This window comes from Neoarius graeffei, chromosome 7 (genome assembly GCF_027579695.1).
Source record: "Neoarius graeffei isolate fNeoGra1 chromosome 7, fNeoGra1.pri, whole genome shotgun sequence".
In the NCBI taxonomy this organism is placed as follows: domain Eukaryota; kingdom Metazoa; phylum Chordata; class Actinopteri; order Siluriformes; family Ariidae; genus Neoarius; species Neoarius graeffei.
In genome coordinates, this window is record NC_083575.1 from 446,282 (window position 1) to 573,050 (window position 126,769).

Genomic DNA, 126,769 nt, shown 5'->3' on the forward strand with positions numbered 1-126,769 from the left:
TTTATACACTTAGGTACATTTTGGACCTGGGTAGGCAAACCTCATAAGTGATATGAGAAAACAAGCTCAGTCAACCCATATTGTGATGAGTGTAATTTATTTACAGGTGTAAAAAATGGAGTTCAGGAGTATTCAAAAACAATAAAAAATAAAATGTTTACAACATATGGGTGGAGAGATTGCAGCAGTATGGTGGAAAAAACCCTCACCCCAACTGATACTGGAATAATAAGAGGAGCGACCAATTACTGTATACCCCATGTCAGTTTTGCAGCAGACATTCTGAAAACGCTGAGAGAAAACCAAGTGCAGAGAAGAGGAGAAAACACACAGGCACACACACACACAAAACAAAACAGCAAGTCAGTTACAGATGTCTTTCAGTAATGTTTGTTGGCAGCTAAAACCCAGTTAGTCCTTCTTTGATGGGCCTTGGAATCTTGAGGTGTGTGATTTCTTGGCCTCCTCTTTGCTGAGCTTTAGTACTGGAGCAATGTTGGCAGGCAGTTGAGGTATTTGCATATGAAATGACTTGTCCTTGGGTCGGACTGAGGGGTCAAGTCTTCTTTGAAGCACTCGTTCCATGAGATCATCTCTGAATGTCTGCGTTGTCTCCGCATATATTGGTCTTGAAATCCAACGACCCGTTTGCTTTTTGTGGACAACATTGGTTCTTGGGAGGCCTGAAATAAAAAACAATATGAACATAGGTGGTCAAAATACAGAAGGTTGTCACTTCTAAATGTATCCCATCACACATTTGTTGGGACTATGGTCTTGAGAGGCCTGCAATTAAAAAAATATATATATATATAAGGTCAAAATATAGTACGTTATTGTTTCTAAAATTATGATGTCACCCATTTTTGGGGACTATTTCCCAGGCATGTTTTCCTGAAAAGGTTGAAATAACACCGATCAGTCATATCTGTAACATATGTGATGGTCATGATCCTGAAGGCAGATATGTGTTATTGCAGTTATTACACTATTTTAGTAGTGTAGTACTTGTGGTACCAGTGTACCCACCTCCTGCAGTTCTTGCTTGTTCCCGTTCTCTTGAGTGATTCTCATTGTGGTCCATGATTGCAAGCATAGTGTGTGCCTTCATTGCAGGGTATTCAAAATGAAGTCGCTTTGGGCAGTACTTCAAGAGTGCATTGTGAAACACCTCAAGTTGTCCTGAAACATAAAAAACAAAACAGAAGAAAGGCTCTAATGAGTTTGGGTAATACGTTTCAGGTTTACTTTCAATATGTTGAAGTAATATCAATATGTTGAAGGAATATCAGTAATGTCTCCTATTTGCACTTTTAGGTTTTGCTTTACTTCGGCATTTCAGTTGTTGGCCCCAAGCGTCAGCCCCCCCAGGAGACTACCTTTGCACCTATTGTTGCTATAGGTGTGACCTCCTGTCAATAGGGGGTAAACTGCCCATCTCTTAATCCCCCCCCTGCCGTTAACGGCCGTTCTCCTGCGCACAATAGATAGCCCTCACCCTGTGTCTATGTTCTCGTTAGTAGGTAGAACTGGAATTTTTCAAACCTGGTAAAATTTGTAAATTTGGGGCTACACCCCCCTGGTCTCATGATGTGGACATTTTCTGTGTTTCTCAGAAGTCTTTGTCTTTCCTTTGATGAATCATCCAAAGAATAACACCTGAATCAAGTTTGTCTATCAGAAACTAAGTCTGCAGAGTTTTATCAGTGGCACAAACTTACCACCAGGATTTACAGTGGAAAAAAGATAATGCATGGTTGTGGGTGATTTACAATGACTGTGCCATGACTATTATACTGTACATTAGTACTGGTCTATAATATACATGATACATACAGTACTGTTATTGTGTGGTGGAGAACTCAAGATCCTAATCACAGTCATACCCATAACTTTCGCCATGTCACTATTTTGCCTTATTAAAATCTTAGATACACATACCTGTATGTTTGAACAGTGTCATCTGTTGAAGGTCTTTGAGGAAACGAGTGTCCATCATCATCGACTTCAGGACTTTGTAGGAAGGGGAATTCACTTTTAGCCACCTCTTGCTGCTTTGTTGCTGTGCAGACAACTCTTTGTGGAAACATCTGCATTCCATGCCATTGTCTTCCCAGTGGTGGACCCCAGTGATGTGGTGTAGGAGAGAAATCCATTGCCAGAGCAGCTCCTGACAACATAAGAGCAGAGGCAATTTTTGAACCATCTGAAGTACAACACAGTAGCCTTCCATGTGCAACAGCAAAGGGTTGCCGTGCATTACATCCTCGTCTAACTGGAATGTCAATACAGGTGTGTCTGTATGCTTGTTACCTTTGGATTTCCTTTGCAGGTGCAACAGCTCCACCACATGTGGTTGGCGACACTCCGGACCCAAGGAGCAAGATCTTTGTACTCCCTCCTGTTGGATGTCGCTACCATTTTCTTTTTAAATCCTGGACAATTACATAAAATCAATTGATAGAAATATGGATGTGCAACGATTTCTTTCAGTGTTTCCCTTTTCATTACATTGACTGGAGTGCCCCCCCTTTTCGACCACATGTGATGCATACTGATGTTTCAGCATCATTTCAGTCTGTCTGACATTTGTCATTTGTGTAATCTTTTGCTAAAAAAGACATCTCAATGAAATTGAAAAAAAAAATCATTGAGAGTGCACCACACACATTCTGCAGCCTACTACATTCTTCAAGGAAACACTGTTAAAACATAATTACAAGACAATAATAGATAGTAGATATAGACTAACAGAAAACTAACCTTTTGCTACATGCCATGGGTCAAATTGATGAATGATGCTAGGATACTCCTCTCTCATAATTTTTCGGATGGAGGGATGCCGGTCAGTGGTGACCACTGTTACATCGATGCCCTCATTCAGGATGTTGTCCAGTCCTTTCCTGAAACCCAATGGTTCCATCGCAGCAGAACTTGAGGCCTGGGACACCTGTGGAGCACAAATGTATGGATGAGGGAATCTGAAATGTAATTTATCCGTTGGTTACAGAGTTGTATGACAGGTGTTGCAGAACTGACCATGTTTTTGTGATAATTCACAGTCTTACCTGCATCAGCTCAAACACCACAATCTGCTTCACTGAGTCATCCATGAAAGAGTATGTGTTGTATTTGCTGGAATGCCCGGGGCTGTCACTTCTGCCATCACCACATAGCTGCACTCCCTCACCATCCTCTAATTGGCAGATAAGTCTTGCTTTGATGATGTCCTCCTGTGTTATGTATGCTTGTTCAATTGCTGGGAGCAGGTAAGTGTTCTGGATCACATTGTACCATGATTTGTGGGGCAACTGCAGGTTGAGAAGTCCTGCCCAGTCAGCAATATTGGTGTATGTTGCACCAGTGAAGAGAATTGCAGCTTGTGTCAATAAGTTATTTTCTGGCATCCCACATACTTCAGGACATGACTCCCATTTTCCCACATGGCCACTGTCGCATTGCCATTTTATTTTTATTCTGCTGCCACAGCGCGATACAGTTTGATGGAGGTCACACATCGCAGAATGGCATTCTGGGCATCTTTGGAACAGCTCCATGAGCTTGGACTCGTTCACGATCCACTTCCTTTCCCTCCATCCTCTGGGTTGTCCAGGGAGGCTTGAGGAACTTCCTGTGGTGGAGGTTGAGGGGCTGCTATCTGGCACATAGCTGCTGTCTGCAGGATCAAGGGCAGTCTCAGAGGTCATGCTGACATCAAAGTCCGATGTTGCACTCATGTCCATCGCTGTTGCTCCAATGTAGACCCCGAAGCCGTTTGTTTTCAGGATAATGGCTGGCTGATGAAATTATTGGCTGGCTAGCTGACTCAGCCAAAACCTTAATGGCTGCTGCAGCCACCAAAATGTTTATGGCTACAAATGGCTGATACTGGACGTCACTGTGTGGCATATATCCGGGCGAACGGATCAAACAAATGGGGGGAATAAATAGCAAATTACCACAGGTCCCCTGGTCTCTTATTTCATTGTAAATATAAATCTAGCAAGATTGTAGTTCAATGCTAATAATAAGCTAATCTGGATTGTTCGAGGAAGGCATCTAGCTATCTACTCTCACTAGCAATGACCAGTGAAGGACTGGCAGCTATCTTACTATGAGGAAAGTAGAGTGGTGGAGTACTTTTTTTTTATCAATCTCGAAGTATGTGAAACAAACAAACAAACAAACAAACAAACAAAAAATACCTTTACACTTTCCCTCAGCAGCGGCAAAGAATGCAGCCATCTCGTCGATATCGGAGTCGATTGATGCTCTGGGTGGGTTCCCGGGTTCCCCAGTGTATCGTGGTAACGGTGTGAGGGGCGGGAAGCCAGACAGGTAGTCACAACGGCAAGCTTGTGGTGGCTCTCTGTGCTGTGATATCAGTTCTAAATCTCTACAGTGTATGCCTATACGTCTCTATTGTGTTACTACTAGTGTGTACAGTTGATCATGTTTGTGTCACTTTTCTTGTAGCTCATGATGTGGATAAACCCATTATTTGATGTACACAATTCTTAGTGGCTCAGCCAAATTTTATTAGATAGCGGCTCAAATTGGCTTACAAAATTATTGGCTGGCGGCGGCTCAAATTCTAAATGGCGGTTTTAGCGGCACCTGGCGGCGGCTTCGGGGTCTACTCCAATGAGGTGTAGTTCCTGATGAAGACAAATAAAAATATGCCTCATTACTGTTACAAAGAGTAATATTTCAGTAGTAGAATTTCAGTTACATGTCACAACATTCATAGGCAAATACATAAAGTTCCATTGACAAGACAACAAGCAAAGATTGTAAAGCAGTGAAGGCATAGCCTACTATACCAACCATCGCTTACCTTTCCAACATTAATTTCAAACAAAGCAACTTCAAATATTACTGTAACTTCAGGCACATCAAGGCATTTACATGCATCCACACTTCTATTCATCCCAACACAAGCTTTTCCCCATACTTATCAGTGTATTCCACAGTCACTCACTCACTCACACCCACAACTAATTCCACTTACATATCTACATACATACATTCTTACATACATACATACATACATACATACATACATACATACATGCAGTGCATATTGTAACTTTGCAGGAAAAAAAGTTGAATATTTTCCTTGTATTTTATGATGCTCATCTATAGCAGAACTTATAGGTCACTCACCTCATATATAAGGCTTTTTCGTGGACTACGGGTGGTGGCCATCGTTTTCGATGAAGATGCAGTGTCCTAGTAAGGAAACACATCAAAATATAAATATAGGTTGCAAGTCAATTATACCGCCATATAAAACATGAAGATTTATTAGCTTACTGATTGCTTTGTCCACATGGGAACCAGGACAGCTCTTTTGGGAGGACGTGCATGTGAAGGACTGGCTAGCTGGACAGGCAAGGGTGCTCGGAATGTAGATGTTGTCTCCTCAGCTTTTTGCTTCTGGGGGGTTGAATGAGGAACACCCTCAAAAAAGGTTTCCTCTGGTTCAGGCAGATCATGCTGTGCATCACTTGACTCTTCCTGTATAACATTGACAACACAGACAGATTACAAGTTTACTCTTTTCCAATACAACATAAAGCACTACAACGCTTGTCAGTTTTTACATTTATCAAAGTCAGTAAGTTTTGTCACAGGGCATTATATAGACAGACAGTATCTACATTTTATGCCTCACCAGTGATAAGCCTCCCCCTCCCCCCTACACCATCAGTCACTGATCACCCACCTACTGTATACGACAAGAAGTAGGCTACCCTACCAGTACATTGCCATGAACTACACACACACACACACACACTAGTTGCCTGAGACTAAAGTTTGCTCAATATTCAGGCTCTGCAGTATGGTGCTGTAGATACACAGCATTTATGGTCAATTGAGGGAAAACTTTTTTCAATATCATAACGGATCGAAACAGCAAAAACACAAACCTCCCCCTCTCCCTTGCACCGTCGGTCACTGATAGCCCATCTACTGTTTACGACAATAGACGTAGGCTACCTCAGTACATTGCCATGAACTACACATAGGGCCTATAGTTGCCTGAGACTAAAGTTTGCTCAATATTCAGGTTTTGCAGTATGATGCTGTAGATACACAGCATTTATGGTCAATTGAGGGAAAACTTTTTTCAATATCATAACGGATTGAAACGTCAAAAACACAAACCTATCATATGAATGCAACATACGGTACATCATCAGATAACACCGTCAGACAATACAAAAGTACATCGTTAGACAAGCACAAAAACATCACACAAAGTGGCACTGTGAAGTTAGGCTACTTCTTTGTTATACCTTAGCTAAGTTACAGTATGTACCTCAATCAGTAAATTCTTATAGCAAGTCTCAGAGGTGTAATGATTTTGTAGTGAAGTTATCTGTGCTAACCGGACTCACCTACAGTAGGATAGGCTAGCTAGTGTGAATGCCACTTCCAAAAACAATAAGGTGCAAAAAAGACACTTACAATGTTGAGCGATGAGTCACTGCATTGGATGCGTAATTTCTGAATTGACGGTGTTGCCGTGTCATTCAGTCGTTTTCCAGTTGCTGTGTAGTCCTCATCTGTGAAATGTTCGGAGCAAATTCTCCAGGTCTTCACAACGTCCAGCAGTGTTGAGGGATCCAACTGTAAAGCAGCTAGCCAAACTTTCCGCCGTTTGTAATAAGTTAGAATGTTGTGAAACATCACGGGACTGTAAACCTTCGGCTTGTTGCCACAACCCGGCACGATGCATGTAATAACCATTGTTTTTTAGCCGCTCAGTTTGGCCTCCAAACAGATGATTCCTCGACTAACCTCTGACTATTACTGACCACAGCACTGATGTTTCCAGTCACGTTGGCTGTGTATTGATGGAAGTCAGGGGGGCGGGGGAGAGGGGGAAAACAGGAGTGAAGGTATCAATGCACTGTCGAAGCGCGCAGAAGGTGTTAGTACACCTGTCATTATACTGCGGACTTTCCATAGCATAGAAAATCGCCACGTTTCAATTTGTGTAACTGAACTTTGTTTCATGTCACTGGTCATATAAACCTATGTAAACAGGAAAAACGTGGAAGAGTTTGGTCGCATCTAACTACAGCCCCAAAAAATACCATTGGCCATGCTGAGCTTAGCTACATTGCTAACAGGAGTAACAGCGCATCTGACTGACTGGGAGGTCGCACAAAGCTCGGAGAGGTACGGATCAGCTTGTCTAAATTCAGAGAAGAACATATTTCATTATGGAAGTATGGTGGACTGTTCCTTTAAAGAGGTGGCAATGAGGAAGACTTTATATTACTCGCTGGTAAGATGGCAGCTTGAGTACGCCTCCAGTATATGGTCACCATACACTGTGAAACATATCAAGCTAATTGAAGATATTCAACGCAGGGCAACAAAGTTTATTCTGAACTATCCAGAAGACATGTGCTACACTGAAAGACTCTGTGTACTTGAGCTTCCACCACTGGAGCATAGAAGAAACATCACTGACCTTATTCTCCTATACAAGATAAGAAACAACTTAATTGACACTGACCTCAAACAGCACCTCCTACCTTCTGCATCCTCCTACAACACAAGGAACTTTGACAGAAATAACTATATTCAGCTCAACACCACAAGCAAACCTACTACAGAGCCACCTTCCTCCCAAGAACAGTTGGTCTCTGGAATAAGCTTCCAACTGAAGCTAAGTCAACGAAATTGAGACTATCGCAATTTAAGAAACATGCAATTAGCTACTATCATAATCAACTGTCACAGTACAAACCTCATTAACTCTTTACTTGACTATTGAACCCTATTTTATAGCCCATAAACTTTGATAATTTTGAAGAATAAGATCAAATTATATAAAGACTTGTGTATATATATATATATATATATAAATAAAATTTATAGCAGAAAAGTTTATCAATTGGGACAAAAGTCCTGTAGCTTCCACCTGTCACAAGATTTAGTTTTAGAAGTTTTATCATTTCCTGCTTCTCGTTTCATTTTATTGTAACTGTATTTATATATTGTGACAAATAAATAATAATAAAAAAAAGATGCTGGCTTTATGTGCCTCAGAGGAGTCTTTATTATTCCAGCCCCATAGAATTTTAGCTTCTGGCAGAAAACAAACAAACAAAAAAACCCAATCCAGACATGTTCAGAACAACCAAATGGGTCCAGGCATGCAACATTACACTTTTTAAAATTACATTATAATTGTTATTAGTAGAAGTGTGTGAGGGTTAAGTCAGTATCTCACTGGGCTGCGACACACTGCGACTAGTTGGAGACACAACAATTGTGATAAAATATAGGAATTAGCGACAATTGTCACTTGGAATCACACTGAATTGATATTCACATATTTTATCGCAATTGCTGTGTCTCCAACTAGCCGCAGGCTGTCGCAGCCCAGTGAGATACTGGCTGAAGAACTCGCACTTCCTGTCTCACGGAAACTGACTTGAGAAGGGTTCGTGACAGCTTTGCGACACCAGCAATGCATTTGCGGCTATTTTGAGAGAAATTTTGTCGCACTAATTTTTTGGAACATGTTCAAAATATCAGCGATGAAGGAGCGACACTTTGCGACTCATGCGAGGAAATTGAGAAGCCCCGCGAATGTTTCAAGACACTTTTGAAACTCTCTCGCGCATGACGTTCACAATTTGTCGCAGCCCAGTGAGATACTGGCTTTTGGGTTCGGCTGGGATAGGCGTCCTCCACCCTGAAACTCGGCTCCAGTCCAGGTGGTGGCGGTAACGCGTCCAGTAGCTGCTTCTCCAACCGCCAGAAAACACTGGAGAAGAAAAAACCGCTGCTCGCCTGAACCGCTTTAGCCCCTCGAGTTATAAAAATAAAAACACGTTACTGTGTCTGGCTCTGAGGATTTAAAACCCTGAGGTAAGTTAAACTGAAGGTGTGTGGTCGAATCCCAAATATATCTCCACTTTACTGTTTTAGGAACTCCGTTCAGTATGAAATAATGCCGTGTGCACCCTAGATAGTGCACTATTTATCCACTCAGGAGAGAGTTGTAGTTTGGCTAACCTGTTTAGTTGTATATTGAAAGTATTTAAATCTTCACTTCAAGTTTATTTCCATCACGGGTTGTTTTTTCCTCTTTCTCTAAATTGCGACTTCCTCTCAATTCCAACTTTATATTTCTCAAAATTTCAACTTGATTTCTCACAGACTTTTTTTCCTCGTTTTTTTTTTCAAAATTATTATTATTATTATTATTATTATTATTATTATTATTATTAAGCTAATCGGGCAGAATCACCCCCTCTGCAGTGTGTTGAGCAGAAAGCTTTACACACTGAAAATGAAAATGGATGAAATCATAGGGGACTGTTTTAGGCATGGTTTCCTGAACCGGGAGGTCTTGCTGTTGGAAGAATCGTATGGTGTTGAGCTCGAAGCCTCTGATCCCTGGAGAGAGAGAACTGTGTCTAACAATTAGCTCTGGCAGCAATGAAACCTCTTACTTTAACTCAGGGCTGGTTTTATACGCAGGGCTTTATTAGGCACTGCAAACTCTTCTTCTTCTGCGTGTTTCTTCTTCTTAAACTTATTCATCTTCCGTACAAATTTCGATTTCGAATAACCGTATATCGCACACAAACAATACAGGGTCATTCCATGTCAATTCACACACCCTCCCCAGTGACACCTCTTGAATTTGCCTGATATTTATTTTATTAGTGCCTTATGATGTCAAAAGAAAGAATCCAAAATTTTAGCTTCCTAGCTCGAACGGTTTTTGAATTTTGGCCCTTCAAAGTTTGGGTGCCACGCCCACTTTTGGGGTCCGGGAATTCATCTCATCTCATTATCTCTAGCCGCTTTATCCTTCTACAGGGTCGCAGGCAAGCTGGAGCCTATCCCAGCTGACTACGGGCGAAAGGCAGGGTACACCCTGGACAAGTCGCCAGGTCATCACAGGGCTGACACATAGACACAGACAACCATTCACACTCACATTCACACCTACGCTCAATTTAGAGTCACCAGTTAACCTAACCTGCATGTCTTTGGACTGTGGGGGAAACCGGAGCACCCGGAGGAAACCCACGCGGACACGGGGAGAACATGCAAACTCCACACAGAAAGGCCCTCGCCGGCCCCGGGGCTCGAACCCAGGACCTTCTTGCTGTGAGGCGACAGCGCTAACCACTACACCACCGTGCCGCCCGGGTCCGGGAATTGTACACTTAATTTGCAAGCATTTTTGGAGGCCCATATCTTTTGTTCTAAGGGGAATATAGACCTGTAAATTGCTATATCTATGTATTCTGGCCCTGTCTATCAGATTCTGCACCTAAAAATAGCACAAGTTTACTAACTTTAGAGATATTAACCCCTTAAAAATGGATTTTTTTAATGACAAATTTTATTTTGACATTTCAGAGGTCCATATCTTGGAAAGTTTTTGTGTTGATAGGGTTTCAACTGATTTATCATCATATTTGGGAACTCTACTGTGTACCTAGAGAGTTTCAGGGCACTCAGAGCTTTGGTGGTGGTACAGGAGGGCCCCAAATATGGCTTCAGGACAAAATTACCATTTGGTACGCCCTACTTCAGGCCATTAGTTGGCCATGTGGGCACATGATGACTGGAATGAACCTTTAACCCTATCAACAGACACCTTTTATCAAACGTTTAAGCCAATAAAAACTCTGATTATCCAACTCCTTCAATATAAACTAAGCATTTGTATATGGTACTATTTTTGCATATTTTCTGAAAAATCCTAAGTCCGGAAAGTAGGTCAACTGTTGTTTTGACTGCCTATTCATGTTTAAGGTAGTAAAAGCACACCCATATAGTGATTTTAATCTATGGGAAGATTATTTATACCCAATACCCCATTAGTTATATTGACAATTACAAGGGATAAACCCTTTCCCGGCTGTTTCACGATGCTGTTTTTTTTTTTTTTTTTTTTTTTTTTTTTACGTTTGACACCGGGGCGGCACGGTGGTGTAGTGGTTAGCGCTGTCGCCTCACAGCAAGAAGGTCCTGGGTTCGAGCCCCAGGGCCGGCGAGGGCCTTTCTGTGTGGAGTTTGCATGTTCTCCCCGTGTCCGCGTGGGTTTCCTCCGGGTGCTCCGGTTTCCCCCACAGTCCAAAGACATGCAGGTTAGGTTAACTGGTGACTCTAAATTGACCGTGAGTGTGAATGGTTGTCTGTGTCTATGTGTCAGCCCTGTGATGACCTGGCGACTTGTCTAGGGTGAACCCCGCCTTTCGCCCGTAGTCAGCTGGGATAGGCTCCAGCTTGCCTGCGACCCTGTAGAACAGGATAAAGCGGCTACAGATAATGAGATGAGATGTTTGACACCTTTTCCTGTATCCAACCAAACTCTGACCACTACACACTTTCCACTTTTTACTAATTGATATGCTAATTTCCCCCGCATGAGTGGCTAGGGGCCCCTTCCCCTTTTCTTGAAAAAAAAAACAAAAACTGATGGGTCTCGGTTTAACTTCCAGATCGGATGTCAGAACAAATGTAGTAAAGCAACCAGGATGTTTTTCTTGGGATCATCCCCTTGTTTGCATCTTTCCCTTTCCTGTCTGAAAGATGCATTGAACTATTAAGTGTATAGTGGTCAGAGATTGGTTGGATACAGGGAAAGGTGTCAAATGTAAAACACAGCATCGTGAAACAGCCGGGAAAGGGTTTATCCCTTGTAATTGTCAATATAACTAATGGGGTATTGGGTATAAATAATCTTCCCATAGATTAAAATCACTATATGGGTGTGCTTTTACTACCTTAAACATGAATAGGCAGTCAAAACAACAGTTGACCTACTTTCCGGACTTAGGATTTTTCAGAAAATATGCAAAAATAGTACCATATACTTTTAGTTTATATTGAAGGAGTTGGATAATCAAAGTTTTTATTGGCTTAAAAGTTCGATAAAAGGTGTCTGTTGATAGGGTTAAAGGTTCATTCCAGTCATCATGTGCCCACATGGCCAACTAATGGCCTGAAGTAGGGCGTACCAAATGGTAATTTTGTCCCGAAGCCATCTTTGGGGCCCTCCTGTACCCCCACCAAACCTCTGAGTGCCCTGAAACTCTCCAAATACACAATAGAGTTCCCAAATATGATGATAAATTAGTTGAAACCCTATCAACTCAAAAACTTTCCAAGATATGGACCCCCAAAATGTCAAAAAAATTGTCATTAAAAATCCACTTTTAAGGGGTTAATATCTATAAAGTTAGTAAACCTGTGCTATTTATAGGTGCATAATCTGATAGACAGGGCCAGAATACATAGATATAGCAATTTACAGGTCTATATCCCCCTTAGAACAAAAGATATGGGCCTCCAAAAATGCTTGCAAATTAAGTGCGCAATTCCCGGACCCCAAAAGTGGGCGTGGCACCCAAACTTTGAAGGGCCATAACTCAAAAAACCGTTCGAGCTAGGAAGCTAAAATTTTGGATTCTTTCATTTGACATCATAAGGCACTAAGAAAATTAAAATAAGGCAAATTGAAGAGGTGTCACTGGGGAGGTTTTGGGCATTTGTGTGAATTGACATGGAATGACCCTACATCAAAATGTGCGGCTCGATCGGACACGCTGTGCTATTACTTTGTTCAGCATTCTACGATTTTTTTGCGACGTAGTCGCGAAAAAATCACGCAAAATTTCCCATTCATTTCTATGGGAATAAATTAAAAAAAAAATCTCACATTTTCAATGTTTTTCAAACATCCGCTGCTCTGGCATGCTTTCACCTAGAGAAATGATTCAAACTTTAAAATGGAGACAAACTTCTCCTGTGTGGATCTGGCATTCAACTTTTTTGCTAGGTTCTATACTTTTTGATCAGTCACAGATCAATCACCATGATCGAATCTGGTGAAATTCAGACTTTATAATGGGTGTCTATGCAGTTGAGCTAGAGTGTACACAGCTTTTAAAAAATGCTCTACATTTCTCATTAAAACTGTGTTTTCAGCCACAAATTTCACTCTACCAGAGCATTTTTTAACATTCTCCCAGTGGCCAGATTTGGTCTCCTAGTCAATGCCAAACCAGCTTCACTGGGAGACCAAATTTTAAACCAAGTTATGTCTTATCATTTGGTTAAATCAGTTGCAATTCATTAACCAAGTACCATGTAAGTATACATTTAACAAGGAAAACGAGGATCTATGTTATAAGATATACACACAAGATCATGTTGGTTAAGAAAAAAAACTAAAATTTGGTTACTGAGATGGCTGATGTCAGAATCCGATGTCATTACTGTGTAACTTTGAGTGTCTTTGACATAACACAAGGGCAAATACAGCCCCAATTACATACCGTATAACGGCGCCCAAATTACGGGCTTGTCAAAAGGCCCAAAATAGAACATACGAAAATCGCCCAAATTAGAAGAAAATATCCTGTTTCATAAGGGTGGAGAACCCAAAATATTTTTAAATTATTGTTAAATGTCTTTTTTTGGCATATATATTTCAATTTGTTGTTCAGTCGCTTCATAACATGAAGTGAACATGAAATGTGTCTAGCGATTACCATAAACCGTGTCTGAGTCTCTGACGTCTGAATGTCGTAAAATATACTTCCTTTGTTTATGTTGTGAAATTCTAAACGATTCATGATAACACGTGGCTGTTGGTTTGTGATACTGTTGATAGTATAGATTGACAAGTGGTCGTCATGCCGGGTCATGGTAGACCTAAGACAACTGGTAAATCACATAAGAACAGCAGTTCATATATTCATGGAAAACGCACAATCGATGGCATTATTAAGTCTACAGGTGGGGGAATGGGGAGGTTTATCACACGACAGAACAGTCAGAAGACATCAGACGATATTGTTGACAAGGTCGAGGTCATTGACTTGTCTGCAACAGCTGCTTTACAGTTGCCAGGTACGCTATGGATTTTTATTACATATTTTATGTGAGACTTTTATGTAATCTGCTTTGTACCAGCTTATTTTTAAACTTGAGTGAAAATTATTTTTATCCCATTTATGCCCAAATTAATTTATACCAAATTATATTGGAAGTTGAATTGAAATAGATGTGTGCCCAAATAGATGCTGTGATCATAATTAGGCTTACAAAATATAGCATAAACTATTATATCTAGTACTTGATTTTTTTTACTTTTCATGTTTAAAAACATGGCTTAACTCATACATTTAATTGTAATAATAATTATTCTTTATTATTCTTTAAGGGCTGCACACAATTAAAAATCCAGTTATTAGTTTATTTATTTTTGATATTTTGATTGTTCTAGATCATTATTGTTTCACTGTTTGAGATTTTAAAGTTCTCTGCTGCCCATACTCTTGTGCAAATAGATTGATATTACATATTGTTTCCCATTTTTCATGCATATAAAAAATTCATGAACTATTTTTATCTTTTTTATTTATTCAGAATGTTGGAGAAAACTTGACTTTTTAGATGCAGCACTACTTTATACTTGCACATGATTATGTAATTTCTATTATTTTTATTGCTCGATATATTTATAATTGGTTAAAAAAATTACTAAAAATGTGTAATGGAAATTTCTAATAAACACTTCAGAACGCTTAACAGTTGTCTTTTCAGTCATTTATTATAGTAGATCATATAAAAGATATATAAAAAAGGAAAGAATAGAAGAAGACGACGACATCACTTCTGATGATGTCGAGAGTACGCGCACTCTGAGTTGTGTTTTAGGAATGTTATCTATTGTACTCTGAAAGCATTCGCTCACTGCTTGTGTCTTCACGTGATTGGCTCAAGATTTTCTATGAAGCTTTGTTAAAGCGTGCACCTGGCGTGCTCTGGTATGTGCAGGCGGATGCGAGTTAGGGAGAGCTCAAGCTCCCTGCTTATCACCACCGAGGTCAGGAAAGGTGGTTACATCATGAGAAGATGCGTAGTTAGGACAAACTCAAGCACCCTGCTCATTACCACCAAGGCCACAGAAAAGCGATTACAGCATGTGGAAAAACATCTCTTCTCAGTAACTAAGCCACTTTAGTTCAACATACAGAAACACAGAAAATAGGAATGTTCATCCATTAAAATTCCCTCACATTGCCCCCTTTTTTATCCTATAGGATAAAAATTGCTAAAAGGAAAGAAAAGAACTGTACACAGTTTCAGTGATAAGAGTTCTCAGAGAGATTTGACTTAACACGTCATTGAGTGTACAGGGATAATGCTAAGGCTGTTTTTATAAGACATAGACATCTTAAATGAATGCTAGCAAGCCATATACATAGATCAGGAATAATAGAACAGGAAACAATCATAATGAAAGTGTTTTAAGTTAGGACTAGTTTCATGTCAACTGTGCTGATGTCATCGAACGGTGGGTTATAGTCTTCATGTGAGTTTGGAGGCCAGTCAGGCAAGTCATCGGAGTCTATTTTCACCATCTGGTAACCGGTATTTGTCAGCTGCCTCTGAAACACAGACATACAACATTGACAGAGAACAGGGAGCAAACATAACATCACAATCACTAAGCCCAGGACCAGTATGGTGGATAGAAAAATGCTACGTTCACACTGCAAGGCTTAATGCTCAATTCCGATTTTTTTGTGAAATCCGATTTTTTTGTGAGGTCGGTCACATTAACAAATATATGCGACTTGTATGTGATCCTCAGTATGAACGAAAAGCGACCTAAAAGTGTTCCGCATGCGCATTGCAGGATACGACGACGTCACACGCAGTGAGCATGGCCAGTGTTTACGGAAGTAAAACCGCCCGGTTGCGGTATGACCCATCCAATCTAGCTTGAATAACTGTATCTCCCTAACCTCTGCGTCCTTCCATTGAGAAGATTCAGAACCTTCACAGCCCGAAGCGTCCCTCGCATTGATGTCATGCGCAGGGGCGCAGATACGTTTTTTGAACTGGGGGGGACAAAGCTGCCGGCAAACCAACCCCAACCCCGATATGCCTGTCAAACTTCTTGTGGGTTACCATAGCAACCAAGCTCGAGCTCGCAACCTGTGCAGTCTGCGCAGCTCAACCAACCGAATATCAGTCTTTGTTTTGTTTTATGTGAGTTGTTGCAACTATGTATACACTGCTGTGCACCTCAATAAACCGAATGGTAATTAGTCTTTTGATTTTTCCGTGAGGTTTGCCTTATGCAAAGAAAGACAGCATAGACGTTTTTTCCTCCCTATAAGTGGGGGGGACAGAGCGAGGTGAATTTAAATCTGGGTGGGATGAGTCCCACCCTCTATCTGTGCCCTTGATTATGCGCCATGTTGTTGTAACTTTTTTTGAGAGACCCGCCGCCTACTTCAGCGCAGAATAGTGACGTTTGTGGCTTGTTGATGACGTGTAAGGCTACGTTTACATTAGACCGTATCTGTCTCGTTTTCTTCGCGGATGCACTGTCCGTTTACATTAAACCACCTGGAAAAGCCGGGAAACGGGAATCCGCCAGCGTCCATGTATTCAATCTAGATCGTATCTGGTCCGGTGCTGTGTAAACACTGAGATACGCGAATACGCTGTGCTGAGCTCTAGCTGGCGTCCTCATTGGACAACGTCACTGTGACATCCACCTTCCTGATTCGCTGCCGTTGGTCATGTGACGCGACTGCTGAAAAACGGCGCGGACTTCCGCCTTGTATCACCTTTCATTAAAGAGTATAAAAGTATGAAAATACTGCAAATACTGATGCAAATACTGCCCATTGTGTAGTTATGATTGTCTTTAGGCTTGCCATCCTTCCACTTGCAAGTAGTAAGTGATATGCGCTGGGATCACATACACAGCGGCTCAGTCCCGAATCACGGCTTGTGCACTTCACTCGCGCGCTGTGTGAGCTGCGCAGGGCCGGAGTGCGCACCCTCCAGAGGGCACTCGCTGTTCAGGGTGGAGTGATTTGGAGCGCAGGATGCCTGCGGAGCCGAGCGTATCCGTGTATTGGTGTTGCTGTGTGCACGGCTAACGGTTTTAGTGTAAACGCGAATCGTTTTAAGAACGTTAATCTGATGATCCGCTGATTCGACGTAATGTAAACGTAGCCTAAGTCGGATGAATGCGACCTGGCGGTTCAGACTGAAGTCGCATATGAAAAGAGCGGATAGGAATCGGAATTAGGACCACATATCCAAACGGCCTGGGTCGGATTTGAAAAAATCGGATCTGTGTCGTTCATATTGTCAATAAAAGATCGGATACAGGTCACATATGGGCGAAAAGATCGGATTTGAGTCACTTCAGCCTGCAGTGTGAACGTAGCCTTAGAGTCTTCCATCCACTGAACTAACACCATCAGCTGTCTTCAACTCCTCCATGTTCATCTGCTCATAATTGTTCAGCAACCTTGCGCATCTTGTTCAGTGCCTTAGTGATGTTACCGAGTTAACCCTTGCCCTTCTTGACGTGTATTGGTGCTCAGAGGGCGGGCACGCCCTATCAGCCCTCGTCCCACCTCACCGGGACTTGGAGGAAACTCGAAACCCAAGACTTGTCTGTCGGCTAGACACTGAAATACTCTTCCCTATTGAGGGTGTGTGCGTGATTGATGTGATACTCGCACTGTTCCATGTAGTGATGCCTTTCTTCCTCATGAGCTTTAGTCAGCGTCTGGGTCACTTAGGCCTTCTTTTCCTCCTGGTCAGCCGGTTCAGGAACCCTCCTGCAGTGGCTAGCATGGATCCACATCACTCTGCCTGTGACCTTCACTGCCGTTGGGGTCGTGAGCAGGACCTGGAATGGGCCATTCCACCGTGGCTTGTTTCACTTGGTTCGTCGGAAGTCCTTCACCACGATCCAATCCCCTGGTTGTAGATCCCTCAGCAGGTTTGGGAAGTGCTTCTTTTACCTGTTTGTGGATAGATTTCAAAGCGGAGGACAACGTTGCACAGTAATTCAACATTGCATCAACCTTTGTCCATCCTAGCCCTGTTCCTGCACAAGCTTTGCTTAGTTTATTTTTAAGGGACCCATTTTTCCTCTCTACTGCTCCCGCAATGGCAGGATGGTAGGCACAATGTTGTTTCAGGTCTATCCCTAGGAATGCTCCTATTTTCTTTAGGGCTGCATTAACAAAGGGTGTTCCATTTGTTATGTCCCCAGTTCAATCTAGGGGTACCAAAATGAGGACACAACAAAGAGAGGAACAAATAGTCGACAGACTTCGGCAAAAACATTTACTGGGAAATTTATTTACAAATAAGGATACATAAAAAGTAAGAAAAGAAATAAAGAAATAACAAAAACACAGGACGCGAATGCAAACAAAGTGAGTAGCTCTCTCCCCCCGTGGGTGACGTCACAGAGTTGGCTTTTTAAAAGGACAGGACACCAAATACCAACCAATCCTGCGCTGCTCTCACCAGACTCCAATTGGTGGTAATTTGGGCCCATCCGCCACCCACGGGATCTGCAAGAGGAGGGAACACAAAACAAAAGCAAAATCAGTAACAAGAAAACTATGGGGTCGTAACACCCCCACCACCAAAAATCAACATCTATGTTGATAACAGGGGTAGACGTAGACCTTATTCTGAATATACTCGTGAAAGAGTATCGGCCAAAATGTTGTCACTACCCCTCTTGTACTTAATCTCCAGGTTGAATCCTTGCAAATACAATGACCAGCGCATAATGCGCTGGTTGGCGTTCTTCATCCTGGAGAGAAAGACAAGAGGGTTGTGGTCAGTAAATACAACCACCGGTGCTACAGTAGAACCTATATACACCTCGAAGTGCTGCAGAGCCAGCAACAGGGCGAGGGCCTCCTTCTCAATGGTACTGTAGTTCAGCTGATGTTTTAAGAACTTTTTAGAGAAATAGCAGATGGGGTGATCAAGTCCATCCGCCCCCTTCTGAAGGAGCACCGCACCAGCACCTGTTGCGCTCGCATCCACTTCGAGCTTAAAAGGTAGATCGAAATTAGGAGCACTGAGCACCGGTGAGCTGCACAACAAAGCCTTAGCATTCTGGAAGGCAAATATACATTCATCTGACCACACAAAATCAACCCACTGGTGAGCATGTGGTCAGGTCCAGGAGGGTGTCTCTTCCATCGCCATATGCAAGACCGGATCTCGTGTGTGATGGAGAGGCGCTGATGCTGGAGGCAGCTGGTAGGCTGGGAGAGATTCCAGAGGCTCAGTTTTTTTTCTTCGTCTCAACTTCTCCCCTTCTCTGTGGGTGAGGCGCTTGTGGGAATGATGCTCCGCCTTGCTGAGGAGGCAGTGTGTGTCGGGGTGGTGGGGCAGACTCCAGGTCAGGGTCCATCTGAAATTTCAAACACTGAGAAGAGGGTGAGAGCCCTGCCTGTCGTTTCTCTCTTTTGTACTCTCTCTCAAGTGTTTCTTCTTTCCATGCAGAAAACGCCCTCAGGTCCCCTAAGAACTTAACATTATCTGCAGACTCTTCTTTTTCCTTCTGTTTCAACTTTTCTTCTAACTGTCCTATCTGCCTGGGACTAAAACTGCCATTCTCAGGGAATTCTAAGTCCTTTACCCATATATCAAACTGTGCCAAATAATCCTCGCCATACGAGGTTTTCATAAACTGGATGTTTAGGTTGTCATAGAAACATCCAATTCTTATTATAGCACATGTAGCTTCACACTTTTGGCCCTTTTCCACTACCCTTTTTCAGCTCACTTCAGCCCGACACGGCTCACGTTTCGATTACCTCAGAGCAGCACGACTCAGCACCCAAAACTCGCACGGTTTTGGAGTAGGGCTGAAGCGAGCCAAACCGAGCCGAGTGGGGCTAGGGGCGTGAGGAGACACTCCCCTGTGCACTGATTGGTGAGGAGGAGTGTCCTCACATGCCCACACACGCCCCGCGAGCACGCTGGGATCTGTAAACACCGTAAACCCGGAAGAATAATAATTACGAATTACGAGAATTTCTGAAGCCTTATGCGCCTCGCCTCATCTATACGCTCTTGCCAGTATCTGTTGGCGTTGTCGGTGACAACAAGCCACAGCACCAAGACCAGCAACACTAACAACTCCATGTCCTCCATGTTTATTGTTTACTATCCGGGTCGTGAGACTACCGCTTAAAAGGTCACTGATGTCACTGTTTGCGCCGCCTAAAGACATCACGTGATGTCCACCCACTTTTGCTAACTCCACCCAATCTGTCCACCCACTTCCAGCCAGCACGGTTCAGCGCGGTTGTAGTCGAAATGCAACTCCAACAGCCCCACTCAGCTCGACTCAGCCCAACTCAGCACGGCTCAGCCCAACTCAGCCGCGTTGGTAGTGGAAAAGTGGCATTACTTGCTTTTTCTTTTCTTTCCCTAACTTACTGTTTCTGTTCCTCATTGTACACTGTTACTGTACTTCTGTATATCAATAGATTGACAACAATGGCTGAGTTTTTATTAGGATCACAAGAAGAGCAGGTTGGACTATGTCCAAAAATGCGACAGTAATCCTTTAGGTGTGTTCTTATTTGTAAACAATTTATCTGACATTCGCCTTAAATTAAAGCAGGTATCATTTAGCACAACAACCTCAAAGACAACTCGCGCATATGTACAAAATCTATTTCTCTGTTTCAGAATTTGGAGGAGGACAGTACTCTGTTAATTCATCAATATTTTGCGTGCACACCGGTGTGTCTTTGCGACTTCGTGATCGAACCTCCTCTATCCCGTTCCTCCGACAGGCCAGTTGTTCACACAGAACAAAGGGAGCAAAATTCAATTCTTTCCCAGTTACGAATCGCTGAACGTGAGTCTGTCGAGACACGCACCCGTACTTCCTTCGCTCAAGTAGGTGAGCCGTTACCCAGTCGTCACTTCGGCGGATAATTCTCTTGCACAACCCAATAAACTACTCATGGTTTATTGTCTCAAAATTGTGTTTATCCGTTTCGGCAAACATATTGATGGTACCACAGCTTAGCAGTCCTCCTGGGCTCGGACAAACTTCTGTCCGTTTCTTATATCAGTCTTCATTGACTAGGACAATCTCTGTCCATTTCTTGTATCATTCTTTAAATACTGTCTCTACTAATTTCTATACACAAGAATGCAAAGTTATCACTTACTGGTTTGGTGAGCTCTGATGGCCTGGTCTCTCGTCCGAGTTTTCAGCTCCGCACCGTAGCCTTGGGAGTGTTCCGTCGTCCGAGGATCAGACGCATAGGGCCCACCCAGGGATGCCAAATTGTAATGGAAATTTCTAATAAACACTTCAGAATGCTTAACAGTTGTCTCTTCAGTCATTTATTATAGTAGATCATATAAAAGATATATAAAATAGGAAAGAAAAAAATAGAAGAAGACATCACTTCTGATGATGCTGAGAGTACGCGCACTCGTTGTGTTTTAGGAATGTTTTCTATTATACTCTGAAAGTATTCGCTCACTGCTTGTGTCTTTACGTGATTGGCTCAAGATTTTCTATGAAGCTTTGTTAAAGCGTGCACCTGGCGTGCTCTGGTATGTGCAGGCGGATGCGAGTTAGGGAGAGCTCAAGCTCTCTGCTTATCACCACCGAGGTCAGAAAAGGTGGTTACATCATGAGAAGATGCGTAGTTGGGACGAACTCAAGCACCCTGCTCATTACCACCAAGGCCACAGAAAAGCGATTACAGCATGTGGAAAAACATCTCTTCTCAGTAATTAAGCCACTTTATTTCAACATACAGAAACACAGAAAATAGGAATGTTCATCCATTAAAATTCCCTCACAAATGATACGTCAAAAATTTTCAGCACGCTACGCACAAAAATAGTAAAAAAAAAAAAATTCTACGCTCGCCATGGTGCCCAAATTAAAAACCTGTCTTTGCCCCTGCACCTCTTCCCTGTAGACTCTCTCATCTCCGCCGGTGATCAGCCCAATGACAGTGGTGTCGTCAGCGAACTTGATGATGGAAGTGTTGCTCTGGGTGAGGGTGCAGTCGTCGGTGAAGAGGGTGTACAGGAGTGGACTGAGCACACAGCCTTGGTGCGTCCCTGTGCTCACTGTCTTGGTGCTGGATGTTCTGGTACCGACTCTGACAGCCTGGGGTCTGTTTGTGAGAAAGTCCAGGACCCAGCAGCAGAGGGAGGATGTCAGTCCAAGGGTGGAGAGCTTCTCTGTCAGTCTGTTGGGGAAGACAGTGTTGAAGGCTGAACTGTAGTCCACAAACAGCATTCGAACATAGGTGTTCCTGGTGTGACAAGGCTGTGTGGATGGCTGCATTGACTGCATCATCAGTTGAACGGTTCTGACGATATGCGAATTGAAGGGGGTCTATTGTGTCTGGGATGCCTTTTTTGATGTATGACCTGACTATCCTCTCAAAACACTTCATTACAACTGAAGTGAGTGCAATTGGGCGATAGTCATTCAGGCATGTTATATTGTTTTTCTTTGGGAGGGGCACTATGGTGGTGGTCTTGAAGCATGTGGGCACAGAAGACATGGAGAGGGACAGGTTGAAAATGTCTGTGAAGACCTCTGCTAACTGTGTGGAGCAGGCCCTCAAAGCACGGCTGGGGATGTTGTCAGGGCCAGCTACCTTTCTGGGGTTAGACCTCCTGAAGACCTTGCTCACCTCGGTTATGGTCACAATAGGTGAAGAGCTCTGTGCTGCCTCTGTTGGTAGAATCCCTCTGTGTTGGTTGGTGTTGAGGGCGTCGAAGCGAGCATAGAACTCGTTCAGCTCATCTGGTGATGTGTTGTGGTTGGCTGTGACCCTGCTGTTCTTCTGCTGGAAGTTGATGTGTTGCAGGCCCTGCCACATGCATCTGGAGTCTGAGGTGTTGTAATATCCTTCCAGCTTCAGTCTGTACTGCCTCTTGGCTTCCCTGATGGATCTGCGTAGGTCATATCTGGCCTTTTTATATCCATCTGCGTCACCAGAGGCAAAAGCGGTGGAGCGTGCATGTAGCATGGAGCGTACTTCGCTGTTAATCCAAGGTTTTTGGTTGTGATATATTTTGCAGCGCTTGGTGGGGACAATGTCATTAATACACGTACTGATGTAGCTGGTGACCACAGATGCATATTCCTCTAAATCCACAGAACAGTCTTCTCTCAAAGCAGCAGTCTTAAACACATCCCAGTTTGTAGAACTGAAGCAGTCCTCGAGCACCAGATCAGTCTCTTCATTCCAAACTTTAACAGTTTTACTCACTGGGGGGGCTTGTTTGAGAAAGGCCTTGTAAGCTGGGTAGAGGAACACAGAGATGTGGTCAGACTGTCCAAAGTGGGGGCGGGGCGCAGCCTTGTAGCCATTTCTCACGTTGTTGTAGACATGGTCCAGGATGTTGTTGTCCCTTTTCGGAAAGCTCATGTGTTGATGGTACTTTGGTAGCACAGTCCTGAGGTTGCAGTGATTAAAATCTCCAGCCACGATGAACACAGCATCTGGGTGTGTGGTCTCGTATTTGTCGATGATGTCATGTAGTAGTCCTAGCACTGTAGTGTGGTTGGCCCGCGGTGGGATGTAAACAGCCAGCATAAACATAGCACTGAACTCCTTCGGTCGATAAAAGGGTCTGCACTTCACCATCAGCACTTCAGTGTCTGCACAACAGTGTTTTTCAACCACGTGTACATCTGTCCACCATCTGTTGTTAACATAAACACACACACCGCCACCTTTTGTTTTTACCGGAAGCAGATGTGAGGTCTCCGCGGTGCATGGAGTGGGTCTGTAGTTCAATGGCCGGGTCTGGCAAGCTTGCAGTAGTCCAGGTTTCCGTAAAAATCAGGGCACAACACTCTCTGATCTCACGTTGAGATGTTCTCCTGGTTCTCAGCTCATCCATCTCATTCTTGAGCGAGTGAACATTAGCTAGCAGAAGGCTAGGTAGCGGTGGTCTTGTAGCTCTAGCCTTTAGCCTAGCATGTAGCCCGCCTCTCTTACCGCGCCTCCGTTTTGGGTGTGTGGATCGTCGGCTGTTTCGCCTACTCGAGTCTGGTGATGATGCGGCCTGTCGGATGGTGTCGGTGTAGCTTTGGTCGCTGTCAGCGATGAGAAGTAAGCTACAGTCTAGAAGGACTAGACTGGGCCCGTGGTGAATTTTACCAATGTCCAGAATAGGGGTGTGCGATCTGACGATATAAAATTGTTAAGAATAAGAACGAGTAGAAGATCGCAGACGATCTGCCAAAGTGGAGAAATCGTATAGATTGCCTTGGCCAATGAGCGCAATAACTCCCCCCCCCCCCCCCCCCCCCCCCCCCCGGGTACAATAACTTGACGTTCTAGGCTGGTTCCCGCTGACGCGGCAGACGTAAGACGTCCTTAACCTGACCGACCAATCATAGCGAAATGTGGGTAGTGACACACTTTCTTACACGCCTCCATGTTATGTGTGGAAAAAGCAGCATGGAGAGCCATGGCTGACAGCCAAGCCGAGGAGTTGGTCACGAAGAAAAAATGCACCTCCATTATCTGGAATTGGTTTGGCTTTTCTCCTACTGACGAAGCCCAAACATCAGCAATATGCAAAGTGTGCACAGAACCTGTGAAAGCTTCTGATGGCAATTCTACAAACTTGTTCAACCACTTGAGACGAAGGCATCCCAAGGAGTATGCCGAAAGCGAAACCATACGGGCAGCGGGGGCAGCCACATCACAACCACCAGTGGCCTCGGGGGCAAAGCAGAAGCAAACAACGGTAGCCCAGGCATTTGAAAGAGGCACCCTGTATGAGAAGTCCAGTAAGCGGTGGAGAGAGGTAACGGATGCTGTTACTTATTATCTCGCTAAGGACATGATTCCTTTCAGGGCAGTGGAAGACGAGGGGTTAAAACGCCTACTGAAAGTAGTTGACCCCCGGTACGAGCTACCCAACAGAAAATTCTTTTCAAACACTGCAATGCCACGTCTCTACACCGAATGCAGAGAGAAGCTGGAATGCCAAATTCAGAAAGTGCAGTTTTTTGCAACTGGGCAATTCCATGTAAATGTCAACCTCACCATGCAAAAATAAAGCAACATGTAATACATCAAAACCACTCCCAGAGATATCACCTAGGCCTGTATTTTACAGATGTGAATAAGTTGAACCAATTTGTAACCAACCTAATATGTCACTGTCAGTCTTTCTTTCTTATAATGTAAACCCCAAGCTAAAATCAACTTTGATCATGTACAAGTCTATATTATTGCCACAAGCCACAGAAATGTATGCTAAAATCCACAAAACAGCAAAACAATAGCCATCCTAAATATTATTTAAGAACTTTGATAGTTTTAGCTGATATTTAGAGAGTTTTTCAAAGGGTTATGGTAGTTAAATTGCTTATTTTCTAAACATATGCCATGTCCATTTCAGACGCGTCACATCCATAACGGAATTTCGTCACATCCATAACGCTGACTTTTCCTTCCGAAACTCTGCATGAAATACAAAATATTTTAAACAAAGATTTTTTAATATTCACCTTGGACCCCTCTATCAAATGGATATCTCCATTTCGACATTAGGTTTACAATTTCAGAGAGTTTGATAAAAATGTACAGTCACCCAAGAAAAGTGATACTTTTTCTGTCACATCCATAACGCATCTTTTATTGGCATTTTCTGGCATGCCCTAGATGTACTATGGGAATTGTTCTTGTTCTATCACTTCTCCAGTATGGTACAGCCTTAAAATATGCAACACCTGTTTAAATACTGGGAGACAATAAAACATGCACTGGGTCATTTGTTGCCATTTTGAGTTCAAGTGTCACGTCCATAACGCTGGAATTGCTCAACCACTAGTGATCTGTGGTCTAGTCGCACATCAGAGCCGTATTTAAGCCTGACCATCCATTATATTGATAACTGGAAGCTCTGCAGTGCAACTCTGCAAGCAACATACTTCCCAGATGATCACACGGGGGAGATCATAGCGCAAGGGCTGAGAGACGCACTTGAAAGTTGGGGACTCAAAGAGGAAAACATGACCTGCATGACCACAGACAGTGGAACAAACATGGTGAAGGCCCTCGAACTAAACAACTGGACTTGTCTGCCCTGCTTTGGGCATAGGCTGCACCTAGCCATTGGTGAGTAAACTTTTATAAATTAATATAATGCATTTCTGTAAAGATGGTTTGAGGTTTAACTAATCTGGAACAGATTATTAAAAAAACAGCGATGGAGTCTATGATTTATTAAATAATGTTTCATAATAATAATATGAACAAATGTAGCATTGTAACACTTGTAATGTTAACAATTAATGACATTAAAATGTACATTTTGTTGATGTTAGTTTATTTCTGTCATTGCATCTAGCTAATGAAATGTACCATGCTCTTCTTTTATAGAAAACAGTGCCAAAGACCATCGAGTTGTTCGCGTGACATCGGTCTGCAAAAAAGTGGTCAGTGCATTCTCCTTCAGCTGGAAGAAGAAGAGGGATTTGGCTCAAGCTCAAACAGAGCTGAAACTCCTGCAAAAAAACCTCAAAACGGAGTCGCCAACCAGGTGGGGTTCCAGACTTGCCATGATTGAGTGAGTGTTGGAGCAAGAAAATGCCATCTCACAGGTCCTGAGAGCTGACAAGAAGACAAGGCAGTTGGCACCATCATGGCAAGATATCGAGGTAATGGAGTGCATTAAGAAGGCCCTCTGAGAGATTTCACTGGTGCACTTTCTGGGGAGGACTATGAGTGTCTCATATGTCAAGCCAGTCCTGCACCTGTTGAAAGTCAACCTCCTTGAGCTCAGTGATGAAGATGTTGAGTTCACTAACACAATGAGGACAACAATCTTCAACTATCTCACTGAAAAGTACCAGGATCCCACCACTGATGCCCTGCTTGACATGGCTTCGCTTTTGGATCCAAGGTTCAAGAGCCAGTACATTGACAGTGACAAGATAGAGGAAGTACAAGCCAGAGCTGTGTCTGAGCTGGAGTCCTTGTTGAGCATAGCACAGCATTCACTGCCCCCCCCCCCCCCCTTCACAGAGTGATCCTGTGGCAGAATACGAATCCCCACCAAAGAAAGCAAAGAAGAAAACAGCCAGCCTTTTGAAAATCTCAGGTGCTGTATCTGCAGCTGGCACAACAGCTTCCATCCCATCTCTAAGAGGGGCAATAGAGGGGGAAATGAAGGCTTATCTTTCCACCCCACATGCAGACAGTGAGATAGATTCTCTGGAATGGTGGAAAGTCCATGAGGGAAACTTTCCACGAGTTAGCCAACTAGCTCAGAAGTATCTGTGCATTCCAGCAACAAGCGCTCCCTCAGAACGAGTCTTCAGCACAGGTGGCAACATAGTAACTTGCCAAAGGGCTACTCTCAAGCCAGATAAGGTGGACAAATTGGTTTTTCTGGCTAAAAATCTGTGATAGGGAACTGTCAATGTCTCCTTTTAAAAGGAGCAGTTTGATATTTCATTGTTAAAAATTGTTGCACTAATACAGGCCCACAGTTACCTCAGTTTGCTCTGGACCATTTTCAAAAAGCTATTTGGTGTTTTGATACTTAAATCATTTTAAAATAACTGAAGACTGTGTGTTATTCAACATTTCATATTTTACTTTCTTTTTTTAATATTCTAAGAATGCACTTTATCAGTGATGTTCACTTAGTGTTGTTGTCTTCACAACCAATAGTGCACTTTATCAGTGTTATCAGTGTGTTTACAATGTTTGCACATGCAAAATTGCTACTATTCATTAAAATCTGTTCAGAAAGGTTTGTAGCCCCAAAATGCCTGTTTTTGTTTTTTTGGGGTTTTTTTGATGGAAGATCGTGATAAAAAAATCAAAATCGAGATTTTATGTTAAAAAATCGTGATATGACATTTTTGCCATATCGCCCACCCCTAGTCCAGAAGTGTGTCTTTGCTGTAGGTGATCCTAGTGTACAAGCACTGAGCATTTGTCGCAATCAAAATTACTAAAATAAACAATAAAGACAATTGGTGTCGGGAGCGTGTCGCAAACACGTTCGCCACGGGGGGCGCCATTGTGCAGCTATGGTGGTGATATTGCGGTCGCGGTAGAGTGTTCCATTAACATAAAGCTTGTCAATAGACAGTGTAGCTCGTTTACCTTCTTGCCCGAGTTGTTTGATTATAGGCAAGAGGGCTCTTCTTTCCTGGATTTCTCGTGGGAATTGGTCGTTTAGTCCATATGATGTGCCTTTCAGTTCTTTTCCTTTGCTTTTAATAAGTTCTTTGTGCTTGTAGTGTTCGAATTTGGCTATTATCGGAGGTGGCTTTTTATTGTCTTTGGAAGTGAGACGGTGTACTCAATGAAAGGTAATCCTGTTGACTGCGTCTGATGGGATTTTCAGAGACGGCTGCATGAATTCTTTCACAGCTTTCTCAGGATCATCAGGTATAGTTGTTGATAGTGGGATTCCTGAAAAAATGAGGTTGTCGTGCATGCTGCGGCATTGGAGGTCTAGTATTTTTTCTTTCATGATTCTATTTTCGCTAGTGAGATGAGTTACCTGATTAGATAAGTTTGTGGCATTTCCTTTTAGTTCACTGTTTTCTAATACGAGTGTGTCGATCTGTGATTGAGAGAATGCGAGACTGGCTTTTAATTTGAGGTGACGATGTTACACTGAGTCTATCGCGAGACTTTGGGTGAGATCCAACATGGCGGCACGCTGAATACCGTTTGTAAACACAGGATTACAGGAATATTATTTTCCTTCTGTTTACACTGCGTTCCAAATTATTATGCAAATGACATTTTTCACTGGTTTTCCAAAATAAATAACTAAATGACAAGTCATCATAATTTTCAAGTCATCAACCATTAGAGTACAAAGCAAATGTTTTTGAACGAACCTTCCAATGATAACTGTATTTTTTTTAAAAATTGAAAAACTGAAAAAATTGAAAATGCACTGTTCCAAATTATTATGCAAAGTAGAGTTTTAAAAGATTTTGTTCTTGTAAATAACTAAAAATGGCCATTTGTGAAATTGGAAGCATCAGCAGGTGATAATTACTCAAAAACATCTTACAGTTCTAGTTCCATTACTGGATTTGTAGCTGATTCACAGCACACACATAATTGTGCAGATTAAGGCGCATTAAGAAAGGTTTCTGTCCGATAAATACATTCGATTAAGAGAATATTTGCTAAAATATATTACAAAGCAGGAAAAAGGTGAAACAGTTCAAATTTGAAGCTGCTGGTAGCTCTGGAGTCCCACAAACACCAAGAAGATGTTATGAAGAAACCTTCTATTTGGCCCACCTTAACTAATGCTCACAAGCAGAAACAACCTAGAAATACAAGAAAACCAGATGCATGAGTGAATAGGTATTCTTAACAGCATGAGATGGTGCACTGCCATGCCCATACATGAAGACGATATAAAGTGGTCAGTAGTCAGTATTAAACTCAACATACTTCCCAAACATCATTTTCACACATTTGGGTACCCTAAAGGAGGCATCCAGGTGTCTCCCCATGATTCCAGCCCAAATCATGACACTGTCTCCTCTTTGCTGATGTAGTAGCCTTATTAGGACATGGTGGTCATTCATCAACCATCCACCTGGAGCATCCAGGGCACTCAACAGTGAACAAGACTGTTTGAAAAGTAGTCTTTATGTATTTCTAGGCCTACTGGAGTCGTTTCTGCTTGTGAGCATTGGTTAAGGATGACCAAATAGAAGGTTTATACATAACTGCATATCACCTTGGTGTTTCTTAGACTCCAGAGCTACCAGCAGCTTCAAAAGTGACTTGTTTGTTGCTTTGTAATAGTATTTTATCATTTACTCTCTTGTTCTGATGTATTTATCTGGAAGAACATTTCTTAATGTGCCTTTATCTGCACAAACCTGTGTGTGCTCTGAATCAGCTACACATCCAGTAATGCAACTTGAACTGTAAGATTTTTTGATTGAACTAGGTTTTGATTCCAGTAATTATCACCTGCTAATGCTTCAAATTTCATAAATGGCCATTTTCAGTTCTTTACAAGAACAACATCTTTTGAAACTCTGCTTTGCATAATAATTTGGAACAGTGCATTTTCAGTTTTTCAATTTTTAAAAAAATACCATTATCTAGGCCTGACGGCAAACAATCGATTAATCGTTGGTCGACCAAAAAATTATTAGCCGACCAAAATTCCATTGGTCGATTGGTCGCAGGGAAAAAAGCCGCGTCTTGTCAAAGGGCTGAAGGGCTTTTAATTTGACAGGCATGATAAAGGAAGTCGTGACACCAATTTACTGTTGGTGATTTTTTTTTAACACGGGCAGACAGCATGTCTGGAAGGAGCTCTAAAATATGGGATCATTTTGAAAAGAACAAAGATGACCCAAAGAGGGTTACGTGCAGAATTTGCAAAAAAACATTCACCTTTCATTCTTCCACGACGAACATGCTTTACCACCTCAACCATGTAAGTAGCCTACTAGCCTAGCTAGCCTACCCCTTGCAACCTGAAGTTTGATTGCAATACGTAGGCCTACTGGCTACTGGTAAAGCTAAATTATCCAGCTCACTGTTTTACAATCTCTCTACAGGCGCATCCACTTTATTGCGATGAGCCAGCCTCCTCCACGGAAACACTTTTCAAAAAAGTGTTTCAGATTTGTCGATTGCCGGTTGTTAATTATTATCTAATTTTAATAATTTTAATTTTAATATTTTCATTTTCAAAAGAAACGAAAATATATTTTATTAGTTTATTAGTTTATTAGTTTATTAGTTTAAGGCTGTATTTTTATTTTGTTACAATCATCTTTCATGAACAATGTGTGTGTGGCACGTGTTTTAAATAAATATTCATCAGAATGTTCAGAGTCCGTCAGTCTTTCTGATTATTTTTGTGACACATTCAAAAATTTTTGTTAGTTACACATCCCTGTACGTCCCCTATTTCAGGCAATCAGACAACATAACCATTTTAAAATGCCTGCATGGCTGAAAATTGCATGAAGGTTACCCCCGCCGTTAGTGGTAAATGCGCATAGATACGGCAGCCCGGCATTACAGGTAAAGCCTCACAGATGTGTATCCCGGTAAAAATGGGCAGGTTTTTTTTTTTTTCGGGGGGGGGGGGCGATTAGTCGATTAGTCGGAGTGAATGCACGACCACTGGTCGACCAAGAAAATCCTTGGTCGGGGACAGCCCTACCGTTATCATTGGAAGGTTCGTTCAAAAATATTTGCTTTGTACTCTAACGGTTGATGACTTGAAAATTATGATGACTTGTCATTTAGTTATTTATTTAGGAAAACCAGTGAAAAATGTCATTTGCATAATAATTTGGAACGCAGTGTAAACTGTTTATTACCTCTCAACAAGAACCGGACAGTCTGTTTTACCTTTTCTGACGGCCACCTCATTCCGGACACTGACATCTGAACCCAGCAAGAAACACCCAACACGCGACTGGTCAACTGAGACAGACGAGGCTCCAGAGACTAGGGGTGGGCGATACTGGGAATTTGGGTATCGATCCGATACCAAGTAAATACAGGGCTAGTATTGCCGATACTGATAGCGATACTTTTTACTTGAAATGTTATGATCATTGAATAATTTTGTGATTTTGCCTTTTTTTTTTAGTTGATTGAGTATGATAAAACACAGGACAAAGATTTTAGGCAAATAAAAATGTTTTTTATTAACTAACTACAATATAAAACAATGTAACAGTATATTAATAATAAAATTATTCCCTTATCACCTTCTGCTACACAATTGTTTAAGAAAAAAGTCACTAGTGCAAAATAACAAAAAAGCAACAATGTAACAAATATAAATATAACTGTCAACAACACCACAAAAAATACCTTCCATTGCACGCAAATATTTGTGAAAAATAAAGTCAGTAATAAAGTAACAGTCAGTAGTGCAAAATAAGTAAACAAAAGCAACAATGTTATAAATATAACAATATAAACACCACAACAACAAAAAAATACCTTCCATTGCACGCATATCTGTGTGAAAAATACAGTAGTGCAAATCAGGTGTAAACTACAAGTGGCTTGTAACCTTTGGCTCTTACGCACAAAGCCCTCCAAGGAAGTATCCCTTGAGGTGCCCTTTTGGCTCTGTTCCCATGTTGATAACAGATTTGAAGGTTTTTGTTCAGAAACAGTAACATGTTTACATTCTTCCCTTTTATTGCACTTCTCTGAGTTATTAACTGTCCCGCCTTGGAGAAAATCCTTTCTTTCTCAGTCAGTGCTCTGACTCTCCGCTGTCCGACAAAGCAGGGAGGGGGAGGGGCAAGGTGTGAGCGGCAGAGAGAGAGGTGCGCTGTTTACACAGACAGATTTAGAGAGAAACTACGCTCGCATGAACTGAGTAAATTCGGGTAATTTACTGGACGTATTGAAGAGAAACTGTGACGAAAGTATCGATCTCATCATGCTAGTATCGATTCGATTCCGATACTCACCTTGGTATCGCTACTCGGATCGATACGCCCACTCCTGCCAGAGACTCCCCCCCGCTATCGGTACCGCCAAGGTCACATCCATCGAGGTCAGTTTACTGGAATCCATAAACAACAAACTTGATATACTTGAACACCTTCATGAGGACATCAAGGAATTCAAAGCCAGTCTCGCATTCTCTCAATCACAGATATGAATACATCCTTAACAAAAGTGAGATTATTGAAGCTAGATATTACTCTCTGGTGATTTTATGGTAGGTTTGTTTCTATACGAGAACATTAAGCTGAGCTAAAAAGCTAACGATGCTAACTGCTTTTAGACGGAGCTAGGCAAACGGCACGAAAAGCCGCCATTGCTCTCACCGACCGCTAGCAGCCTGAACTGTACTGACAAGCAAACAAGCTTAAACAAAATTCAAATCATTGAAGGTAGACATTACTCTCATGATTTGGGGGTAGAGGTTTTTTTTAACTGTTGGTGTATTTCTAAACAAGAAGATTAAAGATGAAAGCTATATATTTATCTATCTATTCAGACTACATTGTTACATTCTTCTGTCCAGGGAAAACCACATTTCTCCGTGTTTGTTTGATTGTTTGTGATAAACTGTGATTAAATGTCTCTGTATGGACTTAGAAAGAAATTACATTTAAATGTAATATATGATTTAACAACCTACATTGATTAAATAGAAAAGCTGCATCACTCTCACGATTTCCCACAGGGGAATTGTCTAGTTAAACTTATTCATTCAGGGATGTGTTGTCTCTCCCTTACTTTTTATCCTTTATACAGATATGTGCAAGAGTGTCTATGAAAACAGGCACATTTTAAAATTTGCAGACGATACCGTCATTGTAAGTTTGTTACACAATCATGAATACAGCCGTGGTCCAGTCTTGGAGGATTTTATTAGGTGGTGTGATCTTTCTTTCTTGGTGCTTAATACATCCAAAACAAAGGACATGATTATTGATTTTAGAAATCAGGCTCCAAACCATGATCCCACAGTCATCAAAGGCCAATCTGTTGAACGCATGGATAATTACAAGTATCTTGGGATTGTCATTGATGATAAATTGACTTTTAACAAGAACTGCGAAGCAGTATGCAAGAGGGGACATCAGCGGTTGTTTTATCTTTGGAAATTGTTCCGTTTTAACATTGATAAAACTATGCTGGCCCTATTTTATCGTGCTTTTACTGAGTCGTTGTTATCTTTTGCCTTCGTGTCTTGGTTTGGTAATCTGTCACTACAGGACAAAAACTCCCTGAACCAAATAAATGGGCTGGGTGGCTAATTGGGAAGCCTCAACCCACCATGTCTTCTCTTTATGACGTACAGTTACAACGTAAAGCTACCTGTATTCTTAAAGATGGCTCACACCCTTTGCATGGGGAGTTCCAGCTCCTTCGCTCTGGTCGTCGTTTTGGGGTCCCTAAGGGAAGGACAAAACGGTACAGAAAGAGTTTTGTACCAACAGCAATTGTATTGCTGAACAGTAAGGCCCAGAGGTGAATAATTTTGTTCATACTGAACAATTGATGATGAAGCACTTTTTAAAGATCACACTTTTAAGGATTGTATATGTTAGGATGTGTGTACTGTTGTTGTCTTCTCTGTTACAATGTATTTTACGTAGCTGCTATTTTGTATTGGGATTGCTGAATTCCTGCCTGCACAACGAATTTACCAGTACTACGGTATGGTACAAATAAAGAAACCTTGGACCCGCCCTCCATTCTCAAACTGCCGCTAGGCCATGTCCCCACTGCCACATACCCCCACCGGTCGACTCGGGCCGGGGAGCCATCCATCCTGCAGTGGACTCCCCCTTCAATGGAACAGGAAGTCTGCCACCACCATCTGTGCCCCGGCCTGTGGACCACCTAGAATGTAACCTCCTGGAGGATGAGATACCAATGGGTGATCCGCACATTGGCATCCGTCATGCGGTGGAGTCACTGGAGGGGCACGTGGTCCGCACAGAGAGTGAAAGGGCACCCCAGCAGGTAGTATTGGAAGGTGAGGACCGCCCACTTGATGGCCAGGCACTCCTTTTTAATGGTGCTGTACATACTTTCGTGCATCGAGAGCTTGCAGCTGATTTACAGTTCCTTGCTCTCCACCTTCTGGTACAAAACGGCCTCCAGCCTTCTGTCTGATGCGTCTGTCTGTAAAATGAAGGGGAGAGAAATCAGGGGAGTGTGAAAGCCCCCCCCCCCCCCCCCCACACACACACACACACTGCAGCTTTTACCTTGGTGAAAGCCTGTTGGCACTGCTCCGTCCACTGGACCGGATCTGGTGCTCCCATTTTAGTGAGATCAGTCAGTGGGCTGGTGACATCTGAATAATTAGGTATGAACCTAGGATAGTAGCCAGCCAGCCCCAGGAACTGCCTCACCCCCTTTTTGGTCTTGGGCCTCGGGCAAGCCACAATCGCAGCAGTCTTGTCAATTTGGGGATACACCTGCCCATGACCCAGATACCGTACTTCCACCCACCCAATTGCACATTTTTTTGGGGGTTAGCTATGAGACCCACATGCCTCCGTGACTCTAGGACAGCCCTAAGGTGTTCAAGGTGCCGAGGCCAATCGTTGCTGTACGCGATAATGTCATCAAGGTACATTGCCACATAGGCAGTGTGGGGATGGAGGATATTCTCCATGAGCTGCTGGAATGTGGCGGGAGCCCCAGATAACCAAGAAAGAAGCGTGACAAACTGGTGTAATCCAAACGGTGTGGAAAAGGCCATTTTCTCTCAGGATAGAGGAGTCAAGGGGATCTGCCAATATCCCTTTGTTAAATCCAGTGTCGAATAAAAGTGAGCAGCATCTAACTGATCAAGCAACTCATCAATGCGAGGCATTGGGTATGTGTCGAATTTAGACACCACGTTGACTTTTTTTTCTATAGTTTACAAAGAACCGATCTATCAGTCTTGGGTACCAGGACCGCCGGGCTGCTCCAGTCACTGTGTGATTCCTCAATCACAGATGTGGAAGGAGAATACGGGAGGACACCCCTGGTGCGGTGGGCCAGCTGTGGGGAGCCAGCCCCCGTCTCTATGGTGGGGGAATGGGGTGGGGACGGGAAGAGAAGGGAGAAGAGGCGACCCATCCGCCTACTGTCGGAACCGGCATCAGATGGCCCTCCACCAACTTGATGGCTTGCTCCAGGGACACTGAGTGATGACTCTGGACCCAGTCTGCCGTTCCTTCTGGAAGTTGAGCGATAAACTGTTCCAGTGTCACCAGATCGATGATCCTGTTGGTGTCATGGTCTTCCACCCTCAGCCGCTATTGGTCGAATGCGAACGGCCGGCTGACCTCCTCCAATGTCCGTGTCCAGAAGCACTGGCGATGTTGTTCCGGAGAGTGGCCGACACACTGCAGGATGGCTCTCTTCAGGTCGGTGTATGCGAGCTGCTGTATGGCGGGCTGTGCCTCGCCAGTCAGGAGCAGCAGTAGGCATGCTGCGCGCTGCTTGACTGGCCACCCCCACACTTCGGCTGCTGGCTTGAAGTGAGCAATTAAAGCCTTCTGGATCGTTGTACGGGCCCATCTTTGTGAGGGTGCTGTGGGGAGGGTCCACTGCGGTCGAGGTCCCCGACAACACAAGCAGATGTCGGAACGCTTGGCGATCTTCCTGCTGGGCCAGTATCAAGGCTTCAAAGCATTGCTCTTGTTCCTTCCGGAGGGCGGTCAGCGCTTGATTCCTGGTTCTGCTGGGCAGTAGCGAGAGTATGGATGAGATCCTTCAATGGGGAAGACTTCATGTGGTGGTTCCCTTCTGTACTCCCGGGTTTCGGCACCACTTTAATATGTCCCTCATGTGGTTGGAGTACAGAAGCATGGCAGGCGAGAGATGATGTTCACACACACCTTTTTATTTTCATGTTGTTTTTCAGCTTTAATGTGCATTTAGGTACACAGACGTGTACGTACAGACAGTTGTTTTGGTCTGGGGAAATCTCTTCTCTCTGCTCTCTCCCTCTATTTCTGTTCTCCACAGTCACTGCAACAAACACACACACACACACTTAATTAACAAGTGCATTGACTTTGCCACTCACCTTCCCTGGCCCCGCCCTACATTCACAAACTGACACTAAGCCACTCCCCCACTGCCACAAATGCGTTTGAAGTTCTTCATACTAACTGTCCAGGTTTTTGTGTCATGCTGAGATAATCATTATAAAGAATCGCGATGCCTCCTTTGCCAGTTAGACGAGGCTGGTGTATATAACTGCAACCAGGAGGACTAGTTTCATTTAATGCTACAGACTCATTTGGTTTAATCCATGTTTCTGTTTAAACAGAGTACATTAAACTGCTGATCAGTAAGAAGTTCATTAACAGTTCATGCTTCAGACATAAGAGAGAAAATATTTAAAAGTCTTACCTTTTACAGTAGGTCAAAGGTGCTGGCAGCGGCTGTACAGTCAGTATGATGTAATTTTATATTAATTAGATTATTAGAACAAACCCTGAGTATTTCTACTTTTTTGTATAGCTCGGGGAACAGGCACAGTCTCAATGTAATGAAACCTGTGTGATGACTGTGCAGGTAGCAAACAGACAGTTTAGCCTGTCCGTCTGCTCCCTAGCCTTGGCTCTGGATTGTCGTGGATTAACTAAGCCTGTTCTGAGACTATGAGCTATGCTGCGAGAAATGAGAGCAGCATCTTCCCGAGTGGGATGGATACCGTCCCGCCCTAACAGATTTGTTTGATCTTTAGCTGTGTGAGGACATGAAAACCGAGACATCCATGGATGGAGAGACCTCAGAAGCCTGTGTGAAGAAAGAGGAGACGCTGGAGCTGAATATCTACAGCTATGGAGACGATCTCGACAACCCACCTGAAGGTCTCTCCGTTAAAGTGGAAGATCCTGACGATAAAGACCATCTCTGTAAGACATTAGGCCACTCTGGTGCTCAGTAACACTCACTGTTTATTCTACCCTGCACACTATCTGGTGCACTAAAAGTGCAGTACAGTACATTTGGCATGTAGCCTCAGTCTCTCTTATTTTAATCAACAAATTGACATTGAAATTTAGATTTTTTTATTGATTAAAGTATGAACTTTTGTTTATAGAGCGTGTAACATGGTAGCGAGGAGTGAGAGAAACTTTGTTTGTTTATTTATTTATTTAAAATACTTTAGTCGTTATAAACCGAGGATGCTAACCTGAACAAAAAAAAGCATGGAATATCACACGATGGGTGTGTATTAAAAAAAATCTATGCTGCGTGGTTTTATTTTCATATTACAACATGGCCCAAAATGTATGATTCCCCTCAAACCATAGTGATTTGCTTGTTATTGCAATTTTGAATTTATTAATGAATGACACATTCAATGTTTAATTTGTTTCTGTTTACATTTAATGTTGCAGAATGTCTGTCATTCTCTCCAGCCACTCCTGTTTTTTATTCTGAGACAAAAAAAAAAAAAATGTGGGATGTCGTGTGACTGAGAAACCAGAAAGCACAAAGTCCTCGGTCCTTAAGACTCTTCCATCTTGGGAAACTTACTGACTGATACCTGGGTCTCCTTCCATAAATGTTAAATAAATGTGTCGTAACGTCTTCACCACATTAGAAGATTATAGTTTTTTTCCCCCCTCTTTCTTCCACCCATTTGTCGTCCAGTGTGGTCACCTGCTAGTATCCACCCACTAGCCAGGTCTCTCTAACCATGTGAGTGAAGGCTAACACGTACTTCCTCCAAGACATGTAAAGCCATCAAACTCCTCTTTTTCAATTGCAGCTCATGCTGTGTCACATGATAGCAAAACACACCTGGAGGACCGTGCTATGTGCTCTGTTCCCCACATGCATAAGCTCACAGAAGATCCCAACCAGCTGTGACTTAATAGGGGACAGAGAGTATGCCCCTCATTATGCCTCTGGAATGGAATGTTCAATAAGAGACAGTGGGTGTGAGAGACAGGAGTCCAAATATACGGATTTCGGGGCATCACAGTGGCGCAGCTCCGGGGTCCTGGATTCGATTTTAAGCTCGGGTTGCTGTCTGTGTGAAGTTTTGCAAGTTCTCCTCCCCGTTTGACTATTTATTTATTTATTTACTTACTTTCTTACTGTGTGGACAGAAGAAGAAGAAGCTTTTTGTCACATGCACACTTGAAGCACAGTGAAATTCATCCTCTGCATTTAACCCATCTGAAGCAGTGAACGCGCGTGCACACACCCAGAGCAGGGGGCAGCCACACCAGAGCGCCCAGGGCGCAGTCAGGGGTCAGGTACCATGCTCAAAGGCACCTCAGCCCAAGGCCGCCCCACGTTAACCTAACTGCATGTCTTTGGATTGTGGGGGAAACCAGAGCACCCGGAGGAAGCCCACGCAGACACGGGGAGAACATGCAAACTCCACACAGAAAGGCCCTCGCCGGCCGCTGGGTTCGAACCCAGAACCTTCTTGCTGTGAGGCAACCGTGCTAACCACTACACCACCGTGCCACAGTTAATTTTGTTTGTACCTGCATGTGATTTTCATAACAAATTTTGGGAAATTCTGTTCCCCAGAAGATAAGCAAACAAGTAGCTGAATTTAAAACAACCCTGACCAGGCAAGTCCTAAGAGTAAATACATCATGCAGTGCCACAGTCATGTTAATGAACCTTCATTTTATTTTGCCCTGCAAGCTTCGTATCTGACCATTTGTTTACTCCCACAAGGAAGTTAAAAAAAAAACCTCATGCTCGTATCCAATACTGGCACAAAATATGGAAATGCCTAGGAAAAGATCGATTTTGCATACTTAATCCGTGCAAATGACATCAGAATCTGCACTGAAGGCAACTGAAATACATTATGAAGATACAGAGACACCTTTTAACCATAATTTTATACTTTACCCATGAAAATACTAGCAGTTTTGGCCCTCATTGTGTGTTAAACATCATAAAAATATTGGAAATAGTATCTCTTTTTGTTTAGTTTAGCCCCAAAAACCACCTTAATCACTCCTTGTTGGGCAATCTTACCATGATATGCTAATTATTCCACAGGTGAAAACCATTAAATAAATCATGTGGTCTCTACAAATAATTCATTAGAAAAAGTATTTATCCTCTGACTACAGCCAGGCAACAGGCAGAAATGGCATCAGAGAGAGAAACTACAGAAGAGCAGCGTATTAGGATGAAAGTTTTGCGGGAGGAGGGCCATTCATAATGAGCCATAGCAAAGAAACTGCATGTGACCCACAGTGCTGTCTGGAAATGCCTCAAGCATCACCAGAAGACTGGGAACTTCCAGAACATTTCAGGCAGAGGAAGGAAGAAAAAGTTGACTAAAGCTGATGTCCAGTACCTCAAGACTACATCTCTACGAGAGAGGAAGAAATCCAGCAAGGAACTGGCACAGGACCTCCAAGATGCTACAGGCAAGGATGTCTCCCCACACCTGGTTAGGAAGACGTTCTCAGCAGAAGGCCTCAAAGGTCATGTGTCAGTGCGCAAAACTTTTGTTGAGAGGTGGAAATAAGCAGAAGAGACTTAACTGGGCAAAAATTCACAGGAGTTGGACTTTTGAGCAGTGGAAAAGGGTCATGTTCTCAGATGAGAAGAAATTTTGAATTATTTGGCAACGCTATGCAACAGTAAGTCAGGTGCAGAAAGGGGGAAAGATACAAGGCAAACTGTATTTCTCCCACAGTAAAACATGGCGGAGGGGTCCTGCAAGTATGGGGAGCCATCACCTACAATGGAGTTGGTCATCTCTACAAAATAGATGGGACCCTCACTCTTGACAAGTACAGACAAATCCTTATCCATCATGCTGTGCCTTCTGGAAGAGCTCTCATTGGCAACAACTTTCCAGCAAGATAATGACCCAAAACACACAGCTGGGATGGTTAAACAGTATTTACAAAACAAAGAACAAGATGGCAGCTTGGCAATTCTTGATTGGCCAGCCCAAAGTCCTGACATGAATATAATTTAGCAAGTCTGGAACTACATGGAGCGAGAGAAGGTGAAAAGGGCTCCTTCAAACCTGCCACAGCTCTGGGAAGTGTTGCAAGACATATGGAGATCAATTCCACTTGATTTTATTCATAAACTTTATGATAGCATGCCTGATCGTGTCAGTGCACTTCAGTGTCAAGGGGTTCCATACCAAATATTGATAATATTTTAGAATGATTTACTCTGGTTACTTGTAACTTTTGTTTGTTATGATGAAAATGTTTAGTTTATTAAGAGATCTTGAAAACAAAAGGTCAAATTGTGGTGTTTTGTCATTTTGGTAGGTGTTTCCATATTTTTTGCCAATACTGGTACTTGGTTGTGTCCTGTTTGATCCCAGTCCTGATGGACACCTCTAGTCTCAACCAGATGCTCAGTGAACCTTACTGGCAAGCTTTTTTAGGATAATCTTTATACAGTACTAATGTACCGTATATGGTCTTAGATAGACACACACACAGATTGCACACACATTTGGGCCTCATTTCTTCCTGTTGTGTTTTCTCTACTCCCAGACTGTGAAGTTTGCAAATCCTTCTTCCTCAACAAATGCGAGGTTCATGGACCACCCCTCTTCATCCCCGATACTCCTGTTCCCATGGGAGTCCCTGACCGAGCCAGACAAACACTTCCTCCTGGGCTAGAAATCCAGAAGTCCAGTATTCCTGATGCAGGCCTGGGAGTGTTTAATAAGGGGGAGACTGTTCCAGTAGGTGCACACTTTGGCCCCTGCCAGGGAGAGCTGGTGAACCGAGAGGAAGCCAAAAACAGTGGTGACTCCTCGGTTGTGAGTTTGTCATAAATTTTATTATAAAGATTGTATATTTTTATGTAACAAAATGTGATGACTAGATGAAGGTAGCTCCAATTAATATCAATTTCTTCTTGCAGATGATATGTGGAGTAGTGGTGTAAATCGCAAGTTTGAGCACAATGCGGTCCGACATCGGTTCTTTTAGCCAGTGTGGTGGAACTTGCCTGTTAATAAAAATACTAGTAACACCTCAGTGCTCAAGTTGTCTGTGTCTATGCATCAGCCCTGTGATGACCTGGCGACTTGTCCAGGGTGTACCCCGCCTTTCGCCCTTAGTCAGCTGGGATAGGCTCCAGCTTGCCTGCGACCCTGTAGAACAGGATAACGCAGCTACAGATAATGAGATGAGATGAAACAGTATATACCTGGTGTGCTGTGAGACAAAGTGAAGTGTGCTGTGGAATTTTGAGCAACCCCATGCATTTTCATGCAGGCTCATGAAATAATATTTTTTTAAAATACAACAATGACTGTACTTTTTCATTAAAAATGTTTGTAGGTAGTCACTTTTAACTTTTACTTTTTTTTTATCTAAATGGCCTTTAATCCCGTTTTGAAAATAAATTTGGCTCCAGGGAGGAGGATTATTATTGTAGCGACCAGAAAAGGCAGTCGCTAGGGTTAGGGTTCTCCCCGTGTCCGCGTGGGTTTCCTCCGGGTGCTCCGGTTTCCCCCACAGTCCAGAGACATGCAGGTTAGGTTAACTGGTGACTCTAAATTGACCGTAGGTGTGAATGTGAGTGTGAATGGTTGTCTGTGTCAGCCCTGTGATGACCTGGTGACTTGTCCAGGGTGTACCCTGCCTTTCGCCCGTAGTCAGCTGGGATAGGATCCAGCTTGCCTGCGACCCTGTAGAACAGGATAAAGCGGCTAGAGATGATGAGATCTCTTGTGTGGTGTGTAATTCACCCTCTCATTTAAATATGGCGAACATTTTTCGCCGCGCGCTTTGCGCATCACGGACCTCGGTGATTTTAAAATGCTGCTCCGGCCCTGCTCATTTCTGCCTCTTTTTTCCTGAGCAGCAGGGTTTGAAACTCCAGCTATATGCTGCCACACAGTGCACTTGTCAGTCGTCAGCAACTTTGTTGCTTTGTTCATTAACCGCAGGTTACCGTATCATTTGATTTTTATCTGAGATGTTAACGAACGTTCTAAACAATTCTAACATGCTGTCAGAATGTTTATGCAGGTGCTCATGGGAGTTGTAGGCGCGTAATATTACATCACAATGTGTTTATTATATCAGATGCCTTCAGAGAAAACTACAATTAAAATATATTGTCGTACCACAGAATAAACCACCCGCCAAAGTGGCTAGTGAGACTAAAGTTATTACCCGCCAAAGCCGAATTTTACCCGCATTTGGCGGGTGCTAATGTAAAGCCCTGATATATATAAATGCAGTATGTCTAGAAAAATCACCATTTGCATCAGCATACTGATAGCGATCAGTTAAATAAGAGCTGAGCCAGGAGAGGGCCGTTCCCTTAACTCCCACAACATTTTCTAGTCTATCCAGAAGAATGGAATGATCAATGGTATCAAATGCTGAACTAAGGTCAAGCAACACAAGCAGCGAGACACAGCCCTGATCAGACACCAACAGTAGGTTGTTTACTACTTTAACCAGAGCTGTCTCTGTGCTATGATGAGGTCTAAATCCTGACTGGTACATTTCATGGATGTTATTCCTATGTAAATATGAGCATAACTGCTGTGCCATGGCTTTATCTAGGATTAAACAAGTTGTTCTTCCACACTTACAACTGCACCCTGCTCGCTCCCGTAATGACGACGACATATTTGCGGATGATACTACCATAGTGGGGCTCATCTCTGGGGGGAAGGAGTCTGCTTATCAGCACAAGGTTGAGCAGCTGTCTGGGTAGTGCTGAGACAACAAACCTGGTCCTCAACCACCAAAACCAAGGAGCTGATCATAGACTTCAGGAAAAAGAAGACTTTCAGCCTATTCTCATCAGTGCGCAATATGTGGAGAGGATCCTGGACTTCTGGTTCCTTGGGGTGCACATAGAGGAGGAGCTGACCTGGAGCTCTAATGCCACACAAGTGATAAAGAACACACAGCAGAGACTTTACTTCCTGATGATCCTCAGGATGAACGACCTCCCTCAAAAACTGCTTGTGTCCTTCTATTGTTGCTCCATAGCGAACATACTTACATACTGCATCAGTGTGTGGTTTGTCAGCTGCACACGAGCAGAGAGAAAAGTTCTCCAGAGGGTTGTCACCACCACCCAGATGATCATCGGATGCCCTCTTCCCTGCCTGGAAGAGCTTTACGGTTCCTGCTGCCTCAGAAGAACCCTCAGTATGTTAAAAGATCCATCCCACCCCAGAAATTCTCTGTTTGAACTGCTGCCCTTGGGTAGGCAGTTCAGGTCAATTAAGAAATGGACAAATAGACCCCTTGCACATGACGTTACGCATCACATAATTGACCCCCAGGTGAAAAGACACCAGTTTTCGTGTAAGCAAGGCTTAACCAGTCTTAAATATGGTTCATTTTTGTGCTGTTTTTGGTTGTTCCAATCATTTAAATCGAGGAATAGATAAAAGATATTACCATTTCCCTGCTATGAAGAAAAATGTTAACAAAGAGAAGCAAATGCTTCAAGAACAATGAAGAAATGAGTGGTTAAAGAGAATACAGCGAGAGGAGCTAACCCTGAAAATTGCAGAGAAATTTGCGACTATTTAAAATGTATTTTTTTAAAAATAGACAGGTGCAACAGAGTATGGAAGAGTTCGTTTAAGAATCTCCTTTTATTTCTGCTCACATTTGAATTGGCTTCTTCATGAAAGTGTTCAGACAAAATCAAATGATTTTCTTCCAGATGAACCAACTTCCTCATTCGACATGAAAAACCCAGATTGGGCACCAAACAAACAACGCTGACATAATTCGTTAAAAAACCCAACAAGGGGCGACATGCTCCTGATGCATCCTGAAAGAACAGAAAAGATTAAGAGCAAAAAGCGCTGAAGCTTTGCTTCTGTTATCAGAGGAACTCAGTCCTGTGCAAAATGTCAACCTGGAGCCAGAGTGTAGTAATGAACCTACAGTTTGAGAGAGTTCTACACAGACGCACTGAACTTTACAACAGCTGCAGGCATGTGAAATGGAAATAAATCGACTAAGGCAGGAAAAACTATGTTGGATAAAATTGTTACTGTCTGTTGCACACTTATCAACCTGTGTGACTCAGTTGTGCCTTTTGAATAGAGAATAAATGAAGAGGGAACTGAACATGAACAGTTTATTGAAATTATTATTACAAGGGTGATTATAGTTAACTATATGATTATAGTTAGCTATATGACTACAGCTGCAACTGGAATGTGCCGATTCTGTTTGCATTTATAATTATTGTACCATCCACTATTAGATAAAATTAAAATAAAATCTTACAACATTGAAAGTCTAGAGCAAGATAACCTTATTTTACAAATAATACTTCAGAGATTTGTTTCTTTTTTAACAAATCATAAATATCAATGTATAAATGAGTGCAAATAGCTCTGTAACTTGATGTCCTTGAGGTTGTTGAGACATAGCGGGCTGGGAATACCATCTAGCCCACAGTTCAAGTAGTAGTCCTTTGAGAGTAAATGCTCAGGCTTTTGCAGCATTCTGTTCCCTGAAGCTGATGTCGGTAAAAATTCTTTACACAAAGGTTTTCTTGTTTATGTAGTGGGGTGTGCAGTTTTTTTTTTTTTTTTTTTTTAACTGTTCTTCCATGTCCGGATTCTTCCAGAAAAGGAAAGTACATTCCAACATGTAGCTAATACTAGGCCACAAATCTGCACCGTCACTCCATTGGTTTTGAGGAATTTTGTACAGATCATAGCCACTAATAAACTCCAATTTCCATGTATCCTTCACTTCTTTATAACTAAGATTATCCAAGTAATCCGTTAGTAGGGCTTTTTTGGCTGTAGTTTTCTTCAGACAACAGCAACGGACGTCTGACATCTTTGCTTGGCTTCAGTATGTGAACAGTATGTAAACAAAGTTTGCTTGTCCCCCAGGTATAGGGTAGGGTAGTGACCGTTGCTAACGTAAATATGTCGTCAGTGTAAGGGGTCTATAGACCGAAAAAGAGCTTCTATCCAAGAGCCATAACTGCACTAAACAGTGCTTGTTTTAAAGGGACCGTGCAATTAAAAAAAAAAAAAAAAACAGCAGTGTGTGAATGTTTTGTGTGTATGTCTTTTTAGGGTTTGAGTTGTTAATAAAAATTGTGGACATATTTTCTTTATTTTTAATAAGCAGATGTTGCACTGGTAGGATGGCATCCGATTTCGTTGTACGATATGCAATAACACATTTTTATATTCAAAAGTGGAGCTCTCCGTCTCATGATTTCTCCTTCCACACACACTTGCCACATTAGTTCACTACCTGTCAAGTTAAACATGTAAAAACAAAAATGTCCAAGTCTATTGCAATACTTCATAAAACTAAACACATTCTAAGCCAAAAATCATTGCACGCACTTTATAATTCTCTGCTTGTTCCATACATAACTTATTGTGTGGAGGTCTGGGGAAACGCATGTAAAACAATCACAAACCCGATCTTCATATTGCAGAAAAGAGCTATTAGGATCATACACAACGTATGTTATAGTGAACCAATCAGTTGTTTATAAACTTGAATGGCCTTAAATTTCGTGATTTTGTGGATTACAAAATTGCTCAATTTATGTTTAAAATCAAAAACAAAACTATCCCTGACTGTATTCAGAGTTTTTTTCAAATCAGAGAGTGTCATTATGAATTGAGAGGAACTCACATGTTTGTTAAAACAAAGTTCAGAACAAATGTGAAACAGAGGCGTATATCTATAACAGGAGTTTAATTTATGGAATGGTCTTGAAAATAAAATTAAACTGTGTAACACGCTTAAAGGCCTTAAAGCATACAAACGTATAAGATTATCAGTAAATGCAAAACTAAGATATGAAATATGTTTGGAAAAAAATGGTTTGATTTAAATTTGATCCAGCTACTTGATATTTAACGCTACAGAATACGAAAATGTCAAAATCCAATATGTATGTTTTGGTGTTCATTTGAAATTGAAAGCTGTAAAATTGTATTGAACAAAATGTAACAGATACTATTGTTACTATTATAATTTTAGTTTTTTTTTCCTTTTTGTTTCCTTAATTCCTTTGGCATAAAAAAAAATTTATTAATTTATGAAATGTGATGAGGGTAGACGCAGTAAGCTTTTGCTTCAGTCTAATCCTTTTCGGTCTTTCTTGCTGATATGTATGTAACCAGTGTGTATGTTATTGAAAGTTGAAATGACCGAAATAAATAATTAAATCTAAAATAAGCAGATGTTGCACTGGTAGGATGGCGTCCAATTTCGTTGTACGATATGCAATGACACACTTTTATATTCAAAAGCGGAGCTCTCCGTCTCATGATTTCTCCTTCCACACACACTTGCCACATTAGTTCACTACCTGTCAAGTTTATTTTTGAACATCAACATGCTTCTAGGATATGTTGCATAATCACGGTCACCTACTTCTACGTTTGAGTTGAGAGAGATTTCTTTCACAGCTACCCTAACTTGCAAAAGAACAGGTAGCTTTTCCTCTGGCAGTAGTTATTAAAAAAAAAAAAAAAGACCGAATAATAGTGTTTCCCTCAGGATTTTGTGAAACTAGGGTCAGTGGCCCTCGCTCTGGGGGCATGCTCCCCTGTGAGATAATTTTGTTTATTTTAAAGTTAAATGTATCAAACTGGTGCACTTTGAGAGCAAAATTAAGAGTTTTAGATCTATGAAGACCTTGCACAAAACAATTTTGTGCTTTAGTAATTTAAGCATAAACACACTGGTTGTGTTGATATGAATGGTGATGCCACAGCAAAAAGGCCACACCCGCAAAGCATGGTTAAGGAGTTTAACAGTTCATAAACGGTTAAAAAAAATGACTAGAGCATACACTTCAGCCCTCAAAGAAATGAAGCAGAAGTGATAACCTGTGTTCAACTGGTTTATTTATTTTTTTAGAAAATTTAAAATATTGAATAGAGAACATGCAGAATAATTTCATTTTAGCCAAAAATAAACCTATTTTGAACTCTGGTTAGAGCATGCACTTGTGTTTTGAATGACGAATACATGCTACCGGATGTGTTAGCAGCTTTTCTGACTCAAATAAGCTAAAACTACAAATTTAACCGTGCACTGTTTTAAAGCGAGGATATGAGATTCGGACATGCTGGTGTTAACGTTTTCTAAGCTCAAGTTTGATGAATGCTAATTATCAATGCTAACTTCTCCATTGATGTTATCTGTTTGCTGTTTTAAATTGATAACCATCGTATTGTGTTTGGACTAGTGGATGACTGGAGTGGACACTTAATGTTATCAGTCTCAAATCAAATGGTGTTTGTGTTCTGAAAATGCTTCCGTCACTACAGTCTAGGTAACTCATGGAAAACACTGTAATGAGCTTTGCCTCACGTTTTTAATAAATTATACAATTCCCTGTCTGATTTACCTATCTGTTTTAATAATTATTTGACAATCTGCTGTAGTGCAATCTGGGTCAAATTTTGCAAATGACCTTCTAGCCCATCATAATGTGTGTGACATTCTTCATAATCGATAGACAGCTTTTAATTTGGTGTGCCTTGACATTCTGATTTGACCTTTGATGTGCTTTAGCCCCAACAAGCTTGGAAATCTCTGGCACATATGATAGTCAGTTATGGTTGGGCAAGTTACAGCAGTTTTAAATGAACATGCAGCCTAGCCCATCTCTAAAGTCCTTCCCGCTCCATGCAGTCAGGCACATTGGGCGGCGCTGACCTTCGTTTCCATAGCCCTCGGCCTCTCACCTATACAGCTAGGGTTACAGGGGGGCTAGTCCTCTGGTAACCGCGAGAGGCAACAGCCTAGTCTATAGCTATCTTTTAATGTCCATTTTAAGCTCTTCATTCTGGTCCTTGAAAATGGCATTGCAGGCCAATTCAGGGTGCTGATGCCCAAACTGTTTGTAGATTTATTTATTTTTTTTAAAACGTGTGGAAGCCTATGCCTCTAATGCCTGGTTTGTTTTTTTAGCTCCTCCTTTAATTTTTGACCTTTCCATGGCTTTTGTTTCACTGCTGCACACTGCTTTTGCATTAGTGTAGAATGTTAATGTGCATTACTTCTCAAGGGAATTTTTACAGCTAGGGGAAATATCCTGAGCAAAATCCATTCCAGTATGTTGCCTTCCCTCTTTTTCACGTTCCTGACCGTAGTTGGGAAGCGGGAGTGAATCCGGTTTGCTAGACTCGCTCACTTCCCTGCTCGCATGGCTTTCATAATGCTCCAGGATTCTCACGGGTATATGAGTCAGGACACACACACACACACGGCATTGGTCTGAACAAAGTAACATCATCATATGAAAATAGCGCTCATCACCATTACAGTCATGGCTAACTCCATATACGGTGCTCAGCGTAAATGAGTACACCCCCTTTGAAAAGTGACATTTTAAACAATATCTCAATGAACACAATTTCCAAAATGTTGACAAGACAAAGTTTAAAATAACATCTGTAACTTATGTGAAAGTAAGGTTAATAATATAACTTGGATTACACATTTTTCAGTTTTACTCAAATTAGGGTGGTGCAAAAATGAGTACACCCCACAACAAAAACTACTACATCTAGTACTTTGTGTGACAGGTATAGAAAATGGCTTGCTTTGTAAAACAGTTACCCCCCCCCCCCCCATTTTTTTTTTTGTTTTATTAGATCTAACCTAATGGTATTAACCACTAATGTATTTATTTTCATGTCACTAGATGGCACTGTTGCACTGTCACACCGTAGTGGGTTGCCATGGAGATGGTAGCTCGAGCACACAGAAAATAAATGCCATTTGCTTGAGCAAGACGTAATTTCTGTGTATCTGAATTGCATCTAACCCACAGCGCAACCCAGCCTGTGGGCCTTGTACCTGCCTAGATTCCCCTAGGTCTGGCGCCGGTAACAACTGGGGGCTTGTCCGGGATTAAGCATCCAAGAGCAGGGTGAGCGGTCAGTGTGACGGTGAGACCAGGTGTCCAAGCTCCAGGGAAGGCTGCTGCGTTGAGCGTCATCCAGAGAGCGAAAGTCACCGGTGAGACATCACGATGGCCACAGTTACCCCACGGCGGATACTGATCTTCCAGATAAACAAAAAGCTTCCAGCGCTGAGTTCCAGTCAACTGCAGTTGGTTGCCGGTTCAATTGAAGATGGCAGCGAGAGCACTGAGGGCTTTAGTGAACCAGAGCTGTATGTGGACTACACCAGGAGCGAGAGGTTGAAAGCAATTGAAGATGAAGGCATGGCTCAACTCCTCTCCCTCTAGGACCTGCTGCATGAACTGACATCGACAGACGCCAGATCTGGTGAGGTTTGTGTTTCCACCGTTCACATGGACCGCAACACGCGTCTGCCACCCATGGACATTCATGCCCCTGGCACTCCGGAGATGCCAGCCCAGCTGAGTGTTGCTGGTAACCACAGTGTCCACCATGGTAGGTCAAGCCTATCCTCCACTGTAACAGACCAGGTTTTAAGGTTGTCTGATGTTACTGCTCTGCTTCCACGCAGAGACTGTAAACTGCATGGTGGTCAGATATCCGATACAGGTTCTGACATATCTTTTAAGGGTCTTTGTAAGCAGATTGACACTGCTTTACAAGAAGGGTTTAGTGAGGCCGAGATCATTAGAGCAGTTCTTAAAATAATTAAACCAGGTACATTTAGGGATATGTTAACTAACCATGATGACCTAACAGTTAACGGTTTAAAGAGGTTCCTCCATTCTCACATCAGAGATCAAAGTGTAACCGAGCTCTTCCAAGAATTAAGTAATGCCAGACAGCACGACAGAGAGAGCCCACAGCAATTTCTGTATAGACTCATGGGATTAAAGCAGAGGGTTATTTTTGAGTCACAGCAGCCAGGCGTAGAGTTTAGCTATGACAGGAGGCTTGTACAAGGTACCTTTCTACACACACTCTACCAAGGTCTAAATGAGAGGAATAGGTATGTTAGACATGACATCAAAACATTTCTTGCTGATCAGCAGATTAGTGATGACTTTCTGTTAGAACAGATGATTAAAGACCCACTGACACCACTTTTTACACCACGTAATATGTGTATTTATTGTTTTATTGCTGTATTGTGAAACAAAATATCCAAAACTCAACTTGAATAAAGGGTCGTCTTTGTAGAAAATCAAGAATTTCAGAGCCGATTTTGTGTTTTTTGCCCCGGCTTCTACAAGCGCCATGAGCCATTTACCCATTTTTGCCGCTAGGGCGAGTGACGTCACATCAGTGTATGTCGTTCTGGATTGCATGAAAACAAATCACAAGTAATCTAAATCACAAAGTAATTCTTTTTAGAAATATTTTTGGTATGACATCACAACCATATAATTTAGATTCATGAATGTAAATTTACATTTTGATTTTCCAGATAGATGGACTCTGGTCTTCTTATTTCTTCGTCCAATTTTGGGGTCTGTTTGGCTTGCAGTTTCTGTGAAAAAGTCTATACAATTCTGAAATATAACAGCCAATATATCAAAATAATTCACAAGCTCCATGCATGTGAAATAATTCAAAAATATTTTGATGAGGCAATAGAGATGCCACAAAACAATTCAATTCAATTTTATTTAACACTTTCATGTACAACATGCATGTTAACAACAAAATATTAATACAAAAATAAGAATAAGGTGAAAGATACATCTTGCTGATGCGCTGGGACACATCATCAGTGATGTAACCTGGGGTCACTGGGTGTTTCGGGTCTTTCAATATCAGACACCCTCGCCCAGGCGACCCAACCGGAGGTGATCAGACTCCGGCCTGTATCCCAGCAGCATTCGTCCACGGATCAGCCCTCTTAATCCAAAGCCATCTTGTGGCTCTTTCTGCAGCTTCAGTTGCAGACCTGATGGCCTTCCTCTTTGCCTCACCAGTGAGGCCCAGCATGGTGAGGACTTTGCAGAGGGACCGCCCTGCAAATCCTCAGCATCCAACCTCCAGGGGTTCACAGTAGGTCTTCCAGCCTTGGCTCCTGCACTCCTCCACCAGCTCCTGGTACTTGGCATGCTTCCTCTCATTTGCCTCCTCCATGCGTTCTTCCCAGGGAACTGTGAGTTCCAGAATGATCAATTGTTTGGTGGCATCTGAAACAATGATCATGTCTGGTCAGAGCCATGTTGATGTTATTCTAGCTGGGATCTTCAGCTGTTTGCCCAGATCCACTTCCAGCTGCCAGTCCGCGGCAGTGGTGAGGAGGCCTGACCTGGCCCCTGCTTGAATGGTGGGCTTCTCTCCGGCTTTGTGGAACCTAATGGACTTAGGCTTGCTGTGGCCCTTGGTGGTGTTAATGGCCTTGGCTATGCTCTCAGCAATTGCTTTCAGCACTTGGTTGTGGCGCCAGCGATAACGCCCCTCTCCAAGGGCTTTTGGGCAGCTGCTGAGTAGGTGTTCCAGGGATCCCCATCCTGGACACTGGGGGCAGGATGGTGTCTCTGCTTTACCCCAGACATGAAGGTTGGATGGACTAGGTAGGACATCATAAACAGCTTGGACTAGGAACCTGATGTTAAGGGAGTCTGCTCTCCAGATGTTGGGCCAGGTTATCTTCCGTTGCAGAATGTTCTCCCATTTAGTCCATGCTCCTTGTTGTCCCATTCCCGCCATCCTGCTAGCTCGTTCCTCCTCCACGCCTGCCCGCACTTCCTCCTGAATGAGGTGTTGCCGCTCTTTTCCCTGGGCCTTGTCCACCCTGGTTGATGGGAGATAGCCAATGCCTGCGCGTCCTGAGGCTATGGACCCGACCAGTACCTTCTGCCTCAGTCGCGATAACATAAAGAGACAAAAGAACATTTGAACAATTTCATGGCATGTAGAAGTTGAAAACAATGTCTGCATGGTCTGTGACAAACCTCAGATTCAATATTTGGAATAACCTCCTCTGCATGATCTGGCACATGTACATTGGGTTCCGAGTCTTCTATTTCTTGGAGCGTCTAATTTGAAGAAAGTTGCATTATATTATAGTCTGTCAGTATTTCGATTTCTATAATAAGACATGGAGGGGGTGATGAAAGGAATTTGTTGTAATTTTTTTTTCTTTTATGGTATAGGAAAAAACATGCCAGATGACATATCTATCACTCCACACATATATCATGTATATTATCCTAACTAAATATATGAAACAAGGTATTGGCCTTTCAGTTGTTGTACACACGGACTGGCCATCGGGAGTAGCGGGAGTTTTCCCGGTGGGCCGGTGGTTCAGTGTGGGCCGGCAGAGAAAAAAAAAAAAAGTTGCGCGCTGGCCTTTAATATGATAAGCAATGTTAACAGTTTCTTTAAGAAACTGTTAACATTGCTTATTACAGTTAACATTGCTTATTACAGTTGCGCGCTGGCCTTTAATATGACAAGCAATGTTAACAGTTTCTTAAAGAAACTGTTAACATTGCTTATCATATTAAAGGCCAGCGCGCAACTGTTTTTTTTTTTTTTCTCCGCCGGCCCACACTGAACCACCGGGAAAACTCCCGCTGGCCAGTCCGTGTGTGCGTGGTGTTAGCTGCTTTGGCCTATTGATAAGTAATATGCAATGGTATAAGACGCATTTGTGACGTTACAACAAATTTTAAACAACATACATGTATTGAATAACAACACATAGCCACGTACCCTGGCTCGTTCTCTTTTGGCAAAGGCACCACCGGACTTTCGCTTTTTGACCGCCCCTTCGGGGGGTCTGCTGTCATCTGTTTCTCTTTTGACAGATTGATTGGACCCGGGCCTGTCAAACAACGTCGGCACAGCTGACTCCTCCAACACCAGTGGATAAGTTGGATCAAACATTCTTCGCGTTCTGGACGACAAAGTGAAACAGTGCTCCTCGAAATGTGCTGAACAGAGACGTGACCATTTTGTTGACTTCCAGTTCGCACGCGTTTTGGAAACGTTTCTTTCCCACTCTCTTGCTATTTCTGGGTGTTTTTTCCAAGGAAAGGAATGGAGTTTCACTCCTTCCGACGTGGTGTTAGAACACCCGTAAGCCACACATATAATCCCTTTTCGGTTAGACGCCATTTAACTTTTTCACGCAAGGAAATCACAACACCACAGCTCAATATCACAAAAACGACACACTGATGTGACGTCATTTCTGGCATCTCTGAATGAGCCCGTTCTTATCCAGGTCAATCTCCCGGCGCGAAATTTAAAATTACTTCTGAGGTTTAAAACGGACAGTTAAACCAAGAATTAAAACCAGAATTCATCTTTGGAGTCATATATTGTTTGTTTAGCAATTAATACGATATGCCCGTCAGTGGGTCTTTTAAATCCATGACTGAGGAAGAAGGTAGGTTAAAGCGCCTGGGTGCCGTATCTAAGTCCCGACCAGTGACGGTAAATGTTGCCCAACATGATGGTAATGCACAGACTGACACAACTACACCAACTCTAGTTGATGCTGAGTTACAGGCTAACAGTGATGCTATCAAACAACTGACTGCACAAGTGTCTTCGCTGACCTGACACATGACCCTCGTTGACAGGTCGGCACAACGCATACAGTCTAGTGGCCCTGGTACCTCCGTCAGTTGTCCACAGCCACTGTCAGTCGACAAAAAGGGTAGATGCAAGGACTGTGTCACAAGCGGAACCCTGAACTGTCCCCATTGTTTTGTCTGTGGCCAGGCAGGACACCGACCCATTGGCTGTTTACAAAGGAGGTCATCGGGAAATGGGAAGACGTCACAGGAGAAGGGCAGCCAGTGACCGTGAACAGTGTTACGCCCACAGTTAAGCTTAAGCCGTCAGTCTCACTATGCCAACCAGACTCAGAGACGCATTGCACAGCTCCTAGGGAAATGTTGTACCATGTGCTGCAACATCAATGGTCTACCTATTGAAATGCTTTTAGACTCAGGTGCTCAGGTGACGATGGTCAGCAAAACCTGGATAGACAGTGCATCACCCCATGTCAAAATCCAACCACTTCAGTCCCTCTTTGCCGATCAGTCTTTTGAAATTTCAGCAGCAAATGGTACACAAATTCCCCTGGATGGCTGGGCTGAGGTTGACCTGCAGATTTGTAGTGAGCGCCACGGGTCTGTGACTATTAGAGTACCCCTTCTTGTCAGTCCGAGTTGTCACTGTCCCTTGTTAGGTAGCAATGTCTTAGCCAAGATCATCAAAGAGCATGACAACACCCTTAATGTGACTGCAATCCTGACTGATGCTTTGAGTGTCTCAGAGAACACCGTTGAGGCTTTAGTCTGTGCCCTCCAGATCACCAACACTGACGAGACAGCCTTGTGTACTGTGCGTACCGGCAAGAAAGGTGTCACTATCCCTGCTGGTCGAGTCTATGAAATCAGGTGCCGGGTTAGGGAGTTGTCAGGGAATCGTACCATGCTGTTCCAGCCTCTCATGGAAAACACCTGCCCCAAGGGTCTAGAACTGTTTACTGCCTTAGTCGACATTCCTTGTGGGTCATCAAAATGCATTAAAATTCCCATCCAAAATGCAACCCGACATGCCATTTACCTGACCCAGAGAATCACTCTTGGCACTCTTGAGGAGGTGGCTGATGTGAAACATGTCCTGGGTCCTGAGCACACTCAGCGTGACGGTGTCCAAACCTTTTCAGCTCAGATAAACACAGTGACTTACCTGAACGATGAGCAAGACAAACAGACTTTGCCTAAGATCAAAGACACATGGCACCCCCCTGTTGACGTATCACATCTAGCAGAGGATGAACAGTAGTGAAGGAAATGTTGTTCGATGAGTCAGACGTGTTTGCCAGAGACGATGCTGACATTGGTTGTATTCCTGACCTACAACTTAGACTCAACCTCACAGATGAAACACCTGTCAATTTTACAATGCCATCCCAAAGCCCTTGTATCGAGAGGTAAAAGACTATGTTCAGAACTTGCTTGACCGTGGTTGGATCAGAAAATCCACCTCAGCTTACTCTTCTCCGGTGGTCTGTGTGAGGAAAAAGGACATGAGCCTGTGGCTCTGTGTTGACTTCCGTGGGCTGAACAGCAAGACCATCCCTGACCGTCATCCACTTCTATGCATCCAAGATCCCCTGGACAACTTAGGAGGCAACTCATGGTTCTCCATACTTGACCAGGGCAGTGCCTACCACCAGGGTTTTGTTGAAGAGAGCTGCCGTCACCTCACTGCTTTTAGTACACCTTGGGGGTTTTACGAGTGGGTGCGCCTCCCATTTGGCCTCCCCAACGCCCCAGCAGCATTCCAGCGCTGTATGGAAGGCATGCTGGCTGGTCTGAGGGATGAAAGCTGTTCTTCTTACTTGGATGATGTCCTCTGTTTTTCTAAGACATTTCAGGGGCATGTTGAGGACTTGAGACGAGTGCTGTGTCGCTTACGAGAGCATGGTGTGAAGCTGCGCCCGAAAAAGTGTGAGCTGTTCAAACGCCATGTGAGGTATGTTGGATGCCTGGTCACAAGTGAAGGTGTTCGAATAGACCCAAACAACCTGGAAGCGGTGTTGCAGATGAAGGAGAGACAGCCAAAGAATGTCGGAGAGGTCCGAGCTTTACTGGGTTTCTTGGGCTATTATCGCTCATTCATCCAGGACTTTTCCAGAATAGCCCGACCACTGTTTAAGCTCCAAGAACAGCCTGCTGCGTCCAACACGAGTCCGGTTACAGCAAAGTCCACCCAGAAAGGCAAGACCAGTGGCCAGTTACCATCCAGGACACCAGTTCAGTGGACTCCTGAACACAGTGCTGTTGTGTCCCGCCTTGTGGACATGTTGATCAACCCCCCGATCTTGGCCTAGCCCGACTTCAATTTGTCATTTGTCCTGCACACCGATGCATCCAGTGAAGGTTTGGTGGCTGTGCTCTACCAGGAACAGGATAGTAAACTCCGGGTTATTGCTTATGGGTCCAGGTCGCTTACGCCTGCTGAAAAGAATTATCACTTCCATTCAGGTAAGCTTGAGTTCCTTGCCCTGAAGTGGGCTATCTGCAGTAAGTTCTGGGATTATTTGTATTATGCACCAACATTCACTGTGTATACCGACAACAACCCCCTCACCCAAGTCTTGAGCACGGCCAAGTTGAATGCCGTCGGACACCGCTGGGTTGGTGAATTGGCTGACTTCCACTTTACCATCAAGTATCGGCCAGGCAAGGCAAATGTTGACGCTGACACCCTGTCCAGGTATCCAGTGAAGCTCCAAGATGACTTGTTGGAGTACTCTGAGATACTGCTACCTGAGGTTGTGTCTGCCATCTGGCAGGGGAACAAAGCCGAGAGAGATGAGGATGTGCCCTGGGCTGCTGCCCTTCAGATTTCTGCCGGTGACTATGGCCCTTCCCCAGCGAGTACGCCCATGTTCACCCCAGAGGACATCAGAAATGCCCAGAAAGAGGATGAGTCCATTGGCGAAGTGATCCAGTTGAAAAGCAGTGGATGGAATCCAAGAGATAGAGACCAGAGGCCAATACAACCAGGAACACAACGGCTCATACATGAGTGGAACAGGCTCAAACTGGAAAAAAGGAATTCTGTACAGGCGGTCAGGACAAAATCAACAGCTAGTCCTTCCCAAAGTACTCAAGTCAACTGTGCTCAAACACCTGCATGATGAAATGGGACATGTCGGAGCTGACAAAGTCATCCACCTTGCAAGGCAGCGGTTCTACTGGCCTTTTATGCAGCGTGACATTGAAGATTACATTATTCACCAGTGCTCATGCATTAAACAAAAGCGACCTACTGTCCATGAGAAAGCACCAATGGGCTCAATCACAACTAGTGCCCCTTTTGAGCTGCTCTCTGTCGACTACATGCACCTTGATCCCACTAAAGGTGGCTATGAGTACATCCTTGTTGTAGTAGACCACTTCACCCGCTTTGCTCAGGCCTATCCAACTCGAAATAAGTCTGGAAAAACAGCAGCTGAGAAGATCTTCTATGATTTCATTCCACACTTCGGGTACCCTCAAAAGCTTCACCATGACCAGGGCCGGGAGTTCGAGAACACCCTGTTTCAGAGACTCCAGCAGCTGGCAGGAATTTCTCACTCCCGAACTACTCCTTACCATCCACAGGGGAACCCTGTCGACCATTTTAACAGAACACTTCTCCAGATGCTCAGAACGCTCCATGAGGAAAAGAAGGCAGAGTGGAAAGACCATCTCCCCAGCATAGTCCACGCCTACAACTGTACAAGACACGAGGCAACGGGCTACTCACCTTTCTTTCTCCTCTTTGGAAGACATCCACAGCTCCCCATTGACCTGATCTTCAACCTTGACCCAGGTCGGCAAGCACAGACACGGCAAGAATATGCCCAGACCTGGGCTTCATGGATGCAGGAGGCATACCGGATTGCCTCAGAAAACAGCAAGAAGTCCTCTGAGAAAGGAAAAAGGCACTATGACCAGGGTGCCAGGGGAACTGTGCTGCAACCAGGGTGATCGTGTGCTTGTCAGGAACCTGTCTGAGAGAGGTGGCCCAGGAAAACTCCGATCTTACTGGGAAGGAAAGATCCACCGTGTCATCGAGAGGCTAGGAAATGGTCCAGTTTATCGTGTCCAAGCAGAAACAGGTGGCCGAACCCTCCGTATTCTTCACCGCAACCTTCTCTTGCCTGTCAGTGACTTGCCAGTCAGCCATAAGGAACGTGATACTGGTGTGAAGAAGCCACAAAGACCGAGACCTCATGTGCAGCCAAGAGAAGCTACCAAGTCAGATTGCAGCACCTCCTGTGATGAGGGAGAGTGCTCATACAACTTCAGACTTTTACCTGTGTATGAGAGGAAGGCTGTCAGGCACCGCTCACCGCAACGTGAGCTACACAGCAAGCTGAGGGCTGTGGCTCCAGCATATCAGCCTTTGAACCGAGCACTGGAGTCTGAGGATGTCTGGCAGGCAGAACCATCTGACCCTTTGATGAAAGCAGAACTAATGCCCGCACCACGAAGGGTAGATCCGTCCCCAGCTGTGGAGGGACAGGAGCAACGTGTGGATGATGCTGTGGAGAGTGGAAGCCCTCGGGATCCTGAGACATGTGTTGTGCCTGTTCCTCAGCCAGTGCAAGAGGTGGAACAGCAACTGCGGAGGTCCACCAGACCAGTGAAACCCAGAAGCCTCTTCATGTATGACCAGTCAGGAGAACCTTCCTACCAGCCTTGGAGAATGGGAGCAAATGCCATCTACTGTGTCTTGCATCCCATGCCCACCTACCCAGTGTTTCCTGAGATGTGGTACTACCCTCCCCAAGCTGTGTGGACATACGGAAGAATTGATGGTGGCCAGAACATTGACAGACAATCTTACTTACTACTTACCTGTCATACTTAAATGCTTTAGTTCTAGATGTCAGGAGACATCTTTTAAAGTAGGGGAGTGAGAGACAGGTATAGAAAATGGCTTGCTTTGTAAAACAGTAACCCCCCCCCCCTTCCTAATTTTTTGTTTTATTAGATCTAACCTAATGGTATTAACTAGTAATTTATTTTTCATGCCACTAGATGGCACTGTTACACCATAGTGGGTTGCCATGGAGACAGTAGCTTGAGCACTCAGAAAATAAATGCTGTTTGCTTGAGCAAGACATAATTTCTGTGTATCTGAATTGCATCTAACCCACAGCGCAACCCAGCCTGTGGGCCTTGTACCTGCCCAGATTCCCCTAGGTCTGGCGCCGGTAACATTTGTATGACCTCCATGATTTTTAATGACAACACCAAGTCTTCTAGGCATGGAATGAACAAGTTGGCGACGTTTTGCAACATCAATCTTTTTCCATTCTTCAACAATGACCTCTTTTAGTGACTGGATGCTGGATGGAGAGTGATGCTCAACTTGTCTCTTCAGAATTCCCCATAGGTGTTCGATTGGGTTCAGATCAGGAGACCTACTTGGCCACTGAATCACTTTCACCCTGTTCTTCAGAAATCCAACAGTGGCCTTAGATGTGTGTTTAGGATCATTGCCATGTTGGAAAAGTGCACGACGACCAAGGGGACGGAGTGATGGTAGCATCTTCTCTTTCAGTATAGAACAATACATCTGTAAATTCATGATGCCATCAATGAAATGCAGCTCCCCAACACCAGCAGCACTCATGCAGCCCCACATAAGGACACTGCCACCACCATGTTTCACTGTAGGCACCATGCGTTTTTCTTTGTATTCCTCACCTTTACGATGCCATACAATTTTGAAGCCATCAGTTCCAAAAACATTTATCTTGGTCTCCTCACTCCAGAGTATAGAGTACCAGTAGGCTTCATCTTTGTCGGCATGGGCCCTGGCAAACTCAAGGCGGGCTTTTTTGTTCCTGGGCTTTAGGAGAGGCTTCTTTCGTGGACGGCATCCATGCATGCCATTCCTCTGCAGTGTACGCCGTATTGTGTCACTGGAAATAGTCACCCCAGTTTGGCTTTCTACAACCCCGATTCCAAAAAAGTTGGGACAAATTACAAATTGTAAATAAAAACAGAATGCAATAATTTACAAATCTTAAAAACTGATATTGTATTCACAATAGAACATAGACAACATATTAAATGTCGAAAGTGAGACATTTTGAAATGTTATGCCAAATATTGGCTCATTTGAAATTTCATGACAGCAACACATCTCAAAAAAGTTGGGACAGGGGCAATAAGAGGCTGGAAAAGTTAAAGGTACAAAAAAGGAACAGCTGGAGGACCAAATTGCAACTCATTAGGTCAATTGGCAATAGGTCATTAACATGACTGGGTATAAAAAGAGCATCTTGGAGTGGCAGCGGCTCTCAGAAGTAAAGATGAGAAGAGGATCACCAATCCCCCTAATTCTGCGCCGACAAATAGTGGAGCAATATCAGAAAGGAGTTCGACAGTGTAAAATCGCAGAGTTTGAACAGATCATCATCTACAGTGCATAATATCATCAAAAGATTCAGAGAATCTGGAAGAATCTCTGTGCGTAAGGGTCAAGGCCGGAAAACCATACTGGGTGCCCGTGATCTTCGGGCCCTTAGACGGCACTGCATCACATACAGGCATGCTTCTGTATTGGAAATCACAAAATGGGCTCAGGAATATTTCCAGAGAACATAATCTGTGAACACAGTTCACCGTGCCATCCACCGTTGCCAGCTAAAACTCTGTAGTTCAAAGAAGAAGCCGTATCTAAACATGATCCAGAAGCGCAGACATCTTCTCTGGGCCAAGGCTCATTTAAAATGGACTGTGGCAAAGTGGAAAACTGTTCTGTGGTCAGACGAATCAAAATTTGAAGTTCTTTATGGAAATCAGGGATGCCGTGTCATTCGGACTAAAGAGGAGAAGGACGACCCAAGTTGTTATCAGCGCTCAGTTTAGAAGCCTGCATCTCTGATGGTATGGGGTTGCATTAGTGCGTGTGGCATGGGCAGCTTACACATCTGGAAAGACACCATCAATGCTGAAAGGTATATCCAGGTTCTAGAGCAACATATGCTCCTATCCAGACGACGTCTCCTTCAGGGAAGACCTTGCATTTTCCAACATGACAATGCCAAACTACATACTGCATCAATTACAGCATCATGGCTGCGTAGAAGAAGGGTCCGGGTACTGAACTGGCCAGCCTGCAGTCCAGATCTTTCACCCATAGAAAACATTTGGTGCATCATAAAACGGAAGATACGACAAAAAAAGACCTAAGACAGTTGAGCAATAGAATCCTACATTAGACAAGAATGGGTTAACATTCCTATCCCTAAACTTGAGCAACTTGTCTCCTCAGTCCCCAGACGTTTACAGACTGTTGTAAAGAGAAAAGGGGATGTCTCACAGTGGTAAACATGGCCTTGTCCCAACTTTTTTGAGATGTTGTTGTTGTCATGAAACTTAAAATCACCGAATTTCTCTTTAAATTATACATTTTCTCAGTTTAAACATTTGATATGTCATCTATGTTCTATTCTGAATAAAATATGGAATTTTGAAACTTCCACATCATTGCATTCCGTTTTTATTTACAATTTGTACTTTGTCCCAACTTTTTTGGAATCGGGGTTGTACTTTAGGTAACTGCAGTGAACTTGTATGCCAATTTTCTTCAACCCTTCTCATCAGAAGACGCTCCTGTCGAGGTGTTAACTTCTGTGGACGACCTGGACGTCTCTGTGAGATGGTTGCAGTTCCATCTTTCTTAAATTTTTGTACCACTTTTGCTACAGTATTCTGACTGATAAGTAAAGCTTTGCTGATCATCTTGTAGCCTTCACCTTTGTGGTGTAATGAAGTTTTTCTTTTTGGGGAATTTTGAAGAGACAAGTTGAGCATCACTCTCCATCCAGCATCCAGTCACTAAAAGAGGTCATTGTTGAAGAATGGAAAAAGATTGATGTTGCAAAATATCACCAACTTGTTCATTCCATACCTAGAAGACTTGATGTCATTAAAAATAATGGAGGCCATACAAAGTACTAGATGTAGTAGTTTTTGTTGTGGGGTGTACTCATTTTTGCACCACCCTAATTTTAGTAAAACTGAAACAAAAACGTGTAATCCAAGTTATATTATTAACCTTACTTTCACGTTATAAGTTAAACAGATGTTATATTAAACTTGTCAACATTTTGGAAATTGTGTTCATTGAGATTGTTTAAAATTTTACTTTTCAAAGAGGGTGCACTCATTTATGCTGAGTGCTGTAACTTCTGCATAGTGACAAAACCAGCCATATGGGGGGGAAATCCGGCTAAACCCCTGCTGCAGCAGGGCATATTTTACAAGTACCATGCAACTATCTGAGGAAATTATGATTAAAACATTGATAGAATTAGACTAAAATTAAAATTGAGTTCCATTGATGAAATCTTGACCAAAAAAAGGACTAAAATGTAACTACTATTTTCATGACACAAGACTAAAAGTAAATTTAAAATCATTTAAATTAAAGATGAACACTGCTACACTGAACTAAAACAACATTGGTGCCCAAATGAATATTACTTGTACAGATCAAAAATATTTTAAATAAAACCCATTTAGAGACAGAACTGACTTTTAAAGTTGTGTATTTTTGTAGCTGTCTGTTTAGAGACCAAAACACAAGGGACAGATATTTATCAGAGAGGTCTGATTCACAGCACAGCTTTGCCATGTCAGAAGTAAAGCCTTTTATGAGAAATCTTTCCTTTGCCTGAATTATGATAAAGCCTTGCTTGCATTTTCCTATAGTTACTAAATTCATCTCGGAGCTTGTCAGCTGTTTTGTGAATCTTACGATACAGTCAAAAACCTTTAATTCAGCCTTCGTGAGGCTTAATAATATTGGCATGAGCCATTGTTCTTGTTTCTGTAAGCCTCATTTAAAGCCATATACAGTGAGGCAAAAAAGTATTTAGTCAGTCACCAATTGTGCAAGTTCTCCCACTTAAAAAGATGAGAGGCCTGTAATTTTCATCATAGGTATACCTCAATTATAAGAAACAAAATGAGGAAAAAAAATCCAGAAAATCACATTGTCTGTCTGATTTTTAAAGAATTTATTTGCAAATTATGGTGGAAAATAAGTATTTGGTCAATAACAAAAGTTCATCTCAATACTTTGGTTATATACCCTTTGTTGGCAATGACAGAGGTCAGATGTTTTCTTTAAGTCTTCACAAGGTTTTCACACACTGTTGCTGGTATTTTGGCCCATTCCTCCATGCAGATCTCCTCTAGAGCAGTGATGTTTTGGGGCTGTCGCTGGGCAACACGGACTTTCAACTCCCTCCGAAGATTTTCTATGGGGTTGAAATCTGGAGACTGGCTAGGCCACTCCAGGACCTTGAAATGCTTCTTACGAAGCCACTCCATCGTTGCCCGGGTGGTGTGTTTGGGATCATTGTCATGCTGAAAGACCCAGCCACGTTTCATCTTCAATGCCCTTGCTGATGGAAGGAGGTTTTCACTCAAAATCTCACGATACATGGCCCCATTCATTCTTTCCTTTACACGGCTCAGTCGTCCTGGTCCCTTTGCAGAAAAACAGCCCCGAAGCATGATGTTTCCACCCCCATGCTTCACAGTAAGTATGGTGTTCTTTGGATGCAACTCAGCATTCTTTCTCCTCCAAACACAAGTTGAGTTATTACCAAAAAGTTATATTTTGGTTTCATCTGACCATATGACATTCTCCCAATCTTCTTCTGGATCATCCAAATGCTCTCTAGCAAACTTCAGACGGGCCTGGACATGTACTGGCTTAAGCAGGGGGACACGTCTGGCACTGCAGGATTTGAGTCCCTGGCGGTGTAGTGTGTTACTGATGGTAGCCTTTGTTACTTTGGTCCCAGCTCTCTGCAGGTCATTCAGTAGGTCCCCCCGTGTGGTTCTGGGATTTTTGCTCATCGTTCTTGTGATCATTTTGACCCCACGGGGTGAGATCTTGCGTGGAGCCCCAGATCGAGGGAGATTATCAGTGGTCTTGTATGTCTTCCATTTTCTAATAATTGCTCCCACAGTTGATTTCTTCACACCAAGCTGCTTACCTATTGCAGATTCAGTCTTCCCAGCCTGGTGCAGGTCTACAATTTTGTTTCTGGTGTCCTTTGACAGCTCTTTGGTCTTGGCCATAGTGGAGTTTGGAGTGTGACTGTTTGAGGTTGTGGACAGGTGTCTTTTATACTGATAACGAGTTCAAACAGGTGCCATTAATACAGGTAACGAGTGGAGGACAAAGGAGCCTCTTAAAGAAGTTGTTGCAGGTCTGTGAGAGCCAGAAATCTTGCTTGTTTGTAGGTGACCAAAAACTTATTTTACCAAGGAATTTACCAATTAATTCATTAAAAATCCTACAATGTGATTTCCTGGATTCTTTCCCCTCATTCTGTCTCTCATAGTTGAAGTGTACCTATGATGAAAATTACAGGCCTCTCTCATCTTTTTAAGTGGGAGAACTTGCACAATTGGTGGCTGACTAAATACTTTTTTGCCCCACTGTATTGATTTTGTGTAAAAAAAAAAGTAAATGTGGTATTTTTCTACAGGTATTCAGGAGCATGCAGTGTGAAGAATACATCGATGCCAAAAGAGAGACTCATGTGAATTGGATGAGGTGAGCAGTACACTAGCTGTTGGGTCATTTTAATGATTTGATTTTACAGCTCCTCATTTGTTGGTAGAACTTTATATTCATGTCATTGATATCTCCACCATGCTTTCTCCAAGTCTGTAACTCTGATCTAATTGTTTACCTTTTTCTGAAACGTTGCCTCACTCTTTTAGGTATGTGAATTGTGCCCGTAATGAAGAAGAACAGAATCTTGTGGCAATTGAGTATCAAGGTGGAATTCTGTATCGTTGCTGTCGATCCATTAACCCAGGACAGGAGCTCTTGGTGTGGTATGAAGAGGAGTACACCAAAGAACTCAGTCTTGCACCTACAGGAACAACCAGGCAGCAAGGTGTTACTTTTGTCTAAGACTTTATAGAAGTTATTTTCTGCATCATTTCATGACGTTTCTGAGCCTACCAGTGTTTCTGGGATGAAAGCTGTTGTACAATGCAGTCTGCAATAACTAGAGCATTCCCCAGAGAACTCATTTTGGCCTGTTCCACCAACCAGATAGGTCTTATCGATCATATGACCGTGACCAACCAGAGAGGGTGAAGTCTATCAGCTTCCTTTGAGACACATGAAGTCCGCCCACTGCATATCTTGCTATTGCAAAACTGACTACAGTGGTGCTTGAAAGTTTGTGAACCCTTTAGAATTTTCTATATTTCTGCATAAATATGACCTAAAACATCATCAGATTTTCACCCAGGTCCTAAAAGTAAAGAGAACCCAGTTAAAGAAATGAGACAAAAATATTATACTTGGTCATTTATTTATTGAGGAAAATGATCCAATATTACATATCTGTAAGTGGCAAAAATATGTGACCCTTTGCTTTCAGTATCTGGTGTGACCCCCTTGTGCAGCAATAACTGCAACTAAACGTTTCCGGTAACTTTTGATCAGTCCTGCACACCGGCTTGGAGGAATTTTAGCCCATTCCTCCATACAGAACAGCTTCAACTCTGGGATATTGGTGGGTTTCCTCACATGAACTACTTGCTTCAGGTCCTTCCACAACATTTTGATTGGATTAAGGTCAGGACTTTGACTTGGCCATTCCAAAACATTAACTTTATTCTTCTTTAACTATTCTTTAGTAGAACAACTTGTGTGCTTAGGGTCGTTGTCTTGCTGCATGACCCACCTTCTCTTGAGATTCAGTTCATGGACAACAGATGTCCTGACATTTTCCTTTAGAATTCACTGGTATAATTCAGAATTCATTGTTCCATCAATGCTGGCAAGCCGTCCTGGCCCAGATGCATCAAAACAGGCCCAAACCATGATAGTATCACCACCATGTTTCACAGATGGGATAACGTTCTTATGCTGTAACGCAGTGTTTTCCTTTCTCCAAACATAACGCTTCTCATTTAAACCCAAAAGTTCTATTTTGGTCTCATCCTTCCACAGAACATTTTTCCAATAGCCTTCTGGCTTGTGCATGTGATCTTTAGCAAACTGCAGATGAGCAGCAATGTTCTTTTTGGAGATCAGTGGCTTTCTCCTTGCAGCCCTACCATGCACACCATTGTTCTGTGTTCTCCTGATGGTGGACTCATGAACATTAACATTAGCCGATGTGAGAGAGGCCTTCAGTTGCTTAGAAGTTACTTTGGGGTCCTTTGTGACTTCGCTGACTATTACACGCCTTGCTCTTGGAGTGATCTCTGTTGCTTGACCACTCCTGGGGAGGGTAACAACGGTCTTGAATTTCCTCTACTTGTACACAATCTGTCTGACTGTGGATTGGTGGAGTCCAAACTCTTTAGAGATGGTTTTGTAACCTTTTCCAGCCTGATGAGCATCAACAACGTTTTTTCTGAGGTCCTCAGAAATCTCCTTTGTTCGTGCCATGATACACTTCCACAAACATGTGTTGTGAAGGTCAGACTTTAATATATCCCTGTTTTTTAAATAAAACAGGGTGCCCACTCACACCTGATTGTCATCCCATTGATTGAAAACACCTGACTCTAATTTCACCTTCAAATTAACTGCTAATCCTAGAGGTTCACATACTTTTGCTACTCACAGATATGTAATATTGGATCACTTTCCTCAATAAATAAATGACCAAGTATAATATTGTTGTCTCATTTGTTTAACTGGGTTCTCTTTATCTACTTTTAGGACTTGTGTGAAAATCTGATGATGTTTTAGGTCATATTTATGCAGAAATGTAGAAAATTCTAAAAGGTTCACAAACTTTCAAGCACCACTGTATATAGTAAACCACAAGTTATTGTTGTAGTTTTATTCATCATGCCCAGTTTAACCAGAAGTAGCGTAAAATGCACACCCTGTGGATCCCGAGTGGCACAGCAGAAAAGTGTTGTCCCAGTCTTCCTCCCTATCATCCAGATATTGCCACTTTCAAATTCTAATGACGCCACAATCATCTGTGGTTGGGAGCTCAAGACAGCAAAATTGTCTGGGCTCTCTGGGAGGGAGAGATGGCATGCTCTCTCTTCTCTGCCCTGTCAGTTACACTGGCCAGTCATGGGTGTGTGAGAGCACATTTTATAGGAAGTAAGTGGATTGGGCTTTCGTCCGAGTGTGCTTTGCAGCCCCCTGACATTGTATGAGTAAAATGTGGCCAACTGGTGTTTCTTGTCTTGGAGGAAGCACATGATAGCCCTCCCTGGTTGGTAGCTGTTATGTGATACTGGAGAGGAGTCTGATGGGTGGGAATTGGCCATGGCTAAATTAGGGAGAAAATTGGGGAGAAATCGGGGGGGAATGCCCTGTCACAGCAAACACATAATATAGGATAATGTTAGACCTCCCCATATTACAGAAACACTGGGGGCGGCATTATAATACCTTCAGTGCAATATAACCAGCTGGCTGGAAAGAAGTTAGTTGAACACACACATGCAGTGTGTCTCAACCAAGCGAAGTTGTTAATTGGATAATGCAGATGTCAGTCAAACCCATCAACCATTATAAAAATCAATTGCAACACATTTGCTTTATTTCAGGAACATATGTGATGGTTATATTATCAAGCAATTTAACAAGCAATAACAGTTTTAGTATTTTTATGGAATTCAATAATTCCACAAGGGTCATACCATGGAGAACTTATCTTTTTAATTATGTTAAATTTTAGCTCCTTAAAGTGCATATCACGGGTAAATTCAGGAGCAAGATCAATTTAATTCTCCTATTTTATATTAAACTTTGGTCAAATATCTATAACATTCTGCATTCTCTGAAATTTTTTTACCTTGCGCAATACCAGAAAAATTCAGTTGAAATCAAGCCATTTGAGGCGAATCGGTCTGCCTCTGGAAAAACTTGGCGTTTGAATTTCCCGGCAAACACTGATTTTCGTGACGTCGTGTGCAGAACGCCTCCCTCTGAATCTTACGTCAGCGCTGGTTTATGAGAAAACGACCTGGTGGTTTTCTGCAAATTTCTTCAACGTTATCGCGTAATTATTAAAATGGTTAACAGATGTATCGTAGGAGGGTGTAGGAACACCAATCATGATGGGATTAGTACTCATTGTAGGTATCATGCCGCCATCTTGTGTCTAAGAACTACAATTCCCAGCCAACTTCCGCGTTGACTACGTCACGCCTGGGCAGGATCACGTACATCATTCCTCAGGTTTCAACAAAAGGACTTGGAACCCAGCCATCTTGGCTCTTTCGCGTCGGACTCTAAAACGAGACTGACCTAAAAAGAGAACTCATCATCAGACATCTAAACAGCGCGTTTCCTTCTTTAATCTGCTCCTGATCAAAGTAGATATCGGAAACACGCGATCATCAACTCAAGCGAGTTATTAAACCGGTTTTTGCAAGTATTATTTTCTTTTAAAGGCGTACGCAACGGCAAGTGAAAGCAATTTTATTTTTGCTTAGAAAAGTGGCTGCCCCCCCCCCCTTTTCTCTTAAATCCGCACGCGGCACTGCTGAAAAGACTTTCGTCATCATCCACGAAGATCTTCAAAGCAACCTCTCTCTCTTCCTCTCCAAGATCTACTTCTCCAGTGAGACGGTGCTTCCTACAAAGGCGAGACTTTTTGCAGTAAGGAAAGGCACTGGGCGAAAGATTAGTCTTAGTAATTAATTCACTAAGTGTGAAGTTATATTCAGGAATAAGTGTGCACACTGTATTATTGTTGATTCTCTATTATTTGGTACTATTGATTTTAATTTGGTTAATCAATAAGTTCTTGCATGTTATCTCTCTCCTAACATTCTAATTTCATTTAACTCACTCATATTGTGACCTCATTAAGATTTCAGAATGTTTTGCCTCCAGAAAGGGCCTTTGCATGCTTAGGAAGAGCCCCTCCTCCTTTCCCTTTTGTCCTTAAACACGAGGTCCTCTGTATCAGTGTTGGACAAATATCATAAGTCCTAAGTTTAATTCAACCTTGATAGCAATTCTCCTGTTTGCATTTAAAGCCATATAAACTACAGATGACTGTTTGAATGTATTTTAATCATTAATTTCTGGTTTTTGACACACACAGTTCACTAGGCCTAGCTTTTCTTTGTCTAGTTAGCATATATAGCTAATCACCACTAGGCCTAGCCTCTTTGTCTGTTAAACACGTGGACCACATGGTGTCTAGTGTAGCCATATAGCTAATCACTTGGCTACACACACACACACACACACACACACGTGCTCACTAAACTCTGAGGATTCCCCTCCTCCAAGATTGCAGATAAGACACTCTGGCTCGTCCTGGCACGGACACGCACGCACACGCGCGCACACACACACACACATACCAAGATTGCAGATAACAAAATTCCTGTGTCCCACATAGCTCACAAGCTAAAACTGCTTATACACACACCCCACACACACACACACACACACTGTTTACAGAAGATTTCAATTCTGCTGCTATTAAATTGTTCAATTTTTCCTTATCTTTTTATAATAAACTCTATTATTATTATTGAAATTGTGTGGTGTCTATCTGCTGTTCTAAATACTTTTGAAGTCGCCCACATCGCAAAAGAACTCCTAAGGTGTATGAATAATTAGATGCAGTTTGGTAAGTGATAAATTTGAATTATCAAATTTTAAACGATTCTTCAATTGATTCTTTAAATGATTCACTAAATGATTCACTTGATTCACTAAATGATTCACTTGATTCACTAAATGATTCACTTCAAACGATTCAAATGAGACTGATTCTATGGTATGATTCAATTCAAATGAGTCAAATTAAACGATTCAATAGGATTGATTCATTTTAACTATTAACCTTCAAATTTAATGAGACTGATTTCATGTAATTATTAAAGATTGATCACTTATCCAATCTTGAATACACAATCATTAATTGCACCTACATAAGTGGCGCCCCGTGTGAGGCGATTGGTTTGTCGACTTCTTGAGTATTGTTACAGCAGATTCAGTACTGCTAAGTATACCCCCAGGTGTGTTAAACAGGAGTGTGATAACCATATCACAAATTCTAACAACCTATTGATAACTTAGGATAAGAGAACATCTCCAACCAATTAAACCTTGTTAATTAATTAATTACATAGTTAATATTAATTAATCCTAATTGATTAATAAGTAACTCATTGATTGGTTAATTACCCAATACCCAATCTAAATAAAATGGCATCCCCTCGTGTCTCAGAGACTGAAGACAACGAGCAGGACGTGTCCCTTTTTGAGGTCATCGCAGACCTCATTCACTGCTCTGACTCCGATAGGGCAACCGTTAGGGGCATGAGTAGGCATGATTGCCAAGCTAACAATCAACTCAATAGCACAAATGAGAGATCCAAGGAGAACAACAGTCAGTGTCCAAGATGCACTAGGTAAACTATTCCTGTTACACTTCCAGGATACTGATCAACAGATCAGATCCCTGCGCGGAGAGGTTGACAGGCTGACCATCAGCAACGCCGAGCTGACAGCCGAGGTCAATGATTTATCTAGGGAGCGTAGCCTCTTGAAGGACTCCCTTGATGAGTGTGCCAAAAGGCTAGAGAAAGGCGCCAGAAGGGCTGCCAAGGAGCAGAACCCCAAAGAAGGGCGTGAAGGGTGTGAGAGACCCCCAACCATGCGTCAAAGTTTAGAGCGGGAAGAGACGACCGAACTGGACACCGAGGATTACCTGGTCGAGCACCAGGTTGCCCCGCTAACCTCCAACTCGCTACACGACTCCGTCGTCGTCTAGCCAGGGTGGAGTTGCCCTGCACTCATCCCGAGCCCAGGCCCGTAGCACACCTAGGTCAGTGCACTACAGCTTCCCTGATCCACCTTCAGGTGAATCAGACTACGACTCTCGTGCGGAACGGGAGCAATTCCAGAGTAGCTCAGATAGTGAGCACTCAGGAAAGCGAAGGGGGTCATGTAAGGACGCGCACCAAGCCCTCCGCATACAGCAAATTGACCTACTTGCCAAAGATATCGAGCAATTCGATCCCGATAATAAAAGAACCAACATAAATGATTATTTACGAGAAATTGACCGATGCCTGATGGACCTACCGAGAGCCACAACGTGAGAGAAGCTTAAACTGGTCTGGAAGACCTCCAGTAGCAGCATCCGTGCCTTTTTAGAGACACTACCACCAAACGTTTGCGATAGTTATTCAAAACTTCGCAATTACATGCGGGAAGAATATGCGCCGTACACGGATGAAACCTCTGCAACGTTGTGTGCTATACAAATCAAACAGAAACGGTCTGAGGCACCTCGTGAATATTATAGACGACTACGTACCGCCTACTTCCAGGGTAGCAATGCACCAGGTTTAGAAGAAGATAGGGGCTTCAAATCCCTTTTCTTACATAACCTCCACCCAAGTGTGCGGACTCAAGTCACACTGATGTGTCGGCAAAATTGCTACTCAATGAAGGAAACTAGGCAGCTAGCCCAAATGACCTGGGAGACCATTGTCAAAACCGTAAACAGAAACGATGATGAACCCAGAGTCCTTAGCCTCCAAGGTGAGGACAAGCCCCCGCTAACCTTAGGAGGAGGTGCAGCACCAAAAGGGGGACCCACCTGGAAAAATCCCGGTCCAGCCCGATCCTTGCCGAGCCATCACCAAGGTGAGTGGGAGAATCGGCAAGGTAAGGCCAGGAGAGACCGATGGCAAGGCCACAGTGACTATGGCAACCGCCCATCATGTAAAAAGGGTCATAAGGAACAAAGTGGTTGGCAGCAAGACCGTCATCCCCACTCTGGCCAGAGATGGCAGGAGCGTTCCGACCGTAACACTAAACGTAGAGGTAGAAATGAACAACACAGTGACTCGGACCAACCTGATGAGTCCCACTCAGAACTGGACTCTTTGAAGGCCTGTTTGGCTGAATTTAGGAAACTGTTACAGGAACAGTCAAATTCCTCAACCGATAAAACCAAAGAGCCTGAGAAAAATGACAAAAGCTATTTACTGGCATGACTAGGCCAGGAACCACGAGTAGATCTCATGAAAGGGGGAGGAGATCCCTCTGAAACAGCAGGCGAGGGTCAGGATGTAGGGCCCCCCCTGGTGGCGAAGGCAAACCCACAAAACGCACCTTTCACGTGCGCTACAGTCTTCACCACCATCTCTGACACACGGCTCTCACAAGGCGACCCAATCCCAACCAAGCCCTGCAATATAAACTTAGTCAGCTTTACACAAATCAAAATCCCACAGTCGTTGGATCCCACAAAACATGCACAAACTCGTTGCAATGAGATTAGTGCGAACACTGATCAACCAAGTGCCACGCGAGATCAAATTTCTGATGAACTTCAGTTCATGTCTTTGCACACTGAGTCCGGTGTTGAAACACCCGACATCGCGACTCCCCCTAGTGGCCACAATTCTTTGAAAAACCTCCCTCCATCCATCGACTCAGACACAGACACCCATTTCACTGTTGGTGTAATGGCTGCGCTGTGGAACATGTTAGGCATCGAGGCGAAATTCCATATCGCATACCACCCTCAATCCTCTGGTCAGGTTGAACGAGCCAATCAAACCATTGTGAGCATGCTGCGAAAGTATGTCACCCACCATGGTAAAGATTGGGATGTGAAACTTCCCTTGGTGCCAAGGGCCATTCGGTCCACCCCTCATCACACCACTGGAGTCACACCTTTTGAGATGATGACTGGGCGAGAAATGGTTCTCCCACTGCATCTTCTATACAGACCAGAGGACATGAGCGTCGCCACTGCATACACTGCACATCAATATGTCAGCGACCTACAGTCAACCTTTACAGGTGCCCAAAAGAATCTCGATTTGAGTGTAGGACACAAAGCCTACTATGCCCAAATCCTAGAGAAGTTCCTACCATCCTGGTTGAGACCTTTTGATCGTGGGAAAACCGTTCCCCATCGTGTATCACATTAGGACACCCCGACCTAATCAAACGCTCTCATATCGATGGGTCCATAATAATCAAAGCAAACTTTTTGAACAGTCCTCACTCCAAAAGGGGGTGGACGATAGCTAGGCCCATCCTGTCTACTTAGCTTGTATGCATCACTTATCTTTAAGCATATGCTAACATTCCCGATCATATGTATCAACCCAATAAAATAAAAGAAAATCCTTCTGTATGTTACAGAATGGACTCCCTCGGAATCCTGTGCATCTTCCTCACCCTACAACTGAGTCAGTCAAGTGAGGTGGTGGAGCCTGGCCCCCCCAGCTGGCATCATCCTGCAGGAGGCTCCTGGGCTCCTTCTTACAAACTGTCGCATCCACACTCAACAGGTATACGCCCGACTAGACCCATGGGCCGTATACCGCAAACACTTCAGGTCACTGATACCTTCGAGCGACGATAACAGACCAAATGGCGAGATATCTAATGTAGTTGTACACGCTAAACGCACCACTACCCACATGCTAGAACAGTTACAAAAATTCATAGTCACCAAGGAAGAACTGAGTGGTAAAACACGTCAGAAAAGGTTCCTCGGGGGTTTAATTATCGGTGCATCTGCCATTGGATCCTTGTTTTCTATTGGTCTCTCTGCAGCAAACACAGTCAGTTTGAATACGCTGAAAAAGGAAGTTAGCATTCTGCAAAAGGAAATGCCAGAGATCCGAGAGAAACTGCTTATCCAACAATACGAGCTGCAGGGCTTAGGCAGATCCCTGCAGGGAACTATACTAACCGTTAACCTGCATACTGATCTAATCCATAACATTATGCAGACTGTAGACAAATTGGCTGAAAGAATCAAGAACGAGATCAAATATGTCCGAGAAATAAGGGATTTAATGCAAGACCTGCTTAGAGAAGTAGGTGACTCAATCAGTTCCCTGAGTAGTGGCAAGGTCCCATCGTATCTCACACCCCTTAGCTTGGTGGAGAATATACTACAATCCACTACTACTACTAGAGACGTGCATTCCTCGCAAATACACCTGGCATATAGTCTCGGTAGTGCTATCCCCATTTTTGTGAGTCCACAAGATTTCGAGATAGGTTTCATACTAAATCTACCCATCATTGAGAGAAACAACATATATAGACTCAAGTCTGTCCTCAACGTAGGTTTCTGGAAGGACAATGTCCATATACACATACAAACACCACCCATGGTAGCATACCATGGCGACAACCCCTCTGTCTATTTTATTCCCAACCTAGAGATGTGTACTTCCACTAAAAACATCCACTGGGTCTGCCCAAGCAACCCATTTATTAGAGACACTACAGATCGCCTGTGCGGTCTGAGGGCGAAAGCGCCCGAACAAAAGTGTGTAGGTCAAATGTCCGCAAAGGACGAGGATATGGAAACTAGAGTAGAGAGAGCTGGTAGTCGGTGGGTTGTTAACACTCTGAAAACTGAAATCTTGATGTCCTACAACCAGCACCACACAGCCACAAGAATGAAAATCCCAAACCAAACGGTGTTCCTTAGTGTACCACAGGGAGCCACCATTCACATAGATGACATCACTCTACACCATCTTAGTACTGACAGGTATGATTCGGAGATTGAGATGATGGACGCCTTTGAAGGTTATGATCTTGAGATCAGTAACACCCTCCAACAGCAATTGCTGGTTGAAGGGACCAAAACGGTGAAATTTAGTGTAGATCAGAATGGAATTTCGACCATAGTCTCCTAAAACTGGGTCAGAGGGTTACTTGACCTCAAATCTGCCTTAAGTCTGATTGTTTTGGGACTACTTCTCTGTGGCTGGGTTTTTTCTGCTGGTATCGCATGCATGCTACACAAACGAATAGCGACGCTATACGCCAAGCTGGATAAAGGGGTCTGCGTTCCTGACAGCTTCGGCCATAGTAGCGCACGCTTTCTGGCCAAACCATCTGTTGCCATTACCGTGCCAGAAGATTAGGTTAACCCCTAACCACTAACACTTCTTTTCTCTACTCCACTTTCTCTCTTTTCTTGTTTTATTATTTTCTTTGAGTAGGAAATGAAGTGTATATATATGTAGTGTTCACTGAAATGAAGTATATATGTAGCCTGCACTGAAATGAAATATATATATGTAGTCCTCACTGGAAAAATATGTAACGTTCACTGTGTAAACTTTGAGGTAACCCTAATCTAGTTAGTGATTATCTGCCCAAGTGCCTATGGTGGTTATATGCTCAGTGCCTATGGTGATTGTATGCTCAAGTGCCTCTACCTCCAACTGTCTCACTGGAACTCACAAGTTTACACAGTCTTCACAGGACACCATGAACTGTATGGAACAAGTCTACCTCAAGGACTATGGACACGGCGATGATGCGGTACGGTGCTCTCAGTGTTACGACTCCGTCATACCCCTGAGACCAAAAGGGGGAATGTAGGTATCATGCCGCCATCTTGTGTCTAAGAACTACAACTCCCAGCCAACTTCCGCGTTGACTATGTCATGCCTGGGCGGGATCACGTACGTCATTCCTCAGCTTTCAACAAAAGGACTTGGAACCCAGCCATCTTGGCTCTTTCGCGTCGGACTCTAAAACGAGATTGACCTAAAAAGAGAACTCATCATCAGACGTCTAAACAGCGCGTTTCCTTCTTTAATCTGCTCCTGATCAAAGTAGATATCGGAAATACGCGATCATCAACTCAAGCGAGTTATTAAACCGGTTTTTGCAAGTATTATTTTCTTTTAAAGGCGTACGCAACGGCAAGTGAAAGCAATTTTATTTTTGCTTAGAAAAGTGGCTGCCCCCCCCCTTTCTCTTCTTAAATCCGCACGCGGCACTGCTGAAAAGACTTTCGTCATCATCCATGAAGATCTTCAAAGCAACCTCTCTCTCTTCCTCTCCAAGATCTACTTCTCCAGTGAGACGGTGCTTCCTACAAAGGCGAGACTTTTTGCAGTAAGGAAAGGCACTGGGCGAAAGATTAGTCTTAGTAATTAATTCACTAAGTGTGAAGTTATATTCAGGAATAAGTGTGCACACTGTATTATTGTTGATTCTCTATTATTTGGTACTATTGATTTTAATTTGGTTAATCAATAAGTTCTTGCATGTTATCTCTCTCCTAACATTCTAATTTCATTTAACTCACTCATATTGTGACCTCATTAAGATTTCAGAATGTTTTGCCTCCAGAAAGGGCCTTTGCATTGTAGGTGTAATTAATGATTTTGTGTATTCAAGATTGGATAAGTGATCACTCTTTAATAATTACATGAAATCAGTCTCATTAAATTTGAAGGTTAATAGTTAAAATGACTCAATCCTATTGAATCATTTAATTTGACTCATTTGAATTGAATCATACCATAGAAATCAGTCTCATTTGAATCGTGTGAAGTGAAACATTCAATGAATCGAGTCAGTGAATCAAATCCGGGAATCATTTAGTGAATCGTTCAATGAATCATTTAGTGAATCAAGTGAATCATTTAGTGAATCATTTGAAGAATCATTTAAAATTTGATAATTCAAATTTATCACTTACCAAACTGCATCTAATTAATTATTCATACACCTTAGGAGTTCTTTTACGACGTGGGCGACTTCAAAGTATTGTAAACAATGACACAATTTCAATAATAATGGAGTTTATTATAAAAAGATAAAAGGAAATTAATAAAAAAAGAAAATGAAAACTTAATAACTGAATGGCAATAGAATGAAACCTTTATAACAGGTTGTGTGTGTGTGTGTGGCTAACTCCACGTGTTTGTGAAGGGGAGGAGCCAAGTCAGGAATTTGTCGTGCCAGGCACAGCTAGCGTGGAATTTTATCTGCAATCTTATCTCCTTCAAGGCTTTAGTGAGCACGTTTTCGACTCAGACAAAGGAAAAGGAGAAGGGGCTCTATTTAAGCATGTGAAGGCCCTTTTTTGGAGGTAAAAAGGTTCTAAAGCACTCACTCCTATTTCTGTAGTAATCATTCAATCTACTGAAATCTTAATGAGATCACAATATGAGTGAGTAATGAATTAGAATGTTAGGAGAGAGGACGTGCAAAACTTATTGATTAACCAAATTAAAAAAAAATCAACAATTGATAGAGAACCAAGATTCAGTGTATACACTTCATTTAACTTCATATACTTCACATTAAGTAAATAACTAATTCCTAAGACTTAAACTTCTGTTTGCCCAATGCCTTTCTTACTGCAAAGAGTCTCGTCTTCTGTCTGAAAGCAGAGTCTCTTCCGTGGAAATGGCAGACACCGTCTCACTGGAGAAGTAGATCTTGGAGAGGAAGAGAGAGAGGTTGCTTTGAAGATCTTCGTGGATGATGACGAAAGTCTTTTCAGCAGTGCCACACGTGCGGATTTAAGAGGAGAAAAGGGGGGGCCAGCCACTTTTCTAAGCAAAAATAAAAACTGCCTTTGTTGCAGTGCGTACGCTTAAAAAGAAAATAAACTTGCAAAACCGGTTTTAAATAACTCGCTTGAGTTGATGATCGCGTGTTCCGGAATCTACTTTGATCAGGAGCAGATTGAAGAAGGAAACGCGCTGTTTAGATGTCTGATGATGAGTTCTGTTTTTAGGTCAGTCTCGGTTAGAGTCCGCCGTGAAAGAGCGAAGATGGCCGAGTTCCAAGTCCTTTTGTTGAAACCTGAGGAATGCGATGTCCATGATCCCGCCCAGGCGTGACGTAGTCAACGCGGAAGTTGCCTGGGAGTTGTAGTTCTGACACAAGATGGTGGCATGATACCTACAGCATGCTTAGGAAGAGCCCCTCCTCCTTTCCCTTTTGTCCTTAAACACGAGGTATCAGTGTTGGACAAATATCATAAGTCCTAAGTTTAATTCAACCTTGATAGCAATTCTCCTGTTTACATTTAAAGCCATATAAACTACAGATGACTGTTTGAATGTATTTTAATCATTAATTTCTGGTTTTTGACACACATAGTTCACTAGGCCTAGCTTTTCTTTGTCTAGTTAGCATATATAGCTAATCACCACTTGGCCTAGCCTCTTTGTCTGTTAAACACGTGGACCACATGGTGCCTAGTGTAGCCATATAGCTAATCACTTGGCTACACACACGCTCACTAAACTTTGAGGATTCCCCTCCTCCAAGATTGCAGATAAGACACTCTGGCTCGTCCTGGCACGGACACACGTGCGCACGCGCACACACGCATACCAAGATCGCAGATAACAAAATTCCTGTGTCCCACATAGCTCACAAGCTAAAAATGCTTATACACACACACACTGTTTACAGAAGATTTCAATTCTGCTGCTATTAAATTGTTCAATTTTTCCTTTTCTTTTTATTAAAATTTTTATAATCTTTTTATAATAAACTCCATTATTATTGAAATTGTGTGGTGTCTATCTGCTGTTCTAAATACTTTTGAAGTCGCCCACATCGCAAAATAACTCCTAAGGTGTATGAATAATTAGATGCAGTTTGGTAAGTGATAAATTTGAATTATCAAATTTTAAACGATTCTTCAATTGATTCTTTAAATGATTCACTAGATTCACTAAATGATTCACTTGATTCACTGAATGATTCACTTCAAACGGTCCAAATGAGACTGATTCTATGGTATGATTCAATTCAAATGAGTCAAATTAAACGATTCAATAGGATTGATTCATTTTAACTATTAACCTTCAAATTTAATGAGACTGATTTCATGTAATTATTAAAGATTGATCACTTATCCAATCTTGAATACACAAAATCATTAATTACACCTACATCATCGTTTCCCAAAAGACCGGACAATGAGAGAGAAATGGGAGCGCTTGGTCTACACAGGCTGTGCACTTAAACCGTGCAAGCTCTCGCAGCCTGCTGGCGCTTCCGCAGGTGACGTCACGAATCTGGCTCCAGACTCCCTTGGGATTTTTCCAGACGCGTTTTATTTTATTTTTTTCTGCTGTCGACAGATGGTCTTGTGCAAAATTACCCTTCTGGATGAGTGTGTAAAGGGACATACTTTTCATATATAAAAATAAATAAATTGGTCCAGGATATGCACTTTAAACTCTTGCAGCTGAAGAACTTCAACATGTTAAGGAACAAATAGTGTCTGATGAATTAACAAACAAACACATGGAGGTTTGGTTGCTTTGTTACTACAAATCACACCGTGGCATTCTTCAAATACTGCAGTAAGGAAATTCCTACTGCTGCAGACCTACTTGAAGGCCATCTGAACCGATGCAGTGTGTCCCTTTTTGTTTTTTAATACGCCTACATTTAAATTAAATGACTATTGTTATATGTCTTAATTTATGGATGTTGGCTTGCTTTCATCATTTGTAATTGAAATTAATGTGTTTTTAAACTTGACAACCTAATCCATATAAAAAATCCAGATAGAAAATACATATGCATGTGTAAATGCTACTAGAAACTATTTGCAAATAAATCTATCCATATCCAGTTTGATAAATAAGGCCCATTTTTGGATCTTTCAGAACCTTGAATGTGAGGGCTGAGTTTCCTTCTCAATCCTGGATGAGATGTAAATAAGGCTAGGCTTGCCATTACCTAGACTTGACATGATGTCCATCAAGAACCAACAACTCCCCTTTGGTCGCTCAGACCCACGGGGCTATGGCCAATGCTGTGCATAGCTGCTGTTCCAGGACCTTATTGAATCTCCCAGTATTCCAAGCAAGAGGCTGCTATATCTTAGTCTGCAACCTTTTGTTTTTGTCTCAGTCTTAATTCATGTAGAATCTTGATTAAGTTTCAGTAAAAGCACTCCTTACATTGGGTTAGTGTTGTTATATTTTATAATCTTGTTGCATTTCATGTTCAATTTATTTTTGTCCTTTCATTTCTCCAGAAGTAAAGAACGCTCTGCTGCAAGTCTTTTCCTGCTCCACATGCCCTCGTTCCGATGCATCTCCAATTTACCTCGACAAGCATGTACAGAGATGCCACTATGAAGAGTACGTGAGACTCCGAGAATCAGGAGAGATTAAATATAAGCTTCAGATCCCCTCCAAATGCTCCAGTCGTCAACCAACATCAACTGATATTATCCATTCTGATACTTCCCATAATGATATACAGAAGGAAATTCACCACTGCTCAGATTGTGGAAAGAGTTTTAGTTATCAGAATGCACTCAAGACACACCAGCGCATTCACACAGGGGAAAAGCCATATCACTGCTCACAGTGTGGGAAGAGTTTTACTCGTCAGAGTCATCTCCAAACACACCAGCGCATTCACACAGGGGAAAAGCCGTATCACTGCTCACAGTGTGGGAAGAGTTTTACTTGGCAGAGTTATCTCCAACGACACCAGCGCATTCACACAGGAGAGAAGCCGTATCACTGCTCACAGTGTGGGAAGAGTTTTACTTGTCAGAGTGATCTCCAACGACACCAGCGCATTCACACAGGAGAGAAGCCGCATCATTGCTCACAGTGTGGGAAGAGTTTTACTCAGCAGAGTGATCTCCAACGACACCAGCGCATTCACACAGGAGAGAAGCCGCATCACTGCTCACAGTGTGGGAAGAGTTTTACTCAGCAGAGTGCTCTCCAACAACACCAGCACATTCACACAGGAGAGAAGCCGTATCACTGCTCACAGTGTGGGAAGAGTTTTACTCAGCAGAGTGATCTCCAACGACACCACCGCATTCACACAGGAGAGAAGCCGCATCACTGCTCACAGTGTGGGAAGAGTTTTACTCGGCAGAGTGATCTCCAACGACACCAGCGCATTCACACAGGAGAGAAGCCGTATCACTGCTCACAGTGTGGGAAGAGTTTTACTCGTCAGAGTGCTCTCCAAACACACCAGCGCATTCACACAGGAGAGAAGCCGTATCACTGCTCACACTGTGGGAAGAGTTTTACTTGGCAGTGTGATCTCCAACGACACCAGCGCATTCACACAGGAGAGAAGCTGCATCACTGCTCACAGTGTGGGAAGAGTTTTACTCAGCAGAGTGATCTCCAACAACACCAGCGCATTCACACAGGAGAGAAGCCGCATCACTGCTCACACTGTGGGAAGAGTTTTACTCATCAGAGTGATCTCCAACGACACCAGCGCATTCACACAGGAGAGAAGCTGCATCACTGCTCACAGTGTGGGAAGAGTTTTACTCGTCAGAGTGCTCTCCAACAACACCAGCGCATTCACACAGGAGAAAAGCCGCATCACTGCTCACAGTGTGGGAAGAGTTTTACTCATCAGAGTGATCTCCAACGACACCAGCGCATTCACACAGGAGTGAAGCCGCATCACTGCTCACAGTGTGGGAAGAGTTTTACTCAGCAGAGTCACTTCCAAACACACCAGCGCATTCACACAGGAGAGAAGCCGTATCACTGCTCACAGTGCGGGAAGAGTTTTACTCAGCAGAGTGCTCTCCGAACACACCAGCGCATTCACACAGGAGAGAAGCCGTATCACTGCTCACAGTGTGGAAAGAGTTTTACTCGTCAGAGTGGTCTCCAAACACACCAGCGCATTCACACAGGAGAGAAGCCGTATCACTGCTCACACTGTGGAAAGAGTTTTACTCATCAGAGTGGTCTCCAAACACACCAGCGCATTCACACAGGAGAGAAGCCGTATCACTGCTCACAGTGTGGAAAGAGTTTTACTCGTCAGAGTGATCTCCAACAACACCAGCACATTCACACAGGATAGAAGCCGTATCACTGCTCACAGTGTGGAAAGATGTTTGCTTGTTTAGTTACATTTAAGACCTTCAAGTGCACTAACTCAGAGACATTGCATGATTTAAAGTTGTCAAATTAAATATGGTTATTACAGTTTTGACTGAAAATGACCTGTACTTTGAACTTTATTGTTCATGTTACACTGGTCAACAATTTTTCAGAAGTTGCCTGCTTCACTACGGAAGCGCATTGCATTCACCTAATAATACAAAAAAACAGCAGGTTATCTTATAATTACGAGATAAGATTTCATAATTACAATATAATTATCTCAAAATTACGAGATATCATCTTGTAATTTTGAGATACTATCTCGTAATTACGAGAATATTATGTCTGGTTTTCATTTAGCCATATCAGTTTCATGTTAGGAAGTGATGTGTGGCTGCTGTGATTAGCAAGGGAATGATGGATATCTCTGGCAGTATAAGCTTTTACTTCTTTCTTGGCATGAGGCACTGGGAAATATTAACATGTCTCAGGATGGATGGCATTCAAATAAGCATGTCAACGCTACGGAGACGAATGAAATTGTTGGAGTTGTTCAGGCGGAAAGGCAAGTCTGACTTGCTGGAAGTTGCGCTCTTCCTGAATGAGCAATTAAACCAATATGGCATGATGCATGGATACAAATTCATGCATTTGAAATGCATTCAAGCTGGACTGGTCGTGACTTAATCCACAGTGCGTGCTCTGCTGAAGATTCTCGACCCTCAAGGAGTGCAGCTGAGGTTAAGGCGACGTCTTTACAGCAATCCAGGCCCGAACTTCTTGTGGCATGTGGACTCATATGACAAGCTTAAACCGTATGGAATATGCATCAACGGAGCAGTGGATGGATTCTCGCGCATGGTCATATGGCTTCACGCCTTCTCCACCAACAGCAATCCTAAAGTCATTGCTGGGTATTTCATTGATGAGGTTGGCAGCAGAGGCGGCACTCCTTCTCGTATCCGGTCAGATCTGGGTACCGATGTGCCCTGGAGCAAATACAGCGGTTTCTAAGAGATACCCACGATGATGTGTTTTCGAAAAGATGCTACATAACTGGATCAAGTAACCACAATCAGAGAATTGAACAATGGTGGGGATTTCTAAGAACACACCACGCACAATTCTGGATGAACATGTTTCCAGATCTCAACGACCAGGACCAATTCTCTGGAGATTTCCTAGACAAAAATATCATTCAGTTCCCCTGCCTGGAAATAATTGAGGTAGGTAGGCCTACATGATTCTTCGTTGGTCTCCGCTGCTTTAGATTCATTTCGTCACAGTTAAATTATTAAATATGCTACTTTTTAAATGTTAGATTTGCCGACGCATTTTCTTATTTTTTCGGGGTTGGTGGCGCATAGAACGCGCAACGTTCAAGAAGTGACAACAAGGGCGCAGCTTTACGCGCACCTCTGTACTTAATGCTTGTGCATAGGCTACTTGCAGAAAGGTCTACATCTTTTGGGACACCCATGGGATTATGGAACCCCATATTATTTATTTTGTATGCTGTTTTCTGTCTATGAATTGCGCCCCAGTCATCATTCGAAAGACGGTCACTGCATACTCTTATTTCTATTTTTCCCCCAGAGAGAGCTGCAGGAAGTGGCTCAGTTGTGGAACTGCCACAGACTTCGTCCCAGCAGGAATGCTGTTTCTCCGAGTGGACGACCATTGCTTATGTACAGCATTCCACAACTGTTTGGCAGTACAGATCACCTGAAAACTGTACATCCTCAACAAGTAGATCTGTGCTGAGATGAATGCCTACCAAGAGGACCATTGCCCTGCGAACAGACTGTTTTTGACATTTGCTGTCTGTTGATGTCAGAAAATCATCTGCACCCACCCACTACTGCACATGAAGCCATAGAACTGTATCTCTTTTTACGAGAAAATATCCACACTTTGCTCTAATTCTTACATTCTTACCTGTTCGCCAACAGCATACGTCAGATTGGAACTCCAGCGATTGTATGCTACCAGTTGGTGGCAGCAAATGCACCTCTTTAATTGTGAATGCAGCACATGCAGCTCGGTATTTCAGATATGTTCTCTTATGAGATCCCACCTTATAATACAACACCATACTTTAAGCAGGTAATAAATAAAACTCATGTAATTTACAAAAATACAAAGTAAAGGTCAGTTAGGTTTTATAGTAGTTTTTGCTATGTATGGCTTCATTATATTAGTGTTCACAGTAACAGTACAGCTATACTACTGTTTGTGTTATTAACTTCAACTGCAAACAGAATTCAGGCATTGCAATAAAATTTTGCCATTTATTCAGGAACAAGTATCAGTCCACCTGCCTTTAAACCCCTTTCAACAATGGACACTCAAGGTGTAGAAAAATTTCAAAGGGCACCTCAATTAATAGCTCAGTGCAATACATTTAAACTCATCTGCAGGGGGGTGGCAATACCATATCAATGTAGGAACACATTACATTTGTTAAAGGTATAGATCACCTCAATTAAAAGGTCAATGCATTACAGGACATGTAAACATATCTGCAGAAACAGGGTGGGCATTTATACATCAATGCTGTAACAGAGTACATTAATCAAAAAGCATGCATAATAAGTAACTCATCAAAATCATGTATGCATTACAAGTCATCAAAAGGCACTTCAAGTAATGGGCCAGTGTAATGAACATAAAACAATAGTTGACATTTAAGAACACTAACGCAGTACAAAATGCCATTCAGTTGACTGTTTACCAAGTTATGGAGGAATTCTCTCATGGTAATTTTCATTGAGGCAGGCACCTCATAACTATTACTTACTCTAGTAAGTAAATAGCCTACATTTGAACAAAGGATGATGAACAGAAAACAAAAATCTGGAAGTTCTAGTATGACGTGTTACACCTCAGAGCACATACTACATAATGTCCATTTGGAGGTAATTACTGGAAAGTACATTTTCCATCTCCCATCCGCAGTTCAGGGTAGAAATTGTACGTGAAAGGTAATTCCAAGACTGCTCCACAGGTGTGCGCAATTGGTCGATGGGATAGTCCCTCTAGATTTGTGAATACAACTTCAATTCTTGACACGGATATTATATCAGAACCAGTTGTGAACCTCAGCAGTTTTCTTAACCCCATCTCATCTAATCCACGGATGTACTGCTGGAGAAATTGGTGGGCCTGTTTCTCTGCAGGAGTCAGTGGATGGGCTTCAATGAGCTTCAGGACTTTCCTGCATGTTGGCTTTTTGTCTGTATACATGGCTAGCAGTTGTTCTGGTGTGTTAATGATGGTCTTTAGACATTCAGCTGCAACTGCTGCCATATTGTCGAGAGCATATTTGGGCTCCTGAATTATCTGTTTGTGCGCCACTTTGAGGAGAACTGGCTTGAGGTTTTCACGATTTGGAATGATCTTCACTCCCAGTTGATCCAGCATATCTAGTAGTTCATCCTGCGTCTCACCATCAAGGTTTTCCTGTAAAGCAGTGTCTATGAGATCCCGCTCAGATTGACTCAAGTACAGCTGGAAAGACTCAAACAGCACATTTGTTGAGACAGCATGCTCACCAAATAAGAGTGCTGTTGTGAATGCTGGGGCAAGGCGCAATGGAAAGTATCCTTGATTCATATATCCTTTTGCTAGAATTCTACCCACAGCCCTCCATTCATCTTCCTGCCATTTTGGTGACAGACAGGGTATTCTTAATTCTGTTTCTTCTGCTGCACAGTCCAAAAATTTGTTCCAAAAGGCAGTGTACAGAGACTGCCCTGTTGAAGATACAGAACGACATACTAGCTGCTATGGACAACCAACAAGTCACTTTCCTAGTATTGTTAGATTTGAGCGCAGCATTCGATACGATTGACCATCAAGTATTGCTGAATCGCCTTTGCGTGACTTATGGAATTACAGGTACCGCCCTTAAATGGTTCCACTCGTATCTATCAAACAGGAAACAGCGAATCCTGATCAATGGGAGACATTCGAAGGACTTTGATTTGCCTCAAGGGGTACCTCAAGGATCATGTCTGGGACCCCTGCTCTTCACCTTGTATGTGAGTAAGCTTTTCGCCATTGCTGAATCCCACCTCCCCAACGTTCACGCATACGCTGATGATATGCAGCTTTATATTTCATTCAAGCCAGATGGTTCTGCTGCTGAGTCGGATGCTGTTGGTGCTTTACAAGGTTGCATCAAGGATATAAGAACATGGATGGTCCAGGACAAACTGCAGTTGAACGATGCTAAGACTGAGTTCCTTATTATAGGCACACGTGCACAGTTGAATAAGGTTACATTAAATGACTTGCAAGTAGGTAAAGCGAAGGTGTCTGCTGTTCACTCTGTTAGAAATCTTGGTGCATGGTTTGACGCAAATATGAATATGACTACACATATTAATAGTATATGTCAGTCTGTTTATTACCATATGCACAATATTAGACGAATCAGGAAGTATCTGTCGTATGATAATAGGAAGTCAATTGTACAGGCCATCATAATGTCTCGATTGGACTATTGTAACGGTCTACTGTATGGTATGCCTGCTGTTCATCTTGGTAAGTTGCAGCGCCTGCAGAATGCAGCAGCTCGGCTGGTATGTTCTGTATCTAGGTTTGATCATATTACTCCATCACTGATGAACCTGCATTGGCTTCCGGTTAGTTACAGAATTGAATTTAAGATAGCAATGCTTGTTCACAAATGTATTTATGGCGTTGCACCACAATATCTGTCGAGTTTGATAAAAACTAAAGAGAGTTTGTGGTATCAGTTAAGAGGTAACCAGGGTACACTCCTAATAGACAATACGCATAGAACCAAAAAGACACTAGGGGACCGGGCGTTTGAAAATGCCGCGCCTAAAGTTTGGAATAGGCTCCCGCTAGATATAAGACAATGTAAATCATTGAATACTTTTAAAGTTTTACTCAAGACTTATTTTTTTAAATTAGCTTTTTATAATTATTTTTTTTAATTGTAATTATCTTAATTAGTTTGTTATTCATTATTTTTAAATTGTATTGTATATGTGTATATATTCTGTAATGCGCAATCGAGCATATCTATAGCATGTTATATTGCGCACAATAAGTAATAAATTATTATTATTATTATTATTATTATTATGTGTACACATCCCTGGCCACCCCATCTTCATCTCTGCCACTTTCATTGACCAAACTGTATTTTAATGGGTAGTTCAGGATCAAAGGATCCTTGAAGCTCGTCCAACTACAGTGGGGCAAAAAAGTATTTAGTCAGCCACCAATTGTGCAAGTTCTCCCACTTAAAAAGATGAGAGAGGCCTGTAATTTTCATCATAGGTACACTTCAACTATGAGAGACAGAATGGGGGGAAAGAATCCAGGAAATCACATTGTAGGATTTTTAATGAATTAATTGGTAAATTCCTCGGTAAAATAAGTATTTGGTCACCTACAAACAAGCAAGATTTCTGGCTCTCACAGACCTGCAACAACTTCTTTAAGAGGCTCGTCTGTCCTCCACTCGTTACCTGTATTAATGGCACATGTTTGAACTCATTATCAGTATAAAAGACACCTGTCCACAACCTCAAACAGTCACACTCCAAACTCCACTATGGCCAAGACCAAAGAGCTGTCAAAGGACACCAGAAACCAAATTGTAGACCTGCACCAGGCTGGGAAGACTGAATCTGCAATAGGTAAGCAGCTTGGTGTGAAGAAATCAACTGTGGGAGCAATTATTAGAAAATGGAAGACATACGAGACCACTAATAATCTCCCTCAATCTGGGGCTCCACACAAGATCTCACCCCGTGGGGTCAAAATGATCACAAGAACAGTGAGCAAAAATCCCAGAACCACACGGGGGGACCTAGTGAATGACCTGCAGAGAGCTGGGACCAAAGTAACAAAGGCTACCATCAGTAACGCACTATGCCGCCAGGGACTCAAATCCTGCAGTGCCAGACGTGTCCCCCTGCTTAAGCCAGTACATGTCCAGGCCCATCTGAAGTTTGCTAGAGAGCATTTGGATGATCCAGAAGAGGATTGGGAGAATGTCATATGGTCAGATGAAACCAAAATAGAACTTTTTGGTAAAAACTCAACTTGTCGTGTTTGGAGGAGAAAGAATGCTGAGTTGCATCCAAAGAACACCATACTTACTGTGAAGCATGGGGGTGGAAACATCATGCTTTGGGGCTGTTTTTCTGCAAAGGGACCAGGACGACTGAGCCGTGTAAAGGAAAGAATGAATGGGGCCATGTATCGTGAGATTTTGAGTGAAAACCTCCTTCCATCAGCAAGGGCATTGAAGATGAAATGTGGCTGGGTCTTTCAGCATGACAATGATCCCAAACACACCGCCCGGGCAACAAAGGAGTGGCTTCGTAAGAAGCATTTCAAGGTCCTGGAGTGGCCTAGCCAGTCTCCAGATCTCAACCCCATAGAAAATCTTTGGAGGGAGTTGAAAGTCTGTGTTGCCCAGCGACAGCCCCAAAACATCACTGCTCTAGAGGAGATCTGCATGGAGGAATGGGCCAAAATACCAGCAACAGTGTGTGAAAATCTTGTGAAGACTTACAGAAAACGTTTTTTGAAATGTCTTAACAATAATATATGCACCCTGCACACCATCACATCAAAAGTACATTCACAGCAACTACTGCATAAAGTTTTATCAGTAGTTTCCCAGAGTTATCAACTATGATTGGACCTCACAGAACTTGATCAGACAACTGAATGCTTTGAGTCAACATTCTACTTTACTTTAGATAATGTAGCTCCACTTAAAAGAAAATAATTCAGGAGAAAAAAAAACCTAGCATCTTGGTATAACAATCACACATGCACCTTAAAACATACAAAATACATGTAAAATTAGAAAATGGTGTCAAACAAAATTGATAGTATTCCAATTAGCATGGAATGAGAGCCACTGGAACTCCAGAGACAAGCTTCTAATGCTGCTTGTTCAATATTTCTCTCCACCATAATAGAAGATAACAAAAATAATCTTAAATTTTTATGGAATACTTTTGCAAAATTAACTAGGAATAAGACCACCACAGAAACATGCAAACCTTCAATATGTAGTAGCGATGGCTTAATGAAGTTTTTTTCAATGGCAAAATTGAAAATATCAGGCAAAAATATCAAACTATTAATTTGAAACTAGACAATTTGATAGGTATCCAACACTATGAGCAATGATTTGTGTTTTACACTCCTTAAAGAGACCGAACTAATTTCACTTATTCAATCAAAATCTTCAACTTGTGTACTTGTGGGGATTTTTTTCACCCCTTACCTATATGATTCTTTAAACAAATAACACCAGAAGCAATCAAACCTCTTTGAAAAACAATCAGTTATTCTTTTAGCAATGGCTATGTACCTAAATCCTTTTACCTAGCAGTTGTCAGACTCTTGATTAAAGAACCTACCTCAACCCTTGTCAGCTGTCCCATTATAGGCCAATATCAAACCTCCCTTTTATCTCCAAAATCCTAGAAAAAAATGTGGCATTACAGTTATGCTCATATCTACATGGGAATAACATCCATAAAAGGTATCAATCAGGATTTAGATCTCATCATAGCAGAGCCACAGCACTGGTTAAAGTAGTAAATGACCAACTAATGGCTCCTGATCAGGGGTGTGTCTCCTTGCTTGTGCTGCTTAACCTTAGTGCAGCTTTTGACACCACTGATCATTCCATTCTGCTGGATAGACAAGAAAATGTCATTGGAGGTAAAGGAATGGTCCTCTGCTGGCTCAGGTCTTATTTATTTATTCAGGTCGTTCAAATTCTGTAAAGCTGCTTTGCGACAATGTTTATTGTTAAAAGCGCTATACAAATAAACTTGATTTGATTTGATTTGATTTAACTGATCATTGTCAGTTTGTATTCGTAAATGGTGACTTTCGTCTGCATGCAAAAGTAAAGTTTGGTGTTCCAGAAGGTGCTATCTTTGGCCCACTCCCCAAAATAGGCTACCTCTGGTTAGGATTAGGGTAGGGTGAGGGTGAAAGTTTTCCATTGCCATGGCAAAAGCTGGGGCCTGTGTTCTGCACGGGCCTGTCCAAAGTCCATCTACTCTCTCACCCCCCACAGCCCAGACACCACACTCCCGAGCAAACAATCTTTCTGTACCTTAATCTGGATGTTGGTCGAAGGGGTTGGTGATCAGTCTGATGGTCCTCAACCAGGGTTCGGGAACGGGATGAAGGGAAGGTCTAGATCCAAGATTTGATTTTAGTGGTTGAGATTAGGTTTAATGGTTGAGAGGTTAGGGGTTGGGGTTAGGGTTAGGTACTGAGATCACGGTTAAGTTTAGTGTAGAGGTTGTGGTTAGGTTCGGGGGTTGTGGGGAATAGCCCTTAAAACAAGTCTGATTGACTGGATACCCCCACTAGGCTTAATTGTCTGCTTACACTCAGAGCCTTCCAATTCTTTATAGGATACACTTGGCTTAATTGGCTGCTTACACTCGGAGCCTTCTAATTCTGTATACAATACCTTGACCCCTTTACTAGCAATGATTGCTGTTTTAACCTCAAAACCTTCTAATTCTTGACCCATGACCTTAACCACTTAACTAGCCATAATTGCGTTCTTAAACTCTAAATGTTCTGCTTCTTAACCCAAAACCTTCACCACTGATCAGCAATGATTGCGATTTTTGACCTCAAAATTCTCTGTTTCCTAAGCCAACCCCTTGACCAATGACGGATACAATAGATAGATAGATAGATAGATAGATAGATAGATAGATAGATAGATAGATAGATAGATAGATAGATAGATGCCTGCCTGCCCACCCGCCCCTCTCTCTCTCTGGTGGGTCCAGAGTTGGAATTTGTACTCAAAAGAATAATCCCTGAATCGGGAAAATTCAGTGTCAAAAAATTATGCTCTATAGCAATTTAGTTTCTTGTGACGTTCTTGGGGATTCGTACGCCATCCCCTATGTCGTGCATTGACCATTTCTAAGACAAACCAAGCCTTCTGTTGCAACATAGGCTCCAGCTTGCCTGTGACCCTGTAGAACAGGATAAAGCAGCTCGAGATGATATGAGATGTTGGCCTTGGCCGTAAGTGGAGCCTGGTACATGAAAGGGTTAATTGGTTCACCTGCGCTAATTAGTGGAGCGCGCGTGAGTGCTCAAGGGTGTATGGAAAGTTTAGAAGCTTGGAGACGCCAGCAGGCACATGGTTTTGGAAGATTGGAAGCTGCGTTGTCACAAGCTTGTGGATTATTTGTCGGGAGTTCGTGGATGTGGATTTACGTGCTTGTAAGATTGACTGACTTTTCTGGTTGGTGAGAATAAGGCTGAACGGGCCGCCGTGCTCGCATTTGAACTTGAGCCGCCGCGCGCACTTTACAAACTGAACTGGCCTGTGCGCACGCTGCCTTTCGCCTTTCCTACTGCGCTGTGTTCAACGTTTTTAATTTAGTAACGAACTTTTGTGTTTAAAGCTTTTGAGTTAAGATTCAATATGACTGAGGAAGAGACTGAAGACCAAGATTTCTCAAATGAACGAGAACTGTTTAAGTTAATTGCAACATGCAGAGGGAAGCTTGGTGTTCTAACACATAAACGTAACAAAATCAACAGCCTTATTGAATCCAGCCAAGATAAAGAAACTGGAGAAACAAATTAAGTTATTTGAGGGATTTTTCGTTGAGTTTAATAACTTGCAAGCATCAGTACAGAGATTGATAAAAGAGGACTATGAAAGAGAGGCTGATCATACAGACTGGTACGAACCAAAATTTCAGTTTTACAAAGCCTTCTTGGATGGCATTATAAAATGGGTTCAGTGCGAACAAAGTGATGAAAAGGAGGAAGGGGGTGACAAGGAAGAAGAGGGACAGCGTGAACGTGCCTTCAATATTAAACCCCAAGATAGTGCATCTCAAACAGCTCCCAGTGTTCCGCAGAGCTATAAAGCGACACGCGTTCTCATGGTGTGTTTACACGTAGCCGGATATCTATGAAGATGCATATTTATTTATGCAGTTGCACCTCTCATTTACACGTAAACGGAGGTTTCAGTCACAGAAAACGGATATCTTTGAAAACTCCGTTTTCATGCCTGCGTGTAAATAGTGGAAAACGGAGTTTTAGGTTTTCCCGACGTTACGATATGCGTCACAGAACAATATTTGCGTCAGGCGCTCAATATTTTGGTTTGATGGTCTCATGGATGCAACATGGGTGGTCGTCCTTTTTACATATTTGCAAACACTTTTGGTTTGTTTGCATTTGCAAATAGGACTACAACTGCTTTATGAGGAGCAGAGGAGAAGAACTGCGAGGAAGGTCACAGTTTTTCAGACACTTTTCCTCCCACCAAGACAAAGGCTTGCTGCTTACCAACGTCACCGCCGCTTTTGGATCCGACCCGGGAGAACTGCTGCCTGGTGGCTAAACTTCACAAATGAAGTTGTTCTCCCAGAGGAATGGCATGAGAACTTCCAAATGTCGCAGTCATCGCTGCTCTCGCTTGCGGAGTTACTGCATCTCTACATTGAAGGCCAGACGACTGTCATGCAGAGCCCAGTCAGTGTATTGACAAAAGTAGCCTGCACCCCATATTATTTAGCTGATGAGGGTAGAATACGGAAAACGGCAAATACATTCGGGCTCTCTAGGTCGATGGCTTCCATAATAATCAGACAAGTGTGTAAAGCGATTACTGTGCATCTTGGTCCTAAGTACATACGACTGCCGACAACAGAAACTGCTGTCCAACAGCTTGTGCACGGATTTCAGCAAGCACACAGCCTCCCCCAGTGTCGAGGTGCTGTAGATGGTGCACACACACACAGAGATAAAACAACCTTCAGCAAATTCTACAGATTACATTAACAGGAAAGGCAGGTATACTTTAAATATTCAAGCTACCTGTGACTACAAATATACATTCATGGACGTGGTGGTGAAAGGTTCAAGGTATTTTTAATGTCCCCTGAGGGCAATTAATTTTGCAGCCAGCAGAAAAAACACGCACCAACAATAAATACAGTCACAATTGAGACATAAACCAACCATAAATAATTAGAACAATAAAAACATTCATCAAGAAGTGTTTAAAAGGACGGTTACAGCAGGTAAAAAATGAGTTTTTGAATCTGTTGGTTCTACAACCTTTTAAAACAAATCTGTGTCCGGATGGTAAAAGGGAGAACTCTGAGAACAGGGGGTGACTGGGGTCAGCTAAAATTGCCTGTGCTTTTTCGAGTGACCTGATTTTATGGAGAGTGGAGATATTGTTCAGGGGAGTATTGGCAATTTTGCTACAGAGACTGCTAATGTTAAAAATATGGTTCTTGTTTTTCTGTGTCAGCAACCCAAACCAGCAGATAAAAGAAAAAGTAAGAACAGATTCAATAAAACAACTGTAAAACATTATCATAAAACTGCTGTCCATGTTAAAATTCCTCAGTTTATGATAAAAATGCATACGTTGGTGAGCTTTCTTGCATACAGTGTCCACATGTTTGTCAAAAGTAAATCTGTAGTCGATTATGGTACCCAAGTATTTATACTCCTCCACAATTTCAACTACCTGATCACTAATATATACATGGGAGATGACATCTTTGTTTTTTCTAAAATCAATGATCATTTCTTTAGTTTTGCTGACATTTATGTCTAAAAAGGATGACTTGCACCAGTTAATAAAATCAGACACCACTGAGCCATGATCAGGATCATCTGACTTTAAAAGAGACACAATAACAGAGTTGTCAGCAAACTTTAAAATATGCCATCCTGTGTGCTGGCGTTGAGACAAATTTGTGTATAAAACAAATAAAAGGGGGGAGAGAACACAACCCTGCAGTGAACCAGTGGAGGAGAGCAGAGCATCAGATAAAACATCGTTGACCCTGACACGTTGGGATCTGGTGGTTAAAAAATCCATCAACCAAGAAATAAGACCAGGGTCAATGTTATGTGTGTTCTTTAACCTATTAGCTAAAATATGTGGCTGGATACAGTTAAAAGCAGAGGAAAAATCAATAAAAACAAGACGTGCAAAGGTGTTAGCTACCTCAAGGTGTGAGAGCACCAAGTTCAGTAAAGTGCATATGGCATCGTCCACCCCTCTACCTGGCCTATAGGTGAATTGCAATGGGTCCAAGCCGGTTTTCACAGTGGATAATAGTGCATTCTTAACTATCTTCTCAAATGACTTCATAACAAGGGATGTAAGGGCAACGGGCCTTTAGTCATTCAGCTGTTTTGGAGCTCTGTTAGGGTATGATAGACAGATGGATGGTCTTTTTCTTTGTATTTTCTCTTCTCTTATTCACCACTAAGTTATACAGTCACTAGCTGACTGCTTTTCCAGGAAGTCCATAGTGAGAATTCACCAGTTGACCACTATTTCATTCTGAGGGGACTGACGCAGGTTTTTTTCATTTAAAGTGCACAGGATCTGATCAGAACTTGAGCGCGTTCGCAGCCCCACCCACACAATCCAATGTGGCAACAGAGGGTACAATGGATGGTCCATCACGCCATGTGAGCAGACCAAGTGAGTTAAACATTGATGGGCAGTTATCACTCTGAATTGGTTCTAGGGGCACAGCCAATTACGCTTTCCATCCATCCATCCATCCATCCATCCATCCATCCATCCATCATCTGTAACCACTTATCTTGTACAGGGTCGGAAGCAAGGTGGGGCCTATCACAGCTGACTATGGGCGTGAGGCAGGGTACACCCTGGACAAGTCACCAGATCATCACAGGGCTAACACATAAAGACAAACAACCATTCACACCTACAGTCAATTTAGACCCACCAATTAACCTAACCTGCATGTCTTCAGGGGAAAACAGAGCACCCAGAGGAAGCCCACACAGGCACAGGGAGAACATGCATACTCCACACAGAAAGGCCCCCATCAGCCACTGGGCTCAAACCCAGAACATGCTGGCTGTGAGGCAACAGCGTTAACCACTACACCACCGTGCCACCGCCAACTGTTCTAATGCTCCCTGAGCCACCATGTTGCACCCAAATCCAGACCTATAGTGCCCAATATCATTGAAGCTGTGATGGTACTGGAATAAACCTCAGATCCAAAATTGCAGAAGTGGACCATACCTATCTTGAAGAGAACTTGTTCCATGTTGATGGAAACAAAGGGTTTGGGATATGCAAGCTCACTCAAAAGTAGCCTTCAGTTGAAATATATTATTTCAAGAGGTGCAAACAACAGCTTCAGAGATTCCACTGAGAGTTGAACTCAGACCACTGGATTCAGAGTGCTAGCCATTAAACCATGGAAGCAAGACACAGATGCAAGATTGTTTTTACCATCAAATTACTGCCATATATTGACCTCGCTCTGGCAAAAATTTAACACCCACTTGGTCACAGGTGTACACAAACCATCAATCCTGAAACCCAGGACTGAATCAGGGACCTTCAATCTAACACTCTCCCTACTGAGCTATTTCAGCATGCTCTACAGGGTTTAACTCATGGCTTCTTCCATGCAGTCGGATACAGCCTTTGGCCCTTGTCAAATGTATGCAGCAAGCAGAAATTTGTTTTTGAGATCACATTCCATTATATTACATTATAGGCATTAAGCAGATGCACAACACCAACTCATCAGATTTGGAGGTAGACCGCCGGATTCAAGCTGCCACCAAAGCCTTCGGTGCTTTACAAAAGCAACTATGGTCTCACCATGACATCAAGAGAACCAGCAAGTTGAAAGTATACAATGCCGCAGTCTTATCACCTCTGCTTTACGCCAACGAATGTATGGCGCTCTATGGTAAACACTTCAAGTATCTGACCAGGCTACAACTGCGACACCTGCATCAAATCCTCAAAATAAGAAGGCAGGACAAGGTCCCCGATGTAGAAGTCCTCAGGCGAGCCAAAACAGTAAGCATGGAAACCCTTATCACAGCCTCCCAACTTTGTTGGGCTGGACACGTCTGGCGCATGCTTGACACGCGACTACCCAAAGCCGTTTTCTACGGAGAACTGAGCCTAGGAAAGAGGCTGACAGAAACAAGGAGGACAGAAACTGAGGTACAAAGACCTTTGGAAGAGGAACATGAAGAATGCTGTCATTATCGATCAGACGTGGGAAAGGGATGCCTCGGTTAGAGCAACATAGCGAAGCAAAGTTAAAAGCTCAGTGTCTGAAATTGAAGACAAGCGTCAAAGGGAGTATAGAAGAGCTCACGAAACTAGACATTCCATAGCACCTCAACCGGGCCATTCATGCCAACGCTGTGGATGGCTCTGGTGCGGGCCTCGCGGCCCATCTGCTTTTCTGTGCATCCTAATGAAGCAGGCATCATTGCTAGCGATGGACAGCCGACGAAGGGTTGCGGACAACTGGCACCATTGGTGGGGCCCCTTTGGCTATTCTGTCATAAGAGCAGGGCTGCCTGAGATTGATGACCCAGGACTAAGTGTGCAATGGTTGTCAGAAATGATTTCAAGTAATCCAGACAAGTCCATCATGCACTTGTGCAATGAGCTAAGACTGTTGCATGATGCAAACACCGGTGAGGCATTCCCAAACCAACTTGTATGGGTGAATGTTTTCAAATAGGACATGGATCGTCGCCGATGAGGCATTCGTGAAACTTATGTTGAAAAGTCCAATATGAGAAGACTGATGGCAAACGACAGGGGTGGATGAAGTGCTAGGAACCTGTCTCTATTGCTGTAATGGTCCCTATATGTGGCACAAATTGACATAGGACAGAAGAAGAAAAGAAACTGGAAACACCTGGATTTGTCTGGACTGAAATGGGCTGACACATTTTTACTACTGATGTGCTTCCCCTTGTTTAGCAAGCATTGCCAGCCATGCTTCTGCTGCATCATTGTGTGTACTTTCAATTAATGGGATCTTGGAAATTTTGGTGTTAGAAGAAATCTGCTTGCCCCTCTCTGTTAAACACATGCAATCGCGAATTTCAAAAGCCTCTGGACAAAGCCTTTCCCTCATCAAATTTGACACACAAACACTGGCTTAAAGGTCCCATGGCATGAAATTTTCACTTTCTGAGGTTTTTTAACGTTAAAATGAGTTCCTCTGACCTTCTTAAGTCACCCCAGTGGCTAGAAATGTCATAATGTGTAAACCAAACTATGCCCACCCTTTGTCAACATTTGAGAATGGCGCGTCAAAATGGCGCATTGATAGGCTCTTCCCTTTACTACGTCAGCAAGGGAGATGATCCCCACGCCCCCCCCTGGATTCCCACCCACTGTATGGATTGCCCGCCCAGCTCAAAAGTTGCCACCATAGATACGTCACTTCAATTTTGTAGTGAGGAGACCATAGAGGACACAACAACATGGCACCACCTAAGCGAGCGAAACATGGAAATTGCGCTGTACATGGATGTGACAACACAGAAAGGAGTCTGTTTTTACTGCCGACAGGAGAGCCCCTGAAGACGCAATGGCTTAATTTTATTTACTCCAATAATATGCCGTCGAGTCTACCTAAGACGGTGTATGTTTGTCGGAAGCATTTTCCTGATGAATGTTTCCACAACTTGGGACAGTACAGGGCAGGTTTTGCACATCAACTGTCACTGAAGCCTGGGTCCGTACCAAGCATCCCTGCCGCATCAGCCACAAATACCGAGCAAGTAAGTGTATAACTGTTAAGTCATTTTGCCGTGTTTTAAAATCAGTGTGTTAGCCTTGCAATGGCTACATTAGCTGTGCAGCTAACCACTTCCTGCAGTTAGCCAGGTACTCTGCGCTACAAAACCAAAAAGCATGCAGCATGCTCTGTTAAACTGAGTTTAGTCTGGAAATTGACTGTAGCTTATGTTTGACTATTGCTCCACAATGCATGTCTTCTGTTGGATAAGCGATATGTTGCTGTAGTTGCTGCTTCTATCCTCTTTGGTTATGGAGTGCGTGTTCAAGCCTAGGGTATTATACGTTCGTAAACTACCACTCCGAACACTCTCACTCTCTGTTCTCTGTGTCACGTTGAGTTTACGAAAGGAGCCCGAGGGAGAACGGGGTTTTATCTTAGCAGTGTGGCTACAGGCGCTGATAGCAACGAGTATGTGTGTGCACGCAAACACTATACTACTATACTATACTACTAGTGTTGTACACACATTTTCCCACTCCCTTATTTAGACTTGTGAAGGAACCTGATTAGTGGTCATTTCTTCTTATGTTATGTAGTTCTCATATTTATTTTTGTGTGTCCATAATTTTCTGTCAGTATGTAGATCAGTATCAGTATTGTCTATAGCTCAGCCTGAATGTGATAGGTGTGATTGGGGCGTTTGACTGTTTGTGAGGGACAAAAGAGTGAGTCTGCTTGCTCTGCATGCCCGCAGCTTGGTCAAGCCCCTCCCCCTCCCCCATAGCCCGCCCCCACACTCTACCCTTCCCTGCCTCCATGCTTCTCATTAGCAAAATGACACACTGGGAAAAGGGCTGAAATGGGGCTTTCTCCCAGGAGGCTATATCTATGTGCTGATGGTTCATTTCGAGAAAGACTGCGGATATAACATCCGGAAACCTCCACGAGCCCGTTTAAAGCATCAACAAACCACCATGCCATGGGTCCTTTAAGAGTCCAGTGCCTCATCGATTAGGCCACTGTGACATACTGTAGGCCTTGACCTCAAATGACCAGCATCAATAGCACTAACACTCATGTGAAGGGGAAACAAAAGCCATCTTGGCCATCTTTCTATTCGGAGCATGAAGCCCCTATTAGCCCCTGTTCTATTAGATATCTGCGTGAATGCAGGTTCATGTTACCTTTGCATTCTTCACAAAATCTGTATGGCTTTACTGATTTTACTGATTTCAACAAGGGCTGTAACTTCATTGTCTTGGTATGTGATTCAAGTTAGGGAGTAGGACCTGTGATTCCCAGGAGAGATGCTACACTGTGTCCACTATCATAACTAGCAAGAAAATCTTGTGTTTATTTCACCATGATTTATGACTATTACAATGATTTCCATTCACTATATTCTACTGGAAAGAAGGCATCCAAAAAAAAAAACAGGTTCATGGTGACTTATTATTTACAGGCCCCTGGGGCCATATTCTGAGTTTCTTTCTGAATTTGCAGATTTGATCTCAGATCTGGTTATTTCCTTAGACAAAACTTTAGTTGTCGGAGATTTTAATATTCACTTTGATAACCCAGAAGACCCTTTGAAAACAGCGTTTGTGTCCATTTCAGATTCAGTAGGGATTAATCAGAATGTCATAGGACCGACTCATAATGGTGGTCACACCCTCGATCTAATACTAACATTCGGGTTAAATGTAGAAAATATAGTCACACTTCCACAGTCTGAAGTTATCTCAGATCATTATCTCATCTCATTCAAAATATGTCTGAGTAATAATATATGCACCTCACCACGCTACTGTATTAAATGTACATTCACATCAACTACTGCACAGAGCTTTATAAATGATCTCCCAGAGTTATCAACTTTGATTGGGTCACTGTCGGCCCCTGCAGAACTTCATCAGGGAACTGAATGCTTACAGTCAACGTTCCGCCATACTTTAGATAATGTAGCTCCTCTTAAAAGGGAAATGTTCAGAGACAAAAAATTAGCACCCTGGTATAATGAAGATACTCACACGTTAAAACAGACCACTTGAAAATTGGAACGTAAATGGCATCAAACAAAATTGGTAGCGTTCAAATTAGCTTGGAAGGAGAGCTTCCTGAAGTATAGAAAAGCTCTTAGGGCTGCTAGATCAACATATCTCTCCTCCCTAATAGAAGATAACAAAAATAATCCTAGATTCCTATTTAATACTGTAGCAAAATTAACCAGGAATAAGTCCACTATAGACACGTGCATACCTGTAGTATGTAGTAGCAACGACTTCATGAATTTCTTTAATGACAAAATTGAGAATACCCAACAAAAGACTCAAACCACTAAATTAAGGTCAGACAATGTAAGTGACCCTGTAGTTAACAATATAACTGTATCAGATCAGCAATTAGAATGTTTTACTCCCCTTAGAGAAATTTAATTACTTTCATTAATCTCTACATCAAAAGCCTCAAATTGTGTACTAGATCCCTTACCTACACGTCTATTCAAACAGATAATACCTGAAGTAATTGAACCACTTCTAAAAATAATAAATTCTTCTTTTAGGATTGGTTATGTACCCAAATCCTTTAAACTAGCAGTTATTGATTAAAAAACCTGACCTTGATCCCTGTCAGCTGTCCAATATCAAACCTCCCCTTTATCTCCAAGATCCTTGAAAAAGCTGTGGCACAGCAGTTATGCTCATATTTACATAGGAATAACATCCATGAAATGTATCAGTCAGGATTTAGACCTCATCATAGCACAGAGACAGCTCTGGTTAAAATAGTAAACGACCTACTGTTGGCGTCTGATCAGGGCTGTGTCTCGCTGCTTGTGTTGCTTGACCTTTGTGCAGCATTTGATACCACTGATCATTCTTCTGGATAGACTAGAAAATGTTGTGGGAGTTAAGGGAACGGTCGTCTCCTGGCTCAGCTCTAATTTAACAGATTGCTATCAGTATGTTGATGTAAATGGTGCTTTTTCTAGACATACTGAGGTAAAGTTTGGTGTTCCACAAGGTTCTGTCTTGGGTCCACTGCTTTTTTCTTTATATATGTTACCTCTGGGTGATATTATTCGTAAACACTGTTTTAGTTTCCACTGTTATGCTGATGACACACAGTTGTGTGGTTCTGCAAAACCTGATGAGAGACACCAGCTTAATAGAACTGAGGAATGTGTGAAGGACATTAGACACTGGATGCATATTAATTTCCTTCTGCTTAACTCTGACAAGACTGAAGCACTTGTACTCGGACCACATGCAGCTAGAAGTAAGCTTTCTGATTACACAGTAACTCTGGATGGCCTTTCTGTTTCTTCACATGCAGCAGTAAAAGACCTTGGAGTGATTATTGACCCCAGTCTTTCATTTGAAAATCACATTGATAACATCACCTGGATAGCTTTCTGTCATCTCAGAAATAATGCTAAGATAAGAAATTTAATGTCACTCCATGACGTGGAAAAAAAAAAAAAACTAGTTCATGCTTTTGTTACCTCCAGGTTGGATTATTGTAATGCCTTACTGTCTGGATGTTCCAAAAAGTGCATGAACAAGCTCCAGTTAGTTCAAAATGCAGCAGCAAGAATCCTTACTAGAACTAGAAAATATGACCACATCACCCCTGTCTTATCCACACTGCATTGGCTCCCAATCAAATTTCGTATTGATTATAAAATACTACTATTGACCTTTAAAGCACTGAATAGTCTCGCACCACAGTACCTGAGTGAACTTCTGGTCCTCTATGACCCGCCATGCCTACTTAGATCAAAGGGTGCAGGCTATCTGCTGGTACCTCGTATAGTGAAGGCTACATCAGGGGGCAGAGCCTTTTCTTACAAAGCCCCACAGTTATGGAACAGCCTTCCAAGTAGTGTTCGGGAATCAGACACAGTCTCAGCATTTAAGTCTAGGCTGAAAACATATCTGTTTAGTCAAGCCTTTTGCTAATTGTGTTTATGAGGTGAAGGTGTAGATCTGGAGGGTCCTCAGACATAGAATCTTTGGTAAACTGGGATGTATGGATGCTGTCAGTCCCCCACTCACTTGCTCACTCGAGTCTGTTGACGATGTAGTGGCTGGCTGCTTTATGTCCCGGGGCTCCCTCATGCCTGTGTTACCTTCTGGCTCTCCCCTTTTAGTTATGCTGTCATAGTTAGTTGCCGGAGTCCCTGCTCGTACTCAGTGCAATATGTATACTGTTCCTACTTATTCAGGTGATATTGGGCATACCTAACAACCTGCATTTTCTCTTGCTTCCCCCCCCCCGATCTTTCCCTCTGAGTTACATGTCGGTCCTGGGATCGAGATGCCGAACTCTTCTGCTCCTCAGACCTGCCTGATCCATCCTGGTGCCCTGTGTCTGGTTGGAGTCTCATCGCATCATTCCTGTGGAGGACAGCCCCATGTGGACAGTTTGATCAGGAGCAGATTAAAGAAGGAAACATGCTGTTTAGACGTCTGATGGTGAGTGTCTCTTCTTAGGTCCGTTCCACTCGGGATCAGACTTAGAGACAAAGGAAAACGCGGTCTTCCAAGTCTCTTATGTGAAACCTGAGGAATGATGTATGTGATCCCGCCCAGGTGTGATGTAGTCAACGCGGAAGTTGGCTGGGAGTTGTAGTTCTTAGACACAAGATGGCGCATGATACCTACAACTGTATTGTGCTGTGAACATAAACTCACAGACTGCTGTCGTGGACTTCAACAGTCGTTTCCATGGCAGGACTCAGGACTTTCATTCCGGCCTTGATGAAGTCCATTACAACTGCCTGCACCTCACAGACGGGGATAGGATGATCATCAATACTATGCTTAAACTCCACCATCTTCTGTGCGACTGACTTTTCCATATCTGAAAGAGCACTATCCACTTTAGAGCATTACTCTGTTTCCATATGCCCTAGCACTTCTCTTTCCTTCTCCAATTCATTTATCCTTTTCTCTGCCTTACTCACTTTCTCAGTAAGTTCTACATTCTTTTCTTCCAGGTCCTTGTTGGCCTTTATGACTGTAGCGAGTTTACCAGCAACCCACTGTTTCATTGTGTCCACTTCTTCTTTGAAGTGCAATCCAAGATCCTCGTCATCCGACATCGTGTCTGAAAGATGTATACCAATGCATCATCAATAAAATATTCTCAACTACTTCTACCTGTTATTACCCACAGTGTATTAATGAAAAGGAAACTAAACACGATCATAGTGATGCAATTTACCTAATACACGGTGACCGTCCTCTGCATAAACAAATGCAACGCATAACTAAAGTTTACTCGATTAGTATTTTTATGTTTTATTGATTATACTTTGACGGTTTTTCATATATAAACTGTCAAAATATATTTAAAAAATTACCACTTAATCACAGCAGATTAGTAAATTACCATTGGACAATTGTGGATAATATCTCTTAATAAACTGCAACGAAAGCGATTCTTGATAAAATTGCACCTACTTCAAATTTAAAATTTTATCAGCACCCTTAAACACTTTTAAAATCAGACAAATATGATTCTAAAGAAGACATTTTGTGGTGAAATTTGAACTGACCGAGTATATGCTGCATCTAATTGCTAGAAACCGTACATAATCCTGGCAAGAAATTGTACAGTAAGTCACAGACTACTTAAGACAAATACATCGAGTTCAGGCACAATAATATGGTACATATCATTCTGTTTCTACATGTTATTACCCTGCCAACACCTATTTGTACCATAGCACTATCCTATTTAAACATGTATTTACCTTTTAAAACCCTTTTACAAACGTGTCACCTGTTAACAACCTGTAAGTACCTGTTATGAACATTTTTTGACTGGGTACTATCTTTTACTATTCTGGCTACTGCCCTGTTTCTGTCTCTTACGACATGATTCAAAATGTTATGGCCTCCCGTTACCCGTGTGCAACACCGGCTTTATTTGGGCTATCTAAGAAATCTTTTTTATTTTGGATTGCCGGTTAGCTCAGTCGGTAGCGCCAATGTCCCTCGAGTGCTTGGTGCGTTCGCCGTAAGGGAGGTGTGAGTTTGAATCCCCAGGAGCAGGAGTTTTTTCAAGTGTCAATTTATTAACAATCTTCTTATACTTACTATTACCCGGTAAATAGATATTACCAACCTTTTCTAACATATTTCTACCTGTTATTATCATGCTAGGAACTGTTATTAACTTTTTTATTAACTATACCCAATAAAACACATTATCACGTCACAACCTATTTCAAACTTTTCATTACCTATTCAGACCCTGTTACTACATGTTAAGAACCTGTTCTCAAAAGTCTCTTAATTTAAATAACCTACTTACATCTTATTCTACCTTGTAACTACAATTTTTAAACCTGTTTTACTACGCAAGGCAAGGCAAGTTTATTTATATAGCGCATTTCATACACAGTGGCAGTTCAATGTGCTTTACAGAGGTAAAGGCAAAACAGTAAACGATAGAAAATAAAATTACATAAAATAAAGGGGGAAGAAGAGAGAAAAAAATAATAAGAATTAAACAATAGTAGAAATAAAATTGTAAGAGCCATTTTTTATTTGAAGATAAATTGTAATATTGTGCTACAGGAGCACTTGAAATTTTGGTTGAACTTTAGTTTATTTTAGTTGATCTTACTTTGGTTGGTAATATACTCTTATTTTGATACCTGTGAAGAACTTTGGAGCCAAGATGGCCGCCAGTCACCTTTGACCTTAAGAGTCAGTTCAGCAGAGCAGAACAGTAGAATTGTTTGAAGGACCTGGTGGTCACACAGCTCTTTACAAGCCTTTAGGAAAGCCATTAGAAAGCTATTTTGAAAACTACCTTGAAAGTTTAAAGCTAAGAACAAGTTGGAAATATTTTTAGTTTGGTTTTGATCTTAAGTTGATACATTTGATGTACCTTTACTGGATTACTGACTTTCCTTGGAGCCTTTCTGTTAGCATGCTAACTCGGCCTGCTAACTCTGCTCACTAACTTTGCCTGCCTGCCTGCCTGCCTGCCTTCCTTCCATCCATCCTCAACCGTTCATCCGACAAGGTACATCTTTGTTTATTTGAAAGCTTGTTAAAGGAAACCACAAGGTCTGCTTGAAACTTGAAATTGGACACAACAAAGGTAAAGAGCTAAGCCATCACAAATTGTTTAGAAAGCATGGACACTTTGGCTAATCGCTAACTATTGAAGCCTTTTGAGTTTTGAAGATTTTTGAATTGAGGACTTTTTTGATCTTTTGAGTTTTGAGTGCAACATTGAACTGAATTGCATTGAAACTTGGGCAATGAACATTTTTTTTTAAGAGGATTTTTTGAGTTTGTTTGAAGAGGATCATTGACTTGGAGTGAAACTTGGACATTGAAGATTTTTATAAGTTTTAAGTTTGAATGAAGTGGATGACTATTGTAATATCCTACTGAATTAACTTGGAATTGCTACTGGAGCAAACATCATTTTTGTTTGAAAAGGAAGCAAGATACAACTGTTTTTTGTGGATTTGAAGAATTCAACATTAATTACATTTGAATATTTTTGTTTTTGTTTATTGAAATTAAAAAAATGGCTGATGAACAACTTAAAGCACTTTGCTCCTCACGCAGAGGAAAACTTAGCGTGTGTATGAGGAGGATGAATGAAATGCAGGAATTGATGAAGAGTGGAGATGTAGAAGATGTGAATACAGGATTTGAACAATTGAATGCAGCACTATTTGAGTTTGAGCACATTCATCAGTCTGTTCAAGAACTGCTCGATGAAGAAGAAAAAGGATCTGATGATGACTGGTACAGAACGAAAATGCAAACGTTTGAGACATTCTTGAAGGAAGTTGACACATGGAAGAACACTCAAGGTGACTTACAGCCTGAAGTTACTCCACTGGACAGTGTCTCCAATGTGTCAGCCAAAAGGGGACATGCACGTTCTGCCAGTGTCGTTTCCAGAACATCGTCAGTCTCTTCTGCCCGAGTAAAGGCTGAAGCTGAACAGGCAGCCCTCAAGAAAAAACATGCAGCACTAGTGAAAAAACACACATTGCTACAAAGGAAAATGGAAATTGAAATCAACATGGAAAAAATGGACCTTGAAACAGAGTTGGCAGCGGCAGATGCAAAAATAAAGGTCTTGCAGAGTGTTGATGCTGAACCAATCTCCTCAACTGAGCTTTTGGAAACATCAGGAGATGGCATGAATGTGTATTTGGGGAGTCATTACAAAGACATCAAGGAAGAACTTCAACCAGAACTATCTCCTGTGGAGTATGCAAAGATTTCTGTTGTTCCCAAGACACCATTACAATGAGTCTTGGTGCCGGATGTGAAGCAACGGAGGCCTGACAGGCATGCTCAAGCAACATGACCACAACAGAACACTCAAGCCACTACAGGTGCTTCCCATCCACCCATACCTTCATCGTCAGGCAACAACAACAACACAGGGGACATAGCCGCTCTCATTGTACAACAGCAGAAGATGAATTCACTCCCAACAAGAGATCTTACTGTATTCAATGGAGAGCCTCTGAACTTCAGACCGTTCATGCAAGCCTTTGAACACCGCATTGAAGGCAACATCACTAGTAATAAAGACAGGCTTTATTACCTTGAGCAGTTCACCTCTGGCCAGCCACAGGAGTTGGTCAGGAGCTGTCTACACATGGATGCTGACAGTGGTTACAAGGAAGCAAAGAGGCTGCTGGAAGTCCACTTTGGGGATGAATTCAAACTTGCATCCACCTATATAGATAAAGCGTTGAACTGGATGAACATCCCACCAGACAATGGTGACGCTCTGCAGAGTTATGCTCTACTTCTTCACAGCTGCTTCAATCTGATGCGCACACTCGGGTACATGGATGAATTGAATCTTCCTTCAAACCTGAGACTTCTTGTGGCCAAGGTGCCATACAAGATCCGTAAAAAATGGAGAACACATGCTTTTGATATAAGGGAAAGGACTGGCACAAAGGCCACATTTGGAGACCTTGTTCAGTTCCTGGAAAGGCAGGCCAGGATTCTACAAGACCCCATCTTCAGTAATCTTCAAGGTGTGTCAGTACCCAAGAGACCATCAAAGACAACCACCAGCAGCAGTAAGCCCATTTCTGGGACCAAACAGAAGAGTAAAGGGTCCAGTTTCACCACAACTATAGCAGTGGTAGATGACAACATTGCAGGGCATTCTACTGCAGGGAATGCCATGCAAGGCTCTGGCCCAATGAAGCTCTGTTCTATCTGTGATGGTCAACATGAGACCGCATCATGTCTGGAACTGGAAAAGGGGTCTCATAACGCAAGAGTTGAACTCCTCAAGACCAAAGGTACTTGTTTTGGATGTCTGGCTAAAGGGCATATGAGCCGAAACTGCGCCAAAAGGGGAACATGTTCGGTGTGCTCTAAACCCCACCCTACCATCTTACACATGCCAAAGACTGATGGAAAGACTGTGAACAGTGGGCTGGTTTCACTGAAGGCAGAGACATCTCATACAAGTAGTGACAGGCAATGCACTCTTTTTTTTTCAATTGTCCCAGTTCAAGTGAAATTGAAGAACTCAAACCATACAGTGCAGACATACGCATTCCTCGACCCAGGGAGCTCTGCAACATTTCGCACAGAACAACTTAGACAAAGGTTGAATGCAATGGGCAAAAACCAACAAATTCTTCTGCACATGATGGGGCAAAAGAAAGCTGTAAACAGTCTAGTTGTTAGGGGTCTGGAAGTTGCTGCACTGGATGCGAAGACATTCGTAGACTTACCGGAGACTTATACTCAGCAGGAAATCCCTGTCAGCAAGGAGCATATCCCCAGGCAGGAAGACCTAAGAAAATGGCCTTACCTCCAGGATGTTTGTATACCAAGTATTGATGCAAACATTGACCTCCTTATCAGTATAAATGCACTAAAGTCAATGGAACCCTGGAGAATCATCAATAGCAAGGATAATGGACCCTTTGCTATGAAGACACTGCTTGGTTGGGTGGTGAATGGACTTCATGGTGAAAATACATACACCGACAAGCAAGGCCAAAGGCACGTTCATGCACACCGCATTTCAGTGGAAACACTTGGTGAACTATTGATTCAGCAGTATCACCATGACTTCCCAGAGAAGTAGTATGATGAAAAGAAACAAATGTCAGTGGAAGACTGCAAATTCATGCAGATCATGGACAGCTCTGCAAAGGTGGTCGATGGACATTACGAGTTGCCGTTAGCATTCAGGAAGGACAACCTCACAATGCCAAACAACCGTCACCTAGCAGAACAAAGAATTTTATCATTGAAAAGAAAATTCCAGAAGAACAGTGATTTCCACAAGGAGTACAGGGCCTTCATGGAAACTGTCCTAGCCAGTGGACATGCCAAGCTTGTACCCCAGGACCAGCTGACTCAGCAAGATGGAAAGCTGTGGTACATACCCCATCATGGTGTGTTCCACCCAAAGAAGGGAAACTTGCGTGTAGTATTTGACTGCTCTGCAGGCTACCAGGGTACCTCACTCAATGCTGAGCTTCTCCAAGGTCCAAACCTCACAAACACCTTGATTGGCGTTTTGGCACGCTTTCATCTTGGACAAATTGCCCTCATGGCAGACATAGAGAAAATGTACCACCAAGTAAAGGTCTCATCTCGTCATGTCAACTTCCTCCGTTTCCTTTGGTGGCCAGATGGGGACATCACTCAGCCCCTGAAAGAATACAGAATGATTGTGCATCTTTTTGGTGCAACATCCTCAGCCAGCGCAGCAAGTTACGCATTGAGGAAGACAGCTGAGGATAACACAGGGTGCTTCTCAGCTGAAGCAACAAGCACTGTACAGAACAATTTTTATGTCGATGACTTGCTCAAGGCTGTTGACAAGGAAAATCATGCCATCGAGCTTTGCAGGGAGCTGAAGTCACTGTGTGCCACTGGAGGATTCTCATTGACCAAATGGATTAGCAACAACAAGGTTGTCTTAGCATCCATACCAGAAGCTGACAGGGCCAAGGATGTAAGGAATCTTGACATTGAGGACCTGCCCATTGAAAGAGCACTAGGAGTGCAATGGTGTGTCCAAGAAGATACCTTCACCTTCCAAGTAGCCATAAAAGAATACCCAACCAGCAGACGTGGAATTCTCTCCATGGTCAGCTCCATATATGATCCACTTGGATTCCTTGCACCCATCACCTTTCCTGCAAAATGCATTCTACAGGAGTTATGCAAGCAGAACATTGGATGGGATGAGGAGTTACCAGAGATCCATGTCCGCTCCTGGAACCAATGGTGGCAAGACCTCCCAAAGGTGAGGGAGTTCAAGGTCAGTCGCTGTTTTGTTCCCAACAACTTTGGAAACATCATCACAGCCCAGATGCACCACTTCTGTGACGCGAGTGACATAGGGTATGGCACGGTCACTTACCTGAGGTTGACAAGTAGCAGCAACAGAGTGCATGTCACCTTTCTAATGGGAAAGGCCAGAGTTGCTCCTTTGAAGCAAATGACCACACCTAGGATGGAGCTCACTGCTGCAGTCTTAGCAATGCATATAGACAGGATGCTATCTGAGGAGATACACATGAAATTGGAAAGGTCTCTGTTCTGGACAGATAGCATGACTGTTCTGAGATGCATGCGGAATGAAAGCAGAAGATTTCAAACCTTTGTGGCCAACCGCCTTAACATCATCAGAAGCACATCAGAGGGGTGTCAGTGGAAGTACATAGGCACCAAATTGAACCCTGCTGATTGTGCCTCTCGGGGCCTGCACATTGATGCCTTCTTAAAGAAACAGAGCTGGATCAGTGGCCCAGATTTTTTTGAACAAACCACCAGATTGCTGGCCAGACTCTCCAGTTGAACTTGTCCTCTCCTCAGATGATCCTGAACTGAGAAAAGTTGTCACGGTGAATGTAGCTGTAAAGGACAGCTGTGATGCCACTACTTACCTGATGAACTATTTCTCCACGTGGATGAAACTGAAGAGGGCTGTTGCATGGTTCCTCAGGTTGAAGTCCATTCTTCTGCAACTTGCCAAGAAACGCCAAGCAGGGCTTGATCAAAGCAGGCATAAAATGGTCACAAGGCAGAGCAAGCAGCAGAAAATTGACCCTAATGTGCTATCAGTCAGTGACATGGAGGATGCAGAGATGGCTATTGTACAATATTGCCAGAGGCAAGGGTTCGCCCATGAGGTATCCTGCCTGCAGAAAGGCATGCAATGTGTAAGCAGGAACAGCTCCATCTACAGGCTAGACCCTTTCATTGACTCTGGCACCTTGAGAGTTGGTGGTCGTCTTAGAAAAATGGCCATGCCCACTGAACAAAAGCATCCTGCAATTCTGCCCAAGGAGCATCATGTCTCCAAACTGTTAGTTTGTCATACCCATGAAGAAGTTGGACACAGTGGAAGGAATTTTACTCTCTCCAAACTTAGGCAGAGATACTGGATCCCCTGTGCCAACGCCCTTGCCAGGAAGGTAATCAATGAATGCACAACATGTAGAAAAGCCCATTCCAACTCTGGTCAACAGAAGATGGCAGATCTCCCTGTGGATAGGCTTATCCCTGATCTACCACCCTTTACCCATGTAGGGGTTGATTACTTTGGACCACTGGAAGTAAGACGAGGCCGTAGCATTGTGAAGCGCTATGGAGTGATTTTCACATGTCTCTCCAGCTGAGCTATACATCTGGAAGTTGCACAGCCACTCGACACTGACTCTTGCATTCATGCATTCAGATGCTTCATTGCCAGAAGGGGGCAAGTCTCAGAGTTGCGATCTGACAATGGAACAAACCTTGTCTCAACTGAGGAGGAGTTGAAAGAAGCATTGAAATCCTGGAACTTGCAACAAATACAGCAAAGTCTGCTCCAAAAGGGAGTATAATGGACCTTTAATCCTCCCCATGGTGCCCATCATGGAGGGATATGGGAGAGACTTATTCGCATGGTCAAGAGGATACTACAGATTGTGACTGGTCAACAACATCTGGACGATGAAGGCCTTCAGACAGTGATGTGCGAGATTGAGGCCATTCTTAATAGTCGTCCACTCACAACTATGTCGGACAATCCGAATGACTTGGAGCCATTAACACCTAACCACCTTTTGAATCTGAAAGTCCAGCCTGTACTACCTCCAGGGTTGTTCACAAAGAAAGATGCGTATGCAAGGCGCCGCTAGAAGCAAGTGCAGTACATTGCCGATCTATTCTGGAAGCGGTGGACCCAAGAATATCTGCCCCTTTTACAGATGAGGCAAAAGTGGACTCGTGTCAAGCGCAATTTCCAACAAGGAGACATAGTACTTGTAGCAGACGCTACTGCACCATGAGGATCATGGATGTTGGCCAGGGTCACAGAAGCCCTTCCTGATTCCAAAGGTTTGGTCCGCAGTGTGCAACTTCAGACCAAAACAAATCAGCTCAAAAGACCCATCAGCAAGATGTGCCTGCTGGTAGATGGCCAGCAAACTAAAGCTGACTAAGCCAACATGGACTTGCGCATGTGCGCACACATACAGATGCATGCACTGATTCTTGCACACAGTAGACATTGAATATGGCTCTTGAGAAAAAATAGATTTTTAATTTATTATTAGCTCGCGTCCCTTCGTAGCTATAAGGGGCGGGCCATGTAAGAGCCATTTTTGATTTGAAGATAAATTGTAATATTGTGCTACAGGAGCACTTGAAATTTTGGTTGAACTTTAGTTTTAGTTGATCTTACTTTGGTTGGTAATATACTCTTATTTTGATACCTGTGAAGAACTTTGGAGCCAAGATGGCCGCCAGTCACCTTTGACCTTAAGAGTCAGTTCAGCAGAGCAGAACAGTAGAATTGTTTGAAGGACCTGGTGGTCACACAGCTCTTTACAAGCCTTTAGGAAAGCTATTTTGAAAACTACCTTGAAAGTTTAAAGCTAAGAACAAGTTGGAAATATTTTTAGTTTGGTTTTGATCTTAAGTTGATAATTTTGATGTACCTTTACTGGATTACTGACTTTCCTTGGAGCCTTTGTTAGTATGCTAACTCGGCCTGCTAACCTTGCCTGCTAACTCGGCCTGCTAACTTTGCCTGCCTGCCTGCCTGCCTGCCTGCCTTCCTTCCTTCCTTCCTTCCTTCCATCCATCCATCCATCCATCCATCATCAACCGTTCATCCGACAAGGTACATCTTTGTTTATTTGAAAGCTTGTTAAAGGAAGCCACAAGGTCTGCTTGAAACTTGAAATTGGACACAACAAAAATAATAAAATGAAATAAAAGTTCAGTAAAAAACAGCAGAATAAAATAGAATAAAAGTTAAGTAAAGTTTAAAACATGTAAAGATGATGATATTTATCAGTTAGCAGAAAGCATCTGAAAACAGCTTGGTCTTTAATCTAGATTTGAAGCTGCCAACAGCAGGAGCATTTTTGATGTCCTCTGGGAGTTGGTTCCATAGCTGTACTGCATAGTAGCTAAAAGCTGCTTCACCATACTTTTGTTTTAACAACAGGTTTTACCAGTAAATTTTGCTGCTGCAATCTGGTAGATCTGATTGGGTTAGGCCGCTGCAACATATCAGAGAGATAATTGGGCCCTGTACCATTTAGAGATTTGTACACCAGCAGCAATGCTTTAAAGTCAATTCTGTAGCTTACTGGAAGCCAGTGAAGGGACCTTAGAATTGGAGTAATGTGCTCTGTTCTTTTTGTTCGTGTGAGAACCCTCGCCGCTGCATTTTGAATCACCTGAAGTCGTTTGATGGTCTTTTTTGGCAGGCCTGTGAAAAGGCCATTGCAGTAATCAACCCTACTAGAGATGAAGGCATGTATAAGTTTTTCCAGATCATTTTTTGACATAAGTCCTCTTAGTTTGGAAATGTTTTTTAGGTGATAAAATGCCAATTTAGTGATTGCTTTCATGTGACTGTCAATTTAGCTCGCTGTCAATGAAAACACCAAGATTTTTAACCATATCTTTTGTTTTAATCCCCTTTGTGTCAAGAATAGTGGTAATCCTGAGTCTTTCATCTTTTTCCCCAAATAGAATTACTTCTGTTTTATCTGTGTTCAGCTGAAGAAAATTTTGTGACATCCAGTTGCTAATTTGGTCAATACACTGGTGGAGACATTCAAGGGGGGCATAATCATTAGGTGATAGAGCAAAATAAATTTGGGTGTCATCTGCATAGCAGTGATACAAAATTGAGTTGTTCCTGATAATTTGCCCAAGTGGGAGCATATAAAGGTTGAATAGTAATGGTCCAAGGATCGACCCCTGAGGGACACCACAGGTCAAGGACATTGATGTTGAGGTACAATTTCCCATGGTAACAAAGAAGCTTCTATCTTTTTAAGTATGATTTTAACCAATTGATAACTTTACCAGTCAACCCAACCCAGTGTTCAAGTCGATATAGCAGTATGTTGTGATCAACAGTATCAAAAGCTGCACTGAGGTCCAGTAACACCAGGACCGATGTTTTGCCTGCATCAGTATTAAGACGTATGTCATTTATAACTTTAATCAGCGCTGTTTCAGTGCTGTGATTGGCACGAAATCCTGACTGAAAGTTATCAAAACAGCTGTTTGATATCAAGAAGGCAGTTAATTGATTGAAGACAATTTTTTCAAGGATTTTCCTGATGAATGGTAGATTTGATATTGGCCTGTAGTTGTTCAATACTGAAGCATCCAGAATTATTCTTTTTAAGTAGGGGCTTTACAACGGCTTTTTTCAGGGACACAGGAACAACACCAGTCTCTAGGGATGTATTTATGATCTGAAGCACATCTGTAATTATGAGGTGAAGAAAAGACTTAAAGTTGGTGGGCAGAATGTCCAATTCAGATGTTGAGGAACTTAGATTTTGTACAGTTTTTTTCAAGAGTCTCGTAATCAAACAAAATTCTGACATTGTGTTGAAATTGTCTGTCTGTGCCACTGGTGATTGCAGCTTTTCAGTTATTTGCAACTGAGATATATTCTGAGCAATATTCTGCCATATTTTATCAATTTTACCTTTGAAGAAGGAGGCAAACTCATTTGCATTTATTAACTGAGAGAAGTTCAGGTGCTAATTGTGGTGGGGGATTAGTTAGCTTCTCTACTGTTAAATAGTACATGGGCATTGTTCATATTCCTGTTGATGTTGGAGAAGAAAGACTGTCTTGCTTTACCAATTTCGTAATTATATTTACAAAGCATCTCTTTATGGATTTGATAATAGATGTGAAGTTTAGATTTGCGCCATTTTCTTTCAGTCTTTCTACATTCTCTCTTTAGCAATTTAACAGCTGGGTATTGCTTCCATGGTGCTTTCTGCTTGTCATTGACTCTTGATTTTGAATGGAGCAATATCATCCATAATTTGGGTCATATTTAAATTAAACAGGTTAAATTAAACCTGTTTTACTAGTAAAACCTTTAAAACTCTTGACATACCCTCTTTCAATACCTTTTACTGACACAATGTCACCTATAATTTACTACCTGTAAACAACCTGCTTTTACCTGTCACTATATGTTACCAGCAAGGTCTCACCCTTTACTTCCTTTAAAAACCCTTTTTGACCTGTTTCTAAACATTATCAACCTGTTTGAACCTGTCACTACCTGTTAACAAGCTTTTTCATACCAGTTCTCACCTGTCACTACATGATACCAACCTGTTCTCAACACAACACCTGTTACTGGCCTGTTCTCACATTTTTATACTTTCTTAAAACCTCTTCTTACCTGTTTATACCCTTTTACTACCTCTTACCAACCTACTTTGACTTGTTTATACCAAAACCAACCTTCATTATTATCTTCATCATAATCATCGAATGCATCAGTAATGTAATCACCTACAACAAAATTCAATTTCTACATATTGCTTTATTTCCATTGTTTAAGTACTATACAATAAATGAAAGCAAATATTTTCACTCACGCTTTATTCCTAAATTCCACTTATTCACAGAAGAAACATGACCATTATTGAAAATCACTGTACTCCAAATAAGTCCACTTTAGATAAAATATATAAGTCACAGCACAGTAGAACACGTCCTTACACTCTGGAATCCAGAAGGCAACTGCTGATTTGAAATCGAAAAGCATTTAGCCAGTTCGCTCCTAACCCCCTCTACCTCCTCTAGTCCCTCACCCTAACCCCTGTTTATACACTTTTTTACTTCTGCTCACCAAAATATTTGACGTATCATTACCTGTTTAACAACCCTGTTCTCCTCTAACAACACCCCATTTACTACCTGTTAACAATGTTTTGACCTGTCATTACCCTGTTACCAACCTATTCCAAACCTGTTTGACCTGTTCTTAACCCTTACCACTATGCTTGTTTCCTCCTCCTCTATTCATACATGCTAACAACCTGTTTAAAATGTCACTACCTGTTAACAAGCTCTTTCTCAACTGTTACTACATGATACCAACCTGTTTATCACATAGCACCTGTTCCAAACCTTGTTCTCAACTGTAACTACCCCTTTGTTGCCAACCCCAGTTCTCACCTCTTCCTTCCTGTTATCATGCTAACACCTGTTCCCTACCATTTTGCTACATATTATAACCTGTTTTCACCTGTTACAACATCTAACAACACTGTCACCGACTCTTAATACCCTGTGAGTACCTGTTCAAAACCTGTTATCAACTGTTACTACCTTCTATTACCGTGCTCTAACCTTTTTCTACCTTTTTCCTACCACTTCTAACATTCTTTTTTACCGGTTACAACCCTCCTCCTAAAGTCTTTCAATGCTTGTCATTACCCTGCTACCACCAATAACCAAAAGTTTCTAACCTTGTTTCTACCTGTTATCAACCTACTAGGATATGTTAATAATCTTTTACTACCTGTTGCAACCTGTTTTTACATCTCACAACCTCTTTCACTCGTTTTATTACCTCTTCATACCCTGTTACTACCTGTTAAAAACCGGTTCTCACTTTTATCTTCCTTTTATTAGCATATCACCTGTTTCTACCCTGTAACTACCTGTTACCAAACCTGTTCTCACGTCTTTATACCCGATAATACAAGGCTAACACCTCTTTCTACCATATCATTACCTGTGTCCATGTTCCTCATACTTCCCTTTGCTGCAGCCTGTTAGTAAATGAGAAAAATGTACACTGAAAAATCTAGCTTTCAGAGTTTTTATAGTGTTTCAGGATTTTAAGGGTGTGTATGGCGTGTTTATAATGTGCGTGTTTCATATGTCAGGAGAATATGGACAGCTGTACAATGACAGTGGCCCTCCTGCTTTCTCACTCGGGGTTTAGGACCCGATGACGCAGTTACTGCTGAGTGTCCTTGAGTTCAGAGGCTCGAACTGTTTTCAAATACTTACACGTTCACAACATTGCACCGAGTGTCCTTTAGTTCAGAGGCTCACACTGTTTTCAATCACTTACGCGTAAACAAACATTAACTGAGTGTCCTTGAGATCAGAGGCTCGCACTGTTTACAATGTTTTACATCTGCTGCAAACGTCTCGTAAACGCTGAGAAAGTACGAAATGCAATGCCGTTTTCAATGCACGAGTTCTTGAATGATTCATACAATTCAGATAAACTTCGATTCGATCGATTGTGATTCAACTCGTCCAGTATTTCCAGTTCCGCTCCACTCCATCGAACATGTGTGGCCTCTTGCGGCAGCACGTCGCGTTCCTTTGCTGAACAATCTGCACGTCATCTGCCGTGTCATCATCTGTGATGCGATTTCGCAAGTCAAAACTTTTATCACAATCAATGTCTTTGTTCTTTTCTTCATCCTGCTTTGAATCCTCCACAACCTTGTCTTCATGCACTGGCCCCTGCTCAACTGCGTTTAACTTATGTGGAATTGTCCAGTGCAGGTGAAACACTCTGTCCTTATTATACCCAGAAACAATCAGTTTCGATTGGATTTCCAGCTCTTGCAATCTTTGTTGCTGAAGAGGCATTTCCCTCATAAGACTGGACAGGCTGTCGTACTGCACATACCATCCCGCCATTAGAAATGCGACGCAGCTCACAAACGTTCATACAACAATTACCTCGTCCTCACTCAACTTCTCAAGGGGCGAGCTTCCGTGCACTCGACGCAATCCAAGGCAGGCACACAGGAGCGGTCTTTAATTTACTGGGATATATCAGGTTTCGTCATTCCAGTTCCGTTTTCACAACTGATGTTTGAGTTATTGCAGGCTCTTCTCAAATGTCACGCTCACCACTGGATATTGCCCAGTATTTTCATTCACGTGACCATTGCAGAACAGGATGAGTATTCCTGTCATAGCTTTCAAAAGCGGGAAACAACACAAGTCCAGTATTTTTGAAAGCCTTCCAAAATTACGTTACTTGAGGTCAGTCCACTTTTTTCTACCATTTTCATCAAAGTTCCAAACACCACGTTTCTGTCAAATCTTCTGTCGGCACAATTGGTCTTCTGTCTTTACCAACTGGTCGCGTTTTACAACACTAACCACTGGCAATTTAGAATGGGCATCTTTCAGTCCGGCCACCAAATCATTAAAATGGCAATGCACACCAATTCTCCCCATTTCATACAGGTCTTTGAGTAATGCGTACACCAATCATCGACCTATAACGACATCAGAACTATTAATGTAATCATGGAAACCAGCTGCACGCCTTATCTTCTTACCGACATCTTCAGACTGAGTCCAGATTAACGGATCGGGAATGCTGTCCTCTGTTTCCATACAGTCGGTATACGGTTCCCATGCAAGGAATCTGTACTGGTCAGTCGCACTTCAAGACAGTGCTAGCTTTCTGGGGCCCAAATTCACAGAATAAATGCTGCTTCTGAACAACAATGGCTGTCCCCAAAGTAGCTTTTCTAACGACAATTCCAGCTGATAGGCCCGCCATGTAGCTGCAACGTTTCCGGTAAAGTTCGAGTGAAGATCTTGTAGTTCCTTCGTTGCCCACATTCCTAGCTCTCGTACCATACACAGACACTCGTTTCTGAAAGGGACCAACATGGGCTTGGTGGTGATCAAGTTCACCAGCTGGCCAAGATCTAAGCAATGATCAGGTGCCACGTAATCAGGAATAATGGGAAGTTCTGATACGAATCCCAAGCGACAAACTCCCTTCACCATGGCCGTAAGTTTACTTTCACAAGCAGAAAGATAACTGGCAGCATCATGAGAGAAGGCTTCAGATGTTTCTCTGGCAAAAACGTGTCTCCCAGCAATGCTACCTGATACTGGATGAAATCTTGTTGGGGGCCATCTATGAGGACAATCGCCATATAGTTGCATGAACCGTACTTTGTCAGGGTGTGCACAAACGCGTCATAGTTCTATGCCGATGTCCAGAGTTTGTCTATCGACATTGCTCTGAAAGTTCCCACAGTCACTAAATGACAGGCATGTGCTAATTGTTCCTCTTCTACCTACAGTTTGCTGCAAACCATCGACCGACCACAAGTCTATGTCACAGTCAGTTCCAATGTTCACTGCGCTATGGACAGTGGCATGTTCGGTGTTCTCTTTTCCGAATTCCGCAAGACGTATCCCTTTTGATGCTTTCTCACCGAAACGATAGTAGAAACACAAAAGCTCAAAGTCTCTTTCTTCATTTGTGTTGATGGCTTCTTGCACACACTTTGGAATTATACATTGGTCATCTGGCGCAATCATAAGCCTTCCAATATCATCTAAAACATCGGTCTTCGATAATGTCTTCAACCCTCTTCCTTCAGACAAACAAATACACAAGTTTTTCTTCACCCTTCTTTTCAGAACTTCAAAAATAATCATTGACCTATGTCTGATCGCTTCAGCAGTCAAGCTCACTCCGCCACAGTTTGTCTTCGGTATGAATCCTATCCAACATTCCCAGCCACATTCATAAAACTACTGGAAACCTAGGCTGTTCAGAAAGTTCAATCACACTGCGTCAGTGTATTGTGTCAAATCGCGATGCTTTCTCAGACACGATTTAATTGGCACTATATCCATACCGCCTCTGGAAAAGAATTTCAAATAATGCACAGGCATGTCCAATCTCGAGAGATCACATACTTCCACAACACAGCCATCACTATCACATTCAAATGTAAGAAATGTGTCAGCTTCTGCTACCCCAAAACAACACCACATGCATACACTCGTTCTCATCTGTTCAGAAATGCTTCGGGACAACCGTAATTTCTAAACATCTTGGACATCCTGCAGTTCTCATCGGCAGTGTCGCCAAAGTCTTGATCTTCAATCTCCATCTAAAACGACAAAAAAAATTGTTTGGTTACACTGTAATTTACACTTTGGGTGAGATCGGTCAGGGTCTGGATCACAAATAAAAAATATCTACTCCACTAGTTCAGGGACTGGTGGGTCAATGTCAGGTGGGTCAGCGTCTGGTTCAGCAATATCATTTAAATATTTCAGTGGGTCAGGGTCAGTTTATAACCTTTTCCTACCACTTACCAACATGTTTTTGGTTATAAACAGCCAAGAACAGGTTAGTACTGGTTAGGAAGGGGTCAAAACAGGTTTGTAAAAGGTATAAACAGTTGGGAAAAATTCGCTAATGGATATCGACAGGTGAAGACATGTTGGTAACAGGTAGTTAAAGGGTGTAAATGCTGACTAAGGGGATCAGGGTCAGGGTCTCAACATAAAGGGGTCAGGGTATTCAAGATTGTCACACTGAATAAGGGGGTCAGGGTCAAGGTATTAGAGATGGTCACACTGAGTAAAGGGGTCAAGGTCAGGGTACTCGAGGTCACACTCTAAGAGGGTCAGGGTCTTCAAGTTGTTCACACTGAGTAAGGGGGTAAGGTCTTCAAGTGGGTCACACGGAGTAATTGGGTCAGGGTATTCAAGAGGGTCACACTAAGTAAGGGGGTCAGGGTCTCAACATAAAAATAATTGACAGGGTCAGGATCAGGGCCTTAAAGAGGGTCACACTACAGGGTCAGGGTACGGGTCAGTGTCTTCATGAGCATCAGGGGAGGGGGCAGTTTATGCAGCAACAAACTCATCATCAACATCATATTAATTAACTTTTTCGTTATCACACTCATCATCAATTACAGCAACCGCTTGGCTATTTAACACGCGGTTTCTCTACATCAATATTAATGCATTTCAATTTCATATTCCCTTTCAATTCATCATCAATATCATCATCATTATCATCATCAATATTACCATCAGTAAACACATCAGCAATACAATCAACAGCAGCAATTACATAGACAAAATCAATTAAAACATATGGAATTATTTATAATTGCTTTCATTTTCTAAAATAAGAATATATTTACTCACAATTTCTTCCTAATATCCAATTAAAATAAATATTACATATCTCTATATTACACATCCTTATTAGTAAACTGGACACTCTCGGCCTCCCCCCCCACATGTGCCTGGTTAAAGGACTTCCTTACTAACCGGCCCCAGACTGTGAGACTTGGCCCCCACTTCTCCTCCACTTGCACGTTGAGCACCAGCTCTCCACAGGGATGTGTGCTGAGCCCCCTCCTGTACTGCCTCTACACCCACGACTGTAGTCTGACCCACAACAACCTTATCGTCAAGTTTGCTGATGACACCACAGTGGTCCGACTCCTCTCAAAGGGGGATGAGGTAGCCTACAGAGAGGAAGTCCTGAAGTTGGCAGCCTGGTGTTCAGAAAATAACCTCGCTCTGCACACCAAGAAAACCAAAGAGCTCATTGTTAACTTCAGGAAGCACAGCACCGACCTAGCCCCCCTCTACATTAACAATGAGTATGTGGAGGGGGTCCACACCTTCCGGTTTCTCGGTGTCCTCATCTCCGCCGACATCTCCTGGTCAGAGAACATTACAGCAGTCATTAAGAAGGCTCAGCAGTGGCTACACTTCCTGAGAGTCCTCAGGAAGTACAACTTAAGCTCCAACCTGCTGCTGACCTTTTACCGCTCATCCATCGAGAGCATACTGACATACTGTATTACAGTATGGTATGGCAGCTGCACTGCTGTAGACAGGGAGAGGCTCCAGAGGGTAGTAAAGGCAGCACAGAGGATCATTGGCTGCCCTCTCCCCTCCCTGATGGACATTTACACCTCCCACTGCCTTAGCAGAGCTAAGAATATTATCAAGGACAGCTCCCACCCTGGCTTTGATCTGTTCGACCTGTTGCCCTCAGGGAGGCACTACAGGTGCATCAGGACAAAGACAAATAGATTAAAAAACGGTTTCTTTCCAAAAGCCATAACCGCCCTGAACTTGGATATGCTCTGACTTTTTATAGTCCATTTTATTTTACTATTTTATTAATTTATAAATGTGCAGTACTTTTATAAGGTGACTCCCTGTGCAATACTTTATAATGTGCAATACCTCACTCCATAATGTGAAACGCAACACATACACCTCAGGACTGTGCACCTTACACACAGCACTTGTACCTCAAGTCTGTGCACCTTACCTTGCAATACTTCATAATGTGTAATATTTTATCATACAATGTGGCTCTGTGCAATACTTTATATGTGCAATACCTCACTCCATAATGTGTAACACAACACATACACCTCAGACTGTGCACCTTACCCCCCCTTTTTTCTCTTTTTTCCCCTTCCCCCTCTTCCTCTCTCTCTCCCTCTCTACACGCTGTTTGCACTGTTATTGGAGATGCTTCAATCTCATTGTACATGTGTATAGTGACAAAGGCATTCTATTCTAAATAAAATGCTACACACGTCCAAACATGATGAAATCTAGACGGCAACTGCTGACTTGAATTTGAAAAGCATCATGGGCCAATCACGTGATTCCATTGACCAATCAAAAGATGCGACATGCAACAACTTTTTGCCATTTCGCCCCTACCCCTAACCCTGACCCTCACCCCTAATCCTAATCTTAACCCCAAATCCTAACCTTAACCATAACCCTAAACCTAACCCCATCCCCAAATCCTGGACCTCACCCCAACCTGAGCGCACCCCTAACCTAAGCCCTAGCCTTAGCCCATAGCCCAAAAAATAATGGAATAATAACCCAAACATGGGGGTACTTACCAGGCACCTGTGGAGCATCGGGGATGGGACTCGGGAAGGACAGTGCACAACACGGCCTTGGGCTAGGCCAGGACGTGGATCTTTCTGGAAATCCTAACCCTAACCTAACACGGCCTTGGCCTAGGCCAGGATGTGGATCTTTCTGGAAACCCTGACCCTGACCCTAACCAACCCAAAACCTAGCCTCATATAATAATGGAATAATAACCCAAATATAACATGGGGGTACTTACCAGGCACTTGTGGAGCATCAAGAGGATGGGGCATGGGAAGGACAGTGCACAAACACGGCCCTGGTCTAGGCTAGGATGTAAACCTTTCCGGAAATCCTAACCCCTAACCCTAAACCAAAAGCTAGCCTCAAATAATAATGGAATAATAACCCAAATATAACATGGGGGTACTTACCAGGCACTTGTGGAGCACCGAGGATGGGGCTCGGGAAAGACAGTGCACAAACATGGCCCTGGTCTAGGCCAGGACGTGGATCTTTCCGGAAATCCTAACCCTGACTCAGTGAAGCTTGGAGGAGGCTTTAGTTTGTAAGTCATTCTTATACCAAGGGCAGCAAGATCATGAGTGAGAGCACCTCTTGCAATTTGTTCAATGCGTGCCTGGTTCATGTCAGCCACGTCAATTCCACCCTTCTGATGGACGGCATGCAATAGTTTGTCTAGTCTAAGTAAATCTGCTGACAGCTTCTCAGCTTCTTGCTGGAATGTGCTACGGAACCTCACCATGAGATCAGCTGCACTGTCCGTGGTCCCAAAAGTTGTTTCTAGGGCCTTAAGATACTCACTGGCAGTGGCATAAGGGTTAGTGGCTCTCAAACCCCAGACAATATCTGCTGCTGGCCCTTTAAGACTCTCAGCTATTCTCTGCTTCTTGACGTCATCAGAACACTGCCACTCATCCATCATGTGGGTGGTCTGTTCCACCCAGGCATCATACGCCTCTTCTCCATGTGGAGTTGGTTTCATGCTTGAGAACAAGCGAAGTTTGCGATAGCCTTGTCTGTCCACAGGAGGGGCTTGACATCTTTCAACTAGTGAGATGACATTCACAAGCTCTGTGTTCAAGTCTGGAGCAGTGGGTGGAGCAGGAGTAGGGCTAAGCAAGCCTGTGACATCAGCTAAAGTCTTCCCCTCACTGGTTAGGAATGACACTAGCTTGGACTGAAAACCTCCTTTGTCACCAGGTATGTGGAAACTTTGAATCTCAGGGACATGTACCGCCTAAAGTCCTAACTGATCTCCAGCTACCAACTGTTCAGGTATGTCAGCCTTAGTCAGGTCATTTGTGGTTTCAACTAAGACTAACTGGTTGTTATCAGTGTGTGCTAGACATCAGCCTCTTACTTTAGAGTGACCAAATATTTTAGCTTCATCAAGTACCTTATAAATGGTCTCATCAGTAACTTCAAGAGAAACCTCACTAAGCACAATTGATTTCCTCACATCAATACCTTTGTCTTCACACCATTTGAATATTTGTTCTGACTCCATGTTTTGTTAGCTTCAAAAAAACAAGGTCACACAAAAGAGAAAAAAAAACCACTCCCCCAAAAAAATTAGTGGCTACAGGGCTATAGCTACCTCAGTTAGCATTTACTTCACTTTTTTTCCCCCACATGTATTTTGCTCACAAGTACAAGGAACAGTAAACAGAAATCCCAGACGAGCCCCCACGTGTAGCCCTCCCACTCAGCTCTAATATGTTACAGAATTGTCATGGTCTACCCTTTTACACCTGATAACCCCTTAAGCATAGGAGGTGAATTGGAGGGAGTCTACTAAAATATTAAACTTGGGATGTATCTACTTTAACGAGAGCATATGACTCTGAGTAGGGTGCCAAGAGGCCTAGTTAGCTGATTTTATAGCGGTCACTGTGAGCTTACAACCTCCCATGTATACCTTTCAACACACCATAGCCCAACCCTAACCACATTTATCAGACATAAATAAAAACACTGCAACTTCAGATATACATTGCAACAACATGAAATGTTTATTAAACACACAAACAAGCAATCACCCCTTTAAAATGTCCTGGTGACCCTTGAAATCAATAAAATAAAATAATATCCGGGGTTTTGTAAAACTCAGTTATGGTATCATCCCCTCCTAGAACTGCCACCTTATTGTGGTGGAGGGGTTTGTGTGCTTGTCTGTGGTTGGTTGAAGAGAGCAACTGGACTTGCTTGAAGATCTTGAAGACGTTTCGCCTCTCATCTGAAAGGCATCCTCAGTTCTGTCTGACTAATAGGGAGTATCAAGTATTTATCCTCTCATGGATCATCATAGAATCTGAATCAGAATGCTGATGGCTGCATTGTAGGAGGCTGATAAAAGATGTCATAGACACCCACCTCTGTTCAAGTGATGGTCGTTCCAGGTTGACAAAAATGAACGATCCTCTCTGGCTAAGATGTCTGCCAGTTTTCTGGAAGTCCTCTCATACTCCCGCACCAGTCGAAGGGATCTCATCCCAAAGTGCGTAGAAACATATCTGTGAAGATACTCAGTCATCCAGTACATAGTAATCTGTGGTTGGTTGAAGAGAGCAACTGGACTTGCTTGAAGATTCTTGAAGACGTTTCGCCTCTCATCTGAAAGGCATCCTCAGTTCTGTCTGTCTGGAGTATGAGAGGACTTCCAGAAAACTGGCAGACATCTTAGCCAGAGAGGATCGTTCATTTTTGTCAACCTGGAACGACCATCACTTGAACAGAGGTGGGTGTCTATGACATCTTTTATCAGCCACCTACAATGCAGCCATCAGCATTCTGATTCAGATTCTATGATGATCCATGAGAGGATAAATACTTGATACTCCCTATTAGTCAGACAGAACTGAGGATGCCTTTCAGATGAGAGGCGAAACGTCTTCAAGAATCTTCAAGCAAGTCCAGTTGCTCTCTTCAACCAACCACAGATTACTATGTACCTGGATGACTGAGTATCTTCACAGATATATTTGTGTGCTTGAATGATCCTAGGAGCTATGTTGTCGGGGGCATTATGCCCCTGTCAGGGTTTCCCAAGGCAGACAAGTCCTAGGTGACAGGCCAGACCAAGAGCAGTTCACCAAAACCCTTATGGAGAAAAAAATCGAGGACCGTGACGTCACCCGGTATGGCGCAGACGGGGCCCCACCCTGGAGCCAGGCCCGGGGTTGGGGCTCGTATGCGAGCGCTTGGTGGCCAGGTCTTTGCCCATGGGGCCCGGCCGGGCTCAGCCCGAAGAGGTGACGTGGGCCCGACCTCCTGTGGGTTCACCACCCACAGAGGTAGCAGTAGGGGACTGGGTGACAGTCGAAGGCAGGGGCCTCGACGACCTGATCCCTGGACACAGCGGCTAGCTGTTGGGACATGGAATGTCACTTTGCTGGGGGGGAAAGAGCCTGAGCTTGTGCGGGAGGTTGAGAGGTACCAGCTAGAGATAGTCGGGCTCACCTCCACGCACAGCTTGGGCTCTGGAACCCAGCTCCTCGAGAGGGGCTGGACTCTCCACTTCTCTGGAGTCGCCCGTGGTGAGCGGCGGCGGGCTGGTGTGGGCTTGCTTATAGCTCCCCAGCTCAGCCGCCATGTGTTGGAGTTTACCCCAGTGAACGAGAGGGTCGCCTCTCTGCGCCTTCGGATTGGGGAGAGGGCTCTTGCTGCTGTTTGTGCCTATGGGCCAAATAGCAGTATAGAGTATCCGGCCTTCTTGGAGTCCCTGGGAGAGGTACTGAGGGGTGCTCAGACTGGGGACTCCATTGTGTTACTGGGGGACTTCAATGCTCACGTGGGCGACGACAGTGACACCTGGAGGGGCGTGGTTGGGAGGAACGGCCTCCCCGATCTGAACCCGAGTGGTGTTTTGTTATTGGACTTTTGTGCTAGTCACGGTTTGTCCATAACGAACACGATGTTCAAGCATAGGGGTGTCCATAAGTGCACGTGGCACCAGGACACCTTAGGTTAGAGGTCGATGATCGACTTTGTAGTCGTTTCATCTGATCTCCAGCCCTATGTCTTGGACACTCGGGTGAAGAGAGGGGCTGAGCTGTCAACTGATCACCACCTGGTGGCGAGTTGGATCCGCTGGCGGAGGAGGAAGCCGGACAGACCTGGCAGGCCCAAACGTATGGTGAGGGTCTGCTGGAAACGTCTGGCCGAGCACTCTGTTGGGGAGGTCTTTAACTCCCACCTCTAGGAGAGCTTTTCCCAACTTCCGAGGGAGGCGGGGGACATTGAGTCTGAGTGGACCATGTTCTCTACCTCCATTGTGGATGCAGCTGTTCAGAGCTGTGGCCGCAAGGTCTCTGGTGCCTGTCGTGGCGGCAATCCCCGAACCCGGTGGTGGACACCAGAAGTAAGGGATGCTGTCAAGCTGAGGAAGGAGTCCTATCAGGCCATGTTGACCTCCAGGACTCCTGAGGCAGCTGACGGGTATCGGCAGGCCAGGCGTGCTGCAGCTCAGGCAGTTGTGGAAGCAAAAACTCGGAACTGGGAGGAGTTCGGGGAGGCCATGGAGAAGGACCATCAGTCGTCCTTGAAGAAATTCTGGCAAACCATCCGGCACCTCAGGAGGGGGAAGCAGTACTCTGCCAACACTGTTTTTACAGTGCAGGTGGGGAGCTGTCGACCTCGACTGGGGACATTGTCGGGCGGTGGAAGGAATACTTTTTGAGGATCTCCTCAATCCCACTGTCATGTCTTCCATTGAGGAGACTGAGGCTGATGACTCAGAGGTGGACTCGTCCATTACCCAAGCCAAAGTCACTGAGGTGGTTTGCAAGCTCCTCGGTGGCAAGGCACCAGGGGTGGATGAGATCTGCCCTGAGTATCTCAAGTCTCTGGATGTTGTGGGGCTGTCTTGGTTGACACGCCTCTGCAACATCACGTGGCGGTCAGGGACAGTGCCTCTGGGGTGGTGGTCCCTCTTTTTAAGAAAGGGGACCGGAGAGTGTGCTCCAATTATTATAGGGGAATCACACTTCTCAGTCTCCCAGGAAAGGTTTACTCCAGGGTACTGGAGAGGAGAATTCGACCAATAGTCGAATCTCAGATCCAGGAGGAACAATGCGGTTTTCGTCCTGGTCGCGGAACACTGGACCAGCTCTATACCCTTCATAGGGCGCTCGAGGGTTCATGGGAGTTTGCCCAACCAGTCCACATGTGCTTTGTGGATCTGGAGAAGGCATTCGACCGTGTCCCCCGTGGTATTCTGTGGGGGGTGCTTCAGGAGTATGGGGTTCGGGGCTCTTTGCTAAGGGCTGTCCGGTCCCTGTACGAACGGAGCAGGAGTCTGGTTCGCATTGCCGGCAGTAAGTCAGACCTGTTCCCAGTGCATGTTGGACTCTGGCAGGGCTGCCCTTTGTCACTGGTTCTGTTCATAATTTTTATGGACATAATTTCGAGGCGCAGCCAGGGGCCGGAAGGAATCCTGTTTGGGAACCACAGGATTTCATCTCTGCTTTTTGCGGATGATGTCCTGTTGGCTTCTTCAAACCAGGATCTTCAGCATGCACTGGGGTGGTTTGCAGTCGAGTGTGAAGCGGCTGGGATGAGAATCAACACCTCCAAGTCCGAGGCAATGGTTCTCGACCGGAAAAGGGTGGCTTGCCCTCTCCAGGTTGGTGGAGAAGTCCTGCCTCAAGCAGAGGAGTTTAAGTATCTCGGGATCTTGTTCACGAGTGAGGGAAGGATGGAGTGTGAGATCGACAGGTGGATTGGTGCAGCCTCCGCAGTGATGTGG

At 42.9% G+C, this 126,769-nt stretch overlaps 1 protein-coding gene across 1 annotated transcript; it reads left to right on the plus strand.

Annotated features, from left to right (window-relative positions):
- The first annotated feature begins 30,186 nt into the window (after window positions 1–30,186).
- Window positions 30,187–83,748, plus strand: LOC132888985 (zinc finger protein 271-like). Its single transcript, XM_060925082.1, has 7 exons — window positions 30,187–30,324; window positions 37,087–37,258; window positions 40,859–41,130; window positions 64,265–64,332; window positions 64,503–64,681; window positions 79,556–82,633; window positions 83,004–83,748. Exons 1-6 carry the CDS (start codon window positions 30,187–30,189, stop codon window positions 81,382–81,384), a joined length of 2,658 nt encoding a protein of 885 aa, XP_060781065.1. The 3' UTR covers window positions 81,385–82,633; window positions 83,004–83,748.
- The last annotated feature ends 43,021 nt before the right edge of the window (window positions 83,749–126,769 follow it).

Coding starts and splice junctions, on each gene's coding strand:
- LOC132888985 (XM_060925082.1), top strand. CDS start 30,187: ATGTCTGGAAGGAGCTCTAAAATATGGGATCATTTTGAAAAGAACAAA. Junction 30,325..37,086: donor TGCTTTACCACCTCAACCAT/GTAAGTAGCCTA, acceptor TTTGATCTTTAG/CTGTGTGAGGACATGAAAAC. Junction 41,131..64,264: donor ACAGTGGTGACTCCTCGGTT/GTGAGTTTGTCA, acceptor ATTTTTCTACAG/GTATTCAGGAGCATGCAGTG.